Source organism: Oryctolagus cuniculus, chromosome 16 (assembly GCF_051225735.1).
Source record: "Oryctolagus cuniculus isolate XC-2025 breed Fujian yellow rabbit chromosome 16, ASM5122573v1, whole genome shotgun sequence".
In the NCBI taxonomy this organism is placed as follows: domain Eukaryota; kingdom Metazoa; phylum Chordata; class Mammalia; order Lagomorpha; family Leporidae; genus Oryctolagus; species Oryctolagus cuniculus.
The window spans coordinates 9,027,307-9,149,202 of NC_142882.1; the positions used below are offsets into that span (position 1 = coordinate 9,027,307).

Here is a 121,896-nt window from a genome sequence, read left to right on the forward strand (position 1 = left end):
CAATTGGCTGCAAAGGCTGGAGCTGCACCGATCGGAGGCCAGGAGCCAGGAACTTCTTCCGGGTCTCCCACGTGGGTTCAGGAGCCCAAGGACTTGGGCCATCTTCTACTGCTTTCCCAGGCCATAGCAGAGAGCTGGATCGGAAGAGGAGCAGCCGGGACTAGAACCAGCGCCCATATGGGATGCCAGCAGTGCAGGCGGCAGCATAAACCACTAGGCCACAGCGCCAGCCCCAATGCTCACCTTTTAACAGAGCTGTCTTTCGCTTATTTTTTTTTTTTAAAGAATTATTTATTTATTTGAAGGCAGAGTTACAGAGAGAGAGAAAAAGTCTTCCATCCACTGGTTCACTCTCCACATGGCCACGATGACCAGAGCTGAGCCAATCTGAAGCCAGGAACCAGGGCCTTCTCCCGGGTCTCCCACACAAGTGCAGGGGCCCAAGGACTTGGGCCATCTTCTACGGCTTTCCCAGACCACAGCAGAGAGCTGGACCAGAAGTGGAGCAGCCAAGTCTCAAACCAGTGCCCATAGGAGATGCTGGCACTGCAGGCGGCGGCTTTACCTGCTATGCCAGAGCCCCACCCCCACGTCCTTTGCTTGTGAAATGAGTAAGCAACATGGGACAGCTCCTGTTGACTCTGTAACCAAACCGTGGGCTGCCCAGCTTCAGAAACTCCTGACTCTAGGCAGTCCTCTTAACTTCTCAGTACTGCCTTGATTTCCCTCCTCATCTGTGAAGTGGGAAGAATTATAGCACTTGCTTCCCAGGACTAAATGTGATGAGCGTTTCAATGTGTATAAAGACAGAGCATAAGGGGCCACCACCTGCACCCCTGGCATCCCATATTGGAGTGCTTGTTTCAAGTCCAGGCTGTTCCACTTACGATTCAGCTCTCTGTTAATGCTGGGAGATGACCCACGTACTTCGGCTCCTGCCACCCATGTAGGAGACCATGGAGCTCCTGGCTTTGACCTGGCCCAGCCCTGGCTGTTGTGGCCATTTGAGGAGTGAACCAGTGGATGGAAGATTCTCTCTCTCTCTCTTTCTCTTTCTCTCTTCCTCCCTCCCTCCCTCCCTCTCTAATTCTGACTTTCAAGGTAAACAAATAAAATCTTAAAGACTGGGATGGCCAAGCGGAAGGGCTTGAGCGCTGGCAATTTCTGGAGAGTTCCGTGCTATGGTAGTTGTTGAAAGCCTGCTCCAAAGACACCCTTGGCTGAGTCATGCCTGTAACGCCCACCACCCACGTTCAACACCAACGGTGCTCTCGGCCAATCTGAAACCAGCACGGGCGTCCCACCAGGCAGTTGCAGGAGGCCGTGGCCTGAGATGAGCAGCAAGGGCCTGCAGCTCTGGGCAGCGGGGGCTGCCGGCGCTTGGTGAGGAAGGAGTGAGAGCAGCTCTGCTCTGGCGTGGCTGTGTCTGCAGCTGAGAGGTGCAGTAGTCTGGTTTCGGTTACTATTGCAGGATGCCTGAGGCTGGGTGTCCTTACAAGAAAACGAGGTTTATTCAGCTCACAGTTCTGCAGGTTCAAAGGCGTGGCACCAGCATCCACTCAACTCTGGTGGGAGTGTATGTATGTGTGTGTGTGTGACGGAGAGAGAGAGTCTATTTGCTGGTTCACTCACCAAATGCATGCAACAGCTCTGGTTGAGCCAGGCCAAAAGCAGGAGCCCAGAACTCCATCCAGGTCTCCCACATGGGTGGCAGGGGCCCAAGTCCTTGATACATCATCTGCAGCCTCCCAAGATGTTCATTAGCAGGCAGCTAGATCACGAGAGGAGGTGGTGGTGGAAGCTGGATCAGTGTTGTAGCACAGCTGATTAAGCCAATACCTGAGATGCCAACATCCCATATGAGTGCCTATTCAAATCAAATCCACCTCCCTGCTGACGCTCCTCAGAAAACAACGGATGATGGCCCAAGTACCTGGGTCCCTGCCACACACAAGGGAGACCCAGATGGAGTTTGTAGCTCCTGGCTACCGCCCTGCCCAGCCCTGGTCACTTGGCCATTTGGAGAGTGAACCAACAGAGGGCAGATCCCTCTTTTTCTATCCATCTCTCCCTTCTTTGTGCATCACTCTGCTTTTCTTTTTTTTTTTTTTTTTTTTTTTTTTTTTTTTTTGATAGGCAGAGTGGACAGTGAGAGAGAGAGACAGAGAGAGAAAGGTCTTCCTTTGCCGTTGGTTCACCCTCCAATGGCCGCCGCTGCAGCCGGCGCACCGCGCTGATCCGATGGCAGGAGCCAGGATCCAGGTGCTTTTCCTGGTCTCCCATGGGGTGCAGGGCCCAAGCACCTGGGCCATCCTCCACTGCACTCCCTGGCCATAGCAGAGAGCTGGCCTGGAAGAGGGGCAACCGGGACAGAATCCGGTGCCCCGACCGGGACTAGAACCCGGTGTGCCGGCGCCGCAAGGTGGAGGATTAGCCTATTGAGCCACGGCGCCGGCTCGTCACTCTGCTTTTCAAATAAGTAAACCCTTGAGAAGAATCTCCCTCTGCTTTACTTTGCCTGTTCCCATGGAAATCACAAAAAAAATCTCTTGCTCCCTTTCCCCTCACTCCCTCTGCCTCCTGAGCAGCCCTGGGGCTTCTGCAGGTGGCCCTGCCTCCTATTCCAGGGGACTGTGAGTGGGACCTCTGACAGTCACTTCTGTGTCTGCGTCCCGCTGCATGTCCTAGCTAATGCCCTTCGTTCTAATGGGATTTGTAACTGAGTAATCGATGAAGAGCAGAGGTTTGTTGAATGCACAGCTCTGGAAGCTGGGGACTGGCAAGGGTTTCGCTGCATCATAACAAGGCCAGGGGCCATCACACAGGTCCCAAGGGCACCAGAGTGAGCTCACCTTTACAACAAAACCATTCTGCGATGTCTCACTAACCAGCTGCTCCTTGACTGATCCATTCACGAGGGTCATGACCTAGGCACCCTGCAAAGTTCCTGCCTCTCACATGCCACGGACGTTTCCAACACACAAAACTGAGGGAGACGGCCAAACCCAGTGTCACTCTTGATTCAAATGAGCACCACATATGTTTCTTTCTTTAAATTTTTAAAAAAGATTTATTTTTATTTATTTGAAAGAGCTACAGAGAGAGGTAGAGACAGAGACAGAGCCAGAGCCAGAGAGAGAGAGAGAGAGAGAGATCTTCCATCCACTGCTTCATTCCCCAGATGGCCGCAATGGCCGGAGCTGTGCTGATCCGAAGCCAGGAGCCAGGAGCCAGGAGCTTCCTCTGGGTCTCCCATATGGGTACAGGGGCCCAAGGACTTCGGCCATCTTCCACTGCTTTCCCAGGCCATAGCAGAGAGCTGGATCAGAAGAGGAACAGCTGGGACTAGAACCAGTGCCCATATGGGATCCTGACACCGCAGGCCAGGGATTTAACCCACTGTGCCACAGTGCTGGCCCCCCACATATGTTTCAAGACCAGAGCTTTCAGATAGTGCAGACAGCCGGGGTGGGGGGGTCAGGGTCCCATAGTGGGTGGTACATGGAAGGTAGGGACTCACCTGGAAGCTGATCAGGAGCAGCTGAGAATGTAGGCAATGGGAGGGAGACCAGGTTGAAGGTGTTTTTTTTTTTTTTTTTTTTTTTTTTTTTTTTTTTTTTGACAGGCAGAGTGGACAGTGAGAGAGAGACAGAGAGAAAGGTTTTCCTTTACCATTGGTTCACCCTCCAATGGCCACTGCGGCCGGCGCACCACACTGATCCGAAGCCAGGAGCCAGGTGCTTCTCCTGGTCTCCCATGCGGGTGCAGGGCCCAAGCACTTGGGCCATCCTCCACTGCCTTCCCGGGCCACAGCAGAGAGCTGGCCTGGAAGAGGGGCAACCGGGACAGAATCCGGTGCCCCGACTGGGACTGGAACCCGGGGTGCCGGCGCCGCTAGGTGGAGGATTCGCCTAGTGAGCCGCGGCACTGGCCTGAAGGTACATTTGCTTTGAGTCTTCCATGGAACACGGTGAAACTCTGGAGGGATATAGGAGCCAACTTGGAGGAGGGTCCAGGACCCAGGTGGTCCAGGCTGTGCCCTTTGAAACAGCTGTGGGGCTGTCAACAGATGGATGCAAGGATAGGGGGATCACACTGGGTTGCATTTGCCCAGTGGTTAGGACAGCATTTAGGATGTCCATATTCTGTATCAGAGTGCTTGGCTGGAGTTCTGACCTCTCTACTTTTTTTTTTTTTATATAGGTAGAGTTTGGACAGTCAAAGAGAGACAGAGAGAAAGGTCTTCCTTCCATTGGTTCACTCCCCAAATGGCCACTAAGGTTGGCGCTGCACCGATCTGAAGTCAGGAGCCAGGTGCTTCTTCCTGGTCTCCCATGTGGGTGCAGGGCCCAAGCACTTGGGCCATCCTCCACTGCACTCCCGGGCCACAGCAGAGAGCTGGACTGAAAGAAGAGCAACCAGGACTAGACCAGTGCCCATATGTGATGCCGGCACCACAGGGGGAGGATTAACCAAGTAAGCCATGGTGCCGGCCAACCCCTCTACTTTTGATTCAACTTCCTGCTAATGTGCGCCTTTGGAGGCAGCAGCTGATGGCTCAAGGACTTGGGTCCCTGCCACCCACGTGGGGGAATTTGGACTGAGTTCTGGGCTCATCATTTTGGCCTGGCCCAGTCCCAGCTGTTGCAGGCATTTGGGAAGTGAACCAGTGGATGGAAGATCTCTGTCACTCTGCCTGTCAGAAACAACAAGAAATAAAGAGAGAAGAGAGGATCCTGGCAGCAAACAGGCAAGGAAGAGTCAGAAGGGACAAGCAGAGCTGAAGGTGATGGGGGGAGGTTACTGTGGGGAGCAACTCGGACTAGACTAAGTTACTGAAATTAAGACTTATTCTATGCATCTGCTCTCCCACAATATGGCGCTGGGAGAGGAGTAAACAACTTCTACACAGCTGCCTCCAGTTCGACCAATAACCTGCAGGAGCTGATCCTGCTCCTGATTGGAGGAGAGCAGCGTACTCGGCGTGTGGGTAGCAGAGTTGGGATTGGTGGAAGAGGACTATAAAGGAGGAGAGAAACAACATGCACCAGGAACATCTGGATAACATCTGAGCAGCCCCCGAGAGAGCCGGCTGGCGGTGTGCCACTCCCCCACGGAAGTGGGGAAAGTGGCAGGGGGAACCGCCCCTCCACGGAGATGGAGGGGTCGGCAGCCCACCTGGGAAGGACCAGCAGCAAACCGGGGAAGGGCCAAGCAGACAAAAGAACAGCGCAGGGTCCTGTGTCATTCCTCCACGAAGAGGGGGAGAGACAGTTACAAGAGTCCCCAAGGCTGGGCCGAGGGACTGGAGAAGAAGGTGCCATCAGATGAGAGACCCAGGGCTGTGGCCAGAGAGAGGCTGGCACGGATGCCATGATGTGGTGATGGGCATTATATAGATGTTGGTGATGGTGATGACGGTAGTGATGATGCCATGACTCTCCCTCAGGCCCTGCTCTGGGTCGGGCACTTTCTGTGCATGTGTAACCTGACTACAAAGACCAGCTCCACAATTTATGGGGCCTGGTACAAAATAAAAACATGAGATTTCTTGTACTTAAAAAAAATACAAGAATAAGGGACTATGAAAGGGACTAAAATACAAGGTCTCCACCTTCTTTCCCAGTCTCTCAACTTGTTCTGGGTCTTCTACTTGCTGCGTCATTCATTCTAGGTAACAAGGAATTAAAACGTTACATTGTTAGAAGGAATGTTACCATCTTTTTAAAAAATATTTATTTATTTGAAAGATACAGTTACAGAGAGGCAGAGATGGAGAGGGGAGAGAGAGGGGGAGAGAAGGGGAGAGAGAGGGAGAGAGGGGGAGAGGGAGAGAGGGAGAGAGAGAGAGAGAGAGAGAGAAAGTGTTCCATCTTCTGGTTCATCTTTGGTTCACTCCCCAAATGGCCCCAACGGCCAGAGCTGTGCTGATCCAAAGCCAGGTGCCAAGAGCATCCTCTGGGTCTCCCACATGGGTGCAGGGGTCCAAGGACTTGGGCCATCTTCTACTGCTTTGCCCAGGCCACAGCAGAGAGCTGAATCAGAAGTGGAGCAGCTGGGACTCAAACCAGTGCCCATATGGGATGCCGGCACTGCAGGTGGTGGCTTTGCCTGCTGAGCCACAGCGCTGGTCCCACACTGTTTTTAGAGTGTGCAATGCTGGCTTTTCATGCCAACAGACATGTGTTTAACCTGTCCCTACAACCCTCTCAACGGCACAATTTGTGTTTTGCAGCTCAAACACACGTGTTTGAGAACACGTGGAACAGTGGAATCGCTACACACAATGCACTCACCTGGGTATAACCATCCTTTTGCGCCACATGCACAGTCCACGAATGCTGTCCCCCTGCCAGCTGATGGGTGAGTAAGCGGGGAACCAAAAGGAAAATGAATTGCTTGTTGCCCTTTATGGTTTTTAGAACCCTGTTTCTTTCAGAGTTAGAAGCAAGCTGTGGTCTACAAGGCAAGTGTCATCTCTTACAATGTCGGCATTCACTATACTTGATCGAAGACCCAACACACCAATCTTACACCTGCTTTAGGCCTTGCTGAACTCCTGTGTGTCATGGGTCACCAGAGTTCTCTGCTCATGGAGCACCACGAACGTGATATGCACGTGTCTGTCCTCTGCTTCCGAGCGTGCTGCCTCGTCTCGTTAGGTGTCTCTCACAAAGCCAAGTTCAAAGATAGCGTGATTCAGCACTGCAAGACAGTAACAGCAGTGTACTAAACCAGGTGCCAGGCCCTTCCAAGTGCGGGGGCCTAGAACAGCTGCACAGGTTACACACTCGTGATGCCTTCTCAAGACTGCAGTAGCCAGATGACTGAACGGTGAGCAGCTTGCCTCTGCGTGCCCGGCCAGGAGGCTGCAGAGCCACCAACGCCCCCATCTCGTTCTAACTGAACTGCATTACCGCGCCTAGCATGAGCTTCTGCAGTCCTGCTCCAGGCATCCAGTCTGGGATGACAAACTCAGTATCTATATGCCTGTGAGCTTCTGGGTTGCCATGGCAGCCACCCCCTCCAATCCCTCCCACAGCCAGGTTGCATATCTGAGTTCTTTGTTGAGTTCTGTGGCTGCATTCCGTGGTTGGGCTTTGCAGCTTGGTTCTGTGATTAGACCTCACATTGGGTTCCATGGTTGGGTGTGAAGGATGGGTTAGCGGCGCATGGGAGACCGGGAGGAAGCACCCGGCTCCTGGCTTCAGATCGGCACAGCGCTGGCCGTAGTGGCCATTAGGGGAGTGAACCAACGGAAGGATGACCTTTCTCTCTGTCTCTCTGTCTCTCTCTCACTGTCTAACTCTGCCTGTCAAAAAGAAAAAAAAATGGGTTAGCAGAAGGGTCTCATGTTGGGATCTATGGCTGGGTTCTGGGGGTGCGTTTCACAGTGATTACATGAGTGGGTCTTATGGCTGGGGTTGAGGTCAGGTTTCATGCTGATTTCTATGGCTGGGTTTTTTATGGCTGCTTTCCATGGTGGCTTTGTGGCTTGGTTCTGAGGTTGGATTTCACTTTGGGTTCCGTGGTTCTGCATGATGACTGGGTAAGCGATGGCTCTCATGTTGGGTTCTGTGGCTTTATTCCATGTATGGTTTTTTCTTTGTTTGTTTGTTTGTTGTTTTTTGACAGGCAGAGTGAACAGTGAGAGAGGGGCAGAGAGAAAGGTCTTCCTTTTCTGTTGGTTCACCCCCCAATGGCTGCTGCGGCCGGCGCGCCGTGCTGATCCGAAGCCAGGAGCCAGCATCCCATATGGGCTCAGATTCTGTCTGGGTTGCTCCACTTCCAATCCAGTTTTCTGCTAATGCAGCTAGGAGAGGCGGAGGAAGATGATCCAAGTGCTTGGTCCCCTGCACCCAGTGGGAGCCCCAATTAAATCTCCTGGCTTCAGCCTGGCCCAATGCTGGCCATTGTAGCCATTTGGGGCATAAACCAGCAGATGGAAGATTCATATTCATTTATTCATTCTCTCTCTCTCTCTCTCTCTCTCTCTCTCTCTCCCTCCCTCCCCTTCCCCTCCCCCTCTCTCTCCCTCTCCCTTATTCTCTTTGTAACTACCTTTCAAATAAAATAAATAAATATTTTTTTTAAAAAAAGTTCATGTGTTGGAAATGTAACCTCCAAGTTCTTGTGTTAGTCACTTGACAGGTGAGTAAGATTAAATGAGGTCATGAGGTTGGGGTTCTTATAATGGGATTAGTAGCTTGGCTTTAAAAAAATATTTATTTACAATGGGAACTGGGGGTTGGGGGACACATTGTGGTTGCAGTGGGTTTAGCCATTGCCTGCAGGGCCGACATCCCATGTGGGCACTGGTTCAAGTCCTGGCTGTTCCACTTATGATTCAACTCCCTGTTATTATGCCTAAGAAGGAAGCAGAAGATGGCTCAAGAGCTTGGGACCCTGCACCCATGTGGCAGACCTGGGTGGGGTTCCAGGCTCCAGCTTGGCCCAGCCTGATTATTATGGCCATTTGTGGAGTGAACCAGAAAATAAAAAATCTGCCCCACCCCCCCACTTACCCTTCTCTGTTTTTCTCTCTCTGTCACTCTGCCTTTCAAAAAAATAAAATCTTTTTTAAAAAAAATGGGGGCTGACATTTGGCCTAATGATTAAGACACTCGTATCCCATACTGGCATGCCTGGTAACACTGCACCTTCCCGCTGACATGGCCCCTGGGAGGCAGCGAGCGATGGCTCAGGTATGCAGGATCTTGCTATCCGTGGGAGAGGCCTGGATGGAACTTCCAGATCCCAGTTCCAGCCGTTGCAGGCATCTGGGGAGTAAAACAGCAGATGGAATCCCCTCTCCCTCCCCCTTCCCCTTCCACTCCCCTTCCCCTCCCCCTCCCCCTCTCCCGTAAATAAATGCTAACATTTTTTAAGCAGGGCATCAGGGGCGGGGAGGTGTTGAGTGAGGACCGTTTCAATTTTGCAAACTGAAGAGAGCCCTGGAGATGGTGTTAGTGAGGTGTTGTACAACGTTGTGAATATGCCTAATGCCCTGGGATACACACTCAAAAATGGTTAAGAGGTAAATAAAGAAGGAAATCTCTAAAAGCTCAACAATTCTGGACGGGCTAGTGGCCGAGACACTGGTTGAGACACCCGTGTCTGGGTTTGAGTCCTGGCTGTGCTCCCAATTCCAGCTCCCTGCTCATGTGCACCCTGGGAAAGCAGAGTGAGGCCTCAAGTCCTTGGGTCCCTGCCACCCATATGAGAGACCTAGAGGGAGTTTCTGACTTCAGCCTGGCCAAGCCCTAGCCATTGTAGGCATTTGAGGAGCGAACAGCATATTGGAGATTCTCTCTCTCTCTCTCTGTCTCTCTGTCTGTCTCTCTCATGCCTCCCAAATGGATGTACTTTATTCATTTATTTTACCTGGAAGGCAGAATAACAGAGAGAAAGAAACGAAGACACAGACAGAAGTATTCTCTGGCTCACTCCCCAAATGGCCACAACAGCTAGGGCTGGGCCAGGCCAAAGCCAGGAGCCTGGAACTCCATCCGGGTCTCCCACGTGGGTGGCAGGGGCCCAAGCACTCAGGCCATCACTTGCTTCCTCCCAGGGTGGACATCAGCAGAGAGCTGGGGTCAGGAGCCAGAGCTGAGCCTTGAGTCCAGGTTCTGTGATGTGGGACTCAGGCATTTCAGCAACTAAAACCCCACCCTAATGACCCCTTCCTTTGTAGATTACCCTGCCTGCTGTTTTCATTCACAGCGACTGAAAATGGACTGAGACAGCCAGGCTCGAGTCATTATTATTTTGTCCATCTTTCCCTTGTAATTTTCTTTCTTTCTTTTTTTTAAGATTTATTTATTTTGCTTGAAAGTCAGAGTTACACAGAGAGAAGGAGAGGCAGAGAGAGGGTGAGAGAGAGAGGTCTTCCATCCGCTGGTTCACTCCCCAATTTGCCACAATGGCCAGAGCTAAGCCAATCCAAAGCCAGGAGCCAGGAGCTTCTTCCAGGTCTCCCACGTGGGTGCAAGGGCCAAAGGACTTGGACCATGTTCTACTGTTTTCCCAGACCATAGCAGAGAGCTGGATAGGAAGTGGAGCAGCTGAGACTCGAACCGGTGCCCCTATGGGATGCCGGCACTGCAGGTGGTGGCTTTACTTGCTATGCCACAGTGCTGGCCCCTCCCTTTTAATTTTCAAAGAAATTAGCATAGCAACAATCCCTCGGGCTCCTAAACTATACACAGTGCCCAAGTGATGCATCCACCAGGCAGAGCTGCACAGGTGACAGAAAGAATCAGTGATGCCGGTGTCCAGGCCCCTTGACAGATCCATAGCTGGGCGTAGGCATACTCAGAGGTGGGCAGCTGGTTGGCAATAAATCACATGCTAGGGGGGCCACTCATGGGTGTGTGGATGGAAAGGTGGCAGTGAGGCACACACACCAGAGCCAGGCAGGTGCCCAAGTATGTCCACCTGGAAGGGAAAGGTGTGGCCAGGTACCTGGGAGGCTGAGGTGTCTGCAAGATTGAGAGAGAGAAGAGCCAGCACAAAGTCTGCTTTTTTTTGTTTTGTTTTCTAAATTTATTTAACTGATTTGCAAGGCAGAGCTGCAGAAAGACTGGGAGGGAGGGAGGGAGAGATCTATCTATCTATCTGCTGTTTTGCTGCCCAATGCCCGTAACAGCCAGGGCTGAGCCAGGCCGAAGCCAGGAGCCAGAAACTCCATCCAGGTCTCCCATGTGGGTGGCAGGGGCCCAAGGACTTGAGCATCACTGTGCATCCGCAGGAAGCTGGATCAGAAGGGGAGCAGCCAGGACTCAAGCTGCTGCTCCGATGTGGGGTGCTGGTGATACAGGCGGCACCTTAATCCCCAGCACCCCAGTGCTGGCCCCACCGAGCCTGTTTTGTGTGCCCTCTAGACAGCTTCCTGGGGGGCAGCAACCTTGTGGACTCTGTTCACTGTTGAATCCCTGGCTTGCAGTCGCAGCACAGTGAGTGTCTGCTCCTCTCCGGAGACTCGGACACAGCTGTCATGAGGACAAACAGCCAGGGAGCGGGGCTTGGGCGTGTGGTGCTGTGGTTAAGTCCCTGCGTGGGATGCCAGCATCCTCTACCCAAGAGCCTGGGTTTGAGTCCTGGCTGATGACGTGTACACGGGGAGGCAGCAAATGGTGGCTGAAGTACTTGTGCCCCTGTCCGTGTTCCTGCCTTTCAAACAAAAGGAGAAACAAAAAGAAACTGGGTGGGGGTGGTGGTGGCAAGGGGAGCTGGAGGAACGCAGGCAGTTACAGCCCACAGGATGTGGGGTGCTGGGCGTGGGCAGGACCACGTCACACAGGGATGCCCACAGGGCCAAGAGCTCTGCGCACTGCCCCCGAGGCAGTGAGTTCTGATTGCCTCCCTCTGCCCTGGAAAATTCTGGAGTCCTTTCGGCTATTGTCTGGGAGTGTTGGCTGCAGCCTGGGCTGCCTCAGTTTCCCTCTAGGAGGACAGAGGCACAAGGGTGCAGTGTTAGTGGGGGGGGGGAAATAGCCACCCAGCAGGGGGTTTGGGCGCCTCCCTCTTCCTGTGGCAGACACAGGCTATTCTGGGAGCTGAGATGCTGTGTAGCAGTTAAAATGGCCTCTGGGGTGAGTGTCACACTGAAGTCCCATCTCCAGCCCCTTTATGGGCTGGGTGGCACCAGACAGCTGAGAGAACCCTCTGGGCCTCAATGTCCCCATCTGTACAATGGGAGAAATAGGAAACCGTGGGTTACAGGGTTACGTGGAAGATGCAGACTGTATTTCTAGCTGCTGGCTTTGATCTGGCCCAGCCCCTGCTGTTGTGGGCATTTAAGGACGGAACCTGTGGATGACAGATCTTTGCCTGTCTCTGTTTCTGTGTCCCTATCTCTCTGCCTTTAAGTAAATAAATAAGGGGCCAGCGTTGTGGTGCATTGGGTAAACCTGCCACCTGCAATGTCAGCAACCCATAGGGGACCATTTCGAGTCCTGGCTGCTCCACTTATGATCCAGCTCCCTGCTAACGTGCCTTGGAGAGCAGCAGAAGATGGCCCCAGTCCTTGGGCCCTTGCACCCACGTGGGAGACCTGGAAGAAGTTCCTGGCTTTGGATCAGCCCAGCTCTGACCATTGCAGCCATCTGGGGAGTGAACCAGTGAATGGAAGGTCTCTCTCTCTCTCTCTCTCTCTCTCTCTCTCTCTCTCTGGGTCTCCTCGCCCTCTCTGTAACTCTGCCTTTCAAATAAATCTTTAAAAGTTCATTTATCTGTTTACTTATTTGAAAGAGTGACGGAGGGAGAAAGAGCTCCTCCATCTACTGGTTCACTCTCCAAAATGGTCACAACAGCCAGGGTGGGGCCAAAGCCAGAAGCTAGGAGCTCCATCCAGGTCTACCACGTGGGCGGCAGGAACTCGAGCACTTGAGCCATCACCTGCTACCTCCCAGGAAAGTTAGCAGGAAGTGGGACTGGGACCCAGGCAGGCACTCTGACATGGATGTGGGCTCCACAAGTGGCGGCTTAGCCCGCTCTGCTGCAGCACCCACCCCAGATTTTGTTCTGCTTACGTCTCTAAGGAAGGGAGTGGGGCCCATGGCATAAGGCAGGGCCTCCTGATTTACTGTGTGCTGATCTACATGGTAAAAATCACTCCAGGTTGGTGCCGTGGCTCACTAGGCTAATCCTCCGCCTGTGGCGCCGGCACACAGGGTTCTAGTCCCGGTCAGGGCGCCGATTCTGTCCCGGCTGCTCCTCTTCCAGGCCAGCTATCTGCTGTGGCCCGGGAAGGCAGTGGAGGATGGCCCAAGTGCTTGGGCCCTGCACCCCATGGGAGACCAGGAGGAAGCATCTGGCTCCTGGCTTTGGATCGGCACAGCACGCCAGCCATAGCAGCCATTTGGGGGGGTGAACCAATGGAAGGAAGACCTTTCTCTCTGTCTCTCTCTCTCTCACTGTCTAACTCTGCCTGTCAAAAAAAAAAAAAAATCACTCCAAAAGACACAGAAACACTCATAACTGAATAGCTGGGCATGGGGCAGGCATCTGGTCTACCAGTTAACCCACCAGTTAAGATGCCCACATCCTGTCTTGGAGTACCTAGGTTCAAGTCCCAGCTCTGACTCCTGGCTCCAGCTTCCTGCGCATGCACACCCTGGGAGGCAGCAGTGCTGGCTCAAGTCCTTGAGTCCCAGCCAGCCATGTGGAGACCTGGATTGTGTTTTCAGCTCCTGGCTTCAGCTCTGGCCATTGCAGGCATTTTGGGCATGAACTAGTGAATGGGAACGTGCTCTCTCTCTCTCTCTCTCTCTCTCTGCCTCTGAAATAAACAAATCTAAAGACAAAATCTTTTCTTGAAAGAGAGGTCTTCCATCCACTGGTTTACTCTGTAAATAGCTGCAATGGCTGGAGCTGGGCCAATCCAAAGCCAGGAGCCAGGAGCTTCTTCCAGGTCTCCCATGAGGGTGCAGGGGCCCAAGCACTTGGGCCATCTTCTACTGCTTTCCAAGGCCACAGCAGAGAGCTGGATCAGAAGTGGAGCAGCCAGGACTCGAACCAGCGCCCACATGGAATGCCAGCACTGCAGACAGGGGTTTTAACCTGCTGTGCCACAGAACTGCCCTCTCAATTTTTTCATAACATGCATTTCCCATGAACTTTTTAGAGACCCTGCCACAGAAACATGTTCATTCAAAAACTGATAAGAATGCTCATAAAGCAGCCAAGAACGGGAGCCACCCCAGACCACCCAACCAAAGGCTGAGCGATGAGCAGTGCTGGATTCTCAGCACGGAGCAGTCTGCTGCAGCGGTTCCGAGCCTGGGCACCTCCCTGAAGGGCTCTTGGCAGTGTGGAGAGAGGCTTTTCATTTTCATGACCTGTGGCCTGGGGAAGAAGAAATCCTGCTGTCATCGTGTGTGTAGAGCCCACAACACTGCTACCCATCCTGCCACGCATGAGACATACAAAGCATCATGCGGTCCCGGACGCGACCAGGAAGCCTCATTCTCTACCAATCGCAACAACAATACAGATGACTCAGCCACACGGTTGACTCACACATACCCAACGTTGTACTATAAATAGTAGCTCGCTTCTATTTAAAGAGCATTCAGACAGCAGGCAGAGCCTTTCCAGGCTGTCAAGGGGCAAAACAGGAGGCAGCAGAAGATAGTCCAAGGATGTGGGCCCCTGCCACTCAGCAGGAGACCAGGATGGAGTTATGGCTCCTGACTCTCACCTGGCTCAGCCCATTAAGATTTATTTTATTTATTTGAAAGGCAGAGATGGAGAGGAAGAGACAGAGAGAGAAACGATCTTCCATCCGCTGGTTCACTCCCCAAATGAGCTGGGCCAGGTTGAAGCCAGGAGCCAGGAACTCCATCCGGGTCTCCCCTGTGGGTAGCAGAGACCCAAGCCATCATCTGTTGCTTCCACAGGTGCATTAGCAGGGAGCTGGATGAGAAGTGGAGCAGCCAGGACTCGAATCGATATTCCAATATAGGATGCTGGCGTTGCAGGGATGGCTTAACCCTCTGCATCAAGCGCTGGCCCCAGAAAATTCTTAAGTGATTCTTTGTGACTTCTGCATTTTTTCTTTTTATGTGTGTGTGATATGCTTCAACACAAATTTTGAAAAATGTGTTCTTACACCCCTCTGTCCTGTTCAGGTCTTACCAGCTTGGCTCTGGGTCACCTCCCCAACCTGTCCCAGAGATAGCATCCAGGGGGAATCTCAAACCATGTCCCTCCCTGCTCTAAAGTCTTCCATGGCTCCCTACTGACCCCAAGATCATTATTATTGTTATTATTATTATTATTATTATTATTATTATACAGGCAGAGTGGACAGTGAGAGAGAGAGACAGAGAGAAAGGTCTTCCTTTGCCGTTGGTTCACCCTCCAATGGCCGCCGCGGCCGGCGCGCTGCGGACGGCGCACCGCGCTGATCCGATGGCAGGAGCCAGGAGCCAGGTGCTTCTCCTGGTCTCCCATGGGGTGCAGGGCCCAAGCACCTGGGCCATCCTCCACTGCACTCCCTGGCCACAGCAGAGGGCTGGCCTGGAAGAGGGGCAACCGGGACAGAATCCGGCGCCCCGACCGGGACTAGAACCCGGTGTGCCGGCGCCACTAGGCGGAGGATTAGCCTAGTGAGCTGCGGCGCCGGCCATTGTTATTATTATTATTATTATTTAATTTACTTGATAGGGCTGGCATTGTAGTATAGCAGGTTAAGCCTCTGCCTGAGACACTGGCATCCCATATGGGTGCCGGTTTGAGACCTGGCTGCTCCATTTCTGAGCCAGCTCCTTAATAATGCATCTGGGAAAGCAGAGGAAGATAGCCCAAGTCCTTGGGCTCCTGCACCCACATGAGAGACCTGGAAGAAGCCCAGGCTCCTGATTTCATTCTGGCCCACCTGTAGCCATTGCAACAATTTGTGGAGTGAACCAGAGGATGGAAGACCCACACACACACCTGTAACTCTGCCTTTCAAAAAAAAAAAAAAAAAAAAGATTTCTCCTATCTACTGATTCATTCCCCAAAGGTGGTCCAGGCCAACACCAGGAGCCAGGAACTCAATCTGGGTCTCCCATGTGAGTGGCAGGAATGCAACTATTTGAGCCATCACTGTTGCTTCCCAGGGTGTGCATTGGCAGGAAACTGGGATTTGGAGTGGAGACAAGACCCAAACCCAGATGCTATGATGTAAAAATTAGATCCAAGTCTTTTTTTTTTTTTAGTGACCTTTTTTTAGATTTATTTTATTTATTTGAGAGGCAGAGTTACACAGAAAGACAGAGAAAGGGGGGGAGTAGGTCTTTCACCTGCTGGTTCACTCCCTAGTTAGTCATAATGGCCAGAGCTTGACCTATCTGAAACTGGGAGCAGGAGCTTCTTCTGGGTCTCCCACATGGGTGCAGGTGCCCAACACTTGGGCCATCTTCCACTGCTTTCCCAGGCCATAGCAGGGAGCTGGATTGAAAGTGGAGCAGCCCATATGGGATGTTGGCACCACAGGCAGAGGCTTAGCCTACTACACCACGGTGCCGGCCCCATATCCAAGTCTTTAAAGGAAGACTCCCAGAGATTTTCTTGTCTCCAGCCCTGATTCTCTTGTGGCTTCCCCTCTGTGTCGTCCTCCCTCTGATTCTCACACTATCAACCTCCAGCCCAGAGCTGCTTCAAACCTCCAGGCCTGTGCACCTGCTGACTCTTCTCCTGGATGCTCTGACCCTGGGACACTCTTACCTTGGAGCTTCAGCAACAAAGCCCTTGCTCTGAGCAGCCCTCCCCCTTGGCCCCAACCAGCTTTGGGGTCTGGGAGGCTCCAGGTGGGCTTAATTGTTGGCTTAAAACAAAACAAAACAAAACAAAAAGTTTTGCAAAATGATAGTGAAGGCTCTTAGTAATATGCAAAATCGTAACTGCTCCCCATTTCAAGGACTCCCCAAGAACTGAGGACCCCAGGGGCTGGCGCAGGGGCGCAGTAGATTAATCTTCTGCCTGTGGCACCAGCATCCCATATGGGTGCCAGTTCTAGTCCCGGCTGCTCCTCTTCTGATCCAGCTCTCTGCTATGGCCTGGGAAAGCAGTGGAAGATGGCCCAAGTCCTTGGGCCCCTGCACCCACGTGGTAGACCCAGAAGAAACTCCTGGCTCCTGGCTTTGGATCAGCACAGCTCCAGCCATTGCAGCCATTTGGGGAGTGAACCAGTGGACGGAAGACCTTTCTGTCTCTCCCTCTCACTGTCTGTAACTCTACCTCTCAAATAAATAAATAAAATCTTTAAAATAAAAAAAAAGAACTAAGAACCACAGACCCTTGCTCAAACACTGCCTCATGCCCCTGCAGGACTGGGGAGGGGAGGAGGTCAAGGCAGGACCCCCCAAAGTTCCCTCAACACCCCAAGCCTGAACACTGCCCTGTTTCTGCCCCAGCTCTTGCTTGTGTCCTCTCCACCGCCCCTAGACATTCATTTCCCCCACATGGGAAGTCCAGCCAGGTGTCACAGGGGTTCCGTCTGGCCCATCTTCTTCTTCTTCTTCTTTTTTTTTTTTTTTTTTTTTTTTTTTTTTTTTTTTTTTTTTGACAGACAGAGTGAACAGTGAGAGAGAGAGACAGAGAGAAAGGTCTTCCTTCCGTTGGTTCACCCCTCAATGGCCACTGCAGACAGAGCACTGCAGCCGGCCCACCGCGCTGATCCGAAGCCAGGAGCCAGGTGCTTCTCCTGGTCTCCCATTTGAGTGCAGGGCCCAAGCACTTGAGCCATCCTCCACTGTACTCCCTGGCCACAGCAGAGAGCTGGCCTGGAAGATGAGCAACCAGGACAGAACTGGCGCCCCGACCGGGACTAGAACCCGGTGTACCGGCGCCACAGGCGGAGGATTAGCCTAGTGAGCTGCGGCGCCGGCCTGGCCCATCTTCTGTTCGCCCTGGAATCAGACCCAGGAAGTACAGTGAAAGCGAGACTTTATTATCAATCTTTCAAGATCAGGAGTCTGCTGAGCAGTTACCACTAGGAGTTTATATCCTTGCAGTGGGCCCCTCCCCTGGTTTCTCATTGGCTGAGTACTACAGGGTGTACAGTCTTCCCCCGACGTCACCTACATTACAAAGTTACCTTCCTCCTCCTTTTTCTGTACCTTAATTCCCTCTGGTGAGTCAGCTACTCCATATCATCGTGTTGGCCTGGGGAGTTTTGCTCTGTCTGCAAGCCAGCTAGCAGCAATTTTCCATCCCGTGTTGAAAATGGAGCCCCAGACTTTGTTTACCCGGGTAGCCCCCTCCCCAGCCCAGCCCCCCAGCGCATATCCTCGTGGGGACAGATGCCAAGCAGAATTCCTTCGTGATCACTTTTTTGGCCAATTTCCATCTTCACTCAGACACCCGGGCTAGGCCAGCCACACATGCACTGTCCCACTGGGACAAATGGTTCCACCCCCACAACCCTCCCCTGCTCTGCATCTGAAGAGCGAGACATTAAGAAAAACACCTGCACCCACAACAGAGAGTGAACACAGTCTGGGTTCTAGCCTGTCCTTGGTCACTCATAGGCCAGCGCCCTGACATCTGTGAGCTTCGGCATCCTTACCTGCCAATGAGAGCCAAGAGCACCCACCTCACAGGGCCGCTGGGCGATCAGACGTTTTCATTTAAAGCAGTGTCGGGGGCGGGCCGCTGGCTCAGTGGTTAAGTCACTGGGACACCTGCGGCCTGTGTTGGAGTGCCTGGATTCCAGCTCTACCTCTGCTTCCCATCCGGCTCCCTGCTGGTGCACAAACCTGGGAGGCAGCAGTGATGGCTCAAGCGGCTGCGCTGTGGGAGACCTGGATGAAGCTCCTGGCTCCTGGCTTCAGCCGGGCCCAGCCCTGGCTGCTGTGGGTGTTTGGAGAGTGTACAACAGATGGAACATCTCTGTCTGCCTGCCTTTCAAGTAAAATGAGAATAAATAAAGGGGCTGGTATTGTTGCAACAGTGGGGTAAGCTGCCGCCTGTGATGCTGGCATCCCATATGAGCACTAGTTTAAGTCTTGGATGATCCACTTCCAGTCCAGCTCCCCACTAAATAAAGCGCCTGGAAAAGCAATGAAAAATGGATCAGGTGCTTGGGCTCCTGCACCCACGTCAAGACCACAGTGAAATTCCAGGCTCCTGGCTTCAGCCTGGCCCAGCCTTGGCTGTTGTGGCTGCTTGGGGAGTGAACCAGCAGATGAAAGTCCTCTCCCTCTCTTTCTCTCTCCCTCTCTGTAACTCTGCCTTTCAAGTTAATAAATCTTTTTAAAAGTTGTTTAAATACTGTCTGGTACATGCTTGCCCTATGTCAATTTGTGCCTGATGTTTTTATTTATTTATTTTTGTCGTTATTTTTTAATAGGCAGCAAACCCAGGACCTGCCCTGCTCCCTGTGAATTCTCAACTGTGTGTTGCAGTGGATTGGTTTCTGAGAGGAAGAGTGTGGTGGGGGCAAGAGGTGTGGAGTCACCACACAGACCCCCGGGGGTCGGGTGAAAGCAGGCCTGAGGCAAGCAGCCTGCAGACTCATTTATTTCAGTTGCTACAGCTGCTTATATAAACAAGGCAGCCAATCCGGTCAAGGGGAGGTCTAAGCCCTAACCAATCACAGCCTGTTGCCAGTCAGGCTCCGAAGCCATCCAATCACAGCCTGTTGCCAGGCGGTTTCTGTTGCCAGCGGCCATCTTGGCATGGCCTTCTCATTCCACCACAAACTGAAGCTTTTCCCTCCCTGGCTCTCCCCGTCTCCGACCATCCTGCCCCCGACTCTCCTGCCAGAGTGGCCTAGAGGCCAAGGTCAGGATCGGAGCAGATCTTTCAGTGGCTTTGCCTTAGCCCCGTCTGTCCAGCAGAGCTGCCCGACTGCCTCCCCTTGCCCTGGAGAGGCAGGACTCACTCCCCTGTAGCTGGGAGGCATTTGCGTCCTTGGCTCTTCCCGCTCTCAGCCCTTGGGGCCTCTGAGCTGACCCAGGCGCATCCGACATCCAGCTCAGGTTCACTGAGCTTCCGCGCATGGCCTCCCCACCACTGGACCCCTGGCTTCCGTGCCCACCCCAGGTACTCAAGGTCACTACCTAGTGGCTGAGCCAGAGCCGACCCTCTGCTGAACCCCCACAGTCTGTCTGGGCTTAGTCCAAGCCTGTGGCCACACCTGCCCAGGGTCCCACCGCTTCCGGACACCCCCAGGTCTCAGAACGCTGGCTGCAGGCTGTTCTGTTTCCTCCACACACCTCCCCCTGCTGCTGGATGACTCCTGAAATTGCAAATCAGGGCATGCCACTTCCCCAATAAAAACCTGAGCGTGGGCCTGCCCATGGCTCCCTGCAGCCTGGGTGGAGTGTCTGCTCACACACGGCATGTGTTCCCAGGGAGCTGTTTGGGACCCCACATCCTCTCCCCTACCCCACCGATATGATCGGCAGATGGACAGTAGTCTTGTCCAGGTCCTGGGCATATAGTCCTCACCCACACCTCCCCCGACATCAAACTGCCCTGCACTCACCAAGGGGCCTGCCAGTGAGCATGAGGAGACCCTAGAAAGAGCCCTCCAGCAATTAAAACCCGTTCCCAAACTCCAAAACCAGGTGTGGGCTGGGGGCGGGGAGCCCAGCCATGACAAGGGGCTGAGCTTTCCACAAGTAGGAATCGCAGTGAATTCAAGCTCTGATGTAGCTAACAGGACACGGAGCAAACACTCAAAACCAAAACAGAAGGTGATTTTTTGTGGGAGAGGACAGGGGAAAGCATTTTTATCCCTACTTTTTTTTTTTTTATTATTTTTTGACAGGCAGAGTGGACAGTGAGAGAGAGAGACAGAGAGAAAGATCTTCCTTTGCCGTTGGTTCACCCTCCAATGGCCGCCGCGGCCGGCGCGCTGCGGCCGGCGCACCGCACTGATCCGATGGCAGGAGCCAGGAGCCAGGTGCTTTTCCTGGTCTCCCATGGGGTGCAGGGCCCAAGCACCTGGGCCATCCTCCACTGCACTCCCTGGCCACAGCAGAGAGCTGGCCTGGAAGAGGGGCAACCGGGACAGAATCCGGCGCCCCAACCGGGACTAGAACCCGGTGTGCCGGCGCCGCTAGGTGGAGGATTAGCCTAGTGAGCCGCGGCGCCGGCCATATCCCTACTTTTTTTAAAAAAGATTGATTGATGTGAAAGGCAGAGTGACAGAGAGAGAGAGAAAGAGAGCTTCCATGTGCCGGTTCACTCCCCAAATGCCTGCAACAGGGATCCAGAGAAACACACAGAGAGAGGGACAGAGCCTGGGTGACCCAAGAATGTCAGCTGTTGCAGGCAGCCTGGGAAAATGTAAGGAGGGCATGCGAGAGGACGTCAAAAGGTTTGGGGAAAAATGAAGTTTAAATGTAAGTTCATGCTGGGGCAGAGCAAGTTTTGAAGAGCAGGTGTTCAGTGCACTGGTAACACGCCACTTGGGATGTTATATCCAGTATGCGAGTGTCTGGGTCTGAGTCCCATCTCTGCCTCCCAGTCCAGCTCCCTGCTAATGCTGACCCTGGGAGGCTGCAAGACTCAAGTACCTGGGTCCCTGCCATCCATGTGGGAGACCCCGATGGAGTTTCTGGCACTTGGCTTTGGCCTGGCTCAGCCCCAGCTGTTGCAAGCGTTTGGGAAGTGACCCAGCTTATAGATGGAAGATTTCTCCATATCTTTTGTCTTTCAAATAAATAAAAACAAATTAAAGATTTAAAAAAATTCTGCATAGCATTTGCATTTTTTAAAGATTTAGTTTTTTATTTATTTGAAAGGCAGAGTTAGGGAGAGAAAGGAAGAGATAGAGAACAATCTTCCATCAGCTGATTTACTCCCCAGATGGCTAACATAACTGGGGCTGGGCTAGAGCAAAACCAGGAACCATGAGCCCCATCCAGGTCTCCCATGTGGGTGCAGGGGCTCAAGCACTTGGTACACCTTCCACTGATTTCTCAGGCCATTAGCAGGGAGCAGGATCAGAAGTGGAACAACCAGGACTCCAACTGGTGCCCATAAAGATGCCAGATCACAGGGCGTGGCTTTTCCCACTATGCATTAGCACAGGCCCCTAAACTTATCTTTTTCTTAATTGATTTTTTATCTTCACTTTTTGTTTCAAGATTTACTTTATTTGTTTGAAAGGCAGAGTTACAGAAAGAAGGAGAGACAAAAAAGAGATTTTTTTCCATATGCTGGTTCACTCCCCAAGGACCTGCAACAGACAGGGCTGGGCCAAGCCAAAGCCAGGAGCCAGGAGCTTCAGGCAGGTCTCCCACAGGGTGCAGGGGCCCAAGCACTCAGGCCATCCACCACTGTCTTCCCAGGGCATTAGCAAGGAGCTGGATCAGAAGTGGAACAACCGGGACTTGAACTGAGATGTGGACATTGAAAATGGTGGCTTAACCCGCTACACCACAGTGCCAGCCCCCTAGTCTTTAATTCCATTTCCCGTGAACTCTCTAAGTTCCCTCTTCTATGCATATGGAGAAAACATAAGCAAAGAAAAATACAACAAATTAGGAGGGAGGATTGCAACTCATGGCATAGAATGAGAAGTAATTCTCTCTCTCTCTCTCTCTTTAAGATGTATTTATTTATTTGAAAGAGTTACAGAAAGACAAAGGCGGGGGTCGGCACCATAGCTTACTTGGTTAATCCTCTGCCTCTGGCACCGGCATCCCATATGGACACCAGTTCTAGTCCCGGTTGCTTCTCTTCCAGTCCAGCTCTCTGCTGTGGCCTGGGAGGGCAGTGGAGGATGGCCCAAGTGCTTAGGCCCTGCACCTGTGTGGGAGACCAGGAGGAAGCTCCTGGCTTCGGATCAGCGCAGCGCCAGCCATTGCAGCCATTTGGGGAGTGAACCAATGGAAGGAAGAGCTTTCTCTCTGTCTCTCTGTCTCTCTGTATCTCTCTGTATCTCTCTCTCTCTCTCTCTCTCACTGTCTATAACTCTACCTGTCAAATAAATTAAAAAAAAAAAAAAAAGGCAGAGGCCGTCGCCGTGGCTCACTAGGCTAATCCTCCGCCTTGCGGCGCCGGCACGCCGGGTTCTAGTCCCGGTCCGGGCGCCGGATTCTGTCCCAGTTGCCCCTCTTCCAGGCCAGCCCTCTGCTGTGGCCAGGGAGTGCAGTGGAGGATGGCCCAGGTGCTTGGGCCCTGCACCCCATGGGAGACCAGGATAAGTACCTGGCTCCTGCCATCGGATCAGCACAGTGCGCCAGCCGCGGCGGCCATTGGAGGGTGAACCAACGGCAAAGGAAGACCTTTCTCTCTCTCTCTCTCTCTCTCACTGTCCACTCTGCCTGTCAAAAAAATAAATAAATAAATAAAAGGCAGAGAGAGAGAGAGAGAGAGAGATGGAGGTTTCCCATCTGGTGGCCACAATGGCTGGAGCTATGCCAATTCCAAAGCCAGGAGCCAGGAGCTTCCTCCAGGTCTCTCATGCAGGTGCAGGGGCTTAAGGACTTGGGCCATCTTCTACTGCTTTCCCAGGCCATAGCAGAGAGCTGGATAGGAAGTGGAGCAGCTGAGACTCGAAACGGTGCCCGTATGGGATGCCGGCACTGCAGGCGGTGACTTTACCTGCTAAGCCACAGCGCCGGCCCCTACATTTTTTTAAAATAATTAAGAGGGGCTGGTGTTTTGGCACAGCAGGTTAAACCACCACCTTCGACACCAGCATCCCACCTCAGAGAGCCAGTTTGAGCCCCAGCTACTCTGCTTCTGATTCAGCTCCCTGCTGATGTGACTGGGAAGGCAGTAAATCATGGCCCAAGGGCTTGGGCCCCTGCACCCATGTGGGAGACCTGGCAGAAGCTCCTGCCTCCTGGCTTCAGCCTGCTCAGCCCTGGCTGTTGCAGGCATTTGGGGGGAGTGAACCAGTGGATTGAAGATCTCTTTCTCTCTCTCTGTCACTCTGCATTTCAAATAAATACATCTTAAGATAATAAAAAGAAAATTTAAAAAGAGAAAAGAACTTCTATGTATTTTGCCAGATTTAAAAAAAAAGGCTCTATAAATAAAATAAGTCTGATAACTAAAAAGAACATATTTATAGGAATAGATTCGAGAGCTGCCTGTTAGCCATGGAAGACGTGCTCAGTCTCACTCAAAATCATGGAAATTCGAGTTACAACCATGTCATCTCACACCTCCCAGATGCTTGGCTTGATAGCACACCTGTGGAGGGTGTGGGGAAGCCCCTTGGTGGGGGGAGGGGAGACTGACACCTGCTGACACCCTTCTGCTAGTCTCCTGCTTCCAGAAATGTATGCATGAGATCTACTCGCTGGCCCAACATCACTGTGCATCCACAAGTTACTGGTTAAACAAAGCCCAGCTCTATCTCGAGATACTATGCATTCATTAAAAAGAACAAAGCAAACTGATTAGGATGCCCAAGTCCCATAGGCGGCGCCCCAGCTCACTAGGCTAATCCTCCGCCTTGCGTCACCGGCACACTGGGTTCTAGTCCCGGTCGGGGCGCCGGATTCTGTCCCAGTTGCCCCTCTTCCAGGCCAGCTCTCTGCTGTGGCCAGGGAGTGCAGTGGAGGATGGCCCAAGTGCTTGGGCCCTGCACCCCATGGGAGACCAGGAGAAACACCTGGCTCCTGCCATCAGATCAGCGCAGTGCGCCAGCTGCAGCGCGCCGGCCGCGGCGGCCATTGGAGGGGTGAACAGCAAAGGAAGATCTTTCTCTCTGTCTCTCTCTCTCACTGTCCATTCTGCCTGTCAAAAAAAAAAAAAAAAAAAAAAAAAAAAAAAAAAAAAAAAAGAGGATGCCCAAGTCCCACCTCCAGGGTCCCTGGGTTCACCACCTGGCAGTGGCTCCTGGCTCCAGCTTTCCGTTTGCTGGAAGGCAGAGGGAGGTGGCTCCAGTGATTGGATCCCTACTGCCTACAAGGGAGCCCTGGGCTGAGTTCCTGGCTCTCAGCTTTAGCCCAACACAGTCCCTGCCATTGTAAGTTGGGGGGAGGGGAGTAAAACAGCAAATGCGAGCTCTCTGTCTCTCCAATAAAATTAAACTAAAATATAAAACAAAAGAGTAAGATGGTAAGTGTTGCCTGAATCAATGAATCATTTAAAAACCATCCACTTGGCTCAGGCATTTGGTGTAGTGAATGAGTTGTTGCTTGGGATGCCTACATCACATATTGGAGCGTGGTTCAAATCCTGGCTCCTCCGTTTCTTTTTTTTTTTTTTTTTTTTAAGATTTATTTTACTTATTTGAAAAAGAAGGTAGAGACAGAGAGAGAGAGGTCTTCCATCTGCTGATTCACACCCCAGATGGCTGCAATGGCAGGAGCTGTGCCAATCTGAAGCCAGGAGCCAGGAGCCTCCTCCGAGTCTCCCACAAGGGTGTAGGGGCCCAAGGACCAGGGCCATCCTCCACTGCTATCCCAGTCCACAGCAGAGAGCTGGATTGGAAGAGGAGCAGCCAGGACTAGAACCGTTGCCCACATGGGATGCCGGTGCCTCAGGCCAGAGCTTTAACCGTGGAGCCATAGCGCCAGCCCCAAGTTCCTCTGCTTCTGATTCAGCTTCCTGCCAATGTGCACCCTGGGAGGCAGCAGGTGACGGCTCAAGTGCTTTAGTCCCTGGCACCCACATGGGAGACCTGGGTTGGATTCAGAGCTCTCGGCTTTGGCCTGGCCCAGTCCTGACATTGCAAACAACTGAGGAGTGAAACAGAAGGTGAAAGATCTCTGTGGGGCTGGCATTGTGGTACAGCAGATTAAACTGCAATGCCAGCATCCCCTATCAGTGCTGGTTCAAATCCTGTCTGCTCCACTTCCAATCCAGCTCCCTGCTAATGTGCCTGGGAAAGCAGCAGAGGAGGGCCCAAGTGCTTGGGCCCCTGCACCCATGTAGGAGACCCAGATGAAACCTCTCTCCCTCTCTCCCTCCCTCCCTCTCCCTAGGTAACTCTGCCTTTGAAATAAGTCTTTAGAGAAGAAAAGATATCTGTATGTGTCTCCATATCTTTGTCTGTCTGCCTTTGAAATAAAATGGGGAAGAAAATGCATTGACTTGAACCATTAAAATAGGTGAATTGGATGGTTATGTGTATTATATATTTAAAGCAGCAGCCAATAAAACAATAAAAACAGTCACTTCCCCTTTCACAAGGAAAGGAAGGAAAGAAAAGAAAAGAAATAACTTTGTTATGTATCAGCATATAAGAGCTCCTAGGTTGCAGTCCTGGCTGCTCCACTTCCAACTCAGCTCCCTAATGCGCCTGGGAAAGCAGCCAGTGATGTCCCAAGTGCTTGGGTCCTTGCCACCCACGGTGGGAGACCCGGATGGAGTTCCGGGATCCTGGCTCCAGCCTGGCTCAGATCTGCCTGTTGTGAGCATTTGGGGAGTGAACCAGCAGATGGAAGATTTCCCTCTCTCTCTATCATTCTGCCTTTTAAATAAATAAACACAAATCTTAAAAAAAAAAAAAAAGCAAAGTTTAAAGCCACAAGATAGGTTTGCTGGAGCCATCTGAGGCAGGTGGTGTGGGCTGTGCTACTCTGGAGCCCGGGAGCTGGCGGCTCCAGTCTGACTCTGTCATAAGGTCACTGATGATTGTGAAAATCCTAGGAGAGGATCCCTTGACATCTAAAAAAGTTGGAACTAGACTAGCAGGGAAATTACAGGTTCAAGTGCGTGAAAAGAAGACTGGGGCCAGTGCTGAGGCATAGCAGGTAAAGCCGCTGCCTGCAGTGCCAGCATCTCATATGAGCACTGGCTCGAATCCCAGCTGCTCCACTTCTGATCCAGCTCTCTGCTGTGGCCTGGGAAAGCAGTAGAAGATGGCCCAAGTCCTTGGGCCCCTGCTCCCGCATGGGAGACCTGGAAGAAGCTCCTGGCTCCTGACTTCGGATCAGCGCAGCTCCAGCCGTTGTGGCCATTTAGGGAGTGAACAGCAGATGAAAGACCTCTCTCTCTCTCTCTCTCTCTGCATCTCCTTCTCTCTCTCTGTGTAACTCTGACTTTCAAGTAAATAAATAAATCTTAAAAAAAAAAAAAAGATAAGAAGACTGTGGATACCAGGTTTGAAACACTGGATGGCAGGGGCACAGCAGGCTGTCGTGGGAGTGCCCGTCTGAGTCCTAGCTGCTCCATTTCTTTTTCTTTTTTTTTTTTTTTTTTTTTTTTTTTTTTTTTTTGACAGGCAGAGTGGACAGTGAGAGAGAGAGACAGAGAGAAAGGTCTTCCTTTGCCGTTGGTTCACCCTCCAATGGCCGCCGCGGCCGGCGCGCTGCGGCCGGCGCACCGCGCTGATCCGATGGCAGGAGCCAGGAGCCAGGTGCTTTTCCTGGTCTCCCATGGGGTGCAGGGCCCAAGCACCTGGGCCATCCTCCACTGCACTCCCTGGCCACAGCAGAGGGCTGGCCTGGAAGAGGGGCAACCGGGACAGAATCCGGTGCCCCGACCGGGACTAGAACCCGGTGTGCCGGCGCCGCTAGGCGGAGGATTAGCCTAGTGAGCCGCGGCGCCGGCCGCTGCTCCATTTCTGATCCAACTTCCTGTTAATCCCCATGGGAAGGCAGCAGAAGATGGCCCAAGTGCTTGGGCCCCTGCCACCCATGTGGGCATCCTGGATGGAGTTCCTGGCTCCTGGCTTCAGCCTGGCCCAGCTCTGGCTGTTCCTGTGAATCAGCCAATGGAAGACCTTTCTATGTCCTTCTCTCTTGCTTTGCCTTTCAAATAAACAAATCTTGCAAAAATAAACACCTTTGGGGGCCAGCACTGTGGCATAGCAGGTAAAGCCGCCACCTGCAGTGCCTACATCCCATATGGGTGCCGGTTCAAGTCCCAGCTGCTCCACTTCCAATCTGGCTCTCTGCTATGGCCTGGGAAAGCAGTAGAAGGTGGTTCAAGTCCTTGGGCCCCTGCATCCATGTGGACAACCCAGAAGAAGCTCCTGGTTCCTGGCTTTGGATCAGCCCAACTCCAGCTGTTATGGCCATTTAGGGAGTGAACCAACAGATGGAAGATCTCTCTCTCTCTCTCTCTCTCTCTCTCTCTCTCTCTCCCTGATTCTGCCTCTCTATAACTCTACCTTTCAAATACATAAATAAATAAATCTTTAAAATAAATGAATATAGCTGGCACTGTGGCTCACTAGGCTAATCCTCCGCCTTGCAGCGCCAGCACACCGGGTTCTAGTCCCAGTCGGGGCGCCGGATTCTGTCCCGGTTGCCCCTCTTCCAGGCCAGCTCTCTGCTGTGGCCAGGGAGTGCAGTGGAGGATGGCCCAAGTGCTTGGGCCCTGCACCCCATGGGAGACCAGGAGAAGCACCTGGCTCCTGCCATCGGATCAGCGTGGTGCGCCGGCTGCAGTGCGCCGGCTGCAGTGCGCCGGCCGCAGTGGCCATTGGAGGGTGAACCAACGGCAAAGGAAGACCTTTCTCTCTGTCTCTCTCTCTCACTATCCACTCTGCCTGTCAAAAAATAAAAAATTTTAAAAAATAAAAAATAAAAATAAAATAAATGTATAAACACATTTGGTTGAGTTTTTGCAACTGTCCCCAGCTCATGAGCCACTGAGTGGGTGAAAGGGAAGGTGGTGCCGTAGGCTCCTCCCCCACCCCCTCACCGCCCCAGCCCTGGAAAGCCGCCCTGCTCCACACCAGGAGACACCTGCCCGGCTGCCCTGGCTGGGTACAAAATGAAGAAAGAACCCAAGAAAGGGGAGCAGAGGGAAAGCAGCCCTTGGGGACATCTCCAGCGGGTTATGTCAGCCACTGCGGGGTGTGCACCCAGAAGCATGGCAAACAGGGCTTGCACAGATGTTTGCGCCCCCGCGTGATTCCCGCTGGCAGTCCCTCAGTGGGTGAATGAATGGGTAGCCACAATGTGGGCGTGAATATCACCACCCACCTTAAAGAAACAGAGGCCCTGTTGCTACCACAGCGTAAGGGAGCCTTGGACGTCACGCCCAGAGAAATTACAGAGGCACCAACACTGCACTGCAAAGAGGGCCCTGGGGCCCTGGAGTTGCACCCACAGGAACAGGAACTAGAGAGGGAGGTGCGAGGGGCTGGGGGAATGAGTGTCTGATGGGGACAGAGCTCAGTTTGGAAAGGTGAAGACATTCTGAGATAGATGGCAGTGTGGGCTGTACAGCCACAGGAATGGGCTCAGTGCCCCTGAGCTGTGCACTTCCAAATAATTAAAATTTCATGTTGCTGGGGGCAGTGCTGTGGCGCAGCGGGTTAACGTCCTGGCCTGAAGTGCAAGCATCCCATATGGACGCCAGTTCGAAACCCAGCTGCTCCACTTCCGATCCAGCTCTCTGCTATGGCCTGGGAAAGCAGTAGGAGATGGCCCAAGTCCTTATTTACTTTGAAAGTCAGAGTTACACAGAGAGAGAAGGAGAGGCAGAGAGAGAGAGAGGTCTTCGTGTGCTTGTTCACTCCCCAGTTGGCTGCATCAGCCAGAGCTGCACCGATCCAAAGCCAGGAGCCAGGAGCTTCCTCCGGGTCTTCCCATGCGGGTGTAGCCGGCTGCTCCACTTCTGATCCAGCTCCCTGCTAATGTGCCTGGGAAGGAAGTGGAAAATGGAGCAAGTGCTTGTGCCCCTGCACCTGCGTGGGAGAACTGGGTGGAATTCCTGGCTCTTGGCTTTGGGCTAGCCTAGACCTGCCTATTGCGGTCATCTGGGGAGTGAACTAGCAGATGGAAGATCTGTATGTGTGTGTGTCTCCTCTCTTCCCTCTCTCTCTTTTGCTAATTCTGCCTTTCACATAAATAAATCTTTAAGATAAGTAAATTTTGAAAAACATGTAGAAGAATGTATAAGATGAACGTTTGTGTTTAGAAAAGACAAAGGGACACATTCATGCCCAAAGGCCAGCTCAGGAACCACAAAAATCAAGGCTCTGACAGCCCGCAGAGAAGGCAGGACAACCACTGTAGTAAACTTTGTAGCTAAAAAAAAATTCTCTTTGTTTATTTGAAAGGCAGAGTGATAGAGAGAGGAGAGAGAGCTTCTATCCACTGGTTCACTTCCCCAAATGTCCGCAACGACCAGGGCTGGACCAGGCCAACGTTAAGAGCCAGGAACTCCATCTAGCTCTCCTACATGGGTGGCAGGGGCCCAAGCCCTTGCATCATCTTCTGCTGCCTTCCCAGGTGCACTAGCAGGGAGCTGGAATGACTGGAACTTGAACTGGCACTCACTATGGGGTGCTGGTATTGTAGGCGGTGGCTTAACCCACCATGCCACAACGCCAGCTTCTTTGTAGCTTTTGATATTTATGTATTCACTGCTACAAAGGAAAAACATTTTGTCCTATTAAACAAACAAGCAAATAAAATCGCATCCAGCTCCCCTAAGTTGAACAGTGGGGATGGTGTCTCAGGAAGCTGGGTGCTGGCATGAAGGCTCCTGTTCCTACAGGCCTTCCCCCACACCTTCTTTGTAAAATGGCCAAGCATCCTGGCTTGCTTATGACCGTCCAAGCCCCAGCCCTGGACAGCCCATGGCTCCAGGAAACAGTTTAGACTGCAGCTCAGGGGACAGTTGGTCATGGCACCTCCTGGCCCAGATTCCCTGAACAGGGGGCACCATGGATGGCCCAGGCTTCCAAAGCTCCCCCCAGCCCCGCCCTGCCCCATGGCCCCCCGGGGGGCCTTCTAGACCCCTCGGAGCCCCTCTGTAAAATGACCATTTTAGGAGGCCCTGCTGCTCCAGGATCTGCTTCCCCGTGCCCCTGCTCCACCTGGGCTTCTGTCCCCTGGCCCAGACTCTGGGAAGCTCAGGCAGGCACAGTGCCCGGGCTGGCAGGAGGCATCGCCAATGCAAACCGGTTAGCCTGCCCGTCGTGTGCTGGGCGCCAGCTGCCCTGGGGGAGCTGGGCAGGGGCCAGGCGGAAGGCGGAGGGAAGCCAGTGCCAAGTCTCTGCTCCGGACTTACAGGGACACGGAGAGGAAGCTGGCACCCCAGACCTTCACAGAGTTAGGGGAGCAGAGCCAGATGAATCCAGTACCCGCTCAGCAGGGTAAGTCGAGACTGTAGGTGTGCACTCTCCAGGGGTTCCCAGAAAGACAGGCACACACACATATGCTCTCCTGGGAAACCAGTCCTTCCTCTACCTCTCTTCATCTCCTCTGCATCCTCATGAGCATCTATGAAGCGCCTATTGTATACCAGGTACCATTCTCCATGGGAGAGCAGTGGACACACCAGGTGGGAGAACTGTGAGTGGTGTGCACCAGGGAGGGGTGGGGCAGGACGGCTCAGGCCTTCAACTTAGGCTGGCAGGGAGTGAGGGCTAGCTCAATATGCAGGAAAAGCGATGCCGGCAGAAGGAGCAGCCACTGCAAAAGGCTCTCTGCCCTGTCCTGACCCAGGCCATGAAGTCAGGGGTGTGTGGGGACAGTGGTCCCTCCAGGTGCCTTTGGCTAGCACGGGTATGTTCCATGCCACAGACAAGGAGGATGCTAGGCCCAGAGAGGCTCAGTCGGCCCCTGACATCACACAGCACAAAAGTGGGCTCCAGGTTTTCTTTCTTTCTTTCTTTCTTTCTTTCTTTCTTTCTTTCTTTCTTTCTTTCTTTATTTCTTTTTTAAGATTATTTATTTATTTGAAAGTCAGAGTTACATAGAGAGAAAGAAAGAGAGAGAGGTCTTCCATCCACTGGGTCACTCCCCAGTTGGCCACAATGACTGGAGCTATGCTGATCCAAAGCCAGGAGCCAGGCACTTCCTCTGGGTCTCCTACATGGGTGCAGGGTCCCAAGGACTTGGGCCATCCTCCACTGCTTTCCCAGGCCATAGCAGAGAGCTGGATCGGAAGTGGAGCAGCTGGGTCTCAAACCAGCGCCCCTATGGGATGCCAGCACTTCAGGCCAGGGTATTAACCCACTGTGCCACTGCGCCGGCCCCCAGGTTTTCTTTCTTTAAAGATTTATTTATTTATTTGAAATTCAGAGTTATGGAAGTGGGGGGGGGGGATCTTCCATCCGCTGGTTCCCTCTTCAAGTGGCTACATTGACCAGGGCTGAGCCAGGAGCTTCATCCTGGTGCCCTACATGGGTGGGGACCAGACCAATAGCAGGGAGCTGGATAGGAAGTGAAGCAGCTGGGACTTGAACCAGCGCCCACAGGGGATGCTGTGGTTGATGGCTTAACCTGCTGAGCCACAGCACCGGCTCCCCATCCTCCCTGTGGAGCCTTGTCTCTGTAAGGTTGAATCACGCTACTCCATCATACGGAAGGACAACATTGTGTTTATCCATTCAGCCGTTGACGGACTCATGGGTCACATCCGCTTCTTGGCTGTCGGAAACCAAGAATACAGGGCCGCAAGCAGCTGCTTGAGCTCCTGCGGGCGTCCTCTCGGGTGTCCACCTAGGAGCGCACTCGCCGTGGTGATTCCATTTAGCTTTGCAGGAAGCTGAGCTTGGTTTGGCTGGCTGGCTGGTTTTCAGAACAATCATCTGTGCATGCTGCTTGCCTTGGAGCCACAGTGTGAACAGCAAGGTGCGCGTGTGGCATGGGGTGGTTGTGCAGTGCCGGGGCCCTCCCGACATCCGGCGAGACTGCACAATGGGTGGGCCGACAGGTGACATCACTGCCCAGGGCTCTCCTTCCTCCCCTGCCTCTCCTTTCTTGCTTCAGTTTGTAATCAGGATCTCCACCCCTTTGGGCTTCCACTTGGGCTATCATTCGCCTCCCAGGCACGTGAGCAGGAAGCTGGATCGGAAGCAGATCAGGCAGGACTCCGTTAAGGGATGCTGGCATCGCGAAGGGCGGCTTAACCTGCTGCCTCCCCTACAAGTGGAGTCTTAACTGCTGTGCCAAATGCCAGCCCCTGCAAAGTCCCTTTGGCTCTGTGTATGGGGGAGGGGGAGGGCGGGGAGCATAGCCACCGGTGTAAGAGGTTGGGACACTGGACATAATTGGGTGGCCATTATTCGGCTTAGCACAGGTGTCAGTGTCCAGGTCCGTCTCCAGGCCTGACCACAATGGCTTGGGGCTGGCGAGGAGCTAAGGGAACCACACCCATCTCTTACGGCAGCTGCAGCCCCCCCCCACACACTCCCCCATTCCCGTGGGAGAGGAGCTCCCTCTGGATCCCAAAGACCTTAGCTCAGGCCCCATCCCAGACACCTCAGCCTGGGCCCACCAGCTCAGAACTCAGTCCACCCCCGACTCCAGCCACGCCTTGGCTTCGCCTCAGCTGCTAAGCCCTGGCACCTCACCTGACTGCCCAGAGGCAGTGAGGGCCAAGGTGACTCCCTCCCCAGCCTCCCCCCAGGGAGTCCTGCAGAGCCTGTGTAGCTGGGCCCCAGCTCCTACTCTCATGCATTTTTTAAACATTTATTTTGGGGGGGGGGGACTTGTGGTAAAGCAGTCCCAACTGCTCTGCTTGTGATCCAGCTCTCTGCTAATGCTCCTGGGAAGGTGGCAGGGAATGGCTCAAGGACTTAGGCCCCTGCCGTCCTAGGGGGAGACCCCGATGTCCATTCCCCAAATGGCTGCAATGACAGGGGCTGGTCCAGGCCAAAACCAGGAGCCCAGAACTCCATCTGGGTCTCCCACGTGGAGACTCTGCCACAACTCCAAGCCCCTTACTTTATTTAAAAGGCAGAGAGAGAGAGAGAGAGAGAGAGAGAGAGAGAGAGAGAGAGAGAAGGGAGAGAAGGAGGGAGAGGAAGGAGAGAAGGAGGGAGAGAGAGAATCTTCCATGTACTTGTTTACTCCTCAAGTGGCTGCAACAGCAGGACTGGGCTGGGCCTGAGCCAGGAACTCCATCTGGGTCTCCCATGTGGGTGACAGGGACCCACATACCTGAGCCATCACCTGCTGCCTCCCGGGGTGCGCATCTGCAGGAAGCTGGATTGGAAGTGGCAACTTAACTGCTGACACTTATTTCGGTCCCCGCTGCCACTCAGGTGTGGCCTTGGCGCCAGGCAGGGTGCACGGTCCGCCTTCTAGCAGCCCCACCTCCGCCCTATGCAGACCCTGGCCCACCCAGGTCTCCTCTTGAGCACCCCACCTGTTCCCATTTTCTCCAGGGATCCTTCGTTCCCATGAACACAAACAGCAGCTATGGACTGGCACCCCGGCAGGGTGTAGGGTGCGGTGGACAACAGCCCCCTGCATCCCGAGACTTGAGAAAAAGTTGCTTTATTGTCTTCCTTTTCCAGATGTGCAAATAAGCTCTTGCAGGAGGGGGAGCCTGAATGTCAAGTGTGGGGCAGGAGGCAGGGACCTTCTGAGGAGGGGACTGAGACCCGAGCATGTAGCACTTGTGTATTGGGGGGGGGCAGTACTGTGGCTTAGTAGGTTAAGCCACCTGCAGCACCAGCATCCGATATGGGCACCAGCTACTCCATCTGTGACTCAGCTTCCTGCTAACACACCTGGGAAAGCAGCAGAGATGGCCCAGCTCCCTGGGTCCCCAGCACCCATGTGGGAGACCTGGAAGAAGCTTCTGGCTCTTGGAGGAGCCTGGCTCAGGCCCTGTCCTTGCGCCCACTTGGGAAGTGAACCTGTGGACGTAAGATCTCTCCCTCTCTGTCTCTCCGTCTCTCTGTAACTCTCAAATAAGTAAATAAATATTAAAAAAAAAAAAAAAATGTGTGCAAGGTTCTGCCACAGGGCAGGTGGGTTTGGTAGTTCAGAGGGGGCAGGGTCTCCCACACCTGCCACAGGGGTCTTTCCATCCTGTGTGGTAGCTCGCAGAGGACTCCTGGAGCACAAGACCCCCTGCCTCATTCGCTTGTCCCAAGGTTCTGGAACCTTCTTTTCCACCAGCCACTGCCTGGCCTGGGACGCGCCCGGCCTGGCCCTTTCAATTGCACCGGGCCGTGTCTCGTGGCCCTCAGCCAAACCCAGAGCTGCGCCATCCCCCACGCCGGCCTCGTCCGCCTCCACCCCCAGCTCCACCGCCCGACCCCTCCTTGCACCCTGACCCCCACCAAAGCGCCGCCTCGGCCCGGATGTGGTCTCCGCCTCCCCCGCATCCCGGGCTGGCTTGGCCCGCAAGCAGGGTCACCAGACTCGGGGCTCCGAGCCCCCGGCAGCAAGCAGCTGCGCGCGCAGGACCACGGAGAGGGGCCCCGCAAGGGGACACGAGGCGGACAAGGACGCGCGCGTCGGAGCCGGCCCGGAGCCCCGCGGGGCGGACACGGGAGGCGGGACGGGGGCGGGTATAAGAAGACCCTGCGCCCAGGCTCCGCCCCCAGCCCCGCCCCGCGCGCCCCCTCCCTCCAGCTTCCCCTTCCCGGGCTCGGGGCCCAGGCCCGGCCAGGAGCAGAGTCCGGCTGCCTCGCGCGGTCGGCGCGCGCGTCGGCCGCTTCCCGGGCTCGGCTGCCAGGACCGCTGCCAAGCGCGCCATCCCCGCCCCGCCGCCGGCCCCCGGTGCGCCCGGCCTCCCGCGCCCCCCCAGGTAAGCGAGCGCCCCGCGCCCCGCGCGCTACCCTCGCGGCTGGCTCGGGCCCCGCCTCCGCGGCCATGGCGGCCCCCGGACGCGGCCGCCGAGAGGCATGCCCCTCGGGGCTTCCCATCCGGTCCGGGACCCGGGCCGCCTCCCCAGGAGGGCCGCGCTGCCTTCACCCGCGGAGCGCCGGGGCCCTAACGGTGCCGGAGGGCGCAGGAGCGGGTGGGGGCGATCCTGGTCCCGTGACGCGGGGGAATCCGGATGTGTGCACGGGCCCCGCGCCACGGGAACATAGGTGCCGAGCGTTGGGGTGCTCCCGACGTGCCAGGGCTGGGTCGGAGCCCGCACGCAGCACGGCCGCGTAAACAGAAGCGCATCCTTGCAGGTGGCTTCCCGGGGACTGGGGTCAGGGGGTTCGGATGAGGCCAGAGGGGGAGGGCTTGGTGGGCCTGGCAGACGGCGAGGTCCGGAGCGGAGAAGGGGCAGGGTCGGCGCCGGGGCCTGCCAGGTGAGGAGGGGCGCGTGGAGCCTGTCGGCGGGGCTGTGGGCACGGGCCAGGCCGCGGAGGGTGGAGGGGAAGGGAGCAGGCGTGCCCCTGAAGGGTGTGTGGGCCGTGGGCGAATCGGGGCCGCGTTTTGGCGAAGACATCAGTAGAGAAAGTGCGCGCAGATTCCGGAGCTGGGCAGCCAGCCGGAAATCAGGGAGGACTCTTTTATTGCCGGGATAAGGAGACTCGGAGCAGCAGGTGCGGAGTGGGGGTGGGACACGGGGCGGCTGCTTTTGTAGCCCGGTCTGGGGGTGCCGTGAGATGGGGAAAGTGCGTGGAGACCCCAGTCTGAGCTTGGGCATAGGGTCCCCCAAGATAAGGCACGGAGAGCTATGGAATTATCTCAGCCTCCCACAGGGCCCCTTCCTGGAGCAGCTGCTGTGAATTAAAGTGTGTGTGTGTGGGGGGTGGCATTACTAGGAGCCTCACACAGCACACCTGTCACCCCCGCCCCAGGCCCATGCAGGTGGGAGAGAGAAGGCAGTGCTGCCCGCTTTGCTTGCCTTTGCAGCTCACCTCATCCAAGCAGAAGTCTTTGAGGAGGGGAAGAGGAGGCTGTGGTCACTGAACTGGCCCTATGACCCCAGGGAAAGCTTTCTGAGCCTTAGTTTGCCTACCTGCAAAATGGGTTGGCAGTACATGTCCCAGGGAGCTAAGAAAGAGCCTAGCAAATCTCGGGGGCCTGGTAGGAGTTCAGGACCCCCCCTGGGTTGCCATTTCTTGCTCTCAGGCAGGGCGGCCCCACCCTGAGAGCCAGGGCTGGCTGCAGGTTGAATATAGCCTTTGGTTGGCTCAGAGCCTGGCAGAAAGTGAGTACTTGGCACTGGGGCAGCTGTGCTGCCCGTCCGTGGGCCTGCCCACCCCCCTCCACGGGATGACCCGGGCAGGCGGGCGCCACGATGCTCTTCACTACCCTGCTCCCCTCTTGTCTGGACACCACAGGCTGCCCCCTGCCCTGCTGCCCGAGCCTGTGCCTGCCTGCACCCTGCCCTGCCAGTTTAAGTTCAGCCCTCAGGCTAATGACTTCACCCCCTCGTGCTTCAATTTCCCTACCTGTAAAATGGGCACGTGAGCAGGCATCCTCTTGTGAGTAAGTAAAGGATTGAGCACAATGCCCTGCTCGTAAAACAACTGGGCAGCGGGGGCTCGCTTGCTCGCTCTTGCTCTCTCTCTCTCTCTCTCTCTGTCATAAATATATACGTATCTCACAGTGATGCCTGGGAACAAGGAACCTAGAGCTATCACCTGACTCAGCTTGATGAACCATCAGAGAAGGCTCCCTGGAGGAGGTGATAGATGGCTGAGTTGCTAAGGCTGAATAGGAGTTAAGTGGGAGGAGACCAGTGAGCAGAACTGCACTGGAGACGCTGCTGGGGCTTGGAGGAGCTGAGACAGGACTGTGAAACCAGGGCTGCAAGGTCCGTGGGGACACAAGGGGCCGGGCAGAGCCAGGCTGGGAAGTAAAGGGAGACAGGCGAGGGCAGGAGCCAGGAGGCCAGGCTGGAGGCAACCGCCTTGGTTCGGGTGAGCCGTGATGGCACTGCCCCGAGATATGGTTATGGACCAGTGAGAGTCGGGCAGATCCTGCACAGATGCAAAGGTGTAGGAAAGGGAGTAGCCACCAACTCGGGGGCTGGTTTAGGTGCTGTCTGGTCCTGGCATCTGGAAATTGATATACAGCTAGACGCCCAGGTGGAGGAGGCACCGGGAGATGCCAGCCAGGTGGAGGAGGCGGTGACAGGGTAGGAGGAAGCCAAGGTGGATGGCAAGCGGGGAGCCAAGGGAGCAAGGGCTTCAGTGACCAGAAGGGGGTCCTCAGCGTCTCTGAACCCCCTGCTTAGATCGCTGAGGGGCAAGGGTCTTCCTCTTCCTTCCCCTCCACCCCTCCTCTGCCTGGCTCTGACCAGAGTGGCATAAAGATGTCCTTTCGCCTCCTTCAGTCTGCACCCTAGACCTTTGTTAACATGATGCTGTCGCCTGCACACTGAGGTGGCCGGAGCCCAGCTCTGCTCTGTCTCCCCACCGGCCCTTGGGCTCCGTATTCTGGTCTGAAGAGAGGGGGTGCCCTACCAGCCCGCCCACTCTCCTTCCTACTCCTGTCTGTCTCGAATCATCATTTAGCGCACACAAAGTGCCTGCACTGGGACGCATTGGAAACTGAAGCTTTTGGAGCCGATGCCCCCGGGGGACAGAAGGGGACAGGGACAGGGCTGAGGCCTGAAGAATGAGGAGGAGCCAGGCAGATTGTTGTGGGTGGGTGGGGGTGTTCCAGGCAGAGGCCCTGAGGCTGGAATGAACTTGTCGTGTTGGACCTGCAGCAAGGGTACCGGAGAGGCTGGAGCAGATGAGCGAAGCGCAGGTGAAAAGTCTGAGGGTCCCCAGGGCCTCCCAGTCTGACCACAGCAGATCCTGGAGGTCCTTGCTTGGTGGGGGGCTGCTTTCTCATTGTTGCCTTGTCCCCTGCCTGCAGAGACCACTTCCCCTGGAGGGACAAGGAGGCTGGCAGGAGCACAGGCTGTCCCCACTTCCCATGCACGCGATGGGGCTCAGCTACCTGGGGGACCTCCTGGAAGAGGCAATGACAGCTAGGGAAGAAGAGGCGGAGGCCGAGGCGGGGTGGGCGGGGCACAGGGCTGCGTGGAGGAGCCTTGAGGATGGCTCAGCCACCATCCTGCAGTCGCTGCCTGCCCAGGTGGAGAGGAAATGACTTAGCCCGGTCCCCTGGCCCCAGCCGCTCCCTCCTGCGCCCACCCCTCAGCTGGGCAGACCCACAACCCCCTGCGGCATCATGCGGAGGCTTCACTGAGAGGGTTGGACTGGGCTGAGCCAGGGCGCTATGACGGGCGCTGTCCCTTCTGTCCCCCTGGCTGTGCTGTGTGATCCTGGTCTCAGGGCTGTGCTGCTGGGGTATGGCAGGGACATGGGCGGTGTGAGGAGGGCCGACAGGTGGGTGGGCCTCTGGGTGCTGCCTCTCCGCCCGAGAGGTTGGCTGAGGGCGGGTCTACGTAGAAGGCTGTCACCTCCCTGCCCTTGCTTCCCGCTCTCCCCACACCGGCCACACCAATGGATCTCGTCTTGGTGCCTTAAATCCACCATGCTGGGCCCTGCCTCCTCCCTGGACCTAGATGTGCTGGCCCCACAGCTGCCATGTTGCCTCCTGCATTCAAACGTCACCTTGGCCAAGGAGGCCTTCCTCACCTCCCTCTTCCAGGTCACAGCCCCTCCCTCCACTGCTGCCTCCTCTTCCTACCCCCAGTCACCACCTGACAGCAAGAAACAAACCAACAAAATACAGCGGGCACAGGGTCCGTGCTGTGGCGCAGCAGGTTAAGCCGCCATTCACAGTGCCAGCATCCATACGGGCACCAGTTCAAGTCCCAGCTGCTACGCTTACAACCCAGCTCTCTGCTAAATAAATCTTTAAAAAAAAAATGAAATACAGAGGAAAGGTGGAGTCTTTCTTTTTTGGAAAAAAATATTTATTTGAAAATCAGAGTTACAGAGAAAAGAAGGAGAGATCTTCCATCCACTGGTTCACTCCCCAACTGGCCACAACAGCCAGCACTGGACCACGCCAAAGCCAGGAGCTTCTTCTGGGTCTCCCACGTGGGTGGCAGAGGCCCAAGTACTTGGGCCATCTTCCTCTGCTTTTCCCAGGTGCATTAGCAGGGACCTGGATTGGAAGTGAAACAGCCAGGACACAAACTGGCACCCATATGGGATGCCGGTATCACAGATAGCGACTAACTCTCTGTGCCACAATGCCGGCCTCCTACGAGATGTTTTATATCTTTTTTAATCTGAAAGGCAGAGAGAGGGAGAGATTTTCCATCTGTTGGTTCACTCCCCATATGCCTGCAACAGCCAGAGCTGTGCCAAGCTGAAGCCAGGAACCCAGAACTCAGTCCTGGTCTCCCACGTGGATGGTAGGGACTCAAGCATTTGAGCCACTGCTGTTGCCTCCCAGGGTGCGCGTGCGCAGGAAGCTGGCTTGGAAGTGGAGGCGCCAGGACTCGAGCCAGGCACTCCATGTGAGATGTAGGTGGCCCACGTGGCATCTTTTTTTTTTTTTTTTTAAGATTTATTTATTTATTTGAAAGAGTTACACAGAGAGAGAAGGAGAGGCAGAGAAAGAGAGAAAGAGAGAAAGGTTTTCCATCTGCTGGTTCACTCCCCAATTGGCCACAATGGCCAGAGCTGCACCCATCTGAAGCCAGGAGCCAGGAGCTTCCTCTGGGTCTCCCATGCAGGTGCAGGGGTCCAAGGACTTGCGCCATGTGCTACTGCTTTCCCAGGCCATAGCAGAGAGCTGGATTGGAAGTGAAGCAGCCGGGTCTCGAACTGGCGCCTATATGGGATGCCGGCACTGCAGGAGGCGGCTTTATCAGCCACGCCACAGCGCTGGCCCCCTAAGTGGCATCTTAATTATTGTAACAAACTCTCACTCCCATACATGATTTTAGTCATTTGGTACATGAAGCATGTTTCACAGGGTGGAATTTTCCACTGGCGGTGTCACATTGGTTGGATTTTGGCATATTCTGAATTGGGACGCTGGACCTGTGTGTGCCCCTCCCAAACCCCACCCTGCCCAAAACAGGTGGGAATCCCTGTCTGTCCTGTTCCCTGCATATGCAGGGTGTAGCCCAGTACCCGACATACAGTAGGCAGCTAATAAGTGTTTATGAAATGATGGCCAGAGGCATGGGTACATCTGGTTGCACCCAGAGATGTTGCATTGGGTGAGGGGGGCTGAGGGCAGGTCCCCTTCTGCATCTTCCTGCTTTGTGACCGTTGTTGATCCTGCCTCAGTTTCCCCAGCTGCAATAGGCCAGGTGGCAGATGCACCCTGTGCTTGACACGTGTGTTCTCTGAGCTCCCTGGGGACCTGGCCACAGGCTGAAAGGAATCAAGGTCCAGTTTGGGTTTGTCTGAGGCTCTTGGGAGCTCAGAGTCTGTGATGGAATATTTAGGATTTTCCCATCTATTCCTCGAATTTTCCAGAAGTGTGATGTCAGCAACAGAGATTACTTGCGGGAGAGCAGGACCCCCTCTGGAAAGGTGGCATTTGTGCGGGGACCTGCATCAGAGCCCAGCCTGGACACGCTGCGTGCTGACCTCCTGGAGCTCCCTTAGGGAGGCAGACCTGTCCCCTGGCTCAGCCTAGGAACCGCACACAGGCCCTAGGGGTGCACAGAGGCAGTGGACTCAGCATGGCAGTCCAGGAAGGCTTCCTGGAAGCAGCCCCAGGTGAGTGATCACCTGCAGGTCTAGCCGTGCCAGGTGTCTATGAGAGTGTTGACCAGGGACTCTGATGGAGGGCACAGCCTGGGCACAGCCTGGCGCCCGGGTGCAGCATGCAGGTGCTATCTAAGATTTGCATAGGCCCTGGGAACCCACGCAGCTGCGGCCCAGAGCCACGGAGGAGACCCTGGGGGAGGGTGGCATGGTGGGCAAGGCCAGGTCACCATGGGGACCTTGAACACCAAGCCCAGAGCCGAGGGGAGCGCCCCCCACTCCCAGGAGCTCCTGAGCCAGAAAAGATTCAGGCTTGTACTATGAGCCCTTGATGGGCCACAGGGAAAGCTCTGGGTGGGAGCCAGGCCATTGAGGAAGAGCCTCCTCCCCCACCCCCGACCCCAACCCCGGCCACCCAGCCGGATGGGAGCAGGGTCCAGACCAGAGCCACCTGTGGTGTCCGCGGTTTGCCGATGTCTCGCCCCACTGCGCCCGGCTCCCCGGGAACCTGGCGGCTGAGCAGCCCCGGATGGAGGTGATGGCACCTCCTACTGTCAGGTGATGTCTTCTTGGAATTCCTCGCCCGGGGTCTGGGCCATGCGCCCAGCCCACCCCCCATCCCACCCAAGCAGGCCACTCATAGCAGGCCTTCCCCCACAACATACACCCCCAAACCCCACAAAGACGTCCTGCCCCTGCCTTGGCACCCGCCCCTGCCTCTTCTGACCCAGCCCCCCCACCCCGGCCCCTGCCACCTCCTAGGGGCTGACCGCAGGATGACCCAAGGGACAGTGCTCCTGCCCACGGGCAGCACCTCCTACTTCCAGACTCTGCTGCCTTCCGACACCCAGGCCAGGGGCTCCCATGTTCTTTGGAAAGAGAGAGAGAGAGTGAGCCAAGACTGGGCCAGGTCAAAGCCAGGAGCCCTGAACCCAGCCTGGGTCTCCCACATGGATGGCAGGGACCCAAGGACTTGAGCCATCACCTTCTGCCTCCCAGGGTGTGTGTTAGCAGGGAGCTGGAATTGGAGCCAGGACTTGAACCCAGGTTCTCTCTATGGATATGGATGTCCTGGGTGTCACCTTTTTTTTTTTTTTTTTTTTTTTTTAAGGTTTTATTTATTTGAAAGGCAGAGAGAAAGGTCTTCCATCGGCTGGTTCACTCTCCAAATGGCTGCAACGGCCAGGGCTGGGCCTATCTGGAGCCAGGAGCCTCTTCTATGTCTCCCATGTGGGGACAGGAGCCCAGGCACTTTGGGTCATCTTCCACTGCTTTCCTAGGTACATTTGCAGGGAGCTGGATCGGAAGTGGAGCAGCTGGGACATGAACTGGCACCCATATGGGATGCCGACACTGCAGGTGGACGTTTAGCCCACTATGCCACTGCACCAGCCCCTTGAGTGTCATCTTTTTTTGTTTGTTGTTTAAAGATTTATTTATTTATTTGAAAGTCAGAGTTACACAGAGAAGGCGAGATAGAGAGAGAAGTCTTCCATCTGCTGGTTCACTCTCCAATTGGCTGCAATGGCCAGAGCTGCACTGATCCGAAGCCAGGAGCTTCTTCTGGGTCTCCCACGTGGGTGCAGGGGCCCAAGGACTTGGGCCATCTTCCACTGCTTTCCCAGGCCATAGCAGAGAGCTGGATTGGAAGTGGAGCAGCCGGGACTTGAACCAGTGCCCATATGGGATGCTGGCGCTGCATTCGCTTTACCTGCTGTGCCACAGTGCTGGCCCTAAGTGGCATCTTAACCACTGCTCCAAACCCCCACCCCCACTGCTTTGTCTAAAACCACTGTGACAGGGCCGTGCTGTGGTGAAGTGGGTTGAGCCACTGCCTGTGAGGTCAGCATCCTCTGCAAGGGCCAGTTCTGGCTGCTCAGCTTCTGATCCCGCTTCTTGCCAAGGCACCTGGGAGGCCAATGGCCGGAGCGCTTGGACCCCTGTCATCCGCCTGGGAGGCCCTAATCTGACTTCATCCTGGCCCAGCCCTGGCCACTGCAGGCATCTGGGGAGTGAACCAGCAGATGGAAGAGCTCTCCCTCTGTCTCTCCCTGTCTCCTTGTAACTCTGCCTTTCAAATAAATAAAATAAATCTTTAAAAAGAAAACACAACTACGGCGACAGACCCTTGCCACCCTCCCCCTGACCCAGGTGGCTGTGGCCCTGCCTGCGTGGGAGACCGGCAGGGGCAGAACTTTGCTTTTAGGAGCACTCTCACTCTGTGCCCAAGTGATGTCAGTGCTGTTTAAAGGAAGGACAGAAAGGGTCTGAAAACCAGTGTCATCACGCATCGCTTAGCCACAGGGGCAGGCGGAGAAGGACATTGTTAAGGGGTCTCGGCCCCCTGCTTGCACGCGCAGAGGTGCTGGGGCTCACCCGGCTCCTGATGCAGCCGAGGCTCTGCGGGCGGAATGCGGTGCCCTGACTCACCTTCGCCTTTGTTTCAGTTTTGTTGTTTCATACGCACAGAGACAGGGCCGGCGCTGTGGTGTGCACCTTGTTAAGCCACCACCTGCAATGCCAATTCGAGTCCTGGCTGCTCTACTTCCAGTCCAGCTCCCTGCTAAGGCACTTAGGAAAGCAGCAGAAAATGGGCCAAGTGCTTGGGCCCCTGCTACCTATGTGGGAGACCCCGCTGGAGCTGCAGGCTCCTGGCTCCAGCCTGGCCCAACCCTGGCTGTTGTGGCTATCTGGGAAGTGAACCAGCAGATGCAAGATCTCTCTCTGTTCCTTTTTCTCTCTGTAATGCTGCCTTTCAAATAAATAAATAAATAAAATCTTTAAAAAAGAAAAAGCACACTTCCGTCCATTTGATTGACTGGTTCATCCCCCAAATACCTGCAACTGGGTCAGGCCAAAGCTGGCAGCCAGGAACACAGTCCAGGCCTCCCACTGTGGGAGCAGGAACCCAAGTACCTCAGCCATCACCTCTGCCTCCCAGAGTCTGCGTTGGCAGGAAGTTGGGGTCAGGAGCCAGGACTCGAACCCAGGATGTGGTGTCTTAACTGGCAGGCTAAATAACTGATCCAACTTTATTTTTTAAAAATATTTATTTAGTTGCTTATTTTTTTAAAGATTTATTTATTCATTTGGAAGTCAGAATTACAGAGAGAGGGGGAGGGGGGGAGGGAGGTCTTCCATCCCCTGGTTCACTCCCCAACTGACCACAACAGTAAGAGCTGTGTCGATCTGAAGCCAAGAGCCAGGAGCTTCCGCCGGGTCTCCCACACAGGTGCAGGGGCCCAAGGACTTGAGCCACCTTCCACTGCTTTCCCAGACCCTAGCAGGGAGCTGGGTTGGAAGTGGAGCAGCTGGGGCTCGAACTGGCACCCATATGGAATGCCGGCACTGCAGGTAGTGGCTCTACCCACTACGCCACAGCACTGGGTCCCTAGTTGCTTATTTGAAAGGCAGAGAGATAGTGGAGGGGAAGAGAGGGGGGGAGGGAGAGATGGATCTTTCCTATGCTGGCTCACTCCCCAAATGGCCATATCGTTTAGGGCTGGGCCTGGTCAAAGCCAGGAGCTTGTTCTGGGTCTCCCATGTGGGTGCAGGGGCCCAAGGACTCAGGCCATCTTCCAGTGCTTTCCCAGGCCATAGCAGAGAGCTGGATCAGAAGCAGAGCAGCTGGGACTTGAACCGGCGTGCATGTGGGATGCTGGTGTAATATGCAGTGGCTTAACCCACCGTGCCATGACGCCAGCTCCACCAGCTTTATTTTATATATGTAGACGTGCACTCCAAGTGCACTGTACTCCTAGAAGAGAAGATGCATAGACCAGTCACACAGCCGTGCGTTATCGTCAGCAGGTACAATGTGTATGGCCAGCAGCACAGGTGTGTTTCCCAGCAGCGTCATAGATGTGTGAGTCACGCGTTCTGCCCCCACGTCACCTTGGCTTCGGCGTCACCGGGCGGCAGGAGGGTTCCAGCTCCTGTATCATCTGATGGGACCGCCGTCGTATACGTGATCCGTCATTGACCGACGTGGCGTTGCGTGGCACGGGACTGTGTTTGAGGGAGGAAAATGCAAGCGTCGGCAGGTGCAACAGGCAAAGTGTTGGGGAGCAGTGGGGAGGCCTCGGTTGTCCTCTGGTGGCTGAGACAGAATACCTTCACGGCTGGAGCCGGGGCTGCCCAGAACAATTGGGTATTGATAAGGATCAGCTTAAAAATGAGCCTGCTGTAGCTGTGCCAGACCCAGGAATTCCCCCACCCCTGCTGTGTGGCCTGTTTCTCAGTCCTCCAGGATTCAGTCCTGGGGATTCCACCCTAATGAGCTTATCTGACCATTTCCCAAAGGCCCCACCCCTAGATGCTACAATTGGATGAGGCTCCCTCCCCCTTCCCTCCTCCCTCCTTCCCCTTCCCTCCTCCCTCCTTCCCCTTTCCCTCCCTCCTTCTTTCCCTCCCTCCTTCTTTCCCTCCCTCCTTCTTTCCCTCCCTCCCTTCCTCTCTCCCTCCCTCTCTCTCTAAGATCTTTAGTTATTTATTTGAGGCAGAGTTACAGACAGAGAGAGAGACAGAGAAAGTTCTTCTACCCACTGGTTCACTCTGCATTGGCCGGAGCTGGGCCAGTCCCAAGCCAGGAGCCAGAAGCCTCTTCTGGGTCTCCCACGCAGGTGCAGTGGCTCAAGAACTTGGGCCATCTTCTACTGCTTTCCCAGGCCCTAGCAGAGAGCTGGATCGGAAGTGGAGCAGCTGAGACTCGAATCCACGTCCATAGGGGATGCCGGCACTGTAGACAGAGGTTTTATCTGCTATGCCACAGCAGCAGCCCCTAAATCTATTTTTTAAAAAGAGATGGAGGAGGATGCTGATAGGCAAGCAGAGCAGGACCAGGGTCGGGCAGAGCAGGGACAGTCATGGGGGACGTGGCCGCCATCACAGGACTTGGGGAGTAGCTGAGCGTTAGGAGGACATAAGGACGCATCTGAGACAGCGTGGATTCCTGCTCTCAAAGGGGAAGGGGCCGGTGGTGGACTCTGGTGGGATCTCGGGCAAGAGGGGAGGACACAAGAACAGGTTCCATGGGGGCCGACTCAAGCCGTATGTCTGGGCAGGGAGTGGCCAGGGGGTGTTGGATGAGCAGGTTTGGGCTTGGAGAGACTGACCTGGGAGCAGGAGAGATACAGAAACCAGCATCTTAGCAGGCGAGAGGTGCCAGGGAGCCCAGGAGCCCGGGACTGGCATAACTGAAGGCTGAAGGGTGGGGGCGGGGCACACAGCTAGGTTGTAGCCGGAACTGCGGAGCGGAGAGGAGCTGGTGGTCAAGGTTCTTGGAAGGTCCACTGTGTTAGGGGTCAGGAATATGTGGACGTGGCGAGGGAGAGTAGCAGAGGGCAGTGGAGAAGCTGAGGCCCCCGCAATGCACTGGGCTTCTCCAAGCCCACAGCCGTCTGGAAGGCCCTGCGGTGCAGAGCTGAGGTCAGCCTGGCCACTTCCCAGCTCCGTGAGCCTGGGTGGATGACTCAGCATCTCTGAGACCCGGTTTGCTCATCCATCCAAGACTTGGGAGTAGTGACAGCATCTTCCTTGGAGCGTGGCTGGCGTTTCCGACACAGGGAGGCGGTGCCCATCCCTGGGCAGGCATCTGATGGGGAGCACCTGAGGTGGCAGTGGTGTTCCTGATTCTCTGTACCTGGGGAAGTCCCTGGCGTGAGTGCTTGTGCACTAGGCTGGGAGCTGCCACCTGGGCTCCACCTGAACCTGTCTCTGTGCACGCTGTCACCAGGGGGCGGCAGAGGGGCCCAGCCGCCAGCCACGGAAGGGTGCAGGGCTGAAGTTGGACAGGACTGAGTGATGGGCCCAGAGTTCTCTCCTGGGAAGTGAACAGTGACAGCCCCAAAGAGACTGATCTTGGTTGGAAATGGATTAAGACTCCCTGCTCTGTGTTCCACATTGGAGGGCCTGGCTTTGATTCCCGGCTCCTGACCCCAGCTTCCTGCTATTGCACACCCTGGGAGGCAGCAGCCCAAGTGCTTGGATCCCTGCCAACCGCATGGGAGACCTGGATGGAGTCCCTGGCTCCCAGCTGCAGCCTGGCCCAGCCCGGACTGTTGTAGGCATTTGGGAAATGAACCAGTGGGTGGAAGATCTCTCTGTCTCTCTACCTCTCAAATATTAATGACAAATGTTAAGCCACCCTTAATGGAGCCACACACTGGAATATCATTCAGCCTTAAAAGGAGGAAAGTGCTGACAGCAGCTATAACCTAGATGAACGTTGGACCTTATGTGCACTGTAATAACCCAGACGCGGAAGGACGGATGCTGGGTGATGATTCCACTTAAAGAGATCCCTAGGGTTGTCGCATTGAAGGAGACAGTGGAATGGGGGCTGTAGGGTTGTCACATTGAAGGAGACAGTGGAGTGGGGGCTGGGGAGTGTGTAATTGGGACAGAGTCTCGGTTTGGGAAGAGGAGAAGATTCTGGAAAATGATGGTGTGGAGGATTATACAACAGTGCGAATATACCTAATGCTGCTGAAACGACTGATAATTCATTTTCTAAAGATTTATTTATTTGAAAGGCAGAGTTACAGAGATCTTCCATCTGCTGGTTCACTCTCCAAATGACCACAATGGCCAGGGCTGAGCCAGGCCAACGCCAGGAACCTGGGACTCCATTTAAGTCTTCCACATGGATGCAGGGGCCCAAACACTTGGGCCGGCCATCTCTGCTTTCCCAGGCACATTAGCGGGCAGCTGGGTCAGAAGAGAGCAGCTGAGACTCAACCCAGTGCTTTGATATGGGCTGCTGGTGTCACAGTACCAGCCCCCACTTGTACATCTTTAGTGAACCTTATCTGTCTCCTTCAGTGTGCATAGTTGTTATTAATCTGTCTTCTATCATCGCCAACCTGCTGGGAAGGTGAATTTTTTCATATCACACTCTGTATTTTTTGGTTTTTAGAATTTCCATTTGGTCCATTTTTTCTTTTCTTTTCTTTTTCTTTCTTTTTTTTTTTTTTTTTTTTTTTTTTTTGACAGGCAGAGTGGACAGTGAGAGAGAGAGACAGAGAGAAAGGTCTTCCTTTGCCGTTGGTTCACCCTCCAATGGCCACCGCGGCCGGCGTGCTGCAGCCAGCACACCACGCTGATCCGAAGGCAGGAGCCAGGTACTTCTCCTGGTCTCCCATGGGGTGCAGGGCCCAAGCACTTGGGCCATCCTCCACTGCACTCCCGGGCCACAGCAGAGAGCTGGCCTGGAAGAGGGGCAACCGGGACAGAGTCCGGCGCCCCGACCGGGACTAGAACCCGGTGTGCCGGCGCCGCTAGGCGGAGGATTAGCCTAGTGAGCCACAGCGCCGGCCCTCATTTGGTCCATTTTTATGGTCTCTATTTCCCTACCTAGGTTTCTTTGTCCATTTGTTGGGAGCTAATTTCTCTGTGCATCCTTCAATGTACTTTGACTGCTTCAGAGTCTTTATCTGACAATTTCAATAGTCCTCATTCATTGTATTCTTTCTTGAGTATGATTCCTGGTTTCCTATTTCTTCACAAGTTTAGTAATTTTCTATTCCTGACATTATAAAGGCTATGTTGTAGAGACTTTAGGCTCTTTTTTAAAAGATGTATTTATTTTACTCGAAAGGCAGCAAGAAAGAGGGGGAGAGAGAGAGATCCTCTGCTGATTTATTCCCCAGATGGCCGCAATGGCTGGGGCTGGTTCAGTCCAGAGCCAGGAGCCTGGAACTCCATCCGGGTCTCCCACATGGGTGCAGGAACCCAAGCACTGCGCTGCCTTCCCAGGAGCATTAGCAGGGAGCTGGATTGGAAAAGCAGCCGGGACTCAAACTGGCACCAATACAGGATGCCGGCAATTCGGGCAGCAGCTTGACCCTCTGTGCCACAATGCCAGACCGAAGCTCTGCATTCTACTGTGGTCCTCTAAACAGCATTGATTTTTAAATTTTCTTTTCTTTTTAATTAGGTGGTTAGCTGACTGCACTAAAGTCGGCTTCCCTTGTAGTGGGTGGCAGATCAAAGGTTGGTTCTGTTCTGTTGGCATTAGTTGAGCTGGTTGGAATCCACCCTGCAAATACGTGGGTCGAGGGTCAGCAGGAGATCCACACAGGGCTTTGTGTGGTTCAGGACCTCGGGTCTTGGGCTCTTCTCTTTCCTAAATGTCCTGTCTTGAGTCTTTTTTTTTTTTTTTTTTAGATTTTTATTTATTTATTTTGACAGGTAGAGTTACAAACAGTGAGAGACAGAGAGAAAGATCTTCCTTCCGTTGGTTCACTCCCCAAATGGCCGCTACGGCTGGCATTGCGCCAATCCGAAGCCAGGAGCCAGGTGCCTCTTCCTGTTCTCCCACGTGGGTGCAGGGCCCAAGCACCTGGGCCATCCTCCACTGCCCTCTCGGGCCACAGCAGAAAGCTGGACTGGAAGAGGAGCAGCTGGGACTAGAACCCGGTGCCCATATGGGATGCTGGCACCACAGGCAGAGGATTAGCCAAGTGAGCCACGGTGCCAGCCCCCTGTCTTGAGTCTTCTAACCTCTCTGGACTCTGTCCTCTCATTCTCCCAGCAGCATTTTTGATCCCCAGTGAATAACAATAAAAAAGGGGAAATTTGAGGCAGGCATTTCGCCTTGTGGCTAAGATGTCCATATCCTGTGTTACCATGCCTGGGTTTGATTCTTGGATCTTACTCCTTCCTCATTCCAGCTCCCTCTAAAGCAGACTGTGGGAGATGGCAGTGATGGCTCAAGTGCTTGGTCCCTACCTGGGAGATCTGAACTGAGTTTCTAGCTCTTGACCTTGGCTCAACCCTGTCCTGACCATTGTAGGCATTGGGGGAGTGAACCAGTGGGTGGGCAAACAAGATCTGTCTTTCCCTCTCTCCCACCCCTCCTCCCCCTTCCTCTCAAATAAGTGATTTTTAAAAATGAATTTGAAAGGCAGCATGACAGAAAGGGAGAGCTCTCCCATCCGCTTGTTTACTCCCTAAATGGCCGCAATGGCTGGCGCTGGGCCAGGCCAAAGCCAGGAGCCAGAAACTCCATCTGGGTCGCGCATGTGAGTGGCAGGGACTCAAGCATTCGGGCCATCTTCCGCTGCTTTCCCAGATACATTAACAGGGAGCTGGATCGGAAGTGGAGCAGCTGGGATGCGAACCAGCGCCCCAGTATGGGATGCCAGCGTCCACAGCTGGTGGCTTAACCCTCTGCACCACGACACCAGCCCCAAAAATGTTTCAATGGGAAACTCACTCAGTTCCTCTCCTCCCAGCATGGTACTGTGCCACAGAATAGCCGCATGGGGCATCTGTGCTGCCCTGGGCCCCTGCACCCACGTGGGAGACGCGGATGCATTCCTGGCTCCTGGACCTGCTGTCACAAGCCACCGGCCTTGCAACAGCAGAGCGTTCAGCTGGTTTCCGCCATTCTCAGCCCAGTGTTTATCACATCATCCACTCTGATGTGGCGAACTCCGCCAGCACCAGGGCGGAAAGCTTCTGGTGGTTTTCCGTTACGTAAAATGAGGTCTTGGGCCGCGACTGTCTGTTTTGCTCTAATTTTTGACCGATCCTCCCACGTCAGTGAGTGTAGCTCCTCTTCCTCTCCCTCCGCCAGCCTCACCTGCCTTCGCTGGTTTTCAGAATTGAAAAAGAAATCATGGTGAAATCAGAGGTTACCATCTTAACCCTTCTTGACTTTTCTCTGAAAGACGGGGGGCCGGCGCTGTAGCTCACTTGGTTAATCCTCTGCCTGCAGCACTGGCATCCCATATGGGCACCGGGTTCTAGTCCCGGCTGCTCCTCTTCCAGGCCAGCTCTCTGCTGTGGCCCGGGAGTGCAGTGGAGGAGGATGGCCCAAGTGCTTGGGCCCTGCACCCGCATGGGAGACCAGGAGAAGCACCTGGTTCCTGGCTTCGGATCGGCGCAGTGCTGGCCATAGCAGCCATTTGGAGAGTGAACCAATGGAAGGAAGACCTCTCTCTCTGTCTGTCTGTCTGTCTCTCTCTCTCTCTCTCTCTGTCTATAACTCTACCTGTCAAAAAATTAAAAAAAAAAAAAAAGACAAAGCTCTTCCATCTGCTGGGTCACTCTCCAAACGCTCACAACAGCCAGGGCTGGGCCAGGCTGAAGTCAGGAGCCAGGAGCTCCATCCGGGTCTCCCATGTGGGTGGCAGTGGCCCCAGCACTTGAGCCATCACTGCTGCCTGCCAGGAATCTGGAGTCAGGAGCAGAGCCAGGACTCGAACCCAGGCCCTCTGAAATGGATTGTGGGTATCCTAGGAGGTGTCAACCACTGCACCAAACCCTTGCCCCATAACCATTTTGAAGTGCAAAGTTCAGTATTGTTAAAGCTGTTTACACTGCCAAACAACCAATGTCAGGAACTGTTTTATCGCAGGGTTGAACACTAACTCCGCTCTGCCTACCCACCTGGATGGGCTTGTCAGACTCGGCCTGCTGTCCTCAGGGTTCATCCACGTGTGTCCTCCTCCTCTTCCTCTCTCCTATAATATTGCATAGGATGGGACCAGAGTGGTGTGATCCCCTACTGCTGGACAGCAAGCTTGCTTCTGGCTTTCACTGGGAGAGAGTGGCAGGAAACAACCGAAGGGCACAAGACGTTGTAGGGAGTGACGGCTGTGTTCGTTCGTTATCTTCAGTGAGGTGGTGATTTCATGGGTGGGCACAGGTCAGATGGGGTCCCCTCACGCTCCCACCAACCAGGGTGCTTCACAAAGTTTGTGGAGCGGCAGGCTAGTGGTGCAGCGGGTTAAGCCACCACTCGGGCCACTTGCATCCCGTATCGGAATGTCTGGGTTTGAGTCCCACCTCTGCTTCTGATCCAGCTTCCTGCTAATGTGCGTGCAAGGCAGCAGATGATGGGCCAAGTGCTAGGAGCCCCTCCATCACATGGGAGACCTGGGTGGAGTTCCCAGCTCCTGGCTCTGCCTTGGTCCTGCCCCAGGCTGTTGCAGGTATTTGGGGAGTGATTGAGTAGATGGAGAAAATATCTCTCCCTGCCCCTTTCAAATAAATTAAAAAAAAAAAAAAAACTTTAAAAGTTGCAATCCATGCAGTTGTGGGAGGCAGCTTAACCTGCTGCACCACAGCCTTAGCCCCATGCTTTGTTTTGTTTTTGCACCAAAATAAACTTACTCTTTAATTCTGTTCCTACAAATTGTTGGCCATTTCCTCGTACATGCTTGGCCACGCCCCTGCATAGGTGACAATCGGATCCTAACCCCTCCTCTGCCGTCCCCCCTACCTTGGAGAGAGGGGCTGCTCCCTTCCACCTCAGATCCCTCCATAAGAGGGAGTGAGCGTCAGCCTTGTGGTTAAGATGCCCGTGTCCAGCTGGCACCGTGGCTCACCAGGCTAATCCTCCACCTAGGGGCGCCGGCACACCGGGTTCTAGTCCCGGTCGGGGCACCGGATTCTGTCCCGGTTGCCCCTCTTCCAGGCCAGCTCTCTGCTGTGGCCAGGGAGTGCAGTGGAGGATGGCCCAAGTGCTTGGGCCCTGCACCCCATGGGAGACCAGGAGAAGTACCTGGCTCCTGCCTTCGGATCAGCGCGGTGCACCAGCCGCAGCACGCCAGCCATTGGAGGGTGAACCAACGGCAAAAAGGAAGACCTTTCTCTCTGTCTCTCTCTCTCTCACTATCCACTCTGCCTGTCAAAAAATTAAAAAAAATAAAAAAGATGCCCGTGTCCCACACTGGAGGACCTGAGTTCAATTCCTGCCTCTGGCTCCTGACTCCAGCTTCCTGCTAATGCACACCCTGGGAGGCAGCAGCCCAAATGCTTGGGTCCCTGCCACCCACATGGGAGACCTGGATGGAGTTCCTGCCTCCTAGCTCCGGCCCTGCCCTGCCATAGCCGTTGAAGGCACCTGGGGAGTAAGCCAGCAGATTGCAGCTTTCTCTCTAGGTATCTCTCACGTAGGTACATTTTTAAAAATTATTTTCCATTTTAATAAAATGGAAAGGCAGAGAGACAAAGCCCTCCTGTCTGCTGGTTCACCCCCCAAATGCCTGCACCAGCCGAAGCAGGGTAAAGTCCTCAATCCAGGGACCCGACTGCCTCACCCATCAGCTGCTGCCTCCCAGGGTGCACTGGCCAGAAGTTAGAATGAGGAGCAGAACCGAGACTCTAACTCAGACACTTGGCTTTGGGATGCTGGCATCCTAACCGCTGTGCCAACAGCCTGCGCCCTAGAAACAGTGCGGGTTTTATCATGTGCCATGTGATGGACTTGAGTATGCGTAATTTTTTAGATGAAGAAAAAGGCCTGATCTTCTCTCCTCCCCCAGTCCTTGAGACCCCCTTGCCCGGCCTCACCCACCCCCAATTCAGTGATGCTGGCAGCCCCTAGAGATCTCCCCCTGGCCTTGCCCTCACAGTTTGAGGGTGGGGGTGGAGTGGACACCCAGAGGCCGACATGAACACCCCTGTCATGGTGGGGGAGGTGCTGGGCTGGGGAGGGGGCTCTGCCTAGGCAGGGAAGCCAGGGAAGAGGCCCTCAGGGGAGAACCTCGCCCAACTCAGGGTTTCCCAGCAAGCAGGGTCGGGGGCATTGCACAGGGACTAGGGTGGGGGTGGTCTCAGGAACCCCCACACCTGTGTGGCAGGTGGCTGAGCTGACACAGGGCCTTGGCTAGAGCCAGAGGAGGCAGGGGCCTCCCTTCCTCCCTGCAGCCAGAATTGTCTGGTCGGCTGCAAGGTGACCCTCCTGGCCTCAGTATTTGTTATGTTGGTTTTTTTTTAAATTTGTTTGTTTGCAAGGGATTGGGGTGTAGACAAGGGAATCTCCCTGGGATGATTTTAAAAAGTTGCAGCAGGAGACGGAAGCTGGGGCTGCCCAAGAATGCAGCCCGGCTCGCCGAGCCTGCCATGAACATTGATGTGGCACCGCACCGAGCTCCTGCACCCTGCAATCTCAGAGGCCGGGTGCGCTGTGCAGCCCACGTGAGAAACTCAGATGGAGTTCCTGGCTCCTGGCTTAGGAATTGCTCTGCCCTGGCTGTGTTAGGCATTTGGAGAATGAACCGGTGGATGAGAGACTCACTCACACTCTCCCTCCCTCCTTCCCTCCTTCCCTCCTTCCCTCCTTCCCTCTTTCCCTCCTTCTCTCCCTCCTTCCCTCCCTCCCTCCCTCCCTCCTCCTCCCCCTGATTCTCCCTCCTTCTGTCACTCTGCCTTTCAAATACGTAAATATATTTTTTAAAGATTTATTTCTTTATTTGAAAGTCGGAGTTACACACACAGAGGGAAGGAGAGCAGAGGGAGAGAGAGAAGTCTTCCATCCGCTGGTTCACTCCCCAGTTGGCCACAACGGTTGGAGCTGAGCTGATCGGAATCTAGGAGCCAGGAGCTTCTTCCAGGTCTCCCACGCGGGTGTAGGGGCCCAAGGACTTGGGCCATCTTCCACTGCCTTCCCAGGCAACAGCAGAGAGCTGGAGGGGAAGTGGAGCAGCCAGGTCTTGAACCAGCGCCCATATAGGGTGCCGGTACTGCAGGCAGCAGCTTAACCCGCTATGCCACAGCGCTGGCCCCAATAAATATGTTTTTAAAAAAGATCACACCAGATCAAATAGGACAAGAAGGCTGAAGGAACCACACAGGTTCAGAAGGGAACAAGGTAATGATCCAAGAAGACATCTTGGAGGAGGTGATGGACATTTGAGCTGAGCTGAGGATGGTGAAACAGCTAGCGGGTGTGGCTGGCTGGGACCACCACCTGTGCAAAGGTCCTGTGGCAGGAACGAACTTGGTGAATTGGAAACACAGCAAGCAGTGGCCTTGAAGAATCGAGCTGGGGATGGGGGCAGGAGTGCACCTAAATGTGGAGCCCTGGACTCAGGGCCATGCTTAGCACCCTGCAGGCGTCCTGCTGAGAACCAGGGCCTCTGGGAGCGGACAGCCAGGGCCCGGGGTATACTGGCCGGGGCTTGGGGGCGGGGGCAGGCTGCAGTTGTCTGCAAACAGCCAGCTCTCTTGCAGCTTGTCACATGTTGCCGCCTGGGCCTCTGGCTGCGGGAATCAGGTGACCCCAGGCAGCAAGCCAGGCTGTGGGGCGGGAGAGTGGGAGAGAGAGAGAGAGAGAGAGAGAGAGAGTGAGTGTGTGTGTGTGTGTGTGTGTGTGGGCGCGCACGCGCGTCTCATCTGAGATCAGCACTGATTTCCCAGCAAGGCCTACGTTTCCAGCCTAGACTTAAACACAGCTCGGGGCACAGCTCGGGGCTGCTGAGAGATACAGTGTTGGGGTGGTGCTCGGGAGGGTTTGGGGCTCAACAGAAGGCAGGGCTCCTCCTTAGACCCTGCGGAGGAGGAGGAGGAAGAAGAAGAAGGAAGAAGGGACTCGGGGATTACCTCCCATCCCCCACCCCATACCAGCACAAAGCCTTGTTTCCCTGCCCCCACCCCCTCCCATCCATGGATATTTTTAGCCACTAAGAAGGATTATCAGCGGCTTCCAGGTGGCAGGGGCAGGGCTGGGAGTGAGACCAGGGAGGCTTCCCAGGAGCGGCCAGCTGGAGGAGGGACACAGGCCCTGTCCCGGTCACCCTGGAGCAACGGGGCTCTGTCTCCAGTGACCCCGCGGCTCTGCTGGCCCAGCCCGGACTGCAGCTTACAGAGGAGGTCATGGAGCCAGGACAGGTTCCCAGGCAGCCCCAGGCACCGTGGTGGCTGGGAACGGAACGGCCCTTGGCTGTGGGGAGAACCATCCAGGAGCTGCTCCCCACCCCCTCTCTGCTGTAGCCATCAGCAGTCCCTGTTCCACTTGTGCTCTCTTCACCCCAGGTGGCGATCCCAGCCACCCCAGGTAGAAACGGCTCTTCTCCATCTCACTTTACAGATGTGGAAACTGAGGCTGAGAGAAGCCCCAGGCCGCAGGACTGGTGAATGGCTGGCTACAGGTGTGACCCCATGTGCAGTGTTGCTGGACTGCCTGGCCACTGACAACCCGGTCCCCACTCCCTGAGCCCAGGGAAGCAAGAGAGCTAGGTGGACCCATTTTTCAGATGGGGCCGCTGAGGCCCAGGGAGATGGTGTTGTGTGCAACGAGCAAGGGTGTGAGAGAGGAAAAGTGGACGTTGAAGAGGAACGGAGCTGGGCCCCACTCCCTCCCCTCCTGCAGGAAGAGACGTTCGGGACCGGTGCCAGGACTCTGGCCGATCCGCTGGCCTGCAGACCTTGTTCTCCTCTCAAACCACAGCACCTCTTGTTTATGCTGCAAGAGAGCGGAGGGGTGGAGGGCCAGCTGGTGGCAGGGCAGGACTCCCAGGACCACGGCCTCTGCAGTCACACTGTCTCCATCTCAAGTCCCCTGGGGGCCCTGTCTGGCCTGCAAAGGACATTTCTGGTCTCCCCCAGGACAGAGAGGGCTGGGCCTGCTTCATCTGTAGGGATTAATCTTCCAGATGGTTAGGCTTCCTCCCACCCACCCCTACCCCTCCCACACACAAAAGATGGCCTGGCCAGCTCCCAGTGTCACAGCGAGTCAGACAGGGCTAGGGGGAAGGATGTTTTAACTGGATCCAAAGTGGGCGCAACCCGGGAGTGCTTTTGGAAGGAGGTGACAGCTCCACTGGGTTTTGAAGAATGCGTAAGAGTTTGCCAAACAGATGGGGATGGTGTAATAAGGCCTTGTCCCCTGCAGCCAGCATGGCACAGTACATTTGTAAAGGCTGCGGTGTGGGGAAGAGCATGGGGTGGTATGAGCAGAGTCGATGGTGGGTCCCAAGGCTGGGGCACAGGCAGGAGCATCGCCCCTCTGTGTGTTCCACCCAGAGCTCCCCGTGACTTGTGTACACCACAGCTCTGGTGGGCCCTGGTAGGAAGACCCTTGGGCCGGGTGGGGAGAACACAGGGCTGGAGGCCTGGACTCTTAGGCTCTGGGTGGCTGGAGGCATTCCTGGGACACCCAGTGCCCTTCCGTCTGCACTTGGGGTCTGCCATGGGGGTGGGGAGAAGCCCTAAGACGCGCCGTCAGATGCTCCACGTGGCCATGGCTCTCGCTGTGTGGCTGGGTGCGGGCAGGGCTCGTGCAAGTGCAGGTGCGGGGGTTCAAGCCAGCCTTGCCTGCCAGTGAAGATGGCTTCTGTTACTAAGCAGATCAGCCGCTGGGACCCAAGGCTGCACATCCACCATCCGTCCGCGCTCACGTCTGTTCTGTCTGGGCCTCCCAGGCCCTGTGGTGGGTCCAGACCAGCCGCTGTCCCACGCTGCTCATGGGGATACTGAGACAGTTCACCCTCCCCACCCACACACTCCTTATCTGAGAGCAAACACATTTTTTTAAAAAAATCCTATCAGTACTGAACATACACTTTTTTAGAAAAGATTTATCTAGGGGCCCGTACTGTGGTGTAGCAGTGCCGGCATCCCATATGAACTCCAGTTCAAGTCCCGGCTGCTCCACTTCCCATCCAGCTCTCTGCTGTGGCCTGGGAGAGCAGTAGAGGATGGCCCAAGTGCTTGGACCCCGGCACCCATGTGGGAGACCTGGAAGAAACTCCTGGCTCCTGGCTTCAGATCGGCACAGCTCCGGCCATTGCGGCCATCTGGGGAGTGAACCAGTGGATGGAAGACCGACTTTCTCTCTCTCTCTCTCTCTCTCTCTCTCTCTCCCTCCCTCCCTCCCTCCCTCCCTCCCTCCCCCCCTCTCCTCTCCCCCTCTCCTCCTCTCCCTCTATCTCTGCCTTTCAAATAAAATAATCTTTTTTAAAAAAGATTTATATATTTAATTTGAAAGGCAGAGATACAGAGAGGAGAGAGAGATCTTCCATTAGCTGGCTCACTCCTGAAATGATTGCAACGGCCGGAGCTGGGCCAGGCCAAAGCCAGGAGCCAGGAGCGTCTTCCCACGTGGTCTCCCACGTGGGTGCAGGGGCCCAAGCACTTGGGCCATCACTGCTGCCTTCCCAGGTGCATTAGCAGGGAGTTGCATGGGAGACCTCAATGGGGTTCCATCTGCTGTGGCCATTTAGGGAGTGAAGATCTATGTGTCTGTCTCTCTATCGCTCTGCCTTTCAAATAAGTAAATCTTTAAAAAAAATAAATAGAATGTGTGCAGGTTCTGTGCAAGTGCCATGCCATTCTGTAGAAGGGACCTGGGCATCCAGGGATTTGGGTGTCCCTAGGGGGTCTGGACCCAATCCTCTGGTTATGGACAGCTGTACTTCCTGTAGGCCTGGAGCTAGACACGCCAGGGTGGGGCCCTCAGGCTGCTCCTTCACCCCAACCCCCTCCCTGGATCTGAGTGTCAGCCACCCTCACCCTGGGGCTCAAGACCTGAGTGACTTCTGCCTCCTGCATGAGGCTGTGGGGGACCTGCAAGGCCCCTAACAAGCAACCCAACGCTGCCCTGAACTCAGCCCACCGCCACCCCTGAGCACTCCCTCAGCCGAAGGCAAATGTGGGCTGCAGGTAGAGTTAAGGTGACCTTGAGACGGGAAACCGTCCGGGTCAGCCCGTGGCCCTGATGCTATCGCAAGGTTTTTGTGTGAGTGGCAGAGTCTGGCTCTGAAGTAGGAAAGGAGTGAGAGCCAGGGGGATGCGGGCGCCCCCTGGAGGCTGCAGGAGGAAAATGCGGATTTGGCCCTGGCGCCTCCAGGAGGGAGTGGCCCCTGTGTTGGACATACCCAGGTTTACAACGCCGGAGAGCAGCTGGAGGAAGCCAGCGTGAACACCGTGGATTGCTGCTGCCTGCTTCTTTGAATTTTATAGAAAAGAATCCATAGTGCATGTTCCCTTTGTTTGGCTACTTTCATTTTTAAGCATTTTTCCCAGAATTTTTAAGTTTTTTACTATTGTGAGTCTTTTTAATTAACAAAAATGATAAATATTTTTAAATTATTAGAGATCCATATGCTGGCTTCCCCCCCCCCCCAAAAAAAAATGCCCACTGTTGTCAGGACTGGGCCAGGCCAAAGTCCAGGTCTCTTAGGTGGGTGACAGGGGACCCACGTACTTAAGCCATCACTGGTATTTCCCAAGGTGTGCATTAGCAGGGAGCTGGAATTGAGAGAGGATCCAAGACTTGAACCCAGCAATGTAGGCATCACAAATGGCATCTTTTTTAAAAAAGAAAAGAATTATTTATTTTATTTGAAAGAGTTACAAAGAGAAAGAAGGAGAGGCAGAAAGAGAGAGGTCTTCCTTCTGCTGGTTCACTCTCCAATTGGCTGCAATGGCCGGAGCTGTGCAATCCAAACGCAGGAGCCAGGAACTTCTTTCAGATCTCCCATGCAGGTGCAGGGGCCCAAGCACTTGGGCCATCTTCTACTGCTTTCCCAGGCCATAACAGAGAGCTGGATCGAAGGTGGAACAGCCGGGACTCCAAGCGGTGCCCAAATGGGATGCCAGCATTGCAGGCGGTGGCTTTACCCACTACACCACAGTGCTGGCCCCTACAAATGGCATCTTAACCACTACATCAGATGCCTGCCCCCTAAAAAAAATAGATCATGTACAGTACGATGTTTAGTGTGTGTATGAATGTATATATGAAGGTACTTCCAAAAGCTCATGGAAAAGTGGAATGAGAAGCCAAGTTTAGTCACTGGTATCATGGTGCCGAAGGTTAAGCTGCAGCCTGTGATGCCAGCATCCTGTCCTGGCTGCTCCACTTTTGATCCAGTTCCCTGTTAAAGCACCTGGGAAGGCAGCAGATGAGGGCCCAAGTGCTTGGGTCCCTGCTACCCAATTAGGAGACCCGGATGGAGTTCCAGGCTCCTGGCTTCAGCCTGGCCCAGCCCTGGCTGTTGTGTTCAGTTAGGGGAGTAAATCAGTGCATGGAAGATATCTCTCTGTCTCTCCTTTCTCTGCCACTCTGCCTTCCAAACAAATTAAATCTTAAGAACAAACCTAAGTTCATTTTGGTGCAAAAAAAAAAAAAGGTCTTGAAACTCACACAGACTCATGTCATGGAATCAAGGAAGGTAATTAACATATGCATTATCTTGCATACCTGTGCCTTTTTTTCCCATGAGAACACTTAAAATGTGCTACGGAAGCAATTTGCAAGTATTTGCTACATTGTTTTGTCAAAAGATTTATTTATTTGAAAGACAGAACGACAGAGAAAGGGAAAGACAAGCAAGCTATCTTCCATACCCTGGTTCACTTCCCAGAAGGCCATAACAACCAGGTCTGACTGAGGCCAATGCCAGGAACCAGGAGCTCCATCTAGGTCTCCCACATGGGTGAGGGGCCGAAGCAGTTGGGTCATCTTCCTAGGGAGCTGACTGGGAAGTGGAGCAACCAGGACTTGAACCAGCGCTTTGAGGCGGCTGCTGGCCCTGCAAACTGGAGCTTTTTCCTCTGCTCCACAGTGCTGGCCCCAGCTACAGTGTTGCTAATTCCTCCTTATATAGTGGGCCTCTTAGACCTGCTCCTCTTGCCCAACTGAAACTTCATATCTTTTGAAGGGCGTTCCTCCCTCCCAAACCACACTGCTGAAACTCTCCGTCTTCCTTGTTGTTGTTGTTGTTGTTGTTGTTTTCAGTTTCAATGCACTTATTTGAGAGGCCGACAGAGAGAAAAATAAAGAGCTTCCATCTGCTGGTTCGCTCCTCAAATCCCACAAACGCCAGGCGCTCCATCCGGGTCTCCCACGTGGGTGGCAGGGACCCAAGCTCTTGAGCTGCCACCACTTCCTCCCAGGGTAGTTTCTTGAAGGTCTTCAATCCTTAGGGGGTTCTCCCTCCAAAATTTCTCTAGAATCTCTCCTCTTCTCCCCACTCCACCTCACCTGGACTGTCCCTTGTGGGACACCTGAACCCCCTTGTGGACTTCAAAAGGCCACACCTGCAAAGCCACCAGCATCCACCAGACTTCCCATCCTTTCTTTCTTTCTTATTTATTTATTTATTTATTTATTTTTTGACAGAGTGGACAGTGAGAGAGAGAGAGAGAGAGAAAGGTCTTCCTTTGCCGTTGGTTCACCCTCCAAGGCCGCCGCGGCCGGTGCGCTGCGCTGATCTGAAGGCAGGAGCCAGGTACTTCTCCTGGTCTCCCATGGGGTGCAGGGCCCAAGCACTTGGGCCATCCTCCACTGCACTCCCGGGCCACAGCAGAGAGGTGGCCTGGAAGAGGGGCAACCGGGACAGAATCCGGCGCCCCGACCGGGACTAGAACCCGGTGTGCTGGCGCCGCAAGGCGGAGGATTAGCCTAGTGAGCCGCGGCGCTGGCCCCATCCTTTCTTAAATAAAACTAAAGATAGGCCAGCATTGTGGCGTAGCAGATTAAGCTGCCGCCTGCAACACTAGCATCCCATATGGATGCCGGTTCACATCCCAGATGCTTCACTTCCAGTCCAACTCCCTGCTAACATGTCTGGGAAAGCAGCAGAAGACAGCCCAAGTGCTTGGGCCCCTGCCACCTGCGTGGGAGACCTGGAAGAAGCTCCTGGCTTCAGACTGGTCATTGCAGCCATTCGGAGAGTGACCCAGTATATGAAAAATCCATCTCTCCCTTTCTAACTCTGCCTTTCAAATAAATAAATCTGTTTTATATATATATATATATATATATACACACACACACACACACACACACACACACACACACACACATCCCAAAACATCATGGCCACCCTGAAAGTAGTTGCTTATAAATAAAGCAAAACCTCCAAACAGTAATGACCAGGCAATATCACTATATCACTCTTGGAAGTTACCAAAGAGAAACCAGGACATCCGTCCACGGACACCCGTGAGTGTGCATGGCCGCTCTGCTCATAACCACCCACAGCTGGGGCCCTTCAAATGCCCCTGCACAAGGGACAGGGCACCAACTGTGCTGCGTGGTTGCAGCTCATGCAGACGGCAGGAGGACAGGAACGAGGCGGCGTATAAATGCAGGGACGTGCACACATCCTGAAACGCTCCCCACAGTGAAAGACGCCCCAGAGCCACAGTCTGAGTCCGTGGATGTAGAGTTGTAGACCTGACAGGTCTAATCTAACACACACACACACACACACACCCCGAAAACATGGGACCAGAACTTACCTCACAGTGCGGAGGTGGAGGTTGACCAAGAAGGGCGTGAAGGAACATTCTGGAAGTAATGTTTATAGGAGATTGAGATACCCAGGTACATGGATTCTTCCAGACCTCATCTACTTAAGGTACGTTTCACTCTAGTGAATTCTAACCTTGAAAGAAGAACCCATAAGAACTATTGGAGAATGATGGGTTTTGAACTTTCTCATCATAAAAACGTTGGGGATGGCCAGCGCCGTGGCTCACTAGGCTAATCATCCGCCTTGCGGCGCCGGCACACCGGGTTCTAGTCCTGGTCGGGGCGCCGGATTCTGTCCCAGTTGCCCCTCTTCCAGGCCAGCTCTCTGCTGTGGCCCGGGAGTGCAGTGGAGGATGGCCCAAGTGCTTGGGCCCTGCACCCCATGGGAGACCAGGATAAGTACCTGCCTCCTGCCTTCGGATCAGCGTGGTGTGCCGGCCGCAGCGCGCCGGCCGTGGCGGCCATTGGAGGGTGAACCAATGGCAGGGAAAGACCTTTCTCTCTGTCTGTCTGTCTCTCTCACTGTCCACTCTGCTTGTAAAAAAAAAAAAAAAAAAAAAAAGTTGGGGATAATAACCCAGCTTCCTCCCCACGGCCCCCACCATCACCTCATCCTTGTCTCTGCCTCGCTCAGCTGGTTCCATCCTTGTGGGCGTTCTTGCCAGCCCTCCAGTCCTCTGAGCTCTCTCTGGGCTGAGGGCCTTTGCACCTGCTACTTATTTCCCTGCAAAGCCTCTCTCCCAGTCCCCGTGCTTCTGCACAAGCCCAGAGCCTCCTCATCCTGTCCCGCGTCTGAGAAAGCCACCCTGTGGATCCTCCAGCAGGCTGTTACTCTCGGGCATCCAAGTTATGTACAAATCTGTTGACTTGTCTCAGCCGTGTCCCCAGAGCCCAGTCCCCACCTGGCAGGTACAAACCAGAGAGCATCTTGTGCCTGGAGGGCTGGATAAGTGGGAGGATGGATGTACAGGAGGACTGATGGGTGGTGAATGACGGACAGATGTTTGGACAGGTGGATGGATGAACAGATCGGAAAGATGGACTGGCAGAGAATGGGTGGGCAGTGGGTGAGCAGATGGATGGAGCTGTTTCCATCAGGTGGATGGATGGACACATGGACACACAGACAAGTGAACGAATGAGCTTTCCCTAGTGTGGTTATCTGGGTGCTTAGCTCAAGACTTGGCCTGGGCTGGTGCCATGGCTCAATAGGCTAATCCTCCGCCTTGCGGCGCCAGTACACCAGGTTCTAGTCCTGGTTGGGGTGCCGGATTCTATCCCGGTTGCCCCCTCTTCCAGGCCAGCTCTCTGCTGTGGTCTGGGAGTGCAGTGGAGGATGGCCCAAGTGCTTGGGCCCTGCACCCCATGGGAGACCAGGAGAAGTACCTGCCTCCTGCCTTCGGATCAGCGCGGTGCGCCGGCCACAGGGCACCGGCCGCGGCGGCCATTGGAGGGTGAACCAACGGAAGGGGAAGACCTTTCTCTCTGTCTCTCTCTCTCTCACTGTCCACTCTGCCTGTTAAAAAAAAAAAAAAAAAAAAGACTTGGCCTGGTACCAGCTGTTTGGGCCCAACAGTCTAGAGATTCTTGTTCCCCCTACGGCCACTGGCCGGCTGCTGGCCGACCTCGACTGCTGCTCAGACACTGGCTAGGCCCTCCCACCCAATCACTGCCTGGCCTCCAGGCTAGCGGGTGAGATGGATGCCCTTGGTATCAAGGGGAGGGAGCTGGATTTCGTAAATCCTTCATCTTTGGGCGGCGCTGGGAGGAGGCGGCTTCCTGCAAGTGAAAGGAATCCTTCTGGGATCTTCTGGGACCCAAGTTCATGACCACAGGCAGCCCCTCCCTTTTGCATCTGGCAAGTGCAGAGTAACAGCTGTGGGCGTGAACCGTCTTCTCTCATCCCTCATCTGGTGTCAGCAGGATGAGCACTTCCTGTACCTAACCAGGCTGGCCAGATGAAGTCGGATCATCTGCCTAAGGACGCATGGCCTGCACCTGTGCTTAACATCGTATGGACGTGGAGTGGGGAGCCAAGACCTTGTGCTTCTGGGGTCAGGAAGCAGCTCCGATAACCCGGGCAGGCGAGGCCCAGCCCCCGGCCCTCCATCCCGTGGCCAGACTCCCTCTGACTGGCTCGTGTGTCCGCAGGATGCTGTCCAACCTGAACGAGTGGCTGTGGCAGGAGCGGTTCTGGCTGCCGCCCAACAACTCCTGGGCACAACTAGAGGACCGTGATGGCCTGGTCTATGCCCACCCGCGGGACCTGCTGGCCTCCCTGCCCCTGGCGCTGGCCCTGGTGGTCGTGCGCATCGTCTTTGAGAGGTGAGTGTCTGCCAGGCTGTGACCGCACGGCCACTGGCGTGTGTGCCCTTGCACTGGGCGGGGGTGGCATCAAACGTGTCCCCAGTGGGGGCCTGGCTCCAGCCTACCCCTCACTGCTGCCATGCTGTCCATCTGGTCTCTGATTGCTGGCTTCCCAGGACACTGGCCACAGCTGGGGTCTGGGGGGGTGCCGGCGTCTTGGACGGAGGGCCAGCCTGCAGAGGTGAAGAGACACCTGCCTGCTCCGCCTGTCCCCAGGCCTCAGGGCCTCCTCCCTTTGTCGCCCATAGAGCAAGTCTCTCCCTGACCTCGCAGTGCCTCCCTCGGCTCTGTTCCCGGGCCCCCACCTCCCCACACAGGACCCCTTCCTACAGCGCAGAGCCCAAGCAGGTGCCACCTGCCTGGATGCAGTGTGCCCCGGTGGCCAAGGCTCACAGCTTCTCAGTCCCTTCCCTCACGACCCCAGCACCACTCAGAACCAGGGTTGGCGCCTCTCCCTGGGTGTCCGGCTCCTGCCCTCTCTCCTGGGGGCCCCACCCTTTCCCACACTGACCAGGGCTGGGCTCCCAGCTTCCAGACCTGCCCGGCCTGGACCCCCCCCCTTCTCCTTCCCCCTCCCTGCCCTCCTCCCAGCTGTCAGTTCTGCCACCTTCTCTGGGGCTCCCTGGCCTTGCACGGGCTCCTCTGCGATTCTTCCCAATGCAAGAGTCTTTAACCACCCCCTGCAAGGGGTCCCTGTCCCGGGGTCCCACTCCTGGCCGCTGCGGTAGGGGGATGCATGAGCCCTGGGCCCTGTTGGACGCTGACATGGCAGTGGACATTGAAACGATGGCCTTGTCTGCGGTGGCCTCAGTGGAGGGGTGTGGGTGGTGGAGGAGAGGCGGCCAGTTCCCTGGTCTGCCGCCCACTCACCGCGTGACCTTGGCCATTTCTCTGACACTGGCATGATCACTTGAACATGTGCATCACACGGCCACACGCATGGCAGGCAGTAAGTGCTCCATACGTGCTCTCAGCCCCTATGGTTGAGTGTGAACGGAGCTGCCGTCCAGGCTGCTCCGGGTCTGTCTGCCAGAAGCGGAAGTTTAGTCCCCACGTGTGGCCCTGGGGCGCCCTCTTGTGGACACTGCAGTGATTGACCAGGATCCATGCTCCTTCCAGTGCTCACCTTAGTACATGGGATGGGGTGAGGGGGGCGACCCTGCCCGTCTGCTCTTGTCATTGCCCAGCCCTGGCCTGGTCGGGGCGGGGATGGTGATAGACCAGGACCCAGGCCACCATGAGACAGGCAGTGAGGGGGTTCCCACCCCTTGGTTTGGGACGTGGTGAAGGTACCTGTGTATCCCAAAGGTCGGCCTACACACCCTCATCCTAAAGGCTGGTCCAGTGGTGTTTTCTGATGCTTGGAGCCCTGGACCAGTACTTTGTCCCCTCTCTGCCTCAGTTTCCCCATCCACAGCGTGTCCCTCCTCTCCCTCGCCCATGTTCAGGTTCGTGGGCCTGCCCCTGAGCCGGTGGCTGGGGGTGCGGGATCGGAGCAGGAGGCAGGTGAGGCCCAACGCTGTGCTAGAGAAACACTTCCTGGTGGAAGGACCGAGACCCGAGGAGGTGAGAGGCCAGCTGCATGGCCTGGAGGTTGGGACCAGGGGAAGGGGAGGGGCACTCTACCATCCACTCCACCTGGGTCCCCTGCCTCCCAGGGAGGGGAGGCCCTGCCCACACCCCCACCCCCACCCCAGCCTCTCTGGGCGTGTCCTGTCCTCAAGTGGGAAGAAGGTGGCCCTGTGACCCTCCTGCCCTCCCATTCCCATCCCTGGCCTGGCTGCCCTGGGTCTGGAGGGAGAACGGGGAGGCTGGAGACAGGGGCAAGACCTGGCCCTGCAGGAGAGGCTGTCCCCAGCCTCCTTTTTTTTTTTTTTTTTCCTTTTTTTAAAATTTTATTTGAAAGGCAAAGTTACAGAGAGACAGACTCCCCAAAGGGCTGCACTGGCCATGGCTGAGCCGATCCCAAGCCAGGAGCCAAGAGCTTCTTCCAGGTCTCCCACGCAGGTGCAGGGGCCCAAGCACTTGGGCCATTTCCACTGCTTTCCTAGGCCATAGCAGGGAGCTGGATCAGAAGTAGAGCAGCCAGGACTTGAACCCATATGGCATGCCACCACTGCAGGCAGCGGCTTAACCTGCTACACCACAGTGCCACCTCCCCAGCCTTGTTCTTAATCCCAAATCCTGCCAGTGGGGCCACAGGGGAGGGGAGCACAGAGCCCCCTCCCCCATCCAGGAACAGGGGCAGAAGGGCCACCTTGGGCCTCTCTGACCTCAGCCCCCTCCGCCCCCTGCACAGTCCCAGCTGGCCCTCCTAGCTGCCCAGTGTGGCCTCACTCTGCGGCAGACCCAACGCTGGTTCCGGGTGCGCCGGAACCAGGACCGGCCCTGCCTGACCCAGAAGTTCTGTGAGGCCAGGTAAGCCCCTCCCCCCGGGGGGTGAGGGCGGGGTGCCGTCTGCACCTGGGCATCAGCCTCAGCGGCTCCTTCTCGCCCACAGCTGGAGGTTCGTCTTCTATCTGTGCTCCTTCGTCGGGGGCGCCTGTGTCCTGTACCACGTGAGTATACCTGACGCCCGCCTGTCCCACGAGCACCTACGGGTGCCTGTGGAGGGCCGGCTGTACCAAGAGCTGGGGAGTCAGCCATGAGTCAGCGAGCCCCCAGCCGCCAGGAAGGAGAAAGCAGGGTTGAGCGGCCCCGCTCCTCAAAGGGAGCTGGCTCTGCCCTGTGCGCAGCCTCCGACACCCATCTCCCTGCAGGAGTCATGGCTGTGGGCGCCAGTGAATTGCTGGGACAATTACCCGGAACAGGTAAGTGGCGGGGTCTTCCAGGGGCCACAGCCGAGCATCGCTGCGACTCTCCCCTCTAAGTCCTGCTTCTGACTCCCACGCGGAACAGACCCCCGGAACAAGTGCTGCCCCAAAGCCACCCCCTTTGATTACCTCCTGGGCCGGGAGGCTCCCGCCCTGGTTTTAAGCCATGGCCTCCGCGGCCCACGACTGAGCGCGCCCTGCCCCGCCCCAGGCCCTGAAGCCGGCCCTGTACTGGTGGTACCTCCTGGAGCTGAGCTTCTATATCTCACTGGTGATGACGCTGCCCTTCGACATCAGGCGCAAGGTGAGACCGAGCCGCGAGTCCTTGGGGTGGGGGAAGGCCGGGCTTGCCACCATCCCCTGAGGGTCCCCCCCCCCACCCGCTCCCGGGGCCTCCAGCACCCCCGAGCTGCTCGGGCTGTGACCCCCGTCTCCCACAGGATTTCAAAGAGCAGGTGGTGCATCACTTCGTGACCATCCTTCTGATCACCTTCTCCTACAGCGCCAACCTGCTGCGCATTGGCTCGCTGGTGCTGCTGCTCCATGACGCCTCTGACTACCTGCTGGAGGTGAGCCCGGCCCCGCCCAGCTCTGAGCCCGGGGCCCCGCCCCTCGGTCCTCCTGGGATAGGAAACCTCTCCCACCCTCCACCTTTCTAGGCAATGCCTAGATTTGAGGCCCACCCTATCACAGCTGTTCCTACCCACAGCGCCTTTTCCATGGGCCCAGACTCCGCCCCTCCCTACCTGGGCCCTGGTCCTCAGCCCCCCCGCCCTTTGCTGTCCTCCCCAGGCCTGCAAGATGTTCAACTACACCCGCTTCCGGCTGGCGTGTGATGCGCTCTTCGTCGTCTTCTCCCTGGTCTTCTTCTACACGCGTCTCGTGCTCTTCCCCACCCAGTGAGTCTACCCCCCCCACACACACCCCACCTTGTGGGGGCCGAGGCCCTCGCAGCAAGACAGGGGGAAGGTGTGCCCGGCCCAGGTCTGAGACCCGGTGGGCAAGAAGGGACAGGGGCGCCTGATCGCTGAACCAGCAGCATTCGCTGAGCTGCTGCCGTGCAAAGCTCCCCCAGAGAACGCAGGTGCGCGCGCGGGTGCCCTCTGGTGGCTGCAGAGGGAACATGCGGGGAGGCCGCTGTGCTGGGCCAGGGTAGCTGAGACACTGGTGGATTCAAGGGGCGACCTGGAGGGTCGCGAGGAGACCATGAGCGCAGCAGGGGACAGAGGCGGCAGTGGGCGTGCCAGTCTGGGCTTTATGTGGAAGAGGTCAGTGCAGGAGGCACTGGCCCATAGCAGGTGTCTCTAAGCCACAAGTCTGAACGGGGCCACCCTGTGTGTCCAGGCCAGCGGACAAGATGGTGGAATGGTAGGGGAAAAGCATTCTGGAACATTCTCTCGGGCTGGCTTCAGGTTGCCTGCTGGTGAGGAAGAGAGCGGCAGGGACACTGAGCCCCACCCTGGGGTTCATGGTCAGGACAGCCAGGCGGCCAGCTTATGTGGCTGAGTACAAGGGCCCTCCCACAAATTTGCAGAACGTGGGATTAAAAATTTAGAGGCAGATGCTTGGCATAGTGGTTAAGATGGTGATGGGGCCATCCAGACCTCATAGCCGAGTGCCTGGGATCAGCTCCCGGCTAATAACCTGGGAAAGCAGTGGAAGATGGCCCAAGTGCTTGGGCCCCTGTACCCACATGGGAGAGCCAGAGAGGTGTCCCGGCTTTAGCTCAGCCCCGCCTTGGCCATTGGTGGCCGTTTGGGAGGAGTGAACCAGCAGAGGGAAGCTCTCTCCCTCTGCCTTTCAAATATAAGATCTTTTAAGATTATTAATTGCTACTTATTATTTGTTAACTGAGAGAGAGATCTTCCATCTGCTGGTCCATTCCCCAAATGTCTGCAATAGCTGGGGCTGGACCAGGCCGAAGCCAGGAGCTCCACCCGGATCTCCCACGTGGGTGTGGGGGCCCAAGCACCTGTCCCCTCCCCCCGCCTTACCAGGTGCATCAGCAGGGAGTGGATGGGAAGTGGCGCAGTCGGGACTTGAACCTGCGTCCCGATACAGAATGCCAGCCTCGCAAGCCGTGGCTTAACCCGCTGCACCTCAACGCCAGTTCCCCGTGAAGGACTCACAATGCAGGAATTAGCCAGGGGGCATAGAAGGTTCTGGAACAGGGAAAGCAGGTGACTCCCTCTGACCCCTGCAGGATCCTCTACACCACGTACTACGAGTCCATCATCAACAGGGGCCCCTTCTTCGGCTACTACTTCTTCAACGCGCTGCTGGGGCTGCTGCAGCTGCTGCACGTGTTCTGGTCCTGCCTCATTCTGCGCATGCTCTACAACTTCACCCGGAAGGGCCGGGTAGGATGGTCACGGTTCAGCGCGCACGTACCTCCCCCGCCCCACCCTCCTCACCCCCAGACCACGCCCTCCTCCCACTCTGAGCCCCGCCCCCTGCCCCACCCCCAGATGGAGAAGGACATCCGCAGCGACGTGGAGGAGACGGACTCCAGCGAGGGCGAGCCGGACGCCGAACACCCACCGCTGAAGAACGGCGCTGTTCGAGGGCCCAGGGCCGCCCCCGAGGACGCTGAGGGCCCACGGAGCCGGGCAGCCGGGCGCCTGGCCAACGGGCACACGCCGGCCTCGTAACCCTCCCGGGACCGGCCCTGCCTCGTTGGCGGGTGGCTGGGCCGCGGCCCACGGGCCAGCTGCTAGGAGACAGGGAAGGCCGCGCCCAGGCTGGGCACCAGGGCTGATGATCTGTCTCCGACCCCAGGGCGGGAGGGCCTGCGCCACCTCCGGCTGTAGCCTTGGGGGGCTGCGGGGAGCCCTGGCTGAAAGGGGTCCAATAAAATTTGAACCTGAGCCGACTCTGTGCCTGAGGTCTTGGGTCCCTGTAAGGGCGCCTCCTCCATCCCCAGGGAGTCAGGGAATCGGCTTGCCCAGTGCCACGCCAGACAAGCCCCTGACCACCCCACCCCCTGCCAGTGCCTTGGCCAGCTGCTCCCAGGCCTGGCTGACACAGCAGAAGGTCACACAGCGTCGCCCAAGCAGGAGGCACGCGTGACCCCCCCACCCTCAGGACCCACGGAGGCACAGAAAGTGGCTTCCCACGGGTCAGCCTGCACGAGGCCACTTCCCCTTCAGGAGCTCTGCAGAGAAGAGGGACAGCATCCCCACGGCCCAGAGGCCACAGCCGCAAGGCTCAGGTGCCCAGAGGGCACAGGGGGCACCGCGGCGGACACGGGGAGGAGGGAATGCTGCAGCCACAGGGAGGCCCTTTGTCTCCACGGAGGAAAAGGCAGGCCAGGGGTCAGGGGAATGAAAGCAGTTGAGGGCATGGGGAAGAGGCTGCAGAAAGACAAGATTCTGGATCAATGCAGAGGGCACAGCCTGGGGCTGGGAGAAACCGAACCGGGGAGAGAGACGGGTCTGGAGGCAGAAGGAAGAGAGAGGCACTGGGGAGGAGCAGAGCTCAAGAGGGCGTGGGGTGGAGGCCTGCACCCGACATCCAAGAGCCTGGGTCTCACCCCCGCCCTGCTCCTGACTCCGGCTCCCTGCCAGTGCACACCCTGGGAGGCAGAACAGATGGCTCAGGTACTGGGGTCCCTGCCCCCAACGTGGGAGACCTGGATGGAGCTCCTGGCTGCAGGCTGGCCCAGTCATGGCTGTTGTGGGCATTTGGGGGGTGGAAGAGTGGGATGAGAGCTGTGCCTCTCATATAAGTTTTTAAAAGATTTGAGAGACACAGAGAGAGAGGTCTATCTGGTTCACTCCCCAAGTGGCCACAACAGCCAGAGCTGTGCCGATCTGATGCCACTTGGGTCATCTTCCGCTGCTTTCCCAGGCGATCAGCAGTGGAGCAGCCGGGACCGGAACCTGAACCTATATGGATGCCAGTGCCACAGGCAGAGGCTTAGCCTACTACGCCACAGTGCTGGTCCCAATTAATTTTTTTTTTTTTTTTTTTTTTTTTACAGGCAGAGTGGACAGTGAGAGAGAGAGACAGAGAAAGGTCTTCCTTTTGCCGTTGGTTCACCCTCCAATGGCCGCCGTGGCCGGTGCGCTGCACTGATCCGATGGCAGGAGCCAGGTACTTCTCCTGGTCTCCCATGGGGTGCAGGGCCCAAGGACTTGGGCCATCCTCTACTGCACTCCCTGGCCACAGCGGAGAGCTGGCCTGGAAGAGGGGCAACCGGGACAGAATCCGGCACCCTGACCAGGACTAGAACCCAGTGTGCCGGCACCGCAAGGTGGAGGATTAGCCCAGTGAGCCGTGGCGCCGGCCCCCCAATTAATTTTTTAAAGGGGAGCGGGGGCAGACGGTGTGGTGTAGTGGGTACAGGTGCCACGTGGGATACCCACACCCATGGTTCTCCATTTCCCATCCAGACCCCTGGTCATGCATCCTGGGAGGCAGTAGATGATGGCCCGGTACTTAGGTCCCTGCCACCCCTATGGGACACCTGGATGGAGCTCCTGGCTGCTGACTGTGACCTGGCCCAGCCATGGCATTTAAGGAGTTGCAGGCATTTAAGGAGCAATGCAGCCCATGGAAGATTTTATTTTTTTTTTAAAGTTTGCTTGATTTGTCAGCGCTGCGGCTCACTAGGCTAATCCTCTGCCTAGCGGCGCCGGCACACCAGGTTCTAGTCCCGGTCGGGGAGCCGGATTCTGTCCCGGTTGCCCCTCTTCCAGGCCAGCTCTCTGCTGTGGCCCGGGAAGGCAGTGGAGGATGGCCCAAGTGCTTGGGCCCTGTACCCCATGGGAGACCAGGAGAAGCATCTGGCTCCTGGCTTCGGATCAGTGCGGTGCGCTGGCCGCAGCGCACCAGCCACGGCGGCCATTGGAGGGTGAACCAACGGCAAAAGGAAGACCTTTCTCTCTCTCTCTCTCACTGTCCACTCTGCCTGTCAAAAAAAAAAAAAAAAAAAAGATTGCTTGATTTGAGGGACAGAGGCAGAGCTCTTCCAGCCGCTGGTTCACTGCCCAGATGACCACAAGGGCAGGAGCTGGGCCCACCTGAAGCCAGGAGCTTCTTCCGGGTCTCCCATGCAGGTGCAGGGGCCCAAACACTCGGGCCATCTTCTACTGCTTTCCCAGGCCATAGCAGAGAGCTGGATTGGAAGTGGAGCAGCCGGGACTGGAACCGGTGCCCACATGGGATGCCAGCACTTCAGGCGGTAGCTTTACCTACTACACCACAGCGCCGGCCCCTCTCTGCCTTTCAAGTAGATAAAAATAAACATTCCGCACAAAGGGAGGGGGAGTTGGAACGATCCAAAGGGGGAGAGACTGGGGGTAGGGGCAGGAGAGGGAAAGCAGCAGGAAGGGATGGTGGGGTGGGGGGAGACGGAGCCGGCCACAGAACCGCAGGTGTCCCTGCAGCCATGACCTCAGCAACACAGCAAAGTGAAACTACAGCCAAACCCGGCAGGTGAAACCCAGGTTGAGCATCCAGATATCCTAAATACTCCACCCTCCAGGTGCCTTAGAGCACCCACCTGACATCCCCGGACGGGTCGTGGTCAAAACGCAGGTGCACTGAAGACACTCGGGAAAGTGACCCTCAGGCCACGTGTGGAAGGGGCGTCTCAGACATACATGGTTTTCATGTTTAGACATGGGTGCAGTCGTCCAGTTACTTCCTCACAGGTGTGCAGATGTGCCCAAGTCTTAGACGCGTCTGGTCCCAAGCAGCGTGGTTGACCTGTTGACAAAAATGCGGGAGTGACAGCGCCCTCTGTTGGTGGGGCTTGCAAAAACCAAGGACCTGCCAAAGATCCTGTCCCCAAGAGTGAGACTTCAGCACAAGTTTGTTCTCTTATCTACATGCTCCTGATATTCCTAATGTTCTTATCTACTTGGCTCCTAAACTCAATGAGAAGATAAGCAAGGGGCTGGTGTTTGTGGCATAGCAGGTAAAACCACCTCCTGAGATACCAGGATCCCACATGGGTGCTAGTTTGAGTCCCGGCTGCTGCACTTCCAGTCCAGCTCCCTGCTAATGCACCTGGGAAAGCAGCAGAGGATGGTCCAAGTACTAAGGCCCCCACACCCACATGGGAGGTCCAGAAGAAGCTCCTAGCTCCCATCTTTGGCCTGGCTAAGCCCTGGCCATTGCAGCCATTTGCAGAGCAAACCCGCTGATGGAAGATCTGTCTCTGTCTCTCCCTCTCTTTCAAATAAATAATAAGTAAATCTCAAAAAAAAAAAAAAAAAAAGGATAAGCAACCTCAAAGAAATTGAGGACAAAATACACGTATTGAAGAGAAAACATTTAGGGCCAATAAACTTACAAGGACACGCTCGGGGGCTGGCGTCGTGGCACAGTGGGTAAAGCTGCCACCTGCAATACCTGCATGCCATGTGGGTGCCGCTCAGAGTCCCGTCTGATCCGCTTCCCATCCAGCTCCCTGCTAATGGCCTGGGAAAGCAGTGGAAAATTGCCCAAGTGCTTGGGCCCCTGCACCTACATGGGAGACCTGGATAAAACTCCTGGCTCCTGGGTTCCATCTAGCCCAGCACTGGCCGTTGTGGCCATCTGGGGGGTTAAGCAGCAGATGGAAGATCTCTTTCTCCACCCCCACTTTTCCCACTCCTCTCTGTTAAGTCTGCCTTTCAAATAAATAAATAATAATAAAAAGACACACTCAACCTCCCTCGTAATCAGGGAAATGTCAATTAAGACGGTGAGCTGCCACTGTAGACCCAGTAGACAAGAATAGAGAAATCGAGGGCCGGCGCTGTGGTGTAGTGGGCACAGCTGCCGCCTGCAGCGCTGGCATCCCATATGGGTGCCGGTTCGAGACCCGGCTGCTCCACTTCTGATCCAGCTCTCTGCTATGGCCTGGGAAAGCAGTGAAGGATGGCCCAAGTCCTTGGGCCCCTGCACCCACGTGGGAGACCTGCACCCACATGGGAGACCTGGAAGAAGCTCCTGGCTCCAGATCAGCGCAGCTCTGGCTTTTGCGGCCATTTGGGAACTGAACCAGCAGATGGAGGATTCTCTCTCTCTCTCTCTGCTTCTCCCTCTCTCTCTGTGTGTGTAACTGTGACTTTCAAGTAAAATAAATAAATCTTAAAAAAAAAAAAAAGAATAGAGAAATCGGAGCAGTAGCAAGTGTGTAGAAAATGAGGCTCAGTAGGAATCCCATAGGTGTTCCCCAGGGGGACTACAAATTGCTTTAACCACTTCAGGAAAGGATTCAGCAAATATCTTTCATCTGAAATGGCTGGTCTTTCATAAAGTTCCAAGGCCACAAGATATGTTGCAAAGGCATGAAGATCTGTCTAGTACAGGTACAGTAAGCAAGAAACATAGGCAGAAATAGAAAGTAGCAATGCCATCGTTGAGTTGAGAAGGTAGAAGATAGCGCTCAGATAGAAACTACAGTCACTGTTCTAGTTTTTAAAAGGGAAATCCTATTATTAATACTAAGTACAATGTAAAGTTGATGTTTAAAAAACATACAGAATGGGAGAAACTGTTTGCAACTATATATCCAAAGATGTGTCCAATACTATGTAAAGAACTCTGAAGACTCAACAGCAATAACAAAAACATGGGGGGACATGGGCACAGCAGAACTACTCACAACAGCCAAATGGTGGGACATCCCAAATGCACACCAGCAGGCAACTACTAAGCAAATCACGGGTCGTCCAGGTAAAGGAAGGAAATGCCAAGAACCTTGAACATGGGCTCAGTGCAAAATGCCAGACGTGGCCGGCGCCGCAGCTCACTAGGCTAATCCTTCACCTGCGGTGCCAGCACCCCGGGTTCTAGTCCCGGTTGGAGCGCCGGATTCTGTCCCCGTTGCCCCTCTTCCAGGCCAGCTCCCTGCTGTGGCCCGGGAGGGCAGTGGAGGATGGCCCAAGTGCTTGGGCCCTGCACCCGCATGGGAGACCAGGAGAAGCACCTGGCTCCTGGCTTTGGATCGGCACAGCGTCAGCCGTAGCAGCCATTTGGGGGGTGAACCAACAGAAGGAAGACCTTTCTGTCTGTCTCTCTCTCACTGTCTAACTCTGCCTGTCAAAAAAAAAAAAAAAAAAAAAAAAAAAAAAAAAAGCCAGACACAAAAGGTCACACATTTTGACTTGATAAGAAATATTCAGAAGAGATATACCTATAAAAATACAGTACAGTTGGGGCCAGTGTCGTGATAGTGGGTTAAGCCAATGCCTGCAATGTCAGCTGGTTCCAGTCTCGGCTGCTCCACTTCCGATCCAGCTCCCTGCTAATGTGCCTGGGAAAGCAGCAGAAGATGGCCCAAGTGCTTGGTCCTCTGCACCCACATGGAGACCCAGATGGCGTTCCTGGCTCCTGGATTCAGCCTGGCCCAGCCCTGGCTGTTGCAGCCATTTGGGGAGTGAACCAGAGAATGGAAGATCTTTCTCTATAACTCTGCCTCTCAAAGAAATGAATAAATCTTTTTAAAACATAAAGTATAGTTTATAGCCAGGGGCTGGGGGTGAGGGGGTGGGGAGTTTTAGAGTAATGGAAATGTTCTGGGACTAAAGTTGTGGTTCCACAGCTTTGGTGGGAAATGTGCCAAATGCCACTGAACAGTACTTTTTTTGTTTTAAATATTTATTACCAAAAAATATTTAATTATTTGAAAGGCAGAGTTAGAGAGGGAGACACACACACACAACCTTCTTATAGATGAATAACAAAACTATTACCCATAACTACGTGGAAGATGCAGCCTAAGCTGTCCTTTGAGGGGAACAAGTAGCCTCAGGTGCTTACATTAGGAAAGAAAAAAAAATAGTTAAGCATCTAATCTAAGAAAAAGAATAAGCACCATAAAAGAAGAAAAATAACACATGAATAGAGAGGAGCAACACACCCAAAGGTTGGTTCTTTTAAGATCTACTTGAAAGGCAAAGCCACAGAGAGAGAGCGGGGTCAATCTTCCCTCTGCCGGTGCACTGCTCAAAGGATTCCAACAGCCAGAGCCAGCCCAGGCTCACAGCAGGAGCCAGGAGCTCCACCGGGTCTACCATGTGGGTAGCAGGAACCCCAAGTACTTGGGCCATCATCTGCTGCCTTCCAGGTGCATTAGCGGGAAAGTGAATCAGAAACAGAGCAGGCAGGACCTGAACTGGGGCTCCGACATGGGCTGCCAGCATTACATGCTGCAGTGTAACCTACTATGCCAACTCCAGACTCAACTCGGTGCTTTGAACAAATAGTAAAATAGACCAACCTCTGGCCAGGTTAATCAGGGAAAATCAAAGAAGTCACAACATAAAGACAGGAGGGACTGGCATTTAGCTTAGCAGTTAAGATGCCCACATCTCACACTGGGGAGTATCTGGATTCAGTTCCTGGCTCCAACTTTCTGCTAATGTGGACCCTGGGAGGCAGTGGTGATGGCTTGGGCAATTGGGTTCCTGCCACTCATGTGGAATACCTGCGTTGAGTTCCTGGCTCTTGGGAGTGCCCCCACCCTCGTGTGTGTGTGTGTGTGTGTCCTTGTGACACTCACATGAGTAACTAAAAAATCAAAAAAGGAAAGCATTCATTGCTACAGATGCTTCACAGACTACAAAAAACAATATTATCTTTACCAAATAAATTTTAAAAACTTCCAAGAACTTGCCAAGCTCCTAGAAAAGTACAAGGATTCAAAACTGACTCAGGAAGAAGTTGACACCCTACTCAGCCCTATGCATTGGTCTATTTTCCATTAATGTCACGAAGTGCCCATGGCTGGGCAATGTATAGGGAAATGAAGTTCACTTAGCTCACGATTCTGGGGGTCCGAAGGCACAGTGCTGGTGTTGGCTTGACTCTGGGGACGACCTCACGGTGGATGGTGTCACAGTGGCAGGAGCGTGTGCAGAAGTGAGAGCTCACAGGTGAGACAGAGGGGTCTGTGAGGAGCCAGGCTCATCCTGATGACCTGCTGTGGGGAGAACTCCATCAACTCCTTCCTGGGGGAGTGGGTGCCTCCAACATCCTCTGCTCCACCTCTGGAACATGCCACCATGGCCTCACATGGCCACATGGGGGACCACGCTTCCAGCCACGGACCCTTGGAAGACGCACTCAAACCATATACAGAGAGAGAGATGAGATGAGAGAGATCCCGTCCATTGGTTCACTCCCCAAAAGCCCACAGCAGCCAAGCACAGGTCAGCCTGCAGCTGAAGCTGGGAGCTCAGAACTCTACCCAGGTCTCCCACGTGGGTGGCGGGAATTAAAGTAACTGAGCCATGGGCCCCTGCCACCCATACGGGAGACACTGGATACAGTTCCTGACTCCTGGCTTTGGCCTGGCTCAGTCCTGACCATGGTGGCCACTTAGGGAGTGGACCAATGGATGAAGGATCTCTCTCACTCTACTTTCCAAATAAATTTTAAAAATTAAAAAAAAAATCCCCACTATGCTCAATGAAAGAAGTCAGGCATGATCATTCATATGCTTGCTTAAACAAAACATGCAGACAACTCCACGCAGAGAGGAAGCAGGGAGTGGTTGTCCTGGGCTAGGAGAGGGAGGCCTGGGGAGCAGCCGTGTAACCAGCACAGGGCTCCTTCTCTGGCGCTGAAAACATCTTGGACAAGACAGGGGTGGTGCTTGCCCAGGACTGTGGACTCATTCAATGCCACTCAATCTTTCCACTTTCAAGTGCCTGTCTCTCCCGTCTTACACACGCTTCCTTCTGTATTGTGTAGATTTCATCTCACTCAAATATGACTGGAGCCGGTGTTTGGCACAGTGGTAAGCTGCCACTTGGGACGTCCACGTCCCAAATCCAACCGTGCCTGGGCTCCAGTCCTAGCTCTGAATCCTGATTCCAGCTCCCTGGTAATGCACCCTGGGAGGCAGTGGATGATGGCTCAAGGACTTGGGTTGCTGACACTCAAATGGGAGATAGGACTGAGTTCCCAGCTCTTGGTCATTGGAGAATGAACCAGTGGATGGGCAACCCACCTCCCTCTGTCTCTCAAATAAGCTAAGATTTTTAAGAATTAAGCCAGCCCCCTCCCCAAGCAGGCATCTTTGTCACAGTCCAAGTGACAGAATGCACCACGCCTCACACAGGGGAATGCAGATGAGCCACAAGGCTTTGTGGAGCCTGCAAGGTAGGAACTGAGGCCTCGGAGAGCCTCTGGGGGTTCTCAAAGTCCAGGGGTCACCAAGAGGAGCCCAGGCACCTCTTCCTGGAGACCGAATTGTGGAAGCAGAGTGGAGGTTGTAGAGCAAGGTGAGAAAGACCAGCCTGGACGCCCCCTGGTGGACAGATTCGGGACTTCTCGGAGACACACACAATCTGTGTCCCCTGGCAGAGTGCCGCTTCTAAGCTGCACTCCACCTCCAGGAAGTCCTCCTCTGTGCCTGACTGCAAGCTACGGAAATGCCATCAACACCCACAGCCGTCACCTGCCCCGACCCTGCTTCCTGCTTGATGGCAGACCCAAGTCTTCCTGCTTGATGGCAGAATTGCAGGCCCAGGGCACTGAATCCGTTTCCCTATTTCCAAGGCGGCACTCCCAGCTCTCGCCTGACCTGAAAGCACACCTGCCCCTCTAGTGCCAGATACCCCAGGACCCCTGCTCCAGCAGAGGGGCACAGGAGCTTGGCGATTCCTGACGATGGGGAGAGCCACCTCCCCCTCCCCTTCCTGCAGGCCAGCGTCCCTCCTGGGCACAAGGTCTCCTCATAGGCTGGCTTCCAGCCCAGCTACCCCGATAGCCTTGTCCTGAGGGACCGCGTGTGCACCTGCTGCTCTGTGCCCCTGGGCGTCTGACATGTGAGCCCGGGTGGGGGTGGGGGGAAGCAGTTTCTGAACTCAGCACCACCAAGCCCACGCTGCACCTGCTCACACTTGCCCCCTACTGCCTCTGGGCATTTTCACATGTTTATTTTATTTCAAAGGCAGAGAGAGATTTTCCATCTGTTGGATCCCTCCTAAAATGTCCACAACATCCAGGGCAGGGCCAGGCTGAAACCAGGAGCCTGGAATCCCACCTGGGATTTCGACAATTGTGGCAGGAACCCAGGTACTGGGCCATCATCTGCTGCTTTCCCAGACACATTAGCAGGGAGCTGGATGGGACGTGGAGGAGCTGAGACTTGAACCTCCTCTCATAAGAGGCCAGTGGCACAGGTCATGGATTAAAAACCTAGGGACAGCCGGCGCCGTGGCTCAATAGGCTAATCCTCCGCCTGTGGCACCGGCACGCCGGGTTCTAGTCCCGGTCGGGGCACCAGATTCTGTCCTGGTTGCCCCTCTTCCAGGCCAGCTCTCTGCTGTGGTCCGGGAGGGCAGTGGAGGACGGCCCAAGTACTTGGGCCTTGCACCCCATGGGAGACCAGGAGAAGCACCTGGCTCCTGCCTTTGGATCAGCGTGGTACGCCAGCTGCAGCACGCCGGCCACGGCAGCCATTGGAGGGTGAACCAACGGCAAAGGAAGACCTTTCTCTCTCTCATTGTCCACTCTGCCTGTTAAAACACACACACACACACACACACACACACACACACACAAACTTAGGGACCACAATGTCAAGGAGGGAGGGAGGAAGGGAGGGAAGGAGAGGATGAGAGAGAGAGAGAGAGAGAGAGAAATTTGAGGCCGGTGTTGTGGCATAATGGGTAAAGCCATATGACGCTGGCATCCCTTTCGGTGCCAGATTGCATCCTGGTCTCTCGCTTGCTCTAATGCAGCCCATGGCTAGAAGTGCTACCCAAGTGCCCCCTCTCCCCTCCCTACCTCCTTGGCCAGTCTTCTGGCCCACTGCCCACTTGTTACAGGTATTTCTCTGCGTGGGGCAACCCCGGCTCACCTGTGTGTGTGTGTTCCTGTTCTCACCTTCTGAATAAATGTCGTCATCGCTTCTTGTGCAACTTATACATGTCTGTACTTAGAAAGCAAGACAAGAGCCTGGAGTAGAAATTAACACACCCCCAGGCCAGTGCTGTGGCTCCATGGGTTAACCCGTTAACCCGCCACCTGCAATGCTGGTATCCTATATGGGTGCAGGTTCGAGTCCAGGCTCCTCCACCTTTTTTTTTAAGATTTATTTATTTATATGAAAGTCAGAGTTATACAGAGAAGGAGAGAGGTCTTCCATCTGCTGGTTCACTCTCCAGATTACTGCAATGGCCAGACTGTGCCGATCTGAAGCCAAGAACCTATATGGGTGCAGGGGCCCAAGGACTTGGACCATCTTCCACTGCTTTCCCAGGCAACAGCAGAGAGCTGGGTTGGAAGTGGAGCAGCCAGGACTAGAACTGGTGCCCATATGGGATGCCGGCACTGCAGGTGGCGGCCTTACCCGCTGCACCACAGCCCCTCTCCTCCACTTCTGATCCACCTCCGTGCTAATGAGCTGGGGAAAGCAGAGGAAGATGGTCCGAGTGCTTGGGAGACCTGGATGGAGCTCCTGGGTCCTGGGCTTGGCCTGGCTCAGTCCTGGCTGTTGCAGCCATTTGGGAGTGAATCAGTTTATGGAAGTTCTTTCTGTCTCTCTGTAATTCTCCCTTTCAAATAAATAATTAAATCCTTTTTTTAAAAAAATATTTATGTATTTATTTGAAAGTCAGAGTTACACAAAGAAAGGAGAGGCAGAGAGAGAGAGAGAGAGGTCTTCCATCCACTGGTTCACTCCCCAGATGGCCGCAACAGCTGGAACTGTGCTGATCCGAAGCCAGGAGCCAGGAGCTTCTTCCTGGTCTCCCATGTGGGTGCAGGGGCCCAAGGACTTGGGCCATCTTCTACTGCTTTCCCAGGCCATAGCAGAGAGCTGGATTGGAAGAGGGGCAGCTGGGACTAGAACCGGCGCCCATATGGGATGCCAGCGCTTCAGGCCAGGGCATTAACCTGCTGCGCCACAGCACTGGCCCCAATTAAATCTTTTTTTTTTTTTTTTTTTTTTTTTGACAGGCAGAATGGACAGTGAGAGAGAGAGACAGAGAGAAAGGTCTTCCTTTGCCATTGGTTCACCCTCCAATGGCCGCCACGGCCGACGCACCGCATTGATCCAAAGGCAGGAGCCAGGTGTTTCTCCTGGTCTCCCATGGGGTGCAGGGCCCAAGAACTTGGGCCATCCTCCACTGCACTCCCTGGCCACAGCAGAGAGCTGGCCTGGAAGAGGGGCAACTGGGACCGAATCCAGCGCCCCGACTGGGACTAGAACCCGGTGTGCCGGCGCTGCAAGGCGGAGGATTAGCCTAGTGAGCTGTGGCGCTGGCCCCCAATTAAATCTTAAAAAGAAAGAAATTACTACACCCCATGCCCACATCACTGCCCACAGATCGTGCCTTCAGCCTGGCCCAGTCCTGGCTGCTGTGAATCACTGGATGTGAGTTCTCTTTCATGCTTTTGGGGCTGCAGGCCCCGTGATGGGAGAGCAAGTGAGGAAGGGTGTGAGAGCAGCGAAGGCCCCCACTGGACTACACAGCTCAACCAGCGGCCCAGGGCGGCCCCAGGCGGAGGGTGTGCCTGGGGCTCATCGGCAGGGAGCTGGAAATGGAGCAGCAAGATCTAGAGAGAAGTCCCTGTGGGGTGCCGGCTTAACCTGCTACACCACAAAGTACCTGTTGAAAACCTGGAGCAGTGGCCAGCGCCGCGGCTCTCTAGGCTAATCCTCCGCCTTGCAGCACCAGCACACCAGGTTCTAGTCCCGGTTGGGGCACCAGATTCTGTCCCAGTTGCCCCTCTTCCAGGACAGCTCTCTGCTGTGGCCAGGGAGTGCAGTGGAGGATGGCCCAAGTTCTTGGGCCCTGCACCCCATGGGAGACCAGGAGAAGCACCTGGCTCCTGCCATCAGATCAGCGCGGTGCGCCGGCCGCAGCGCACCAGCCGCGGCGGCCATTGGAGGGTGAACCAACGGCAAAGGAAGACCTTTCTCTCTGTCTCTCTCTCTCACTGTCCACTCTGCCTGTCAAAAAATAAAAAATAAAGAAAAAAAGAAAAGAAAAGAAAACCTGGAGCAGAGGGCCAGTGCAGTGGTGTAGCAGATGAAGCCCATATGGGCACCAGCTTGACAGCTCTCTGCTACAGCCTGGGAAAGCAGTGGAGGATGGCCCAGGTCCTTGGGCCCCTGCACCCGCATGGGAGAACTGGAGGCGGTTCCTGGACCCTGGCCTTGCATTGGATCAGCTCAGCTCTGGCCATTTTGGCCATCTGGGGAGTGGACTGGTTGATGGAAGACCTTTCTCTGCCTCTGCCTCTCTGTGACTCTGCCTTTCAAATAAATAAATCTTAAAAACAAGACAAACACCCGGAGCACTCCGAGGGCCTTCGCTCATCCCTCACCGCATCGGGAACTGTTTACTTGAGCTTTGGCCTTCTTTGTGATCGTCTTTCATCAAAGACAAAGCCTTCCCTGTCTCTGGCACCCTCATGTCCAACCAGGAATAAGTTCCGGGGCCAGGGTTGCGGCACAGCAGGTTAGGCTGCCACCTGTGATACCAGCAACCCATGTGAGCACCAGTTCAAGTCCCGGCTGCTCCACCTCCAATCCAACTCCCTGCTAATGGCCTGGGAAAGCAGCAGAGCATGGCCCAAGTGCTTGGGTCCCTGCACCCACGTGGGAGACCTGGATGGAGCTCCAGGCACCACTACCTGGCCCAGTCCTGGCCACTGTGGCCCTCCTGGGGGGAGTGAACCAGCAGGTGGATGATTTCTCTCTCTCTTTCTGTTTCTCCCTAACTCTGCCTTTCAAACCAATGAATAAATCTTTTAAAAACAATAGGAGGAGCAGGTGCTGTGGTGTAGTGGGTAAAGCTGCCGCCTGTAGTGCCAGCATCCTGTATAGGCGCCAGTTTGAGATCCAGCTGCTCCATTTCCAATCCACCTCTCTGCTATGGCCTGGGAAAACAATAGAAGATGGTCCAAGTCTTCAGGCCCCTGCACCTGTGTTGGAGACCTGGAAGAAGCTCCAGGCTCCTGGCTTCGTATCAGCGCAGCTCCAGTCATTGCAGCCAACTGGGGAGTGAACCAGCGGATGGAAGACCTCTCTCCTCTCTGTCTCAGCACAGCGCTGACGGTCCAAGCGATGGGGGCCCAGCCACCCCCATGGGAGTTCCTGGCTCTTGGCCCTGACCCCAGCCCCATCCTGGCCATTGCAGGCACTTGGGGAGTGAACCAGCGAATGGGAGCTCTCTTCCACTGTCCGTCTCTCTCTCTGCCTCTCAAAATAAATAAAATCACAACCATTTCATTTACATATTCTTACTTTGTATGAAAGGCGGAGAGAGAACTTCTATCTACTTGCTGGTTACTCCTCAAATGTCTGCAACAGCCAAAGCTGGCTGAGGCCAATCCAAGACCCAGGAACTCCGTGCAGGTCTCCCACGTGGGTGGCAGGGACTTGAGCCATTACTGCTGCCTCCCAGGGTGCGCATTAGCAGGGAGCTGGACCAGAAGCAGAGGAAGCCGGGACTTGAACCAGGCACTCCAGGACGGGGCGTGGGCACCAAGAGCCACATCCTAACTGCCACCACAGAGGCCACGGCTATGACACTGAAAGATAGTAAATGGGTTTATGCTGGAGTCTAGGACCTGGGAACACTTTATCCCATGAAGTAGAATAAACGCTCTGTGGGCTGAGGCAATGAGGGAGATCTCTTCCAGAGAGAAGGCTGAAGGAAGCAGAAACAGAACAGAAAGCGGGCCGATCTTTATAAAGATGCTCTCCAGGGCGGGCATCGCGACACGGCGTGCTAAGCCACAGCTTGAGATGGGGACTGCCCCTAGCAGAGCACCGGTTCAAATCCTGGCTGCTCCATTTTTTTTTTTTTTTTTTGACAGGCAGAGTGGACAGTGAGAGAGAGAGACAGAGAGAAAGGTCTTCCTTTGCCATTGGCTCACCCTCCAATGGCCGCCGCGGCCGGCACACTGTGGCTGGTGCACCGCGCCGATCCAATGGCAGGAGCCAGGTGCTTCTCCTGGTCTCCCATGGGGTGCAGGGCCCAAGGACTTGGGCCATCCTCCACTGCACTCCCGGGCCACAGCAGAGAGCTGGCCTGGAAGAGGGGCAACCGGGACAGAATCCGGAGCCCCGACCGGGACTAGAACCCGGTGTGCTGGCGCTGCAAGGCGGAGGATTAGCCTAGTGAGCCGCGGCGCCGGCCATGCTCCATTTCTGATACAGGGTCCCGCTAATGCACGGGAGGCAGCAGTAGGGCGAAGTGCTTGGGTCCTTGCCACCCATATGGGAGACCCGGATGGAGTTCCTGGCTCTTGAGTTTGGCCTGACCCAGCCCTGACTGCTGTGGCCATCTGGGGAGTAAACCACAGGCTTCACACTCTCATCTGTTCTTGGGGTTCATTCACGATCCCCTCAAACTCATTTACTGTCCCCCTGCATTCCCTTCTTTCCTATTCCTTCCCTGCAACAAGGAAGGGCACAGAAATCTCGGCACGGCACCAGTCACTGTCACGGGCTCGTCACTGTCCCCACTTTCGCCCCACGCCCACACACGGTGATAGATTCCTATCTCTCTTCCTCTGTTAACCCTGTCAACTTTCATCGGCCCCCTCGGAGGTCAGAGACGCCCCTCTGACACCCCCCTCCAGCACCATTTCAAGTCCTCGTGGCACACCGGTGCATCTGTGAGAATATAGAAACCAACAGAGGCCGGCGCCGTGGCTCACTAGGCTAATCCTCCGCCTAGCGGCACCGGCACACCAGGTTCTAGTCCCAGTCGGGACGCCAGATCTAATCCTCCGCCTAGCGGCACCGGCACACCAGGTTCTAGTCCCAGTCGGGACGCCAGATTCTTTCCCGGTTGCCCCTCTTCCAGGCCAGCTCTCTGCTGTGGCCAGGGAGTGCAGTGGAGGATGGCCCAAGTGCTTGGGCCCTGCACCCCATGGGAGACCAGAAGTACCTGGCTCCTGCCTTCGGATCAGCGCGGTGCGCCGGCTGTGGCGGCCATTGGAGGGTGAACCAACGGCAAAAGGAAGACCTTTCTCTCTCTCTCTCTCTCACTATCCACTCTTCCTGTAAAAAAAAAAAAAAAAAAAAAAAAAAAAAAGAGAGAGAGAGAGAGAGAGAAAGAAAGGAAGGAAGGAAGGAAGGAAGGGAGGGAGGGAGGGAGGGAGGGAGGGAGGGAGGGAGGGAAGGAGGGAGGGAGGGAGGGACAGAAAACGTCCCCGGCGCCCCCAGAGCACCCACCTGCCCAGGGCCTCGCAGGCTCCCGAGGTGCAGGACCGCTTGCTCCCAGCCAAGCCTGGCCTGGTCCCCCAGCTCCCGTCCTGGACTCTCAGGCCTGGGCCAACCCCTCAGATTCTTCCCTCTCCTTGATCTTTGCCACCTACATACAGACATGCTGACGCATCTCCCGCCTTTGTTTTTGTTACTGAAACCATTCAGCACAGGATTTATCATTTACAAGCAGGCAAGTAGCAATTACGCCGCCACATGCGGCACCCACATCCCAAGTCGGAGCGTAAAGGCCTGGCTCAGCCCCTGGGGGGCAGCAGCGCTGGCCCAGGCAGCTTGGTCCCTGCCACCCCCGTGAGAGACTTGGATCGAGATCCAGCTGCTATGGGCACCTGGGGAGGGAACCAGCAGATGGGGGTTCTCTGTCCGCCTCTCTCTGCCCCTCAAATAAAATAAAAGTAAACCATTCAGTGGCCGGCAGTACACTCACAATACTGTGCAACCACTGGCACTTCCTGCTTCCAAATCACGTTCATCACCCAACCCAGAATCCCCTACTCACCATGTCCTGTGCTCCCCATCACCGGCAACGCCCTGAGTAGCTTGGAAGTCTGCCTTATGGCTGCTGTGGTGGCACTGCAGGTTAAGTCACCACTTGGGACGACCACAGCCTGGAGTGCCGGTTCAAGTCCTGGCTGCTCTGATTCTGATCCTGCTCCCGGCTAAGGCACCAGATCAGGGACCAAACACTTGGGTCCCTGACACCCACATGGGAAACCCGGGTGGAGTTCCAGGTTCCTGGTTCGGGCCTGGATCAGAACCGTTCATACAGGAGCCCGAGGACTTGGGCCATCATCCACTGCACTCCCAGGTATATCAGCCGGGAGTTGGATTGGAAATGGAGCAGCCGGGACTAGAACTGGAGTCCACGTGGGGTGCCAGCTTAACTTGCTACACAGGCTGCCTGTTGCATCTAAACTACCTGGAGCAACCCCAAGCAGCCATGCATTCTTTTTTTTTTTTTTTTTTTTTTTTGACAGGCAGAGTGGACAGTGAGAGAGAGAGACAGAGAGAAAGGTCTTCCTTTGCCGTTGGTTCACCCTCCAATGGCCGCCGCGGCCGGCGCGCTGCGGCCGGCGCACCGCACCGATCCGATGGCAGGAGCCAGGAGCCAGGTGCTTTTCCTGGTCTCCCATGGGGTGCAGGGCCCAAGCACCTGGGCCATCCTCCACTGCACTCCTGGGCCACAGCAGAGGCAGCCATGCATTCTTAATCGACATAGCGCTTACCCAATCCTGGAACTGTCTTCCTTGAACTTTGGCCTTCTTTGCTGCAGCCTTTCACCGCAAAGTCTTCCCTGTCTCTGACGGCATTTTTAGCCAATAGCATCCTCATCTCCAACCAGAAAGAAGTTTGGGGGCCAGAGTTGTGGCACAGCTGGTTAGGCTGCCACCTGTGATTCCAGCAACCCATGTGAGTGCCGGTTCGAGTCCCAGCTGCTCCACTTCTGAGCCAGCTCTCTAACGTGCCTGGGAAAGCAGCAGATGATGGCCCAAGTGCTTGCTTGGGTCCCTGCACCCACGTGGGACTCCTGGATGGAGCTCCAGGCTCCTGACTTCTACTTGGCTCAGTCCCGGCCATTGTGGCATTTGGGGGGAGTGAACCAGCAGGTTGCTGATCTGTCTGTCTCTCCATCTCTCCCTAACTTTGTCTTTCAAGCAAATGAATAAATCTTTTAAAAACAATAGGAATTCGCCCTGTGACTTACCAAAAGCACATTTGCCATGCAAAGCAAGACGCTCGCTGTGTGACACACAAGTTCTGGCTCCGTCTCGCGGCTCTGGAACTCCCAAGTCCTTGGGCTCCAGTCTCCTGGGCCCGGGGCCACTCGACTTCTGCCCCAAATAAACCCTCGTGGAGCTGCTCACGGATCCTGCTTATTTTAGCACAGCACTGATGGTCCAAGTGACAGGGTCTCTGCCAGCCCCCTGGGAGACCCGCATTGAGCTCCCAGCTCTTGGCCCTGGCTCCAGCCCCGTCCTGGCCACTGCAGGCATTTGGGGAGAGAACCAGCAAACAGTAGCTCTCTTTCACTGTCCCTCTATCTGCTGGTTCACTCCTCATATGGCTGCAACAGCCAAAGCTGGATGAGCCCAATCCAAGAGCCAGGAACTCCGTCCAGGTCTCCCGCGTGGCTGGCAGGGACCCAGGTACCGAAACCATCACGGCTGCCTCCCAGGGTGCACATTAGCAGGAAGCTGGGCCATTGTGTCTGAGAAACAGCAGATAATAGATAGGAAGCTTCTGACTTCAGCCTGGCCCAGCTCTGGCTGTTGTGGCCATTTGGAGAGTGAACCAGCAGATTTCTCACCCTCTCTGTTACTTTCCTTTCTTTCTTTCTTTCTTTCTTTCTTTCTTTCTTTCTTTCTTTCTTTCTTTCTTTCTTTCTTTCTTTCTTTCTTTCTTTCTTTCTTTCTTTCTTTCTTTCTTTCTTTCTTTCTTTCTTTCTTTCTTTCTTTCTTTCTTTCTTTCTTTCTTTCTTTCTTTCTTTCTTTCTTTCTTTCTTTCTTTCTTTCTTTCTTTCTTTCTTTCTTTCTTTCTTTCTTTCTTTCTTTCTTTCTTTCTTTCTTTCTTTCTTTCTTTCTTTCTTTCTTTCTTTCTTTCTTTCTTTCTTTCTTTCTTTCTTTCTTTCTTTCTTTCTTTCTTTCTTTCTTTCTTTCTTTCTTTCTTTCTTTCTTTCTTTCTTTCTTTCTTTCTTTCTTTCTTTCTTTCTTTCTTTCTTTCTTTCTTTCTTTCTTTCTTTCTTTCTTTCTTTCTTTCTTTCTTTCTTTCTTTCTTTCTTTCTTTCTTTCTTTCTTTCTTTCTTTCTTTCTTTCTTTCTTTCTTTCTTTCTTTCTTTCTTTCTTTCTTTCTTTCTTTCTTTCTTTCTTTCTTTCTTTCTTTCTTTCTTTCTTTCTTTCTTTCTTTCTTTCTTTCTTTCTTTCTTTCTTTCTTTCTTTCTTTCTTTCTTTCTTTCTTTCTTTCTTTCTTTCTTTCTTTCTTTCTTTCTTTCTTTCTTTCTTTCTTTCTTTCTTTCTTTCTTTCTTTCTTTCTTTCTTTCTTTCTTTCTTTCTTTCTTTCTTTCTTTCTTTCTTTCTTTCTTTCTTTCTCTTTCTTCCTTTCTTTCTTTCTTTCTCTTTCTTTCTCTCTCTCTTTCTTTCTTTCTTTCTTTCTTTCTTTCTTTCTTTCTTTCTTTCTTTCTTTCTTTCTAATAAATCTTGAAAGAAAGAAACAGTTACAGAGACAGAGGAAGAAACACACACACACACACACACGGGAGGGAAAGGAGGAGGGGAGAGGGGAGGAGAAGGGAGGGTGGGGGAGGGAGAGAGGGAGAGAGGGAGAGGGGGAGAGGGAGAGAGAGAGAGAGAAATCTTCCTCCTGCTTGTTCACTGCCCATGGGACCAATGGCTAGGGCTGGGCTGGGCTGATGTCCAGAGCTTCATCTGGGTCCCCAACATGGCTACAGGGGCCCAAGCACTCGGGCCATCTTCCACTGCTTTCCCAGACACATTAGCAGGAAGCTGGATTGGAAGTGGAGGAGCTGGGATTCAAACCAGCACCCACACAGGATGCTGGTGTTGAAGGCGACAGCTTTATCCACTATGCCACAGCGCCAGCCCATACCCTACTTTTCAAATACATAAATCTTCAAAACAGATTTTTTTGGCATCAAAATAAAGTTCTTTGTATTCTGTTTTCACACACTTATACACACACACACACACACACATACACACAGCAAATCCCAGCTGAGACTACACAACCCCGAGTTCAGTTTGTCTCCGCACTTTCATTTTCACCCTGGGTACAGCCATTGTCAATGACTCAAACGCTTCTCGGCTGAAGAATGAATAAACCCCTTGGGATCTACCAGACAATGGAATACTACCCAGCTGTGACAAGGAGACTCTACAGTGTGGACGGACGTTGAGAACACTTTGCTCCGTGAAAGAAGCCAAACACAGACGAGCACACAGGGTATGCGTCCATCTACATGGAACGTTCACAACAGGTAACACCTACAGGACAGGGGCTGGCGCCGCGCAGCAGTGGGCTCATCCACTACCTGCAATGCCAGCGTCCCGTAGGAGTCCCGGCTGTTCCACTTCCAGTCCAGCTCCCTGCTAATGCGCCTGGGAATACAGTGCATGATGGCCCAAGTGCCTGGGTCCCTGAACCCACATGGGAGACCCAGATGGAGTTCCAGGCCCTTGGTTTTGGCCTGGCCCTGCCCTGGCTGTCGCAGCCATTTGGGGAGTAAACCAGTGGCTGGAAGAGCTCTCTCTCTCTCCCTTTCAAATAAATAATTAAAAAAAAAAAATCTACAATGACAGACAAAGGGTAGTTGCCAGGGCCTAGGAAGGGGAGCTGGGGTGCAGGGCTTCCTTTTGGGGGTGACATGTTTGGAACCACAGGTGTTGGTTGCACAACACTTGGCACTTAATACTGCTGGTTCACATACTCTGGAGTGGTTGGTTAATGGTTAATTTTAGATTATGTGAATTCCCCTCGATAAAGAGAGGGAAAAAGTAAAAGGTCGCACAAGGCTCAAAAAAGCACACACGGCCCCCAGCCCCTCCCGGCCACCTTGCGCCCGTTCAGAATTTACGAGCGCTAGCACCCCAGGTGCGGGCATCTGTGCCCACCGAGCCACATCTCTCTCCTCAGGGGTCCCAAGCCCTCCACCCTGGGGGGCCCAGGCAGCGTGAGAGATGGGGTGATCGGAATGGCAGGGAGAGCAACTCCTAGCCGAGAGCCACAGGCAAGGAAGTAGATGGCATGGGAGCACCGGAGCAGATTCTTGCATCTCCCAAAGATGGGCTTGTGCTGGCCGCCAGCGCCACCCACAGGCCCCAGCTCCCAAGGCGGAGAGGTCTGAGCCCTGCGTGCAGTCGCGGGAGGCACAGGTCCCTCCGCCCGCCAGAGCCTTCCGAGCCTGGAGTTCCTGGGAGGGACTCCCGCCTGGCTCTTCAGGACGGGTTAGACAGACGGCAGCATGGAGCGAGCCCGGCTCCAGGGGACCAAGAGCTGAAATCCCGGGGCCTCACGCGTGACGCACACCTCTCCCTGCCACCAGCCAGGGGCTCAGGGGACAAAACCCAGCAAGGCCACCAACCGCTGTGAATGTCTGGCTCGTGCCCTCTGCTCCATGTGTGGCAGCTGATCTGCAGGGAGGGGCCCGTGAACAGGGGCTCTGGGAGTTCATGCCCGAACGTGTCCCATCCTCCCCGACCCTGCCACACACACACAGCCTGGGCCGATCCGGGCTCCACAGCATGCGGCAGAAGGGATGCATTTTGGAGATCCCCGAGTCCCTGCGGAAGCAGCGTGGCCAAGCTGCCCAAGAGGCCACGTGCAAGCCCCAGGCGTGGTGGCTGCCTGTGTGACACTGCCCGGCCCAGCCCCCACCACGCAAACAAGAAAACCAACAGAGCTGTGGGCAAGGGAGGGGCTGTGAGGGTAGGGGGTGGGGATGTGGGTGCAGGGGAGAGGCTGCAAGGGTGGGTGTGCAGGGCCCTGGGTACAGGGGAGAGGCTGGGAGGACGGCTGTGTGGGGCCCCAGACGCAGGGTGTTTCTGCTGTGTCATGAACCCAGGACCCAGCGCAAACGGCAGCAGGGGTGGGATGGGCCCTGCCGCCGACCTGAGCGAGGTCGAGAAAAACCTCACGAGGGAGAGGACTCCCACCGCCTGGCTCCTCCTCCTTCTTCCTCCCAGATGGAAGTCATCCACAAGAGGCCCGTTTTCGGGGGGCAGAATGGCCTCCTGCTGGTCACTCCCCAAGAGGCTCCACTATGGGGGTGGGGGGTGTCACCAAGCCGAGCTTTACCACCTCCAGGAAGCCCTCCAGGTGCACGCTGCTCCCCCCTGCCCCCAACCCAGAATGTCACCATCAAGGGGCCAGCCCAGCACCTGCTGGAGCTTGGGGCCTGGTAGTGGCAGGTTCCCGGGTTCACGTCTACCTCCGAGGGTCCTGGGGAGGCCACTGCCTTGCAAAGGGGTCCCTGGACACATACCTGGAAACAGGCTGCCTTATCTGCTGCCACCCAGGGTGCTGCCTTAACCGTAGTTTCTCAGCTTCTGGAGGGCTGGTGCCCTAACAGCTGAGGCCGTGGTGCCCAGGGAAGGAGAGCCCCCGCCAGGGTGGGTTCCTGTGCTCCTTCCCCATGCAAACCACCCACCCACTCCTCACCTCCCTTGTAAGGGGCTCTCCACGCACCTGCCCTGACAATCACCCCGGGGCAGGTGCCAGTCTCTGCCACAGAACCCACCATTCCTAAGCCTGCTCTCCCTGCCCTGCCCACTCCGGGGACAAACCACAGTAAAGACTGCAGCCCCCAGGCTCAGCCCCTGGCTCCAAACCAGCCCGGGTGCTTCCCGTGTGGGTGTGCATAAGTGTGAACCTCTCCGGGAAGATGGCCCAAGGTCTCCCTGTCACCCACATGGGAAACCCGGATGGAGTTCCTGGCTCCTGGCTTTGGCCTGGCCTGGTCCCAGCTGTTGTGCGGGGTGTTTGGGGGAGTAAACCAGCAGATGCCAAGATCTGTCTCTCTGCCTTTCAAATAAATAAACATAAAATAATTTTTTTTTGACAGGCAGAGTGGACAGTGAGAAGAGAAAGAGAGAGACAGAGAGAAAGGTCTTCCTTTTGCCGTTGGTTCACCCTCCAATGGCCGCCACGGCTGGCGCGCTGCGGCCGGCGCACCGCGCTGATCTGATGGCAGGAGCCAGGTACTTATCCTGGTCTCCCATGGGGTGCAGGGCCCAAGTACTTGGGCCATCCTCCACTGCACTCCCTGGCCACAGCAGAGAGCTGGCCTGGAAGAGGGGCAACCGGGACAGAATCCAGTGCCTCGACCGGGACTAGAACCCGGTGTGCCGGCGCCGCAAGGCGGAGGATTAGCCTAGTGAGCCGCGGCGCCGGCCTAAAATAAAAATTAAAACAGAACAGAGCCAAGACCACCCCAGGATGCCCAGCTTCCACCTCACAGGGGAAAACATCAGGGTGGGTGGGGGTCCCCTCCCCGACTCAGGGCAGGAGGCGGCTCTGCCCCAGGGCCCATGTTAACGCAGGTCACCACACCAGCCCCGGCTCGCTGGAAGTAAGAGGCAGCACAGCTGACAGGGTGCTCAGGACAGGGGTCCCCGAGTCCCACCCCTATCTGGGACTGCACAGCGCCCCAGGCCGCCCCAGCTAAGGCAGACAGAGTCCCAGAGACAGGCAGAGGGCGAGAACCACCTTTAATCACTGCCCTCAGCCAGGAGTGTCCAGGCACAGAGCTGTCCCCCCAGCCAGGAGCGGCCTGGGGCCAGCCCCTCGGTTCTGCCTGCGGCACGTGGTCTACAATCCAAGCTCCCCGGGCCCACGGCGAGTGTCCCGGGACGCCGACATCCACAGCCACGCCTGCAGGAGCTCGGGACCGGGGTTCTACATGGCCAGAAGTGGCTGCCTCGGTGCTCCATCTGCGGCCTGGCTGCGCTCAGGGCCAGAGTGACAGGTGGCGAGAGTCCACACTAGAGCAGGGAGGTCTTCCGTCTGGACAGCAGCAGGGACTCCTTCACGGCCGCCAGCAGCCCCGGCGGGGGCACGTGCCCCTGGGCTCGGAGTCGGGACAACATGACGAGGGCGGCGGTGGCCAGGCCGGCGCTCAGCACCACTATGGGGGACAGACGGACGGAGGTGGGAGCCCCTTGTAGGGGCACGGGGGGCACAAGAGTAGCCCGAGACCCCGCCCAGACCCCCGTCCCCAGCAGCAGCCACCCCCAGCCCGCAGCACAGGGCAGCCTGTTCATCTTACCAGCAGCTGCGGCGAGCCCATAGGCACTTGGGTTTGCAGCCTGGTACCCAACAGAGGCGGCTGTGGCATTCCTGAGAGGGGTGACAGTCGTCGGGGTCACGGGGGTGCCCGCGGTTGTGGCATTCCGGTCCTGGAGAGTCTCATTGATTTCTGCAAAGAGTCCAGGCAGTGGATAACTGAGGAGGGAGGGCAGGCACCCGGGGCGTGTGGGGAGCACACAGACGCAGGTGGGTCCCACGCCAACGGGCGCCAGGGTCCTGGGGCACGCACCGCAGCCGAGTTCGTCACTGGAGTCGGGACAGTCGCGGTGGCCGTCGCAGCGCCACGTGTGAGGGATGCAGGCGTCCCCCAGCGAGCATCGAATCTCGCCCGCCGGGCAGGGCTGGCGGCTACAGTTGTGCAGGCCCTGATGGCCGCCACCGGGGCAGTCGCTGATGTTGTCACAGGAGCAGGGGAGCCCCGGAGGTGGGGGGCACTGCCCGTTCTGGGTGCAGGGCTCGATCCCTGGGGCACAGCGAGCACGTCAGGTCCCAGATGGCCACCAGGCAGCTCCCCAGACTCTGCAAGCCCCGCCTTGTTCCCAAAGGCTCCACCTCCTTATGTGAGAGCCATCCTCTGGCAAGCCCCTCCCCCTAAGGCCCCGCCATAGCCTCCACTTCCTCTGAAGTCCAAAGCACACAGCCACCTTCCCTACTCTGCTTGCCAAGCCCCGCCCACCCACGTGGAGCTGTTTTCCCACAAGTCCCACCTCCACACGCCCCCTTCCCTCTGCAGCCCCACCCACTGTAAGCTCCGCCCCAGGGCGTGGCCACTCACTGCACTCCTCCTCATCACTGCCATCCGAGCAGTCAGGGTCGCCGTCGCAGCGCCAGGTGAGGGGCACGCAGTAGCCACTGGCGCGGCACTGGAAACTGGAGGGCGGGCACGACCCTGTGCTGGAGCCTGTGGCGTGGGAGCAAGTGACTGCTGGGGGGCCAGAGTCAGGACCCTCCTGCAGGAGCGCCCTGTGTTGCTGGCTGGCTGCGGCCCCCAGGAGACTGGCCGGGTCCCAAAGGACAGGCACCCCATCGGTGGCCACCCCTTGGTGAACACCTTGGTGAACCCTTGTCTACAGAAGGTGAGGCTACAAAGCCAGGGGCAGAGGCAGGGCTCCAAGGTCAAGGTCAGCCTGTCCTATCCCCCCACCCCCACTTAGAGACTGGGAAACCAAGGCCTTGCAAAGAAATTCTGCTCTGCCCTACCAAGCCCTGTCACCCCACCGCCTAAAGTTCTTCCAGATACGACCACACCCTCCAGCCTGACCGGGTGACTCCTCCCCAGATACCCCAGGCCTGGATATCTTTAAAAAAAATTATTTATGGACTTCAACATCAAAGTCAGAGGGAGTGACAGAGAGATCTTCCTCCCGGCTGGCTCACTCCCCAAATGGCCACAATGACCAGGGTTGGGCCAGGTTGAAGCCTGGAGCTTCCTCTGGGTCCCCCACGTGGGTACAGGAGCCCAAGGACTTGGGCCATCACCTGCTGCTTTCCTCAGAGCATTAGCAGGGAGCTGGATGGGAAGTGGCGCAGCCAGGTCTCGAACCAGCACCCATATGGGATGCTGGCACTGCAGACTTCATCTTCAGATCTCACATTACTTCCTGGGAGTGCAGGTTCGAGTCCCTGCTGCTCTGCTTCTGAGCCAGCTCCCTGTGCTAATACTCCTGGGCATGCAGTACCTGACCCAAGAACACACGGGCCCCCGCCACACACGGGAGAGCTGGCTAGAGTTCCAGTCTCCTGGCTTCGGCCTGGCCCAGCCCTGGCCATTGCAGCCATTTGGGGAGTGAGCCAGTAGACAGAAGATCTAACTGTGGCTTTCAAATAAATCAATCGTTTTTCTTTTGTTTTAATTGCTTTCTGGGAGGGGTCTCAAGCCCCTCTCACAGACCCAGCAAGCACTGTGTCCCACGTGCAGCAAGTCTTCACATAGGTGATGCACATTCTCCCATGGACTGGACATTCAGTGGAGGACCCCAGCCCAGGGCAGTGCCTGACATGAGGGTCCAAGCCAGGTGTGGGGGAGAGCAAGTGTTCCTGGCCACCACAGGGCAAGTAAGCCTGGGCCAGAGAGGGGCCGGCACAGGGAGCCTCAGGGACACAGGAGGCCTGCAGGGCTTCCTCCTGGGCCCAGCAAGGAGCCTGGCAAAGAGCACCTGCTGGCTTGGCCATGCTCCATTTGCTTGGCCTGGGGCTCTTGCCTGTTCCCTTCACTCCCCACGGCAGCCCCTCTCCAGGCCTCCTGGCCCACGTACCTGCAGACCACACAGTCTCAGAGCCCTGTGGAGCCCGGAAGAGCTGTGGACAACCCGGAGCCGGCTTCCTTCCCTGCCCCCGGGGGGTCTGAGAGCCTGCAGGTGTGGCTTCCTCCCCACAAACCCCAGGCACTTCCCACCCTCCCTCCCTGCTCTCCTGTGAAGCCGTGTGTGGGCAGGAGAGCCAACGCAGCCTGGCTTTATGGGACAGGAGTAGGAAAGACCAGTGACTCCCCTCCCCCCGCCCCCAAGCTGTTAAAGGCGACCCTGTCTCAGTATTCTACGACCGGCTGTGTGTAAAAAACAAAAGTTTTGTTGGATGAGATGAATCCTGCCTAAAAAGAACCGAGAAACATTTAACGTCAAAGGTCGGGGGTTCTGGAGCGAGTTCTGGGACCAGATAGGAGGAGCGGGGTAGGCGGGTGAACCTGGGAGTCGGAGAGGGATCTGGGGGGGTCGCCCGTTCCCCCGCCCCCGCCCCGAGCCACACTGGGTTCCATTTCACTCCAGGGCCTGGAGCAGCGAGGAGAGAGAGGTGGGGGGGGGCGCAGGAGGGGACCCTGGGAGGGCGGGGGCAAGAGTTGGAAGGTGGCAGGTGAGGGCCCCCCGCTGTTACAGGTCAGTCTGTGCAGCCTTCCCCACCACGTTGGGCTGAAGGGCGGCTTGGAGGTGACAATGGGGCAGGCCAGGTGTGGGGGAGGAGGCCGGCGCTCGAGGCCGGCGCAGGGCACCTGAAGGCAGGTGGAGGCAGCTAGGCGAAGAATCGCTCATTCAGGACCCTGTCCACAGGCGCAGGGAATGCTACGAGGTCCACGACCACGTGCAGGAGGAGTGTCCGGGACGGACGTGCCGCTCAGCCAATGGCGAGGCGCAGGCCGCGCACGGGGGTGGGGCGGAGCCGAGGGCGCGCGTCGCGGGGGCCCACTCACCGGGGGCCTGAGCCCAGAGCCGCGGTGGCAACGGAGTCGGGGCGGCCTCCAGGCCCAGGTCGAGGCCGAGCAGCAGCCGCAGGGCCAGGCCCACGGCCAGGCCCAAGGTCGCTGTCCGCCCTGCCGTGCCCCGCGCCATCCAGCCGCTACTCACGCTGCCCTAGCCGCGGCGCCCGCTGCGCGCCGGCCGGGCCGCGCTCTTATTCCTGCGTACGCGCACGCGCCGGCCGGGCGAGGGGCGGGGCCCAGGCCCTTCAGTCGCGCGGCGCCCGTGGCTCGTGGCTATGCGTACCGTAAATACTAGAATATACGGGCACACAGAAAATTGAGGCCCTCCCCGACTTTTCCCAGTGACAGGGTCTGTCGCAGTGGACGGTGCTGGCAAGCAGTCAGGAATTTCTGGAAATGCTTGTCGATGTGCACTCGGGCCGTTTCACGTTCCGCATGCAAACTGCCACAAAGTTTATTGCCTAATGATCCTATGTTATATGGTAGCCTCTCCCCACAGGCACGCCCCATCCCCTCCCTAGGACTGCAGCTTCTGTGCCGCCAGTCCTACAAACTGCTTGTTGCTTTATTGTTTGATTTCCCACCAGGATGCCAGCTGCAGGAGCACAGGGTTGTATCCCCAGGGCCTGGCACAGAGTAGACTCTCAACGACTCTTTGGTCAACAAATGAATGAATGAATGGGCCAGTTCTTAATTTTGGGTCCTATGACCGTCCCCTCTGAGTAGGTCTCCCACACACACCCCTGGACCACAGCCTCATTCAGTCCTCCCAGGAGAAAGACCCGGGACTGCAATGTTTTCCTTGGGAAATTAAAGATCCCGTCGACAGTTCTGCCTTGGCAGCCAGCAGGACCCCAGACTGCCAAGGGCCAGCGTCGGGCACCTCCCCTCCCCAGGCCCCAGGAGGCTGCACTCAGCTCCCAGATTTACCGGGAAAGGGCTTTGCTATTGGAACGTGTCAGAGGCTGCAGGTCTCTCCAGGGTGCCTCTTTGTCCCGGTAGTACACTTCAGGCGTGAAGGGGTCGTGAAGGGGTGCACAGGGGCAGGGCGGAGAGAAAGCACGGCAAACAGGATGGCCTGGGAGGCGTGCATTTGCTGAGCTGACCGCGTGTAGAGGTTTGAGAGGGGGCTCTCAGCTGCCTGGGGCAGTTCCTGACCTCCCCAGGCCGTCTCACAGCATACAGCGCTCAGAGCACAGGTGTTCCGGGGACACAGCCTGACCGGGCCCCTGCCGAGGCTGTGCGTGGTGCAGACCGTGCAGAGACCTGGCCCGTCTCCTTTGCACTTCTCCTGCTCGCTGCTGCACAGGGGCCCTTCCTCCCTGGCCTAACTCCACCTCACCCCAGGCCCCAGCACAGTGGTTTCTGGCGCAGGGAGGCCTCTCCCGACCTGCACCGGGTGGGCCACCCTTGCTGTCTACTGAGCGGCAGGTTGGCCTCGGTGGGAAGCTGCTGATGGCCGCTCACCGGAGCAGTGGCACTAGGTGAGCAGCTCATGGCTGGCCCTGCTGCCCTCAACCTCCCAGGAGCGGTTGCCAATTCCCACCATTCTCAGTGGCAGAGCCAGGCCCTCAGGGACAGGACAGGCCAGTCTCCAGGGGCCCTGCCCCATGGCACCTGACCCTTCACCCTGGAAGTCAGGAACCACTACCCCACTCCCACCCCTAGAGCTCTGACTCAGCACCAACTTCACCCACAGGCCAAGGAAGCTGGGTGTTGCTTCAAAGGTAAAAAGAGGAGCTGGCGCTGTGGTGCTCCAGGTTCCGCCACAGCTGAGGATGCCTGGGCCCCCCATCCAAGTTCTGACTGCTCCACTTCAGTCCTCCCTGTTAATGTGCATTCGGGGAGGCACAGGTGCCTGGGCCCCTGCCATGCACATGGGAGACCCGGATGGAGTTCCAGGCTCCTGGCTTCAGCCTGACCCAGCCCCAGCTGTCGCAGGCATTTCCATTCTGCAAATGGAAGATCTCTCTCTCTCTCTCTCTCTCTCTGCCTTTCAAATAAACAAACAAATCTTAAACAGAAAAAGAGAAGAAATATTGGAACTCCATGTATTTGTCATAAATTAGGTCACTTTGTCCCCGAAGAAAATCCAAGCAGGAGAAGCAGTCGGCGGCCGCCACAGGTACAGTCACAGGTAGGGTTGGTCCTTAGACAGCTCCCACCTCCTCATGGGAGGAGCCGGTGTCACTGCCTTCTTCTCCGTGGCTGCCACGGGGGCGCTGGGGGAGGAAAGGGGCTTCAGTTAGGGCCAGGGTGCCAGAGAAGCCTGTGGACAGACTCGAGCTGAGACCCCGGATCTGGAGGGCAGAGGCGAGGGTCTCAGAAGCCCCAGCCCTGTGCAGTGGCCTGTGCTTGTGAGCTGAGCCCTGGCTCCCCAGCTCACAACCCTGCAGTTTAGACAAGGCCCCTTCCTGCTTACTTGCAGCGCCCCCTGCTGGTCACTGCTCTGTTCCTGGGGCACCAGCACTCACCACCGACAGGGGTTGGGATGCCCTACAAGGGTGCCACCTGCAATGCTGGCATCCCATATGAGTGCAGGTTCATGTCCCTGCAGCTCCACTTCTGACCCAGCTCCCTGCTAATGCACTTGGGAAAGCAGCAGAGGATGGCCCAAGTTCTTGAGCCCCTGCACCCACATGGAGGACCAAAAAGTTCCTGGCTCCTGGTTTTGGCCCGGCCCAGCCCCAGCCATTGCAGCCATTTGAGGAGTAAACAGTGAATGGAAGATCTCTCTTCATTTCTCCCTCTCTCTCTGTAACTCTGCGTTTCAAATAAATGCATCTTTTAAAAAAAATATATTGGCAAGGTTGCATTCCTTTAAAAAAATATTTATTTATTTAAAAGGCAGAGTTACAGAGTAGCAGAGGCAGAGAGAGAGAGAGAAATCTTCCATCCACTGGTTCACTCCCCAGATGGCCACAATGGTTGGAGCTGGGTGGATTCGAAGCCAGGAGCCAAGAGCTTCTTCCAACTCCCACATGGGTACAGGAGCCCAAGCACTTAAGCCCTCTTCCGCTGCTTTCCCAGGTGCAGTAGCAGGGAGCTGGATGGAAAGTGGAGCAGCTGGGACTTGAACAAGTGCCGATATGGGATGCTGGCACTGCAGGCGGTGGCTTTACCCAGTACGCCACAGCGCTGGCCCCTAAAAAAATCTTTTTTTTAAGTTAAAGACAAAATTACAACCATTTTAAAGATTTTTTTTTTTTTTTTGACAGGCAGAGTGGACAGTGAGAGAGAGAGACAGAGAGAGAAAGGTCTTCCTTTTGCCGTTGGTTCACCCTCCAATGGCCGCCGCTGCAGCCGGCGCACCGCGCTGATCCGATGGCAGGATCCAGGATCCAGGTGCTTTTCCTGGTCTCCCATGGGGTGCAGGGCCCAAGCACCTGGGCCATCCTCCACTGCACTCCCTGGCCATAGCAGAGAGCTGGCCTGGAAGAGGGGCAACCGGGACAGAATCCGGCGCCCCGACCGGGACTAGAACCCGGTGTGCCGGCCCCGCAAGGTGGAGGATTAGCCTATTGAGCCACGGCGCCGGCCCCATTTTAAAGATCTTAATTTGCTTTATAAAATAATTATTTGTGAGACACAAAGGAGCTTCCATCCAGTGATTCACTCCCCAAATGTCTAAACCAGCAGTGGCTGGGCTGGACTGAGGCCAAAGCCAGGAGGAAAGAACTCAACCCAAGCCTCTCCCGTGGGTGGCAGGAACCCAGTTCTTTGACCATCACTGCTGCCTCCCTGGGTCTGTTAGCAGGAAGCTGGAGTCGGGAGCCAGAGCTGGGAATCAAAACTAGGTGCACTAGTGTGGGATGGGAGCTATGGAATAGAAGGAAGGTTCCAGTGAGCAGAAGAGGTTGGTTTTTATAGACAGAAAAGGCGGGGGGCCAGTGCGGGGGCATAGCAGGTACAGCCACTGCCCACAGCACTGACATCCCATATGGGTGTTGGTTCGAGTTGCGACTGCTCCACTTCCAATCCAGCTCTCTGCTATGGCCTGGGAAAGCAGCAGAGGATGGCCCAAGTCTTTGGGACCCTGTACCCACGTGGGAGACCTGGAGGAAGCTCCTGGCTCCTGATTGGCCCAGCCCCGGCCGTTGCAGCCATTTGAAGAGTGAACCAGCAGATGCTCTGTCTCTCCCTCTGTCTATAGCTCTTTCCTCTCAAATAAATAAAAAAAAATCTTTAAAAAAGAGAGAGAATAATACAAAGCAGTACTGTTTGAGTTTTTCTCAGGGCTCCTGGAGGGACCCCAGGATTCTAGCTGCTTTGCTGAGGGGAGAGCCCTGCCCTGGGCAGGACTGGATTAAATATGCTCTGGGGGTGGGGGGCGCTTGGCCCAGCAGCTTGAATCATTATTTGGGATGTCGGCATCCCTAGTTGAGTCTTGGCTCCTCTGCTTCCAATCCAGCTCCCTGCTATGTGCACCCTAGGAGGCAGCAGGTGATGGCTTAAGTACTTAGGTCCCTGCTACCCATGTGGGAGACCTGGCTGGAGTTCCTGGCTCCTGGCTTTGGCTGGCCCAGGCCTGGCTGTTGTGGGCTTTTGGGGAGTGAGCCAGTGAATGAAATATCTCCGTCTCTCTGCCTTTCAAATAAATTGAAAGCAAATTTTTTTTTTTTTTAAAGAGGACCTCTGGGTTGAGAAGCCCCCTGCAGTCTGGACAGCTGCTGATGCTCCAGTAATGGATTTTTTTTTTTTTTTTTTTTTGACAGGCAGAGTGGACAGTGAGAGAGAGAGACAGAGAGAAAGGTCTTCCTTTGCCGTTGGTTCACCCTCCAATGGCCGCCGCGGCTGGCGCGCTGCGGCCGGCGCACCGCGCTGATGCGATAGCAGGAGCCAGGTACTTATCCTGGTCTCCCATGGGGTGCAGGGCCTAAGTACTTGGGCCATCCTCCACTGCACTCCCTGGCCACAGCAGAGAGCTGGCCTGGAAGAGGGGCAACCGGGACAGAATCCGGCGCCCTGACCAGGACTAGAACCCGGTGTGCCGGTGCCGCAAGGCAGAGGATTAGCCTAGTGAGCCGCGGCGCTGGCCCCAGTAATGGACTCTTGAAAAGTAACCTTGGAGGCTGGTGCTGTGGTGCAGTGGGCTAAGCCACCACCTGCAACACCCGCATCCCATATCAGTGCCAGTTTGAGTGTCCAGGCTGCTCCACTTCTGATCCGGCTCCCTGCCAATGTGCGAGTGAAGACAGCAAGCAGAGAAAGTGGCCTGAGAGCTTGGGCCCCTGCCACCCATGAGGGAGACCAAGAGGAATTCCTGGCTCCTGGCTTTAGCCTGGCCCAGCCCTGGCTATTGTGGCCTTTTGGGGAGTGAGCCAGTGCATGGAAGACCTCTGTCTCTCCCTCTTTCTCCATTATTCCGTCTTTCAAATAAATAGAGAAATCTTTAAAAAAAAAAAAAAAAAAAAAGTCATCTTTCTACGAACGGAGGATTCCGGGGCTGCGTGGCGGCTCTGGGCGAGCGACGTGGAGGCCTCACCTCTCCGAGGTCTTGCCTGGCTCCAGCGCCTTCTGAGAGGACATGATGATGGAGGGGGGTACGGCTTCGCGGCGGCCGTCGCGGGTACAGTAGTAGTTGTTGGAGAGCTTGTGGCTGGGGCCCACAGGGAGCTTGGGAGGAGGCTGGGTGCTAGAAAACAAAGCCAGCGGCACTGAAGCAAACTGACACAGGGCAGAGCCCTCAGGGCCCCGCCGTGGGTGTCCCCGCGACACCATCACAGCTAAGCGGGGGAGGGATCAAGTGGCAGCCTCTGCTCCAGATGCGCAAGTAACACAAGCCCAGGCCCCCAGCTGCCCCAGAGGCAGTGACTATGGAGGAACCCATGTGAGGCCCCCAGTAGGGAGCAAGGCCATGGTATGGGCTTTGACCATACAGTGCAAAAACACAGGTACAGCGGCCTCTGAGTTAGCCCATCTTTGAGTAGCCGCCGTCCCCCTCCCCCCCCCACCCCCACACACAAAGGCCAGGCTACGGAACCCCTGAGCTTCCTGTTATCTCGGAAATTCTTCAGAACCCTGCCAGGATCAAGGCTTATTTCACAAAGAGCGCTTCGTCCTTGGAGCCCGCCAGGGCTCTGTACTTCCTGCCACCACGCGGTGACACATCCAGGCCCTGCAGCCAGAGGGGGTGAACAGAGCTCTCTTGGTCCTTGCTGGGGCTAAACCTTGTGCTGAGTTTACCAAGAAGCCTGAGGCCTTAAAAGGAAACGCTACGTTCAGAAACAAAGAGGGGCTTCCCAGAGAGGGAGAGCCGAGGGACAGGCATTTGGCCCGGCAGCTAAGACCTATGTGGGACCCCTGCATCCCATATCCGAGTCCCAGCTCCACTCTCAATTCCAGCTTCCTGCTCAGGCGCACTCTGGGAGAGAGCATTTGGCTCCCTGTCACCCAGATGCAGACCCAGACTGAGTTCCCGGATCCCAGCTTCAGCCTGGCCCAGCCCCACCTATTGTGGGCACTCAGGCTAGCAGATGGGAGATGCTGTCTGCCTCTCAAATAAAATAATAATTTCAAGAATGTTTTAAAATGTTTAATGGGGGAGGGGCAGTGTTGTGGTCTAGTGGGTAAAGCAGCTGCCTGCAACACCGGTATCCCACATGGGTGCTGGTTCAAGTCCCAGCTGCTCTACTTCTGATCCAGCTCCCTGCTAATGCATCTGGGAAAGCAGCCGAGGATGGGGCAAGTCCTTGGGCCCCTGCACCCCTGGAAGAGCTCTTGGCTCCTGGCATCGGTCTGACCCAGCCCTAGCCACTGCAGCCATTTGGGGAGTGAACCAATGGGTGGAAGATCTCTCTCTCTCTGTCTCTCGCTCTCTCTCTGTTACTCTTTCAAGTAAATAAATACATCTTAAAAAATAAAATCCTTAATGTGGAAAGCAACATATTACGTTAAAGTCAGGAGCTGGTGTTGTTCTTGCACCGGCAGCATCCCACGTTGGAGTGCTGGTTTGAGTCCCAGCTACTCCATTTCCAATCCTGTTTCCTGCTAACGTTCCTGGGAGGCAGCAGATGAGGACCCAGTTACTTAGGCCACTGCCACCAGCGTGAGAGACATGGATGGAGCTCCTGGCTTCAGTGTAGTTCAACCCTAGATGTTGTAGCCATTTGGGGAGCGAACCAGTGGACAGATTGATCTCTGTCACCATGCTTTTAAAATAAATAAACCCTTCTAAAGAAATGATTCATTTAAGTCATGCACCTGTGAGCCTCTCTGTACACGTGCTCAGATCTTTCTGCTCCCTGGCCTAGAGAAAGTAAAAAAAAAAAAAAAAAAAAGCCAGGTGTGCAACTGGGAGACAAAAATGAACCGCCAGAGGGCGCCACCATCCTCAAAATATGAAAACATTTACAAAACCATTTTCCGCTATACAGGCAAAAAGCAATTCTGTTTAAAAAAAAAAAGTTTACTTATTTTTATTAAATTGAAAGGCAGCGCGACGAATGGCCAGCGCTGTGGCTCACTAGGCTAATCATCTGCCTGCGGCGCCGGCACACCGGGTTCTAGTCCCCGTCGGAGCGCTGGATTCTGTCCCGGTTGCCCCTCTTCCAGGCCAGCTCTCTGCTGTGGCCCGGGAGTGCAGTGGAGGATGGCCCAAGTGCTTGGGCCCTGCACCTGCATGGGAAAACAGGAGGAAGCACCTGGCTCCGGGCTTCGGATCCACGCAGCCCACCGGCCGTGGCGGCCATTTGTGGGGTGAACTAATGGAAAAGGAAGACCTTTCTATCTCTCTCCCTCTCTCACTGTTTAACTCTGCCTGTCTTAAAAAAAAAAAAAAAAAAAAAAGGCAGCGCGACTGAGTGAGAAACATCTTCCGTCTACTAACTAGTTCACTCCCATGCCTGCAACGACTGCGGCTGGGAAGAAGTCAGTAGCCAGAAGCTTCCTCCAGGTCTCCCACCTCGGGTAGCAGGGTCCCACACACTAGGGCCACCCTCTGCTGCTTTTCCCAGGCAGGGAGCTGGATCAGAAGTGGAGCAGCCGGGACGCCGCGAACCGGCGCCCTTATAGGATGCAGACACTGCAGGTCAGGGCATTAACCCACTGGCCACAGCCCCGGCCGACCACCCCTCTGACCCCGTGTGTGTCAGCCAGTTCCACCCACAGTGACTTCTTCCTCCTGCAGGCTCTGTCGTCCAGCCTCCAGGGCCAGGCACTTAGCCACTCCCTTTGCCGTGATCGTCCTCACACAGGCTCTGTCCATCCAAGTGACTGGGCGCTCTCTCCCTCTCCCTTCCATTCTGACGGATGCCCTATCCCCAAGAAAGCCTTAGCACTTCGAAAAAAAAAAAAAAAAATCAGGACACTTCTGCGTTCAAACCCCAGCTGTCACTTTCCACCTTTTAAGGAACTTCAGGCAAAGCGTTGAGCTTCTGGGCCTCGTATCTTCCCAGGACGACACATTAACTGAGCAGCGTCAAACCGCTCGGGCTGCTGATCTACTCATGATTCCCCATTCAGAACGCACGCCCGGCCTGGCTGTTCCACCAGCAGCCGTCTCCACGAAGAGACCAGCAAGGTTAAAGGCAAACTTGTGCAGCCTGCCGCGGGGCTCGGCCCGGCGCGCCAGGGGTCTAGCGGGACACGGGTTTTGTTTTTGGAGGAGAAAGCCCGGGGCGGGAGGCTGGGCAGCGAGCGGGGCTTGCTCACCGCTTGGCGATCTCCTGGTAGCGCAGCTGCAGCTTCGCCTGCAGGTCTTGCTGTGGGAGGAGGAGAGGGACCTGGTCAGGCTGCAGGGCTTCCCGGGAGAGAGAGGGCGAAGGGGCAAGGATGACTCCGGGAGGAACAGATGAACGGGAGGGCATGGGGCGGGCAGTCGGGGCAGGGATATGGGCGCTGCGGAGAAAAGCCGGGGTCCCGGGCCAGGGAGAGGGTCAAGGGCCAGGAGCGGAGCAGGTGTATCCCGGGCTTCAGGGGTCACCAACTGACCCCGGGCTGAATGAAAGATCCCGGTTTAGGAGGGAGGTGAGTAGCGGAAGCGGGCCCGGGACGCGCGGAGTCCATAGCCTGCTCCACCCACCCCCCCCCTCCCCCCAGAAGGGCCCTGTCCGTCCCGCGCACCCCGGATGCCCAATTTCGCAGGCGCTGGATAACCCGGGTAGCAGACGCCATCTTCCGAGCGCGCTGAAGGGCGCCGGTGACGTTTCCCCGCGCGGGCTGCTGGGAAGGGCGCAGCGTGATCTCGCGAGAGTGTGAATGGGCGGGGCTGGGGCGCCGTATAAAAGCTGTCCCCGAAGCACGTGACTCCTCTCCGCCCGACCGCCGCGAGCCGCCATCATGGACACGAGTAGAGTGCAGCCCATCAAACTGGCCAGGGTGAGGCGAAGGCGGGAGTTTGGGGCCGGAGAAAGGACGGAGGGTGGCGGAGGAGTCGGGTGGGCCGAGTCTGACCCGGCTTCTTCCCTCTAGGTCACCAAGGTGCTGGGCAGGACCGGCTCTCAGGGACAGTGCACGCAGGTGAGCGGGTGGGGACGGCCGGATGGCTTCCCGCGGCCTGAGCCCCGGTGATAGACGCTCCCGTGGCCCGGGGGCTGTGGAGTCAGCCGCCGGCTCCGAGCCCTCTCGCTGACTGCACTCAGCCTCCGTGGGGCGGGCGGAGGACCTGGCTGTGGCCCAGAGCCTTCCGCGTGGGTAGTGGGAGGACCCTCCTGGGAGTCCGACAGCTGTGCCTTTCATTCCTGGGGCTCAGATGTGCACCCCCCCTTGAAGCGTCTCTGTCCTAGCCCCTATCCTTTCTGACTCCAAATCGGCTTCCTCCCCCGTGCTCCCCGCGGGTTCGCAGGTGCGCGTGGAGTTCATGGACGACACGAGCCGCTCCATCATCCGCAACGTGAAAGGCCCCGTGCGGGAGGGCGACGTGCTCACCCTGCTGGAGTCAGAGCGGGAGGCTCGGAGGCTGCGCTGATGCCGCCGCCGGTGGGTGCACGGCGGACCCTCTGCGCTGGGGGTAGGGGGGGCTTCGCTAAGCCCAGGGGTGAGAGGGTCTGGCGGGGGTGGGGTCAGCCTGTTGCTGGAGGGCCTGTCAGCATCTCACGAACGGCTCTATTACAGGGTTCCCGGATGTCCCGATGGCTTGGCGCAGGGGATGATCTGCCGTTGTTAAATAAACCGTTTGTATTGTGTTTAAGCTTCAGCTCTTGTCTGGGTGGTTTGGGGTTTCACTAGGCCACTGTTCGGGGGGGGGTCCCCCGTGGGGTCACCATTTCCCTGCGCTTTGCAAACTTGGATGTGGGGGTGGGGGGAGTGCTGTGGTCTTCCCCAGCCAGGGGACCAACCTTAACGTGTTGTCATGCCCTGCCGCAGACAAAACAGGCTCATCTCGTAGCAACGTTTTATTGGGAAAGAACGTGGGGGAATGGGCAGAGCGGGGCTGTATCGGTCCTCGGTCCCTGCTGCGTTGCAGAGCGAGGTTGGGGGTGGGAGAGAGCTCCCTGCACCCAGGTCCAGCTCAGCTCACTGAGGCTGGGGGTCCCCTTCGCTGTCACCGCATCCTCTATCCCCAGGGGTGGCCGTGGGGGAGTCCAGGGGAGACTGGCTCTAGAGAGAGGGAGGAGGGGTCCTGCTGTTGCCTGTGGGCTTGCCCCTCACCGTGGTCCCTGGTGGGGGGGGGCGTCCTGTGCCGAGAGCCTGGCTGCCTGGTTTGCATCCCGCCTCCGCCCCTCTGTGGTCAGGAGGTACCGGAGCTCTCTAGTGGGGCCGGTGCCCACCCAGTGGACCAGGTGATTCGGTGACTTCAGGTAGAAGAGCTGAGAACCCCTCCCCTCCCCTCCCAGGCAAACTCCCAGAACTGCCCTTGTCCCCTGCTGCCGCCTCCCTCTGACCCAGCCTGTGCCCACCTCAGGCCAAGGGCTCCTGGTTCCTTTGACATGAGTCTCCCCAGGTGCAGGTAGCAGGAACCCATGCACACACACAAAAGGTGGGCGCTCTTTGCCAGCCTACTTCCCTGTTTACAGCCTGATCCTAGGCCTGAAGGTGTGCAGATTAAACATGGAATGCCAGCCAGGTAGGGAGCCCTGTCTGCAGCCCTGGGAGACGGGCCTCCCCTAAGCCTGGTGTGTAGCTGGGGGGGTTGGTCTCTACCGCAGCTCACCTGGGGACTGGGCTGGCCTGAGCTCAGGTGCGCATGGAGCAGGGCTGCCACCTCATCCTGCTCGGCCTCCAGAGCTATGGCCAGGGCACTGGTGCCCTCCTGAAGAAAGTTAGACAGTCAGGTCCCTGAGCCCGCGCCTGGACACCGCCCCACAGCACCCCCGTGGCGGTGCCTCACATTGTCCAGGATGGCGGGGTCGCAGCCTGGCTGGGCAAGCAGCAGCCGGACAGTGTCCAGGCGTCCATACTCGCTGGCGCACATCAGCGCCGTGGCCCCGTCTGCGTCCTGCGCGTTCACGTCCGCCCCACACTCCAGCAGGGCTGCCACCGTGTCCTGGCGGCCGTGGCTGATGGCCAGCATGAGGGCTGTCTGCCCTGTCTGGGGGACGAGGAAGAAGGGGCACTCAGGGCAGAACGGAGACTAGGGAGGTGGCGCTCCTGAACGCACAAGCAGGGCACGGGCGTCCACATACCTGGCTGGCCTTGGCATTCACATCCCCCATGCGGAAGAGTCTCTGGACCACAGCCATGTCCTCCGGCCGCCCCACAGAGGTGAGCGCAGCCAGCATGAGGGCCGAGTAGCCGGCTCGGTTCTGGCGGTTGACTTCACAGACCCCTGGGAGGAAGTGGCCGGTCAGCCAGGAGCCGGGCACCCCTAGCTCCCTCCAAGGCAGAACAGCAGGGCTTCTCCTTTAATGCCCACAGGGCTTCTCCCTCAACCCCTCAGGGAAGCCCTCTGAGACTCTAGGTGTTTCAGGCTGGGCAGACTTGGTTTGCTCGCTGCTGTATCTCTCAGTACTTAGAACAATATCCCGCACATAGTAAGTGCCCGGTGAACGTTGGTTCACTGAATGAACAAGTGTTTTCATGGCTCCCACCCACCAAGTCGCCACCTCCACCTGCTCTTTAAGGTTGTATTTGAAAGACAGAGTGACAGATTTCCAGCCACTGGTTTGCTCCTCAAATGGCCACAACAGCTGGGGCTGGGCCAGCCAGGAGGGGTCAAGAACTCCACCCAGGACTCGGGGGGCAGCTGGGACTCAACACCAGCCCCTACCCTGGTCTCTGGAATCCACCCCAGCTTTCATGGCCAGAACCGCCACTGGGGAAATGGCCTGTGGCCATGGGGTGCCCACATCCCCTTGTCAGAGTGCCAGCTGGCATTCCTGCTGCTCTGTGCCAGTCAGGCTTCCTGCTAATGTGCCTGGGAAGGTAGTGGGTGACCTGGATGAAGTTCCTGGCCCAAACCTGCTGGCTGGCAGGCATTTGGGGAGTGAGCCCGCAGAGGGTTCTGTCACTCTGCCTTTCAAATCTTTTTAAAAAGCCTGCTTCCCCATTGCTCCTGGAACACGGGTCACTGTCCACCAAGACCCACAAGGCGCCAAGGATGTTCCTTAGAAGTCCTCACCCCAGCACCCTTGAACAAGACCTCGCTTGGAAACAATGTTTGCAGACAGGATCATCTTAACACAGGGTCGTTATGGTGGGCCCTGATCCAGTGTGCTTTGTGGAGAGAGAGAGACAAACCCAGGAAAGAGCCTACATGGTTAAGGAGCGGGTAAAGTGCCTGTGACCCCAGAATCCTATATGAGTGATGGTTCATCCAGCTTCCTGCTGATGGCCTGGGAAAAGAAGGCCCAAGTCTGAGCTCCTGCCACCCACGAGGAAGACCCGAGTGAAGCTGCTGGCTTGGCTCTTGTGGCCCACCCCATTCTCCCCCCTTCCTCCCTAGTAGGTCCCAGGAATGAGTAGAACTCAGCCTTGCATGAGGAAGTGGCAGGAACAGCCCGTGCTCAGTACCCTCAACAAGGAACAGGATGTCCCTCGAGGCCTTAACCCACTGAGTCCCGCAAGCCCCAGGGGACAAAATCCAGGGTCCCTCACCTACAGTGCAAGTGGGACCGCCCACCCTGGACAGCCAGCTTGGAAAGAAAGGCAACAGGCCAGGGTCTGAGATTCCAGAAGCGAGGAGTGAGTGGAAGCAGAGGGAAGAAGCCAGGAGAAGGGGTGGAGACCGTGCCGGTCTGAGTGAGGGCAAGTGGTGCCAAGGTGGGCTGGGAAGAGGGGAGCTGGCTCCGAGGGCCAGGAAGAGGAAGCAGCACCTACACACGGGGAGGGGAAGTGCCCAGAGGATTTGGGGTCTGTGGGTGGGGGGCAGAGCTGGGTTCCCATGACAGCATGCAGGTAGGGGCAGAGAGACGCAGAGAACAAGGGTGAGCATTTGTTTAGCTCAGCAGTTAAGACTCTGCTTGGGATGCCCACAACCCGGCTCCCACTTCAGCTTCCTGCTCGTGTGAACCCTGGGAGGCAGCAGGTGATGGCTCAAGTGCCTGGGTCCCTGCTGGCACCCATGTGGGAGATCCAGGTGGATTTGAGTTTCCAGCTCCTGGCTTCAGCTGGGCTCAGTCGCAGCTGTTGGGGAGTGAACCAGCAGCTGGGAAGTCTTTATCTGACTTGCAAATAAAAATGTTTGAAGATCATTTATTTATTCGAAAGGCCAAGTGATAGAGTCAAAGAGCTGGAGATCTTTCATCTGCTGTTCACTCCCCAGATGCCTGCTCCCAGGCTGCAGCCAGGAGGCAGGAACTCCTTCTGGGTCTCCCATGCCATGGCCTTCCCAGGCGCATTAGCGGGGAGCTGGATCAGAAGTGGAGCATCCAGTACTCAAAACTAGCACTCTGTTACAAGCCACAGCCTAAGTTGCTGCACCACAATGCTAGCCCAGCAGCCGGTGCCTGCCTCACCCCAGCTGCAGCCCCAGCCCCCTCCAAGGGGTGATGTGCCCAGGAAAAGCACTTGATTCATCCACAATCCCTGTCTGGCTAGCACCAGCTCCCCGTCCTGGCCTGGGCAGCTGTGCCCTTCCCCAGGTCACCAAGTCCTGCAGGGATGGGAGGGATCTCTATGGTAGGTGGGGGACCAGCCTGCAGTGAGGAGAGAGGCCTCCAAGGACAGGCCCAGAGGTCAGCGGATCTGAAGGAGGGCACTGGGGGAGGGGGGCCAGGGAGGCTCCTGGCTCAGTCCCACAGGAAAGTCTCTGCATGTCGGGGTCCTCCCAATTCAGTAAATATCTATGTACCCAGCGTGCATCTCGGCTCCACGGGGGGAGGAGCTGAGGCAGAGGGGTGAGCAAGCAGGGGGCAGGTGAGTGGGGGACAGCGGGCCCGGTGCTCCAACCCAGAGGGCAGTCGGGGTTCTAACCGATGAGTACCTCCTCCGTAGACTGAATACTGGGGTGAAGTGACAGAAGGCACAGCGACCACACCTCCCACTACGTACCTGGCAACTTGCCCAGGGAGGCAGGAATTGCTATACCCATTTCACAAATGAGCAAACCAAGGCCAGTGAGATTAAGTAACTAATCCCAAAGCCCAGTATTCCCTGTCCTTGCAAAGTGGGAGGAGGGTCAGGACAGAGCTGGGCTTGACGGCGGGACCTTGGTGGGCAATCCATCCTCCGTGAACCTTATCACCAGAGGGCGGGCCAGTGCGCCCTCTAATGGCCACTCCTCCCCAACGTTCCCCAGCCTGGGTCTGCTTCCCTCCTCGGGGGCCCCCTCATTCCCTTCCTTAGCTCTGACCCGTATCCAGCAGCAGATTGGAGATGGCCAGGTTCCCATGGGACACGCTGTAGTGCAGCGCTGTGTTCCCGTTGCCGTCCGCCAGGTTCACCACGTGCGCCAGCAGCTCGGCTCCCAGGTGCGCCAGCCCTCGCAGCACCCCGGCCACGGGCTCCGCCTGGGAGCGCCGCTGGCTGGACACTCGAAACCACTCCTGGGCCACCAGGCGCGCCGCGCCCTGCCGGCATGAGAGCAAAGGAGGCGTCAGCGACCGCCCAGGGCGCAGGGCTGAGCCGGGGCAGCCCGGCGGGGCTTCGATTCAGGCTGGGGAAGAGGGCCGCGCCCCTTTCAGAGAGCGATCCAGTCCGTGGGGAACCCAGGCTCCCAGGGGTCAGGGCAGGGATGAGGCTACTGCTCCTGTCCAGGATAGAATCTGGCAGAGCCTGGAGTGAGGCGAGGCGCCAGGGCTCGCTCTTGCCGGAGTGGGGCTGCGGCTGGGGACCGAGGGAAAGGTCATCGCTGTTGTGGAGGGAAGATCCCTTTGGAGAGCCTGGGGTCCGGGGAGGTTCCTGGTGTGTGTGTGGGGGGGTGGAAATTGGGGACACTCCCCCCCCAAAAAACGCACACGCTCTAGGAACCCCGGCGTGCTTCCCTAAAAGGAGGTCGCGGAGGGCCCCCCAGAGAGGGCTCTCCGAGCACTCACGCCGTCGCGGGCGACCCCACGCGGTCGGCTCAGCTGCTTCTGCAGCGCGGCGCACGCTTCGCGCAAACGCGGACTCAACTCGCACCTGCAGGGGAAGCGGAGCAAGGCTCAGCAGCAGTGGCCCACAACGGCGCGGGCGCTCCCACCCCGGGCCCCTGGCGCCGCTCACCTCCCTTGCGCCCCAGGCTGAGTTGCCTCTGCCTCTGCCTCAGCCTCGGGCTCGGGCTCGGGCTCCAAGTCCTGGGTGTCCTCGCCGCTGGGAGGCCCCGGGGGCCCGGAATCGGACGCCCCGCCACTGTCATCCCCGGAGCCGGAGCCGGAGGAGCTGCTCCCCAAGGGCTCGGCTGCGCCGCCGTCCTCGCTGTCGCTGTCCTCCTCACTGGACGAACTCTCGTACCTGAAGGCAAAGTGGGGGAGGCATGGGCTAAGCCTCTCCTGCCAGAGTGGGGGAAAGCGGCTGTCTCCCATTTTCCAGACGAGAAAACTGAGGACTGCCGAGATCACGCGGAGCGCAGAGGGGCGCAGCTGGGATTCACACCCCGTCTAGGTCCCCGCAGATGGAGGGTAGTGCTCACTCTCCGTTGAGGACCCCGACAAACTGCAGGTTCTTGGGCCCCGGGCTGGGCTGGGCGCCAGGGGTCCCGTCTCTCCTCTTCATGATGGATTTGAGGATGCCTGGTGGAGATCAGGTGAGAGCAGTGAGTTCGAGTCCCGCGGCTGGACAACCAGGGCTGAGCGAGGGGTGAGCACTCACCCGCAGGAGCCACGGCCCTGTCTCCATCTGTGGGTCCCGGGGGGTTCTCCTGAGTCAGGGAAGGGGCCTCGGCTGGGGCCTCGGTCTGCGTGGCCTTCTCAGCACAGCTCCAGGGGGTCTGAGTGGCGGCTTCACGCGGCTGGGACTCCGCCGCCGCTGCCGCCGCCGCTTCCTCTGCAGCCTTGCGGGCTCCCTCCAGCTCCCGCAGCCGGTCCCGCAGGAGCTCGCTCACCCCGCGCTGGTGCTCCAGGCTGGCGTGCAGCATCTCCAGCTCGCGCTCGGCAGCCGCGGGCAGCCCCAGCAACGCCTCGGTCACCCATGCGTCCGCATCTACGGTCTCAGGGGCCGCCTCCACGCTGGCCTCCCGGGTCTGCCACGCAGCCTGGGCACTCGCCTCTTGGGTCTCGGGCACGGCCTCGGTGCCTGCTTCCCGGGTGTGGGGCTCCCCATCGGGGATTCCGGCCGCCCGGTCGAGAGCCTGGAGAGCCCCCTCGCTGCGTCCCGCCGCCAACCCGTCGGGGCAGTCAGCCCTGGGGCTGGCTCTGGCGCGGACGCCTCGATCGGAGGTGGCCAGGCGCTCGGTGAGCCGCCGGAGTTGGGCCAGCTTGTCTGGACGCGCTTCGGCCTCCTCATCTGGCTCCAGCTGCCCTCGCGCGGCCAGCAGTCGAGCCTTCTCCGCGCGCAGCACGCGTACCTGCTCCTGCAGCTCGGGCAGAGCGCGCGCTTGCTCCTCGAGCTCACGCAGGCGCCGCAGCGCCGCGGCCATCTGCTCGCGCACCAGCTGCAGTTGAGCGGGGCCCGGCGAGGCGAGGGCCGGGTTGGGGGCGGGGCTGGGAGCCGGGCTGCTGAGGCCCGACCCGCGTGGGCTCCGTGGAGCCCCGCGGGAAGGGCTGGGCGCGCGTTCATGCGCCTGCGCCAGCTCCAGCCGCCGACTGGTTTCCAGGAGCGTGTGTTCGACGCGCGGGTTGCGCACGGGCGCGCGCGGCGACAGCTGTGGCCTCAGGAGCCCCGGGGTCGCGCCCGGGGAGAGCGCCCCCGGAGCCCCACCGTCGTCACTGGCAAGGGACTCGCTGGATGTCCAGGCCCCTGGGCTGCGCGCACCCGCAAGGCCGGACCTGGGTACGCGGGGGCGGCGTGGAGGTGGGGGTCCCGGGGCGCGGCGGGCAGCAGGGCCGCGTTCCAGCTCCTCGACATACTTGAGGAAGTCCAAGTCCAGGTGGAAGCCATAGGGCGTCTCCACTGAGTAGGGCGAGCTCGGGCTTCGTGCTCCCCCGCTGGGCCCCGGGCACAAGCGAGGGCCACCCAGATCTGTGGGCATGCCGAGGAGGAGGGTGTGCCATCAGGCCGAGGAGACTCCCCTTGCACCATAACGTGCCTGCACCCGCACCAAACCCACCCACACACATCAGACTCTTCTATCTGTATCCAATCACCCAAGCGATGGCGCGTTTAGTGAGCACCTACTATGCGCCAAGCACTTTTCTAGACCCTGCGGACACAGCAATGAACGACCACACACATCTCTGCTTTCCAAGTGGTGCTGAACGTCCTAACAAGCACAATACTAGCAGGATGGAATGGAGGGTAGTTGGAGGGGGTGCAGCTCTGGCTCTGGCTAGCAGGGAGGGTTTCCTGTGGACGGGAACTTAAAATAATGAGGAGGAAGCAGCTGGGGACAGGAGGTTTCTAGAAGGAAAGACCCGGGGGGTGGAAGGGAGCAAGGTCAGTTGGAGTAACCAAAGGGTTCCCAGAGGACTGGTGGGAGGGAGGGGAGAAGAGCTGAAGGCTTGGGCAGGGACCTTGGTGCGGGTGGAGGGATGGGCATTTGCTGCACCTGCATCAGGGAGCGCCAGGGTCATGGCATTGCCCAAAGGACCTTTCGGAAGAGTCTCTGGCCACTGAGCAAAGGAGGAACTGCAGGGCTGTGTCCACATGGTGTGGATCTGTGTCCACAGTCGGAATGCATTTTGTACACTCACCGGGCAGGCTTTGGTTCAGGGCAAACTTGGCCATGATTCCTGGAGTCGCTGTCAGTCACACCCTGAAAGGGGGCCCCAGAGGCGTGAGGGTGGGCCCAGCACTAGAGCTCCACCCACGCTCACCTCTCCAGGGACCCCTCACCCCATCCCCACCCACCCTGCACACACAGGCACTCTCTTTCCTCCTCCTATAAGAGACCTGGACAGTTTGAATGTAGGGACCTCCCCTCCTGCTGCCAGACCTCAGCTAGGGTTTCTGTCCCTCCCTGGGTGAATATGTGAAATCATCGCTCTTGACGCATCATGGCACAGCAGGTTAAGCCACTGCATGCGATGCCAGCATCCCATATGGGAGCATCAGTTGTAGAATCTCAGATGCTCCACTTCTGACCCAGCTCCCTGCTCATAGGCCTGGGAAAGCAGTGAAAGATGGCCCGCTAGGGCTTCTGCCAGCACAGTGGGTTCCAGGCTCCTGGCTTCAGCCTGACCCAGCCCCGGCCATTGCAGCCATTTGCGGAGTGAGCCAGCAGATGGAAGATCTCTCTCTCCCTCGCTGTCTGTAACTGTTTTTTCAAATAAATAAGTAAATCATTTAAAAAATATGTATTTATTTATTTGAAAGAGTTATACACAGAGAGGAGGGACACAGAGAGAGAGAGGTCCTCCATCCGATGGTTCACTCCCCAATTGGCCACAATGGCTGGAGCTGCACCGATCTGAAGTCAGGAGCCAGGAGCTTCCTTCAGGTCCCTCATGCGGGTGCAGGGCCCCAAGGACTTGGGCCATCTTCTGCTATCCCAGGCCAAGCAGAGAGCTGGATTGGAAGAGGAGCAGCCGGGTCTCAAACCCGTGCCCATATGGAATGCCGGCACTTCAGGCCAGGGCATTAACCCGATGTGCCACAGCGCTGGCCCCAGTAAATCTTTTTTTTAAAAAAGTCTCTCAAATTTTTTTTCCCTCCTTAGAGAAATGAAAGTGAGATATGTAATTATATGTCTGAATTTTACCAAGGTCACCTGTAAGAACCTTACAGGAAAGAGGGAGGCACTGAAGACATCTGTCTTGCTGGAAGGTCCCCAGTTGAGTTGCCTCCTGGCTCTGTCCTTGGCTTGAAGGAGCTTGTGATAGAACCACAAACAGCTGGCGCAGCTCAATAGGCTAATCCTCCGCTTGCAGCACTGGCACACCGGGTTCTAGTCCTGGTCGGGGCGCCAGATTCTGTCCTGGTTGCCCCTCTTCCAGGCCAGCTCTCTGCTGTGGCCTGGGAGTGCAGTGGAGGATGGCCCAAGTGCTTGGGCCCTGCACCCACATGAGAGACCAGGAGAAGCACCTGGCTCCTGCCTTTGGAGCCATTGGCAGCCACTGGAGGGTGCACCAATGGCAAAAGAAGACCTTTCTCTCTGTCTGTAACTCTGCTTCTCAAACAAATAAATCTTAAAAAAAAAAAAAAAAGAATGACAAGCACTCAGGTTGTCAGAGCTGTGGCTATCCATGGGGAGGGGACAGAAGAGTGACCCTTCAGGTAACATGATGGGGGTGGGTTTTTTTTTTTTTTTTTTTTTTTGACAGGCAGATAGAGAGTGAGAGACAGAAAGGTCTTCCTTCCATTGGTTCACCCCCCAAATGGCCGCTACGGCCGGCACACTGCACCGATCCGAAGTCAGGAGCCAGGTGCTTCTCCTGGTCTCCAATGCGGGTGCAGGGCCCAAGCACTTGGGCCATCCTCCACTGCCTTCTTGGGCCACAGCAGAGAGCTGAACTGGAAGAGGAGCAACCAGAACAGAATCCAGCGCCCTGACTGGGACCAGAACCCAGGGTGCCGGCGCCACAGGTGGAGGATTAGCCTAGTGAGCCAATGATGGGGTCTCTAAGAAAGTGAGGGAGGGCCGGCTCCGTGGCTCAACAGGCTAATCATCCGCCTTGCGGCACCGGCACACCGGGTTCTAGTCCCTGTCGGGGAGCCGGATTCTGTCCCGGTTGCCCCTCTTCCAGGCCAGCTCTCTGCTGTAGCCCGAGAAGGCAGTGGAGGATGGCCCAAGTGCTTGGGCCCTGCACCCCATGGGAGACCAGGAGAAGTACCTGGCTCCTGCCATCGGATCAGCGCGGTGCGCCGGCCGCGCCGGCTGTTGGAGGGTGAACCAACGGCAAAAGGAAGACCTTTCTCTCTGCCTCTCTCTCTCTCACTGTCCACTCTGCCTGTCAAAAAAAAAAAAAAAAAAAAAAACCACAGGGTGGGCAAAACAGGGCTTTGGAGAACCCAAATTAAAACCTTCAGGGGGCAGAAAGGTGCTTGTATTGAGTGCCTCCTGTATGCCCTGCCTGATGAAATGTAACTCCATTCAATCCTGCAAGGTAGAGACCATCATTCCCATTTTACAGATAGCGAAATGGAGGCCCAGCGACATTAAGTTGACCGCCTGTGGGAAACATCCTTAGGCTGAACTCTGCATACCTTTTAGGGACCCCTTGGCCAGCAGTCCCCAGGCACAGCTTTGCACCTGACCTCTGCCAGACCCAATCTATCCTCTCCCTGGCCCACTGCCCACCTGGGCCAACCACATGGCTACCCCTCACCAGCCACCCCCTTCTGGGCTCTTGCATTCCTGATGCCCTCATTCACTGAGCGCCCACCAGCCTGCTAACTGTCTCCCCACCTGCATCCAGTCTCCCTGCTCCCCACCCCTAAGCTTCAGAGGGGCCCCTTCCGGTCCCCAGCAGCTGCTTCCCGTCACCTCATACCGGCTGTGAGCCACGGGCCAGCAGGGCAGAGGGTCATCGCCAAGGACAGCCCGTGCCTCTCTCAACTTGTTTTCAGGAAATTGCCGGGAAAGATCTGGGTTTTGGAAAAAGCCTGGGCCGGGCTTAGGGGTCTGGGCTTTCCTCTCCCACAGCGGGCGTGTGACTCAGTGGGGTCGGCCCCTTCCTCCTGTGACCTGGCCCCACCCAAATCTGAGGTGCTGGACTCTGACAAAACAGCTGTGGGTCGCCTCTAAGACCCAAGCTGGGCTGCCAAATGGGCGGATGCTTCGGAGAATAACAGCGAAATCAACCCTCTGGCTTCTGCTCCAGACCAAGCTCTGTTCTAAGCGATTCACTGACGAACCCGTTTTATAAATCCTACCAGAAGGCTCTGAGGTTGGGCTTCCTATTACCAGTATCCCTCTCTCCACGGTACAAATGGAGAAACTGAGGCACCGGCCTTTAAGTGACCTGCCCAAGGTCACACATACGCAGCAGCAGCTGGGCCAGACCTCCTGGGTTGGTCATTCTATTTGAGCCCCTTTCCCTTTCCAGGAGGGGCAGGGGAGCGGGAGGAGGGAGGTTCGCCCTCCCAGCCTGCACCTGTCAGTTCTTGACCAGGGGCGAGGCGGTATGGAGAGGCAGGTGCACTCCACGGCGGCTCCAGGGGTGCAATCTCTCCGGAGTAGGGGGCGTGTAGCTGCGCAGGGCTCTGCAATGGCTCCCCGGCCCGGCTGTCACAGCTAGATACGGATCTTCTGCCTGAGACCCCCTCATTAGGCCGTCAGAGCCGGAGTCACACGCCCCCACGCCCGCCCCAGGGACTATTTCGGGACTCGGAGCTCCTACCGTGAAACCTGAGGCGGCGGGCGGGGGTGGGGTGGGGAGGGGTTGCCGCTTATACTCCCGGTCCTGGGCCTGGGGAGGGGGCGCCTTCCCGCCTCGAGATCCTGGAGGCTGGCACCACCCCCTGCCCCCGTCCCCAGTGTTGGGGCGGGACTCTCAGAACCCCCCACCCCAGGCGGGCTGGAGGAGGACGACAGCGGGAAGGAGGTGGTGTCGCCCCCCGACCTCCACCACCGGGTCAACCTCGCAAAGACAGAGCAGTTTCCTACAGGAAAGGCCACGGGGCGGTCCCATCCGCTGCCCATTGTCCGCGGGTCCGGGGGCGGCCGTGCCTCCCCCCAACACCATTTCCGCACCCCCCCCCCAACACATACCCCCCAGTCCGGTGCAAGTGGGCTGGACCCGGGCGCCCAGGCCGTCCGGCAGAGACGCCGGGGAAGGGTCCCGAAACTGGCCAGGGCGCTAGGGGCGAACAAGTCCCCCTAGTTGGCTCCTGAAGGGCTAGGGGGAGCGGTCTCTTGACCCGGAGCACCCCACCCCACCCCCGTTCTGCCCACTGCCCACCTGGGTCTCCCCGGGTGACTGCACCTGCCCGGTCGCCGCTCGCGGAGCCCGCAGAGGGGCTGGAAGCGCAGCGCTCCGTCGCAGTGTGTCCCCTGATCCCTTTCCCCTCCACTGGGCGCCCAAGGCTGTCCCCGCAAGCTGGCGTTTTACCTGAAGCCGCAGCCTCGGCCGCGCCTGCACGCGAGCCCGCCCCCTCGAGCTTCGGGGACGGGTTATCTAGGCCTTGACCCTAATGGACGGCCGTGCCAGCCAACCAGCACCCGAAGCTCTCCGACCTGTCCAATAGCGAGAAGAGGTGGGCCTAGAGGGCGGGGCCAGGAGTATGGGGCGGGAATGGGGTGGGGCCTGGGAAGACGGTTCTTCGAGGGCTGCAAGCTGACGGACGTTGGTGCCCGCGCGACTGCCGGGTCTGGCCGGACTCCGAGCTGCTTGGATCTGCTCCACAGGGCTCCAGAGAGCCGTGAGAGGACCCCCGAGCAGAAGAGTGACCCGGTTGGGTTTGTGTGATTGGCGTTCGTTTCCCGGTGTCTGGGGGAAGGTACCAGGACCCTCGATCTTCCTGCACACCACAGGATGCGGAGCCACCTTTGGCATTTGTCTGTCCCTGCGCAAGTGCCCCGTGTGTGCCCCGCCCCTCCTGCTTTATTAGCCTGTGAACTGCTGTCAGTCTCTAAGAAGAAGAAAAAAAGCACAGCTCTCTCACTTACTTTTTTTTTTTAAGAGTTATTTTATTTGAAAAGCAGAGTTACAGAGAGGCTGAGACATAGAGAGAGAGAGAGAGGTTTTCCATCTGCTGGTTCATTCCCCTGATGGCCGCACATCCGGAGTTGCACCGATCCTAAGCCAAGAGCCTGGAACTTTTTCCATGTCTCCCAGGCGAGTGTGAGAGTCCAAGGACTTGAGCCATTTCCACTGCTTTCCCAAGCCATAGCAGAGAGCTGGATCAGAAGTGGAGCGGCCGGGACTCAAACCAGCACCCATATGGGATGCTGGCACTGCAGGCGGTGGCTTTACCCACTATGCCACAGCACCAGCCCCTCTCTCTCTCAATTATTTATGTACTGATTTGCCAGCTGTTTCTCTCACCAACGTGCCAGAACTATAAAAATGAGGAACTGAATGGTTTGGGACATTGCTTGCACCTCCTTCCACATACAATAGACACTTCATAACTGTTTGCTACAAAAATAATTTAAAATTACATTAACTCAGGGTTGGTGTTGTGGCACGGCTTGTTAAGCCTCTGCCTGTGACACCAGTTTGAGCCCCAAGTTACACAGAAAAAAAGAGGGAGAGGGAGAAAGGAAGAGAGATCTTCTGTCCACTGGTTCACTCCCCAAGTGGCCACAATGGCCAGGGCTGGGCCAGGATGAAGCCAGGAGCTAGGAGCTTCACCCGGTCTCCCATATGGGTGCAGGAGCCCAAGCACTTGGGTCATCTTCCACTTCCTTCCCAGGTGCATTAGCAGGGAGCCAGATGGGAAGTGGAGCAGCTGGAACTCAAACCAGTGCCCATATGAGATAATGGCACTTCAGGTGGTGGCTTTACCTGCTAAACCACAGTGCTGGCTCCTTCAGCATTTTTTAAATTAATTTTATTTATTTGGAAGGCAGAGATACAAAGAAAAATAAAGAGACAGAGAGGGGCCAGTGCTGTGGAATAGTGGGTAAAGCCACTCCCTGCAGTGCTGGCATCCCATGTGGGTGCCGGTTTGAGTCCCAGCTGCTCCACTTCTGATCCAGCTCTCTGCTATGGTCTGGGAGGGCAGAAGAAGATGGACCAAGTCCTTGGGCCCCTGCACCTGCGTGGGTGACCCAAAGGGAGCTCCTGGCTCCTGGCTTGGGATTGGCACAGCTCCGACCATTGTGGCCAACTGGGGAGTGAACCAGCAGATGGAAGACCTCTCTCTCTCTTTGCTTCTCCTTTCTCTCTCTATGTAACTCTGACTTTCAAATAAATAAATAAATTTAAAAAAGAGAGAGAGAGAGATCTTACATCTCTTGGTTCACTCCCCAAATGGCTGCAATAGCTGGGACTGGGCCAGGCTGAAGCCAGGAACCTGGAACTCCATCTGGGTCTCCCATGTAGGTGCAGGAACCCAAGCGCTTGAACTGTCTTCCATTGCTTTCCTAGGTGTATTAGCAGGGAGCTGGATTAGAAGTGGAGCAGCTGGGACTTGAACCAGAGTCCACACGGGATGCCAGTGACACAGGCAGCAGCTTAATTTGCTGCACCACAGTGCAGGCCTCTAATCCAGCATTTATTGAGCACCTGCCATCCTGGGCCTCAGCGATGAGAGAAGGCAGATTTGCAAGCCAATGTTTCTGTTAAGCTAATGCTTATGTGAAGGGGTGACCAGATGGGAGTCTGGGAGAGGCAAGCCCCAGAATTGGTGTAAGAGGGGGGATATGGACCACCTGGAGAATGTTCAGGAAGGCAGCCTACTGACACTGGAGGCAGCAGAGTGGGTATTTGCAAAGGAAAACCTGGTGAAATTATGTTCGAGGGGACTGAACAGGCTGGTGAGGGGCAGGCAGGTGCCCCAGCAGTTAGGACGCCACACCGGAGTGCCCGAGTTTAAGCCTGGCTCCACTTCTGATTCCAGCTTCCAGCTAATTCACACCTGAGAAGAAGCCGGTCCCTGCCACCCATGTGGGGGACCCGGGTGGAGTTCCTGGCTTGGCTCATGTGAGAAATAAACCAGTGGATGGAAGATTCTCCAATCTCCATCACTGTCTCACTGGTTTGCAAATAAATAAATAAATAAAATCTTTAAATGCATGGAAAATTGAATCAAAAGATGGTTCAAAATTTTTTTGAAATCCATGCATGTGTGAGATCTTCAAAAAAATGTGTACCTTGAAATACCCTGGGTCCCAGCCATGCACTTAGGAGACGAAACTGAGTTTGCCTGGCCCCACCCTGGCTGTCGTGGGCATTCGGAGATGAAGCAGTGTGCCGCCAGTTCAGCACGTTCCTCTGCCGTCCCTGTCCCTGCAGATTCGCAGTGGCTTCCAGAACCAGGAGGAGGCTCACGTTTGATTCCCCCGTTGCATCTTTTCCCCAGTAGGCTCCAGCCCCCCCAGCCCCCCTCTCTGCTGTAGTTTTGTCTCAGGAGGCAAGCAGCCCTGGGGGTTGCAAATACTGATGTCTTCTCTCTTGCGTTTCTTCCTTGTGTGTGAGTTAGAATTCAGCTTTTTAAAAATGTACTTATGGCCAGCGCCGCGGCTCAATAGGCTAATCCTCCACCTAGCGGCGCCGGCACACCAGGTTCTAGTCCCGGTCGGGGCGCCGGATTCTGTCCCGGTTGCCCCTCTTCCAGGCCAGCTCTCTGCTGTGGCCCGGGAGTGCAGTGAAGGATGGCCCAGGTGCTTGGGCCCTGCACCCCATGGGAGACCAGGAGAAGCACCTGGCTCCTGCCTCCGGATCAGCACGGTGCGCCGGCCACAGCGCGCCAGTCACGGTGGCCATTGGAGGGTGAACCAACAGCAAAAGGAAGACCTTTCTCTCTGTCTCTCTCTCTCTCACTATCCACTCTGCCGGTCAAAAAAAAAAAAAAAAAGTACTTATTTGAGAAGCACATAGACACAGCAACAGCCAGACAACCAGGGAGAGTTCCCATCTGCTGGGAGTTCACTCC

The 121,896-nt window shown here is 56.3% G+C and overlaps 4 protein-coding genes and 2 long non-coding RNA genes across 18 annotated transcripts in view; 3 read left to right on the plus strand and 3 right to left on the minus strand.

Moving 5' to 3' along the window:
* LOC149121457 (uncharacterized) overlaps window positions 1–7,963 on the plus strand; it is a 24,971-nt gene extending 17,008 nt beyond the window's left edge. For both annotated transcript variants that reach the window (XR_016222579.1, XR_016222578.1), the window contains exons 2-3: window positions 6,236–6,363; window positions 6,440–7,963. This is a non-coding gene — a long non-coding RNA (uncharacterized LOC149121457). The remainder of the gene's footprint in view (window positions 1–6,235; window positions 6,364–6,439) is intronic.
* Window positions 7,964–34,713: 26,750 nt separating this feature from the next.
* CERS4 (ceramide synthase 4) lies at window positions 34,714–69,681 on the plus strand. Of its 6 annotated transcripts, none has more exons than XR_016222581.1 (11): window positions 34,714–34,863; window positions 63,786–63,959; window positions 65,450–65,567; window positions 66,301–66,419; window positions 66,502–66,559; window positions 66,761–66,811; window positions 67,026–67,118; window positions 67,317–67,383; window positions 67,607–67,713; window positions 69,018–69,174; window positions 69,283–69,681. XR_016222581.1 is itself a non-coding variant. In XM_002722001.6 (11 exons), exons 2-11 carry the CDS (start codon window positions 63,787–63,789, stop codon window positions 69,463–69,465), a joined length of 1,188 nt encoding a protein of 395 aa, XP_002722047.3. In that variant the 5' UTR covers window positions 34,714–34,863; window position 63,786; the 3' UTR covers window positions 69,466–69,681. The 6 variants fall into 6 exon arrangements, 3 of the variants coding, with proteins under 3 accessions (XP_002722047.3, XP_051691456.3, XP_008247366.3); XM_002722001.6 differs by having other exon boundaries at window positions 67,255–67,383; XM_051835496.3 differs by lacking the exon at window positions 34,714–34,863 and adding an exon at window positions 35,035–35,362 and having other exon boundaries at window positions 67,255–67,383.
* A 22,532-nt stretch (window positions 69,682–92,213) lies between these two features.
* On the minus strand, window positions 92,214–96,247 carry CD320 (CD320 molecule). 2 transcript variants are annotated; one of them, XM_008249142.5, is made up of 5 exons: window positions 96,013–96,245; window positions 93,604–93,729; window positions 93,058–93,291; window positions 92,788–92,937; window positions 92,214–92,646 (listed from the first exon to the last, which is right to left on the minus strand). In XM_008249142.5, the coding sequence occupies exons 1-5, from the start codon at window positions 96,149–96,151 to the stop codon at window positions 92,504–92,506; spliced, it is 792 nt and encodes a 263-aa protein (XP_008247364.4). In that variant the 5' UTR covers window positions 96,152–96,245; the 3' UTR covers window positions 92,214–92,503. The 2 variants fall into 2 exon arrangements, with proteins under 2 accessions (XP_008247364.4, XP_089171583.1); XM_089315457.1 differs by lacking the exons at window positions 93,058–93,291; window positions 93,604–93,729 and having other exon boundaries at window positions 96,013–96,247.
* Window positions 96,248–98,058: 1,811 nt separating this feature from the next.
* NDUFA7 (NADH:ubiquinone oxidoreductase subunit A7) lies at window positions 98,059–105,159 on the minus strand. The gene is made up of 4 exons (XM_002722000.6): window positions 105,085–105,159; window positions 104,674–104,723; window positions 101,507–101,656; window positions 98,059–98,243 (listed from the first exon to the last, which is right to left on the minus strand). The coding sequence occupies exons 1-4, from the start codon at window positions 105,133–105,135 to the stop codon at window positions 98,153–98,155; spliced, it is 342 nt and encodes a 113-aa protein (XP_002722046.1). The 5' UTR covers window positions 105,136–105,159; the 3' UTR covers window positions 98,059–98,152.
* A 111-nt stretch (window positions 105,160–105,270) lies between these two features.
* On the plus strand, window positions 105,271–106,150 carry LOC100351454 (small ribosomal subunit protein eS28-like). Of its 2 annotated transcripts, none has more exons than XR_001792355.4 (4): window positions 105,271–105,339; window positions 105,433–105,480; window positions 105,806–105,970; window positions 106,075–106,150. It is a non-coding gene; the product is annotated as a small ribosomal subunit protein eS28-like (long non-coding RNA). The 2 variants fall into 2 exon arrangements; XR_515260.5 differs by having other exon boundaries at window positions 105,806–105,939.
* Window positions 106,151–106,342: 192 nt separating this feature from the next.
* KANK3 (KN motif and ankyrin repeat domains 3) lies at window positions 106,343–118,486 on the minus strand. Of its 5 annotated transcripts, none has more exons than XR_016222583.1 (11): window positions 118,407–118,486; window positions 114,108–114,169; window positions 112,129–113,436; window positions 111,913–112,049; window positions 111,544–111,771; window positions 111,375–111,459; window positions 110,693–110,909; window positions 107,586–107,728; window positions 107,291–107,491; window positions 107,114–107,212; window positions 106,343–106,560 (listed from the first exon to the last, which is right to left on the minus strand). XR_016222583.1 is itself a non-coding variant. In XM_008249138.5 (11 exons), the coding sequence occupies exons 2-11, from the start codon at window positions 114,139–114,141 to the stop codon at window positions 106,477–106,479; spliced, it is 2,499 nt and encodes an 832-aa protein (XP_008247360.3). In that variant the 5' UTR covers window positions 114,142–114,169; window positions 118,407–118,485; the 3' UTR covers window positions 106,343–106,476. The 5 variants fall into 5 exon arrangements, 4 of the variants coding, with proteins under 4 accessions (XP_008247360.3, XP_008247361.3, XP_008247362.3 ...); XM_008249138.5 differs by having other exon boundaries at window positions 111,950–112,049; window positions 118,407–118,485; XM_008249139.3 differs by having other exon boundaries at window positions 111,950–112,049; window positions 118,257–118,444.
* Between the last annotated feature and the right edge of the window lie 3,410 nt (window positions 118,487–121,896).

Excerpts from the sequence above, each read along its gene's own strand:
- CERS4 (XM_051835496.3), top strand. The coding sequence starts at position 35,274 with ATGAGGCCAGAGGGGGAGGGCTTGGTGGGCCTGGCAGACGGCGAGGTC. Across the intron at positions 63,960-65,449 it reads GTGCGCATCGTCTTTGAGAG|GTTCGTGGGCCTGCCCCTGA; the intron begins GTGAGTGTCTGC and ends GCCCATGTTCAG. Across the intron at positions 66,560-66,760 it reads GCGCCTGTGTCCTGTACCAC|GAGTCATGGCTGTGGGCGCC; the intron begins GTGAGTATACCT and ends ATCTCCCTGCAG.
- CD320 (XM_008249142.5), bottom strand. The coding sequence starts at position 96,151 with ATGGCGCGGGGCACGGCAGGGCGGACAGCGACCTTGGGCCTGGCCGTG. Across the intron at positions 92,938-93,057 it reads CAGTGACGAACTCGGCTGCG|AAATCAATGAGACTCTCCAG; the intron begins GTGCGTGCCCCA and ends GACTCTTTGCAG. Across the intron at positions 92,647-92,787 it reads TGGGCTCGCCGCAGCTGCTG|TGGTGCTGAGCGCCGGCCTG; the intron begins GTAAGATGAACA and ends TGTCCCCCATAG.
- NDUFA7 (XM_002722000.6), bottom strand. The coding sequence starts at position 105,135 with ATGGCGTCTGCTACCCGGGTTATCCAGCGCCTGCGAAATTGGGCATCC. Across the intron at positions 104,724-105,084 it reads TGCGAAATTGGGCATCCGGG|CAAGACCTGCAGGCGAAGCT; the intron begins GTGCGCGGGACG and ends CTCCTCCCACAG. Across the intron at positions 98,244-101,506 it reads CCAGGCAAGACCTCGGAGAG|CGCCCCCGTGGCAGCCACGG; the intron begins GTGAGGCCTCCA and ends TTCCTCCCCCAG.
- KANK3 (XM_008249138.5), bottom strand. The coding sequence starts at position 114,141 with ATGGCCAAGTTTGCCCTGAACCAAAGCCTGCCCG. Across the intron at positions 107,729-110,692 it reads CAATCTGCTGCTGGATACGG|GGGTCTGTGAAGTCAACCGC; the intron begins GTCAGAGCTAAG and ends ACTTCCTCCCAG. Across the intron at positions 107,213-107,290 it reads ACCCCGCCATCCTGGACAAT|GAGGGCACCAGTGCCCTGGC; the intron begins GTGAGGCACCGC and ends AACTTTCTTCAG.